Source organism: Phoenix dactylifera, chromosome 9 (genome assembly GCF_051530095.1).
Source record: "Phoenix dactylifera cultivar Ajwa chromosome 9, Ajwa_hap1_PhDact_Kaust_v1.1, whole genome shotgun sequence".
Lineage (NCBI taxonomy): Eukaryota > Viridiplantae > Streptophyta > Magnoliopsida > Arecales > Arecaceae > Phoenix > Phoenix dactylifera.
The window spans coordinates 10091362-10235540 of NC_143198.1; the positions used below are offsets into that span (position 1 = coordinate 10091362).

General features: G+C 38.0%; 3 protein-coding genes and 1 long non-coding RNA gene across 10 annotated transcripts; 2 read left to right on the forward strand and 2 right to left on the reverse strand.

The window, feature by feature from the left end:
• The first annotated feature begins 12572 nt into the window (after window positions 1-12572).
• On the forward strand, window positions 12573-38004 carry LOC103718369 (casein kinase 1-like protein HD16). Of its 2 annotated transcripts, none has more exons than XM_008807157.5 (17): window positions 12573-12853; window positions 13880-14376; window positions 16182-16307; window positions 16406-16479; window positions 16572-16641; window positions 16723-16778; window positions 16869-16940; window positions 17052-17146; window positions 17344-17410; window positions 17479-17608; window positions 17701-17919; window positions 18053-18183; window positions 22746-22920; window positions 23012-23102; window positions 33899-34056; window positions 34856-35044; window positions 37638-38004. In XM_008807157.5, the coding sequence occupies exons 2-17, from the start codon at window positions 13933-13935 to the stop codon at window positions 37695-37697; spliced, it is 2157 nt and encodes a 718-aa protein (XP_008805379.2). In that variant the 5' UTR covers window positions 12573-12853; window positions 13880-13932; the 3' UTR covers window positions 37698-38004. The 2 variants fall into 2 exon arrangements, with proteins under 2 accessions (XP_008805379.2, XP_008805378.2); XM_008807156.5 differs by having other exon boundaries at window positions 12583-12927.
• Window positions 38005-40632: 2628 nt separating this feature from the next.
• Window positions 40633-47265, reverse strand: EMB175 (Pentatricopeptide repeat (PPR) superfamily protein). 5 transcript variants are annotated; one of them, XR_015968764.2, is made up of 5 exons: window positions 44403-47265; window positions 44036-44273; window positions 43768-43923; window positions 43028-43382; window positions 40633-42929 (listed from the first exon to the last, which is right to left on the reverse strand). XR_015968764.2 is itself a non-coding variant. In XM_008807159.5 (2 exons), exon 1 carries the CDS (start codon window positions 47152-47154, stop codon window positions 44476-44478), a length of 2679 nt encoding a protein of 892 aa, XP_008805381.4. In that variant the 5' UTR covers window positions 47155-47265; the 3' UTR covers window positions 40633-44273; window positions 44431-44475. The 5 variants fall into 5 exon arrangements, 1 of the variants encoding a protein (XP_008805381.4); XR_005507578.3 differs by having other exon boundaries at window positions 40633-43382; window positions 43768-44273; window positions 44431-47265; XR_015968763.2 differs by having other exon boundaries at window positions 43028-44273; window positions 44431-47265.
• Window positions 40657-43638, forward strand: LOC103718375 (uncharacterized). Its single transcript, XM_017845529.5, has one exon. It carries the CDS (start codon window positions 40657-40659, stop codon window positions 43345-43347), a length of 2691 nt encoding a protein of 896 aa, XP_017701018.5. The 3' UTR covers window positions 43348-43638.
• A 24360-nt stretch (window positions 47266-71625) lies between the features above and the next one.
• LOC120105212 (uncharacterized) lies at window positions 71626-86519 on the reverse strand. 2 transcript variants are annotated; one of them, XR_016396420.1, is made up of 4 exons: window positions 82338-86112; window positions 74425-74552; window positions 74203-74322; window positions 71626-72327 (listed from the first exon to the last, which is right to left on the reverse strand). It is a non-coding gene; the product is annotated as an uncharacterized LOC120105212 (long non-coding RNA). The 2 variants fall into 2 exon arrangements; XR_015968766.2 differs by lacking the exons at window positions 71626-72327; window positions 74425-74552 and having other exon boundaries at window positions 73876-74322; window positions 82338-86519.
• Between the last annotated feature and the right edge of the window lie 57660 nt (window positions 86520-144179).

Here is a 144179-nt window from a genome sequence, read left to right on the forward strand (position 1 = left end):
GACTATATAAAAGAAAAGAGTATGGGTGAAGGATACACACTTTACCATTGCAATAGGAAGACACCTATCAGATCAAGACCTTCCAACCAATTCACAAGTGTGGAAGGCAATTTGTAAACCATAATGTGCCATCCACCTTTCTTGCAGATAAGTACCTTAAGGAGATAAGGGGTGATGCAAAGTGGAGACACAAAGGCTTTAAGAAGCATGTGAAGATTCTTATTTCTAGGTTTCAATGTTACAGAGCCAAGACAAGAGCATTGCATATCATTCAGGAGAACCATAAGAAGCAGTCTGCCCACTTATAGGAGTATTACAAGATTATTAGAAGGACAAATCTTGAGAGCACTATGTTGTTAGATGTGATGAGGCTAGATGACGCCAGCTAACCCATTTTTTGGATGTTGTATTGTTGTCTTTCTATATATAAGATTAGGTTTATGAGAGGGTATAGACGCATCAGTGGACCAGATGGATGCCACCTAAAAATATTCTTTGGAGGGTAGTTGCTAGCTATAGTGGAGAAAGATGACCATGACAACATATTCACATTGCATGGACCATGGTTGAGGTAGGGACCAAGGATAGCTAGACTTGGTTTTTAATGTACCTGTTAGAAGATATGGTGCTTGTTGAAGAATATGGATGGACCTTCATGTCCGTTAGATAAAAAGTAAGTATTGGTTGTCAATACTACTATGTTTTAGTATGATATCTTAATGGCACCTAACTTTGTACTAACTTGTTTACTTGTTTAATGCTTACATAGGATATAGTTGAGATGTTTCAGTATATTGCTCCTTATGCTAATCACAGATTTTGTGTGTAGCACATGTGTGCTAATTTTAAAAGTGTAGGATCCAAAGGTAAAAAATTTAGAGATGCACTTTCGAAGTGTGCCAGGGTGACCACAACATATGACTTTGAAGTTGTCATGCAGGAGGTTGAACAATTGGATGATAAGGTATGGTAGTGGCTAAGACAACAACCACATGAATTGTGGTCAAGGCATGCACTCAATATAGGATGCAAGTCCAACATGCTACTGAAAAACATCTACAAGTCCAATAAGTACATCATTGATGCTCAAGACAAGCCCATTATCACCTTATTAAAGACCATAAGAAGATTAACAATGCGGAGATTCCAAGCTAAGAGAAAAGGCTTGCAAAAATTTGAAGATCTTCTATGCCCCAGGATACAACAAAAGCTAGAGAGAGCTAAGTTGGAGACCATAGATTGCCATTTGTATGGGAAGGAGGGGAGAAATTTGAAATTGAGCATGATAATTTGAAATATATGGTAGATATGGGGGAAGGAGCCTGCGGATGTAGAAGATGGGATCTATCAGGCATCGTATGCTGCCATGCTATGGCAACAATTATGTTCATGGAAAAGAAGGGCAAAAAACTTTGATAGGAACTAGTACAGTAGATATATATATTTGTTAGGATTTATGAGCACATCATTTAGCCAGTACCTGGCATCAGTTATGGCCTATGATAGAGTACCCTGTCGTTGTTTTCTCTCCCCTAAGAACTCCTCTAGGTAGACCCAAAAAGGCAAGAAGAAAGGAAGAAGATAAGCCTAAGGACTCAGCTAGAATTAGAAGAAAGGGAACCTTGCTGAGATGTGGCGATGACCTAAAATGGAGGTATAATTCTAGGACTTTAAAGGCTCCATGAAGGAGAAGGCAATGAACAAGGCACAAAGCATTAGATCTAGTCAAGGCAACAACCAAGTGGACAGCAAAAAGGAGAGAGGACATGTATTACCATTACTGTTACTTAGCCACTATTATTGTAATAGACTTATAGTTTAGCTTCTATCTATTTTTTAGGTTCAGCACTCTAGGAGGCCATCCAAGAAGCTAGCTGCAAACTTCTAGCCAGCAGAGTTATAGCCTGGCCTCTCATAGCTAGTAGCCTCCCTCCTACCTCATTATAATCAATAGCCTCCTGGCTTGCCTCTTTATAGCCAACGACATTCTAGCCTGCCTCCTCATAACTAGCAACAACCTCCTCACAGCTAGCGGTAACCTCTTCATAACCAGCAGAGACATACCATGTAATAGAATCACTCTCGTAGCCATCATATTCTACTGCTATTTTGGCAGAGGAGAGAGAGGATTTTATTTTTGGTGTATATTGTGATAATTTTGATTGTAATACATTGTGATACTTTTGGTGTATATTGTGATACATTGTGATATCTTGTGATCTATTGTAATACATAATGATACATTGTGATACATTGTAATACATTATGATACATTGTGATACATTGCAATACATTATGATATATTATGATAAATTATGATACTTTTGCCATATAGTAGATTATACATTATGTTTTGATTCTATTTTTCGACATTCAAGTGCCAATATAATGATTCTTTTCTTTTAATTCTATATTTATTATGTTTCAATTTTGTTTTCATTCTTCTATTTTAAATTGTTTGTGATATAGCAGGTATAGCAAGTTTCCAAGTGTTTTGATAATTCTCTTAAGATTCTATTTGGAATTGTCAGGTATCAGTAGATGATATAGGTATCCAAGTGGAACCATACATATATGTACCCATAGTTTGGATCTCCTAAGGTACCTATATTTTGCCATTTTCAAACTATAGGGGGTGTGTCTATAACATCTTAAAAATAGAGGGGGTGTCCTTGCAACATATACAAAGAGGAGGAGGTGTTAGTAGAACTACTAAAAAAGTAGAGGGGATATTAGTGAAACTGTCAACCTTATCCAAAAGAGCTAGCCAAAAAGTATTATTCGGATTTTTTAGCCCTCTATAAGTATCCAAAATCTACCCAATGCATGCATAATGTAGGACAAAATACACACTTACATACTCTCTCCATTTAAGCCATAGCATCCTCGCCATACTAAGGGTTGAAATCCATTTAAATCTAATCATATACACCATGATTAGTTCGTGTTTGGTCCTAATAGACCCACATTGCAGTGTCTCCTAGACTATATAGGCCATGAACTAGATTCACTCTAAACCATTTGTAACAACTCAACTCTTCATCCAAAAAAGTTAGCCAGAGAGTATTATTTGGGTTTCAGCTTTGGTTGCTCAACCCGATACCACTGCTTCTCGTACCTTACTACTACTATTTACTGCATAGATGATGTGAAAGTAAACAAATGCTTGCAGGGTCCTTATAGGAATAGATAGAAAAGTAGAGAGGGTGTGATTGGAACAATGTAAAAGTTTAAGGATATCTTTATTGGATAAATATGTATCTTCGATTATGCATTTTGGCTTCAAAGTGTGCAAGGAATTTGGAAGATTCTTAAGATTATAAAGCTTTAGAGTGTTGCCAGTGCAAAATTGATTTTAATACATTAGGTAAATCAATTTATTTGAGCCAAAAATATCATTCTTATTGCATAACTTAGAGCTTACAAAAGAAGTTGAGATAGCCACCCAAACAAAACATTCAACATGGGACAAACCCCAAAACTTCCAACCTGTGACACTCTCCAAACCTCAAAATATTCAACCTGGGACCCTTAACACATCAAACATTCAAAATCGAGAAACCATAAAATAATTAGCCACAATAATCTATACCACCCATTTGATCTTTCTTTAGTAGCTTAAAAGTTGGACCTCGAGCTTTCTACTTTGCTACAAAAGCTTGTTAATAATCTTCTTATCCCTTGCAATTGAAGGTATATCATGCCGACAAAAAAAACCATAGCCCTCATTTATCTGGAACATCAAGTTGAGATTGATGGTTGAAGGCAAAAATTGGAGAAAAAACATGAAAATAGGACCAAAATAGCAACATACCTCATATATCCGACATCCAAAGAAAAGTTGGCTAGGGTTTATGCTGGTCTATGATGTCCTCAAAGGTGCCCTTGTTCCACAATGGCAGAAATCGACAGGCCGGGATGGAAAAAAAATCGAGGGACCTTGCTTAGGATACCTCCATAGTGTCTCCCTCTCCCTTGCCCCCCTCCCCCATCCCTCTTCCTCTTCATTTGTTTTGATGATTCTCTAGATGCCTACAGTTCTTAGAAACGAATCACATGAGGTCACATGTGAGGACCCGTGCGGGCGTGTGTTTAGTCCCACATCGGTTATTTGCTAGGTAGATCTTGGGTACTTATACAGGATCAAGGAACCCAAATAATACCTTCCGGCTAGCCATTTTGGGTGAGGTCCTGGGTTGTTACAAATAGTATCAGAGCGGACCCGGCTCATAACCTATGTGGACTAGAGGATATTGCAGTACGGATTCGTTGGGGCTGACCACGGGCCGATCGTAGTGTTTGTGATTAGATTTGAATGGATATGAACCCTTAGCCTGACGAGGACGTCAGGGCTTGAACGGGGGGAGTATGTGAGGATCCGTGCGGGCGTGTGTTTAGTCCCACATCGGTTATTTGCTAGGTAGATCTTAGGTACTTATACAGGATCAAGGAACCCAAATAATACCTTCCAGCTAGCCATTTTGGGTGAGGTCCTGGGTTGTTACATCACATGTCGTGGCATCTTGGCGTCAGGACTTACACCATACAAGCAATTGATATGAAGTGTAATTTGATCATTATATAATTTTATGCTACTATTTGATAGTCATGTGAACCATTATGTTAATGCAGATGAATGTGGGGACTAATTTGGAATAGTTTGAAAACTTGAAGGGTCTATTTAGAACTTTTTAAAGTTGAGGAGATGTCTCTAAGATTGACCCTAAGTTGAGGGGATGTTCCTATATTTTTTTCTAAATTTATTACAAAAGTCAATGGTCATGCAATATAAACTCCAATAATATCTCCAATCCTCCTATCTCATCCATCAGGCCTTATCAGAGGCTAATTATCCACTTTCACAATCTCAACACAAATCTCCCAATATTGAAACCCATGTGCATTCTTTTCCATAATTTTATTTGGATCTTATAAGAGTTTCTAGTGCCACCTAATGCATTTTGGAACTCTTCATCATAAAATATATTTCCTTCCTACAAATAGAAATCCAAATGCAATAATATAAAAAAATAACAAAAAATATCTTGGATAATAAGTTTATAAAGATAAATATTCAAATTAAGACTTATATACCTTGAGGGAAGAAGCATGATGTTACTTTGCCATTTTTGAAAATATTATTGAAAGTTTTTCTCACAATGCATGCACCAAAAATGGTTTCATTAAGATCAACAATTTATGTGCTCCATAACATGTCATGTTGATGAGAAACATGGAACAATGCAACCTTTTCAAATGCCTTTAGTGGATGCTACATGATAAGCAAAAATGAAAAATGAAAAATCTAATAATAGGTGAGGATTAAATCAAAAATAATAGGAAATATAAATTAATTATTGCAAGTTTAAAGATACAACATGACGTTGGAACAACATGACTTCTGGATGTGGAGTCAAAAAAATGTGTTGGTGAATCCTCATAATCACTAGATGCAACAATTGACTACAAGTAATGACCAAGAATTTCAAATATTACAATAATTATATATATATATCATAAAAAAATCTTCATGTAAACATCGAAAGGACTATCTGTCTATTACAAAAGGAGGGGACACACAAGCTATGAAATCCATGCTCTACAGGTGCCTGATTGCATAGTTCTTGTACAATCTGTATGAGAGAAGAAAGTTAGTTCTACACCTCTAGATACTTTTACTCAACATCTATACACTTTTGTAGCACATTATTTATTTCTACTATAGTTCTTTCTCTTGCTAATAGGCTTATAGCTCTTCCTTCAAAGCATAAAATCCTCGTTAATTTCATCTGCTTTCTTATGACCTTGGCATAGTTCTTATTTTTACCTCAGTAGTTCTTAGGTGAGGGGTCTAATCATACTATCCGAATGTACTCATTTTTCTTTTGTCCCATAACTTTTGCATATAGATCATTAGGAGTCATACTTTTTTTCATTAACTCTGGATTTTAAATAGCAGCCTCATGTATCTAACAAATCATATTATTATATCTAACAATTTATGAATCAAATTACATAAAGAAGTGTAATAGTCAAATTCTTAGACAAGCAATTATTTGTGCTGCTACGCCATTCATAGAAGCCTTACCTTTATATTCATGGGTAAGAATGAAAAGCTCAGCTCTTGTAGGTGGCCTACCATCATGTGACTTCAAACCTTGCAGTCATAGGATTTTCAGTAATTACGTATGCTTTAATTGTTAAATATGTAACATGTAGCAGTATATTTATACTTATGGAGGAGGGTGCATATAGTTACCTCCTCATCACGAATTGTTACAAAGCTCCTTGTATCTCTAGTATGACCTAACTCTTGCTTCTCTCAATTAGATTTATTTTTGGCACTACAGTTCTAAAATGATGAAATGACATTTTTAACAAGTACGCACATTTGCAATTAAATTTCATATATGTATGATATTGTGAGAATGAATTTATGAATTTTTTATGTATTTTACTTTTCCATAATTGCTATTCCAAAATAACACCAAAACCTGGTACTGTATAACTCTCAACTTTTACGATGACCTCTCTCTGTAGGGATGATTGGCATTATGATGCCTAAAATTCTAGGGAGCCTCCTCTTTTATAAAGGAGGGGAGGCACCGAGGTTTCCATAGATGACACCTAGAGTCCTACTTGGACTCTATGGAGAGTGGATAAAGGTAGGAACACATGCCTCATTTATGTTGCCCTCTAGAGTCTTGATAGGACTCCACTTGAGAGGATAAGAATGTGCGACACTTACTATGGCTACTTCTTTTAGATGACACAAACTCCTAGGTAGAATTTTTCATCTTGATGGCGTAAATATGAAGAAAGGGTGTTACCACCTTCCTTGGTTGCCAACCTGCTTGGAACTCATCTTAGCAACTCCTAGGGTTTGACGCTCTTCCATCCTTACTTGATTCGACCTAATTTTAACCCTATTTTCAAGCTATTTTTTTAGCCTAATCTCTTCTCCAATTAAATCTCCATCTTTCTTGATTTAATATATGAAAGAATAATCAACTACAATCTTATTGTAATTGACTAGGATAGGTCAACCCAAGTATCCGCTCACCAATAGCTTTTCTATTTGAGTTCATTTTGGTCACACATTAGCAATGCAGTTCAATATGGAAATATGGTGCCCATATTGCATCATTAAACCTATGTTGAGTAAAAAGAAATTAGTTGGTCTCTTGTTCCTACTCAAGCTATATCTTGCAATTAATCTTCCATTATTCTAGTATCCTCATATGACCAGTGAATAGTACACTATCAAACCCTTAGTCATATGATATCATGGACAATTAGAACTATAGATTATGTCATAATCCTTTTATAAAATTATTTATGTGAAACCTTTTTTAAAAAAATTAACTATTAGCTTCAATATTTCTATGAAAATAAATATTTTATAGCCTTTTATGTTATTGACTTGGCCTCGAGTCTTATGTATCTAACCATATCTCTGGTTTAATATGGACATTATGCCATTATGATGATTTTCATGTTGGATAGTTAGACTCTCACTCATATCTGGGCATAGTAAACCATTGAGCATGTCGTCAAGGACATAGTTTAGAATATCATTATTGATACATTGGTTTGGCAGCAAATTTACTGATATCCAGAGTACAATAAGATATCATATTTATTAGATTTTTGCAAGCTATATACCTAATTCACACCTCTACCTCTAACAGTACTTTATGAGGTGGATAGCCAATGTTGATTATTCAGTATGATAACATATCTGGGGGTTAATGTAGGATCTCATCCAGATGAAGAAGGAACTCTATAAAGTCTCTATCCACCTCATCAGTCTTATAAATGCAATGCCCAACCTTACCCAAGGTTGTGAATGCATTTTGAGTGGCTATTGATATCCAATCCTTCCTATGAAAAATGCTCAGTCTTCTTGAATAAACCCCTTAGAGTACCTTGGACGCTTTTATGGCTATAAGGCTGATATGTGACACATATCCTATACTGTTTAAGACTATGTTTATAAAGAAGATAGTCATAAATCTTAATTATTATATTAAATAAATAGTATTTAGATAATACCCTAGTTCCAATCAATATAGCTTGCCTCTTTTCTAATTTCTACTTAATTTCTATAATTTTAATTAATATCTTGTAGGCCTTTGTTTTATTTTCAAAATTAGGTAGCTAGATAGGATAATAGAATATAGGATCCTTTGATCTACCCCCTATAGAGGTCTCCAAGCATCAGGCATACCCTAAACTAAAGTTCCAAGGGTGTGATCAGAGCAAGAATTCTTAGTTTTTAAAACTAGACCACCATGCACCTATTGGATAGGTAAATGGCTCAGATGCCCTAACCCTTACTGTTTGAATGAGTACAAATTAGTCCTTGTATCTAAGTTTAGAGAGGGTGCTTTATTCATGTAGCTTTCCTTGATAATATTCTTAAACCCCACTTTAAGCTTGGGTTCTATTGGATCAAGCCTTATCTACTCTTTAACCTTTTGGTTTTTAGTTTTACCCTTAAAGAACTAGTGGTGACTCCAAACCTCCCCTAATCATGTTGTGGTTGTCTTCTCTTGGGGTGTCGAAAGCTGCACGACCTTATGCTCCTCCACTATCATCAAAAGCAGTTTCAATATGCACCACTAGTGTAGCATTATTGTTGTCCTTGCTGCTATCACTGCAATCACCCCTCATGGAGAAGAATGCCAAGAACTCCAGCTTATGGAAAAACAAATTCACACTTACACAAGCGTGATAGTAGCCTCCTAACTGTCACCAAAATTCTATGAGAAATAGCCAATGTTCTCTTCATGATTGTCTCTAGGTATATATTATTATCAAATTGGTAGGTCTTATGCCCCAAATTTTAATCAAGGCAATCCAATCCAAGGAGGGTGTATGAAGCAATGCCCAATTAGGACCATAGGGCAAGAAAGCAAGTTGTTGAGCTTCAGGGCAAACAATGGTGATGGTGAGTACTAGGTTGGGGTCTTGGAGCTTCAGATTGGATCTCAAAGCCATGGAGGCAAAAGGTGCTAGTGGTGCAAAAAATAATAGGGCACTAACAGCAAGAGCATTAAAAAGAGTAGGAAGTGAATGGAGTTGAAGAAGACATAAGGATGATGCTGGTATAGCAAAGGCTGAGAGCAATATAGAGTGCATAGTGATAGCAATAGTAAGGGTATGCAGGTTGACATAGGAGAGGGTGCCATCTTTGATGGAGGTTTGCTCATTTAAGGATAGAGAGGTCATCAAATCTAGGAGGACAAGAAGGAGCCCTTTTTTTAATTTTCAAGTTTGCAAGATCTGAGGCTTTCTTTTCTCGACAATCCATTAGGGGAGATGGGTGACCCCAAAAAACCCGTTCATTGGTGGAAAGTGACAACATGCTAATGGCTAGGTTGTATAACTATGATGGTGTGCCACCAATGTCTGGATAGCCGAAAAAGAAATAAATGGAGAGCTGTGATGATGATGGCATGGGTCCAGATGCCTTGACCATCAAGAACTTTTGCTACCATCATATTGCTTAAGAGGAGTAGGGTTTAGCTAGGGTTACGAAGCATTTTATTAGTAATGGTAAACTAAAGTCACACTCAAAAGCTAAAAGCAAGAAATTCGAAAGGAAAATGCAATAAATTTAAATGAATTGTAAATAAAGGTAACAATAAATTAAGGATAAAGATAAATTTCGATTCTCGGAGCGATAGAAGGCCTTTAGTTCATATTATAATCTATTATTTATACTAGATAATATGATATGGTAACGGTCCACTTCAGCGATTGTAGCCCACATCTTGCCTCCACTTTCTGACAGTTTTGCCAACTGACACTAATTGCCCTTCACTACTCACATTTATTATAACGACCAGATACTATATCGTTTGTCAGATCAATAATCGTACTGGGTTGGCCTTAAGTCAATATCAACTAGTTTTCATTCGGCTTACCCATGATGATTACCTTGGTCATTTCTCTCAGCTTATGGAATGATGCTCAACGCTAGGTACCTTTAAGCCGACTCAGTCAACTTTCCTATACATTGCATGCTGCTTTAGCATCAACTATTAGGATATTCACTTGGAACCTTATCATTATTATCATGTTCTCATCTTGCCACCCGACTAAATATGCATGCGTATTTCAGGCACCATCACGAGTTGGGATGTAGTGTAAACATTTTTTTTATATTATTTCTTTAAATGCCCCTTCTATGCATTAGAAAGCATGGAGGGTGCTTTGCTATCTATGTCTGCTGCAATGCGGTGGCAGTCGTGAGGTTTTCATATGATAAGCTATGTGACCATCTTGAGTATAATATTATGTGTCCTTAACCTTTTTCTCAACTTATTTAAGAAAAACTTATCTAATAGGTAGGTATATCCATTATCGGATTTTATGAGAGCACGCAATTTACATGTTAAAAGAACTTTTTTAGAAATTTTTGAGCATCATGGTTCCCTCATCTCCTTGGGCCTACTTCTGGTTTGTAGAAAGATATAATAAGTTATAATTTAAAAAATACTATCTATATTTAGTCATTGAAACTTGGATTCTAGTTAGGTCTAATACTCTCCGAAATATTTGATGGTCCAATACCATGTTTGCTCTACAACGAAATGATCGAATTTAAGATGCTCCCTCTCGCAATAAATAAATAAATCCTAGTAATTTGTGCCTTTTTTTGAATAAATTAGATTCAAATAGAGATTTTTACATTTTTGGTTTCTCTCATTCTACTGAAGCATTCTAAGCATTTCTTAGAACATGAGTTGAAATCTTTCCATGACGAGAGTGGCAATGACCAACCCTTCACCCCCGAAGTCTAGATTGCTCAACCTTGTCTATCCCCTTATGGTTGACTGCTGGATGGAAGAACAAGCATGGCAATACCAAGTGAATGCCCTTTATATCCACATGATGGAGATCTTCAATAGCTTCAACACGGTGGAGTGCCTCCTTGAGTACACTTAGTAGTGGGAGTGAGGGGTCACCAACTTAGCGATGGAGGTGTTGCTAAAAAACTTTCTACTTTTGGTAGCAAGTGTTCATGGCTAGTTTGAGATTTTCTTGTTAAACAACACCATCCCTCCTTTATTGGCATGGCCAACCATTTCTTTCAAAAGGAGGAGAAGAGGGTTGAATGGAGGATTGAAGGCTCAATCTATTTTCTCTTCCTCAGATGAGGCAAAGGGCGAACTATGAATATGAAAGCTTCTCTTCATTTCTAGGTTATTTTCAAATTGTAGAAAGATGACTAGCATTTCAACATCTATTATGATGGAACATTAAAACATCAAATGGTATAAGGATTGTTAGACCTATCTAAACTCTTGAATCTTTTATAATCATACTATATCAGTTTGTTGTAGCTTGCTATGTGGTTAAATAAAATTAGTGCTTTATTTGTTTGCTTTGTACTTCTGATGATCTAGTGCTTATTGGTTAGATGGAAATTAAGAGTTATATTAAAGATCTTTTTTCAAGCATTTACCTCACTTATGCATTTCAAATTATGAAAATTAACAATTATAAATAACTCAAGTTATCAACCAAATTTTCTTTTTATTCTTATGCCATAACTATTTGAATTTGTCAATGCAAATTCTACTTTACATTTTCAATCTAACTACTACAAATCTATGACCAAGTATTAAAAGTTCATTAATCATTAAGCATATAAGCTCTCATAGTAGTTTATCCTCTTGCAATCTCTTCCATCTATAAAGAATTAATGTTTGATTATGTTATGCTGATAGTATAATTAATGCCATCATTGCCTCCACCATCGTTGATTTGTGGGCTTCCTCAATTGCTTCATTGCTATTTAATCCTTACCTTTTTTAAGCCAAATAAAAATCAAATAGAAAATGTAGATAGACCTTACCATGGACATAATTGGTCATATGATATCCACAGTTAATTATGTCTATCCTATTTTTAACAATCACCTAAGCATCTACAATATTTCAAATTATGTCATGGCCCCAATTATGAACATTTCCTAAAGATATAGTTACAAAATATTCAAGCTAGCCTACTTATACCATTATTTTTCATGCACACATATTCCCCTACAAACTGAATCATTTGCTCTTTTAATTTTTATCCTATTGACTGTCTACATTCTTTGCAAAAATTCCTCCATATATTTCTATATGATCATTAATTTAGCTCCGTTTCTGCTTATTTATCGTGCAAATATTAAAACTTCGCCAATTTTTTAGTATCTAAGCTTCTCGTAATATGTTTATCCACCTACAATCTTTTCACTTATCTAGAAGTAGCCATCTAATTAGATCCTTATAGATCATTCAATCCATATAGTCATCTCTTTAATTCTTTATACTAATCATAATCTTGCTTGTTTCAATTATGCATCTACCATTCGACCCTCTCCCTCTTGACATTTTTTTTGGGACTCCATCCTCCCCTTCTTGGAGGTAGGTTGGAGAATGGCAAGTGAGGTAGGGGCAGGGCGATCCGGTAATTCCACTTATTCAATATGGAAAGTAATAAAATAATAGAGGAGAGCAGGAAAAATCACCGATCCACCCAGGATGTATGTGTCCAAGGTCATGGGCCACCCTAGATATATTTATTTCCTATGCATGCATGAATTGTGTTTGCACAACACGGTAAGGATTTGGACAGCGGTGGTGAGAGCGTTCTGAGAGCGCAGCTCCACGTTTTGGCCTCCGCCATTAGCCTTTCGTCTCCCCCCTAATCCCTCCCTCTCTCTTTAACTCCGATTTCCCTTCCCTGTTCTCGATTCGCGAGGAGACGACCGAGACAAGCCCTAACCCTACCGATACCTCGATCCTATCTTCGCCTTATCCTGCGGCGCCTCCAGCCACCACCGCGGCTCCTGGTAATGCCGAACTCCCGCCGCCGCCATCCAGGAAGATCTAAGCGCGATCGCACGCCGTAGTTGAGCAGTCGATCGTAAGCAAGTCGATCTTTCTGGTTGTGTTTGCCGATCACGTTTTCTTCGATGTTTTTTTTCGACGATCTTCCTGTTTCTTCTGAAGAAAAAAATCAAATTTTTATGTGTTTTATCTTCCGATGATCACGTTCTCGTATCGATTTGGCTTCGATGATCCGTTGCAATGGTGTGTGGATTTTGGTGGTGCGATGAGGGATGTTTCGGAAAGTTTTGATTTTGATCTGTTCTTTATGGGATGAATCGAGGGAATAATTGATGATGGGATGGAAAGGGGATAGATTTCTTCCTTTCTTTTCTAAATGAATCTGTTGATGCCTCATAGTATAAAAGATTTTTTTTTTTTTTTTGTTTTGGATTTCCTTAAGGGAGAGATTTGGAGAGCCTATTAAGGTTGGATAGACAGACTGATCACTTTTGCCAGTGACGATTCCCGTTCTTGTAAAGCTTTTTGGGGAAAAGGAGGAATTTTTCTGTGAAATCCGCAGATGAGATGATAGAGGTACCTCTTCTTTTTCGCTACGTTCGATCCCTTTCAAACGGATGTGGTGCTAAAACAGTAGGGCTCTTTATATTTATTACTGTGGGAAACCTCGGCTTGATCCTTCTTTATTATATTTGCTGATGTGATCGGTGAGCAGATGTTTCATACAGTCATTGATCGTGGCCCAAGAGAAAAATTTGATATTATCCCTATTTCTGACTGTTGCGTTGGCACTCCTCTTTGTTTCAGAGGGCATGGTATTGTCTGATCGTCGAGGGACTGTGTTAAATTCGCTGTTAAGCTTCATTTTCTTGGGGGCGTCGTTGCTTGATTTCTAAGCGAATTTGTTTTACTCTGCATCTTCTTTCTGACTTGTTTTGGATTTTTTTTTTCTTGTGCTACTGGCTTATTCTTCTCATGTGAACTGATTTCTTCATCTTTCTCCATGACATTGTTTCTTGGATGAGGAGATTGGAAGGGACCTCCAGGAATTTAATGTGGGTGTGACTTGCATGGGGAGAGGATGCCCGAGCTGCGAAGTGGAGCCCGACAAGCTCGTTTGAAATCCAAGAAACTTGATGATATTCCACCCCCTCCCCAGCGCATTGACCAAGCTGAAAACTGGGTATTGCCGACAACAAATAGAACAGGAAGGCGTGGTGGTGCAGGTAGAGGAAGGGGCTCGAATGCTGCAGCAGTAGCGAAAGGGCCTTCAGCTACACCAGTTAGGCCTACAGTTGGTGGTAGAGGAAGAGGTATTACGCTGATTGATTTGGACCCCGATCAGCCTTGTGAAATTCTACCTGGGGCTGCTGTTGGGGGAGCTGCTGTTCCGGGTGCCCAAGGCTTCATTTTGAATCAAGCTGCTGAGGGCATTGCTGATAAAGACTTGGCAATGGATGGTGGAAGTGCTGAAAAACTGATGGGAGCTGAAGACGATGGGAGTGCAGCTCCTGTCCCTGAGAGGGTATGCCTTTTATCCCGTTCAATTTATCTGTTATCTTTCACTTAGTAATGAAAGTGGATCTGGTTAGCAATATTTGGCTTGACTTTCTGGGTGAGTTTTATATTTATCACCCCGATCTCTGTTTCATATTCATATCTTTTTATTAATTTCTTAGAGAATATTTCTTCTTTATTAACTGTTGACCTATTGTATTGGAGTTGTTATAAATTATTTTCCTTTTTGAGTTTTGTTGGGACATTAGCTGCGAGTTGTTTTTCTGAACAGAATATGGAGTTTCTAGCTATGTATGCGTTAAGACTTTTTTGTACGTATATAAACACAGTTTTTATGTTTTATATGTGCAAGTTGGGCATATGGTCATTTGTATGTTGATTTGTTTCTTATGAAGATAACATAGTAAATTATATCATATCTGATTTCTATTAAGCTAATAAAATGCAAGTGCATATGGTTGTTACCATCTTTGCTATATGTAATGCATACATATAGCATGGCTAGATGTTTGTGCGTGAGGCTGTAGGTCTCCCGTGGAAGCGAGGCTGTGCATCTTAAATCCCCTTTCATTTTTAGTAATTATACCCTTTGACATTCACTCTTAATAAATGAGAAAGAAAGAGAAAGAAGTACCAAACTAAGCAGAAAGTATATTTGTCAAATCTATTCCAAATTATCATGATTGATGAAATCACAGCCCTCCATTGGATGTTTACTTTTGAATCAACTGCACACACAGCACGTGCATGGCACTAGTCTAAACTTAATCATTTTGAATGCTTATGTAGAATGCAAATATCAACTTCACTATATTAAATTATAGAAGTTTAAAGCAATAGAGGTTTAAATGCTTTCCTGGTTGGGAAGTTTCTTAGTTAACCCTGGGGAAGAACCTTAGAAACATGGTCTTTGGTTATTATTGAAGGATCATGGTTTTGGTTACTGATAGAATATGTATATAATTTAAGCACCTATTATTTTAGCTCATACTAGCCAATATGTTTCAAGCTATCAGTGGATAGCTGGAAATGAAATTCATATATTGGTCAAATAGTCTTATCATCTGGTTTTTGAATCATTTGATATTAAACACATGTAGAGAACTGCATTGATTCTTGTTATTATTATTGCCGGCTATTATTCTTGATGTCTCATCATATGTTGCCCAAGTTAGCAGAGTTCTTGGTTCTACACTTTTTCAGTTTTCCATCTTGAGTGCGATGGATGATTTGTTTTGATCTCCTACCGAGGTAGCTGAAATACTAGATTTCAAAAACATATGGAAGGATGTTATGGCGATACCTTCATCCTTCAGATGATTTTGTCTGTAAATGTTTGACACATCTGAAATCTCATTTCAGGATATCTAGAATTTGATCTGAGGATCTCTGCATATTACCTTGTTATAGATGTGGTATTGATGCCTTTTATCATCGTAATAATTATTTTCTGAGGAGAAAGGTTGTATTGCCAATCAAAAGTTGTCATGTTTATGGCAACCTTTGGGGGATTGCATGTGTTGCAATCTGTTTTCTGAACATTTTGAAAACTGCACATCTTGTTTTCTAGATTTTTTTTTTTTTGCTAAGAATCAGATGTCAAGTTTGATTCTATAAAATTATTGATTTGAATATTCCGTTGGTTAAATACAATCTATGACATAAAAATTTCAGCTTCTTAGGCAAGGGTTTCTTTTAATACTCTCCAATATATTATTGTTCTTACTGCATTTTTTCATGTAGTTAAAAATGATTTTCTATGGTCAAAGGACAAGACTATCATAAAGCTAATGTTGCCTGTCTCCATTGCAGGTTCAAGTAGGTAATTCTCCTATGTATAAAATAGAAAGGAAATTGGGTAAAGGTGGTTTTGGTCAGGTCTATGTTGGCAGAAGGGTATCTGGTGGAACAGAGCGTACAGGACCAGATGCCTTTGAGGTTGAACTCTGAACTAATAGTCAATTATTACTTGCATCAAGACTGTACACAATAATTGTAGATTTGTGCTAATAATGTATTACCTGCATCATCTGTAGGTGGCATTGAAATTTGAGCACCGTAGTAGTAAGGGTTGCAACTATGGCCCACCATACGAGTGGCAAGTTTATAAGTAAGAATTTTTCATTTTGTGGTGGCATGTGCTTCATGTTTTCCTTGATAAAGCTCACTCGTATGTCTGACTCATTGGTTTCTGGTGTCAAGCACCCTTAATGGATGTTATGGAATACCATGGGTTCATTACAAGGGCCGTCAAGGAGACTACTACATTCTGGTGAATTCAAATTCTATTAAAACTTTTAGAACACTGGGATTATGGAAGTTTTGATAATTATAGCTTATTTAACTCTTTCAGGTGATGGATATGCTTGGGCCTAGTCTTTGGGATGTTTGGAATTCTGTAGGCCAAGCGTATGTGGACATACTTCTGTTTTGTTTTGTTTTCTTTTGTGTTCTATGATATCTTGCTTATATTTGATTATTTAACACCTTATGGAACAGGATGTCAGCAAACATGGTAGCTTGCATTGCTGTAGAGGCCATATCGATTCTCGAGAAGCTTCACTCAAAGGGGTACTTTTTTATAGTTTTGTTTTTTTGCCTTCAATTAAATTTAGTTTGTTTATCTTCCACTCACTTTCACTAGTTCACTTCCTATTTAATGCTTCACTGTTTCTTGGTCAGGTTCGTGCATGGAGATGTCAAGCCGGAAAACTTTTTACTTGGTCAGCCTGGAACTGCTGATGAGAAAAAGCTCTTTCTTATCGATCTTGGTTTGGGTATATGCCTATTTTGAGCTTCATTTCCTTTCATCAATGTGATGTAAGCTTAGTGGCCTTGTGGAACCAACATCTTCTAATGATTCTGCCTAATTAAATGTCCCTGTGATTTTAATGTTGTCTCTTCTGCTATTCTGTTATTTAATTTTTGTCCCCTAACGATTTTAAGGGTGTGATTAATGGCTTACTTGGTGCAGCATCAAGATGGAAAGAAACATCATCAAGTCAACATGTGGATTATGATCAAAGGCCAGATATATTTAGGTCTGTAGACTTTTAGATGCTTATCTCAGTTATGATCTCTGTTCCATTCTAATAATTTCTTTCGGCAGGGGAACCATAAGATATGCAAGTGTGCATGCCCATTTAGGTCGTACAGGAAGCCGGAGGGATGACCTAGAGTCCTTGGCCTACACTTTAATATTCCTTATCAAAGGAAGGTTACCCTGGCAAGGCTACCAGGTATATTATATCATATTCGTAGGCTTCTTGTGTCTATGACTTGTATTTGAACTAATCTGAAGCCCATTTTCATTATTGTTTAACAAATTCAGGGAGATAACAAGAGTTTTCTTGTTTGTAAGAAGAAAATGGCTACTTCCCCTGAGTCATTGTGTTGCTTCTGCCCTGCTCCATTCAAACAATTACTTGAAATAGTGACAAATATGAAATTTGACGAAGAGCCAAATTACACCAAGCTCATTTCCCTTTTCGAGGGTTTGATTGAACCATGCTCTCCGCTGAGACCTATCAGAATTGATGGAGCTTTAAAGGTTGTAGATGAGGGTCCACAAAGGCAGCAGCATTAATGCTTTTTGATCAGTATTTTATAAGCTGTTACCCTGATTTAATGTTCATCTACTGATTCTGTAAGATTATCTTAAGAGTTAATTTTTACATATTTAGGTTGGGCAGAAACGTGGAAGATTGCTAGTGAATCTTGAAGAAGATGAGCAACCTAAGAAAAAAGTCCGACTGGGAAGCCCAGCAACTCAATGGATTTCAGTTTACAATGCTAGGCGACCCATGAAGCAGAGGTAATTTAACCAGTACTAAATTGACTTGGGATGCATTGGATGCAACTGGTTTTGTGCTATAACTCAACTATATATGCTTTATCTGTGTGTGTGTGTGCGCCTTTCAGTTAGCATTCTATTTCAGGTGTTATTTGCTGCGAGTCATGAACTCCCCAATTAAGTTCTTTGGCATACCAAGTGCGATGATGCTTATTTTACATCAATATATGTGTATGTATATGTATGTGTACGTGCTTGTGTGTGTGTATATATGTCTGTATATCAGAAGTTGACACTCATGTAATTAGTTTAAAATGTTTGAACTGGGTAATTTGAGTTAAATCATAAATCAGTACGCAAAGTTATTTTTTGATTGAGTGCAGGCAAAGAGGTGAGACAGAAGAAAAATGGTGAGCCAATAAATCAGTGTTCTTTTTTCTTTGCTTTAAATCAACTGTGATCTTGACTTGAGCTTTAAGCTACTCGAAGTATGATGTCAAAGTTGACAGTCTCTCATTTTCAAGCAACAATCTATACAAGTTTAAGTTGTAAAGGTCAAGGTTTTAAGTATTGGTGCCTGCGGCATGGTGTTCACCTGCCGGCACAGTATATGCCTTGCCATGCCAGCATGAGTACTGACTGCATTGTGCCGGGAAAAATCCTTTTCTAAATTAAAATACTAAAAAAAGGTTAAAAACGTTGCCATGCTGACCTGTGCTGGGTGTTAGTGCTGGCTCGCTGTATGAGTTTGGGTCTCTCCAGTTTCATTGCATGGCCGACACTTGAAGTCATGGTCATGTATTATTTAGAACATGTAAGCCAGACATGCACTTAGCTGGGATTAATTAATCACCAAAATGTTTGTGCAAAAGATGCTGTATTCTGACAACAAGATTAATACTCTTACATTTTTACGTGTCAATAGAACACAATAACAAATTAACAATGCACTAAACAAGGTTAATATTGATTATTCACCAAACCAGGTGAAACAAAAATGCAGACTTATTCCTCCAATTAGCTGTAGTGGGTTCAGTATGATCTACTTTGGAGATCCTTTTATTTCTATGATCTTGTTTAGAGGCTTGTTCAGTACCTTGATTGAAGGAAATGTTTTCTTATAAAACTAAAATGTTTGACGAGGAATACTCTCTTGCGCTTTTACATATTCATCATTTAAGGGCTAAATGTCAACTATTTTGGCTGTGTTTATGGTAGTATGAGAAGATCAGGAGCCTGAAGCCTTCTTCCTTCCCTTCTAATTATTGACTCTTGAGTTTCAGAGACTCTGAGGCATCTAGCTTTTTAAAGACTGAACTCTCTACTCTAGGTTTTTTTCCCATTCATTCTGTGACTCTTAGGATCCAAAGACTCCAAGACATCTAGCTTACTAAGGCCCAAAATCTGCATCCTAGTTTTCCAAATACTTCTCTCGGAGATGTGCTATTCAAAATGAGTCCCAAACATATTGCTTTCAAGATCTCCTTACTCTTCTTTGACTCTATGGTGTGATATTGCAACTGTTATGCTGTCATTAGCAATTCTTTTTAATTATTTTAATCCATTCTTTGACCAATTTCGCAAACCACATCTTTGAAAAAGCTGTTTTCTTAGCCTTATGAATTTTTCTTTTTCGTCACTATGCTTCATTTTTTTTTTGTTTTTGTTTCTCACATGGTATGCTAGCCTTAATCTCTTTTCATATTTAGACCATTGATCTTGATTAAAATTTGCTGTTTATCTCATAAATGTCCCTGGTTGGTTTGACTAGTTAGTTTTCCCATAAAACTTGTTTATGCTAAATTCTTTACTTCCTTACATGGTCTTGTAAAATTTCACAAGTTGCACCTTTTCTTTTGACTTCTTTCTATGAAGTCTGATGCAAATTCTAAAGCCTAAGTGATCAGTCCACAACTCTTCAGATCTAGAGGATCTAGGCTTCCGAACCGAGCTCCATTATAATCAAAATGTGGTTGAAGTTGGCTTTGAGTGACAAACTGTCAAACTATGGCAGGAATGAACCATTTACCTAAAGACACGAAGAATCTTTTGATTCTTGACATTGTAGGTTCTGCCATTGAGCTAAAGTAAACTTTCTACTAGTCCAAGGTAACTGAATTCAAAGCAGTTAATTTCTTCAAGGACTCGAATTGATCTTCCACCCGCCTCCTCATTTGTTATATTTTGGCGTCACCTTGACTTACGTAAATCTGTTCAACTTCAATTGCATGAGTGTTCAGGATTTTACCTGCCTTATGTATGCCAAGTTGCTAAATTCATCTTTTATCCTCTTGCATGTTTCAGTAATGGGGAATGATTCTCACGAGGAGCTCTTCTCTCTCAACTAAAATCTTGTCATGAGACTTAACTAGCTGTACCATAACCTCGGGATTGATTATTTGTCTTTCAATGGCACTTGTAGCAAAATATTGATTCTTAAGGCATGTGTGGAAAGTGTTCACATTTTTGTAAGTAGTGTTTAAAGTTGTATGGGAACAATTAGGGAATGCCAACGTAACCATGGCCAAACTAGGAAATGATTTGTTGATTGGTAGTTTTGTATTGATTTTCTTGATCACCTAGTAAATGTGCTTAAATGGCATTGGAGGTATCATGTACATGGTTGCTATCCTACATTAAGTCATCTTTATTATGGCATCTTGGTGGAAAATTTAGTTGCCCATGGTTTTATATAGTTTGCTGAGTAGTCGTTTGATAATTCCAGCAAAATGCTTGAAATAGACAAGTTCTCCTTCTAGAGTTTAACATTTTAATAATCCCCAACTATAAAGGTCGGATAGACTTGGACTGGTAAACTGCATAATATTCACCTAGCATTTCTTTAAATCATTCATGGAGAAAAATTGCCTGTCATTGTTTTGAAGAGCTTGCTGAAGCTTCCCTGATATTTTCATCTAGGGCTTCAAACAAGTTGGGTTGGACCAGGATGGGCACATCCCAAATCCAATCCATATTTGAGCCAGGTTAAAAAATTGAACCCAAACCTAATGCAATTCCCTTCGGGTTGGATCGGGTCAGGTTTAATAATGATCTTATCATTCTATTAGATTTTTCAGGTCAAATGGGGGTCAAAAATAATCCAGACACAAGATGTAATATGCATACCTTTTTTGAGAATGCACAATATACATGTACGAGTTGATTAGCTAATTATATAGTAAATAAATCATGCAATAAAATAATAGCAAGCAACGTATGTAGACATTTTATCAAGAACATATCCTATATGCTATTTGATTAATAACCACATATAGTTATAATTAGTAATACATTATTGGCTAACTATATTATAAAAGATAATCAATTTCTTATACTCAAGGAGGGTTTTGAAAGTTATAGCATACTAATTTTGGATCAGCTCAGGCTGATTTGGGTTTGGATTGGGAATTTAGTTATCAGTTCTGTATTCACAACATGTTATGTTTTTGAATCCAAGCCTAATCCAAGTAACTTTGGTTCGGGTTGGACCAGATTAATTTTGGTTGGGCTCTAGATTGGAAATGGGTTAACCCAATCAATTTCTAGTTCTATTTTCATCTCTTTGTCAGTCTAGTGTCTTAGCTCTGGATTTTGGACCTGCTATCCTTCTTCTGTGCTCCCATAATTTGTATCAGGACCAACTTTATCATGATTAGTTTTACATTTCCTTTTCTTGCCCTATTTGCACTTAAAATTGTTTTTCTAATTTCATAAGATATGAACATATTTGTATTCATGCTGCATTTCCAATTTTTTCGGGGACTGTGGCTTCTCTCTTCTTGCATTCAGCTCTCTCTTTTCTCATGTGCCACTAGTTCACTACTGGCTATTATAGGATTCCAGTTGGTCAATAGAAGTGCCACCGGTGCCGATTCCTGTTATGACACTTAACCCCCTATTTCTTCTTCCTTTTAGAATATTTGGTGAAGGAGTAGTTCATCAGGTCAGTCCCAATTTTCTGAGATTTTGATAGGTTTTTTGTTCTTTATCGTTCCAAATGTTAGAAAGCTAGATCTTTTCGAACAATGGTACTGATGCTTGACTTGCATCTACTCATCTAAAACAGAAACCCGTGGATCATGTCAATGAAGGTTTACATTTTTTTCAATGATGTGATGGGGTTAAACCTTTTTTCAGTAATTATTTTAAATTCTGCCTACCAAAAAAAACATTTTTAATTCAATATGACTTTTATGCTTCTTTTAGAGGAAATGCTATATCTACTGTCATCTTGTAAATTAAGTTCCTAAACTCAAATTTAATGTGATCTGATGCAACTTGGTCTGGCCCATGAAGAAATTTGGAGAGTATCGGTTGCATTTCACTTCTAGTTGCCTTTCACCTCTGCTTGCATTAAAATTTTCATTTTCCTTTTTTCCCTCCCATAACTTCCCAAATTTTCATATCTGGAGCTGTACTATCAATTATACTCATTTGCCTGTCTTGCTAAATTTTATATTCTCCACTCCTCTTAAGATCATCCATGTAATTGTTAGTTTGAATCGATACAGGACAATGTTTTTTTTCTTTTTTTTCTTCTGTACCACTGAAAGTCTGAAACTCTGCTAATTTGATATTTCTAGATACCATTATAATGTAGCAGATGCAAGACTTCAGCAACATATTGAAAAGGGCAATGAAGATGGTTTATTTATCAGTTGTGTGGCATCATCAGCGAACCTTTGGGCTCTCATCATGGATGCAGGAACAGGTTTTTCTTCCCAGGTTTATGAGTTGTCACCTATGTTCCTGCATAAGGTGTGTCATAATTAAATCTGGCTGATCTATGTCTGTCTTCATGTTATTATTCTCTCCTTTGTGTTTTCATCTATATTTGGTTTTGTTGCAGGATTGGATTATGGAGCAGTGGGAGAAGAATTATTATATTAGTGCGATAGCTGGTGCTGCTAATGGAAGTTCATTGGTTGTTATGTCTAAAGGTTTGTGCAAAATGTCATATATTTCTTGTGCATTCTGTAGGTTATAAGCTTTCATAGTGAAGAACAGAATTCACACTAGATGTTATTGCCATTTTTCTGTAATAATATTGCTGAGCTTTCCTTATTCAGGAAACTAGTAGACTATGAAACTTTTAAAATATTTTCATTGTAGTTTCTTGACATCAGAATGGTAGTAAGAATCCTGTAATCACAAAGAAGCAGAACTGTGTATACATTTATTTATGATTTTGATGGAATATTTTGATTATGTCAGTTAGCTTATAAGATGGTGTAAAGGAGGCAAAATTCACTGTATTCATTTCTGTCGTCAGCTCATGCACATTACTCCTTAATTATACTCTGATTTTCTTATTATGTTATCAGTTATTGATACATTCATACATGGTTTCAAGTGACTTGCCAAGCTAATCTGTGCTGTATAATATATAAATACGAGCGATGTATGGGGTACATAACCCTGTATTTTTTGTGTGGTCCAGAGTAGTTTGTAGCTGTACATCAGTACATGTTTAGTGGGATGAACTATTACATGCTGCAATTAACTAACACAGGCTCTCTCGTTTTTTCTATTTCTTGTTTCCCTTTCCCATTTTTCTCTTATTGTAAACATACTTGGCCACTCAGAGAAACTACAAAAGTGTGGAACAATTGTTAAGAAAAGTAATTAATGTGAAAAACAGGTAATCTGATCATAAAATGAGACAAATATATTTTAGAAAATACATGTGAAAAAATACTTTTTATTTTTTCCATTGGTTTTTCAAGTTTGAGTCAATTTAATAGGTAGCTGATGGGTTTTGGAATCGACCATAGCTTAACACGATGGGCTGGCCAATCAAAACTCGCCACAAAGCCTCTGGGCCACCAATTAAAGCCCTCCATGAGGCAAGCCCAGAAGTGTGAATTTAAATTTCAAAGACTCCCCATAGTTGGCGACACCTTGGCCAAAATCTCAAATGGCCTCTGAGACCAAGCTAGCTAAACGGGCAGAATGCGATCTGCATGCGAAACACCCGCGGTTGATTCTCGGAATGTGCGGAGGCTTCCTAATCCTAACCGACCTATGTGCCCGAATTCTGGGGCAATAGGCTCGCGCCTCTGCCTATACAATCCACTCTTGGGGACCTTCCAAGTAAGTGCTCACATTCCTTGACAGACCACTGAGAACCTCTTCTGTTTTTTGAGCATCATCCTGACTTAGGCATTGGAGGGTCTCCCGCTGGACACTCCGGCGTGACTTCTTTGTCTTTGTTGTTTCAGGTTAGAGCTCGACCGTAGGCTAGGACCCCGACAATATATCTCCATCCCAATTGCGGCCTTGACGACCGGAATAACTCGTCCCCATGTGCTCTAGTGTCTCTCTCGCTCGGCGCCTAGGACAGGCCGGTTCTCAGCGGCAACATATTGGCCCTAGACGGAGGGAAGATCCCATCATAGGAGATCTCATAACCAATCACTATGAAGTCTCGAAGGGCACAACTAGCACCTTCCAACTCCTAACCAAGCACACTAGAGGAGTCCAACGGGTCTTTGCAGAGCCCACGGAGGGCTCCACCTCTGCCAGAACCGCAATTGACCTCGGCGGTAACCCATGAGCAGTTCCAGCATGCCTGTTCCCAAAGTCCTAGCAAGGCTCCATGCAACCGCCATTCCTAGTCATGGAGTCCTGCACAGGATACTCAACTTCGATCTTCTAACTCTCCATGGGAGGAGTCAGCATCTAGTCCCTTCCTTCTCCGAGTAGTGAAGGCCTCTAGGAGGGAGGCTGACCTCGATCGCAAGTTCGAGAAGATTCATCGGCGCCTTGAGGCTCTAAAGCAGCACTAGGCCGAGCACGGGAGGGTTGCAGAATTTACCACCGAACCTCTATTCTCAGTAGCAATAATATAGGAGCATGTTCCTCGCTTCAAGATGCCGTAGTTGGAGACATATGACGGTCTACGACCCATTGGATCATTTAAAAGCTTCAAAGCTATCATGATGCTCCAGGGTGCCACTGATGCAGTGCTATGCATAGCCTTCCCTGTTACGTTGTGAAAAACAGCTTGGTTATGGTACACTGGGTTGTGGCCGGCTCCATCCACTCCTTCAAGCAGCTTGGTAGGATCCCTGAACACTACCCAGGGGCAAATCCTCATCGAAATCCACAACCAAAGCTACGTGAAGTTGCCTCGAAAAATGAGACTGGTAGCTCGCAAGGACATGACTTAGTTTTGCTAGTTTCAATGCAACTATGGGTATGATACTGAGGATTGCTTATAGATGAAGAATGAAATCGAGGCCTTGATTCAATGGAGTTACCTTGGTGCCTACGTCCATGACCCCCACATGATCGAGCAGATGCTGGTCGGGAGCAACCAGCCACCGAGATGCAGGTTGACAATTGGCCAACTGCGGGGGTCATCAATATGATAGTCGGAGGAACAACTGCTGGCGGTACCAGTTTGTTTGCTCGGAGAGCTTATGCGCGAGTTGCCTTGGTTGGGAGCCCGTCTTCGAAGAGAACAAGGATGAACAAAGTCATTTCCTTCTTGAATTCTAACGTGGAGGGAGTTCAAACCCCCATGATAATGCTGTTGTAGTTTTTCTTACCATAGTAAATTATGATAAAAAAAATTTTAGTGGATAATGGAAGCTCGGCATACATTGTTTTATGAGGCCTTTTATAGAATGAGCTTAGCGCCTGATCAATTAAGGAAGATCTGCTCTCCTTTGGTTGGCTTTTCTGGAGATTCGGTCCCAGTGGAAGGTGTCATCGCCCTTCCTGTGACAGCAGGATAGGCCTTATGGCAATCCACTATAATGTTAGCTTTTCTGGTCGTCAAAGTCCCATTGGTTTACAATGCTATCCTCGGGCAGCCAGGCCTAAATGCTCTGCGCGCCGTAGTTTCTACCTACCATTTATTGATGAAGTTTCCAACTAAGAATGGTGTAGAAGTTCGAGGTGATCAGGCACTTGCTCGGTAGTTTTATCTAGCTACACTCAAGGAAAAGAAGCTAAAGGAGACGCTGCCTATTGAGAGCTTCTAGATATGGGATCAAAGTCGGCGGAACCATCCCAAATCGGGCGGTTCCAGCCATTTCGAGCCGTACTCGGTACGATTCTAACAACGAAAATGAAATTTGTTACTAGAACCGAAGAAGGAAAGAGAGAGCGAGCGAGGGAGGGTGAGGGAGAGGTCAGGAACCCCGACGGAGGGCCGGCGGATTCCGACTTCGCTTAAAAATTCAAAATTTTTTTAAGGCCGCGTCTGGACCCCAATTTTGCTCCATTCGAAATAGAGGAAGCAGCTGCGACCTCACTTTCCACGGCTTCGGCTAACCTCCGTCGGCCCCCTCTCGGCGTCCGCCACCTCCTTAGGCCTCCCTCTCTCTCTTCCCCTTCTCTATCTCTCATTTTCTCTCTTCCATGGTACCGTGCCTGTATCGGTACAGGCCAGGCATAACCTGTATCGTGCTGTGCCGCCGAGGAACCGGTATGGTGCCCGGTACCGATTCCTCCAACCTTGCTTGGGATGACTAGAGCCAGCCGAGGAACTCCTCTTTGTACCTTTGGGTGAGGTGGAGCTGAGCCGAATAGTGTAGGTCGGAGCCTACCTTAGCGACGCCTCTAGGACCCAGTTGGTGGAGTTTCTTTGGGTAAATGTTGACATCTTTGCTTGGTTAGCCTCCTACATGCCGGGCATAAGCTCGGAGGTCATCGTCCACAGGTTGAATGTGGACTCGACTTATTGGCCTGTCAGGCAGAAAAAAAGGAGCTTCGCCTTAGAAAGGCAAAGGTGATTGAAGAGGAGGTTAATAAGCTTCTTCGCGCAGGTTTCATCCGAGAGGGGAACTATCTTGATTGGCTGGCCAATGTTGTCCTGGTCAAGAAAGGGAATGGAAAATGGCGAATGTGTATCGACTTTACCGATCTCAACAAAGCCTGCCCAAGGATAGCTTTTCCTTACCGAGGATTGACTTGTTAATCGATGCCACCTTAGGACATCAGCTACTTAGCTTTATGGACGTCTTATCTGGCTATAACCAGAGTCAGATGGCATTGGAAGATGAGGAGGAGATCTTGTTTATCACGGACAAAGGGCTCTACCACTACAAAGTCATGCCCTTCGGAAACAACGGAGTCACCTACCAACTCCCTGGTCAATAAGATGTTCAAGGAGCAGCTTGGCCGTAACATGAAGGTCTACATCAATGACATGCTGGTGAAGAGCCAACAAGCCGAGCACCATGTAGCTGACCTAGAGACTTTCCGAACCTTGAGAAGATATCACACTAAGCTAAATTCAAGCAAGTGCATGTTTGAGGTTTCTTCAGGAAAGTTCCTTGAGTTTATGGTGACCTAACGTGGGATAGAGGCAAATTTTGAGAAAATCCAAGCCATGCTAGAAATGGCTCCCCCGAAGACCAAGAAAGAGGTAAGTCTTGCTGGGCGCATCGTGGCCTTGAGTCCGTTTGTGGCAAGATCGACCGAGTGGAGTTTGCCCTTCTTCAAAGTCCTGAGGCATTTGAAAGACTTGTGACAAGATTGACTGAGAGTAGTTTTCCCTTTTTCAAAGTCTTGAGGTAGTGGAAAGACTTCTGCTAGATGAAGGAATGCCAAGCTGCGTTCAAGCAGCTGCAAAGTTACCTCAGTACCCTACTGCTTCTCTCCAGATTGATTCTTGGTGAGATGTTATACCTTTATGTTGCCATCTCTTCGACGACCATGAGTTCAGTCCTGATTCGTGAAGAAGCTGGCGTCGAAAGGCCTGTATATTATATAAGCTAGGTCCTTTGAGATGCAGAGACAACATACCCAATGTTGGAAAAGGTGGCCCATGCACTTGTCATTTTAGTAAGAAGACTTTGGCCATGTTTTCAAGCTCATTCGAACACCATCTTCACCGACCAACTGGTAGGGCAAGTCTTGCAAAAGCTAGATTCCTCGGGGAGGTTGGTTAATTGGGCAGTGGAGCTCGGTGAATTTGACATTCACTACCTGCCCAAATCCTCCATCAAGGTGCAAGGTTGGCGGACTTCATCGTGGAGTGCTCGGCTCCTAAGTGCTCGGAGGATAGTACGTCGCTCGTGGAGCATGTGCGAGACGATTCCTAGAAGTTCCATAAGGGCTAGGTTGATCTTAACCAACTCGGAGAGAGTGGTTGCAGAATATGCACTGTGCATCAACTTCAAGGTCTCAAATAACAAGGCGGAGTACGAGGCTCTCCTCATTGGGTTGAGACTAGCTCGAGAGCTTCAGGTGCAACACCTGAAGGCCTTTGTTGACTCCCAACTAGTTGTTGAACAGGTTCGAAGAGATTTTGAGGCGCTTTAGTGATGGAACGGTACCTGCAGAAGGTTAAAGAAGTTTTTTCGGCCTTCGAGAAATTCAAGATTCTGCAGATTTTGAGGTCAGAAAATGCCAGAGCTGACCTGATATCAAAGTTGGCTACCTTAGATTTCTTTGACCTTCAAAAGATAACCTACCTAGAAGTACTTGATCGGCCGAGCATAGAGGAGTTGTCAACCCCTGTACTGTAAATCGATCTTGAGCAAAGCTGGATGGATGCACTCGTGGAGTATCTCCATGATGGCAAGCTCCTAGAGGACCAGAGAGAGGCCCGAAGACTGAAGAGCCAAGCTGCATGCTACATTCCTTTGGAAGGAAAGCTCTACAGAAGGTCATTTACCCTTTTCCTCCTTCGATGTCTTCGACTGACTGACGCCGAATATGAGCTTCGAGAGGTCCATGAACCGACCATAGCTCAAGACAAATTGCTAGCCAATCAAAGCTCACCACGAAGCCTCTAGGCCACCAATTAAAGCTCGCCATGAGGGAAGCCCAGAAGTGCGCGACTGATTTTAAATTTCAAAGACTCTCCACAGCTGGAGACACCTCAGCCGAAATCTCGAATGACCTCTAAAATCATGCCAGCTAAATGGGTAGGACGCGATCTGCATGCGAAATGGCCATGCTTGATTTTTGGAACGTGCGAAGGCCTATCATTCTCGGCTCACCCACGTGCTCGAATTTTGGGGCGACAGGATCACGCCTCCTATACAATCCACTCCCGGGGGACCTTCCAAGTAAGTGTTTGCATGCCTTGATAGTCCACTGAGAACTTTCTCTGTTCCTTGAGCATCGTTCTGACTTAAGAATTGGAGGGTCCTCTGCCGGACACACTTTGGTAAGAGAACTTTGTCTTTGTTGTTTCATGTTGGAGCTCGACCGTAGACCAAGACCCTGACAATAGCTCTCCGTCCCAATTGCGGCCTTGCATGACCAGAATAGCTCATTGTTGTGTGCTCCAGTGTCTCTGTCGCTCGGCGCCTGGGTCAGGCCGGTTCTTAGTGGCAACAATAGCTAAGATGTAATTTATGGATGTTTGCAAAAGAAACTTTTCTTTTGCTCGTGTCTACTCTCTTCTTATAGGACATGAGTGCCTTGGGTTCGAAACACGGAAACAACCTCTTTGTACACAGGGGTAAGGCTGCATATATTTGACTCTCTCTAGACCCCACAATGCCGAGAGCCTCGTGCACTAGGATGCTTTTTTTTTATTCTTCCTACAAGAAACAAATAGAAGTGTGATGTATTGCAGAAGAGTGGTTTTATCAAGAAAATTATGGAGAATCTTTAATTCAGATTTTTCTCCATTCCTTTGTCTTTTGTTTTGAATCATCTAGGGTTTAGACCTTTAAGTGATGGATTGGACTTAATGCTTTGCAGAGGCAAGAAGCAACAATGGGTTTCTCTCTTCCCTCCTTGTTGCGTCCCTTTCTTCGGTGCTTATGTATTGGGAGTCCAGTTCCTAGGAGTTTCTTATCTAGTTCAGGTTTTGTGATGAGTTCCCCAAATAAATGTGTCAAATTCAGATTCCCCAAAACCTCCAAATGTTAGTGGGACATGGATTTTCCACAAACTCTCACATGGAAACCACCTGATCAGCATGGCATGGGATGACATGACATGATAACTAACAATATGGTATTATGCCAACCATTGATCAGCTCACGTGCAGCACATGATAGTTGAATCCTTGATGTGATGCAGGCAAGTTTGTCCACATGAAAGTTTTACCACAAAAGTTTACATGCTAAAAAACTTACTGCTACATATAAAATCAAGAGAACCACCACTGCATTGGAAGTGCACATGGTGCTTAGTTACCAGAAGCAGCTTGGATGTGGGTATGGGGCAGCAGGTCTCTTAAACATATTTAATAACAGAACACTTCTGAAGTGGTTATGAGGTCAAGTTTCCTAGGAGATCTGGAAGTGGGTGGGGCATTATAAATGGAAGATTCCTATTACTAGTGTTTTGTGGTTCTGTTATTGATGCTAGAATTATATGAGAAATGAATGTGGACAAAAATCAGATTTATATTTCAAAAACATTGTCATGTGGAGTTGCTTTTTTCCAAATATTGGAGGATGTGGATGAGAAACTACAGCCTTGGCTGGGTGTTAATCTTAACAAACACATTTAGAAATGTGGAGATTGTGCTTGAAAGCAAACTTTAATTCCTTTCTTGCTCTGGGAGCCTTGGGATGCTCAAATTTGTAGCATTTGTTATGTCAGTGCTTGATATGCGAATCTACAGAAATTAGAATGAGCCATGTAATCTGATAATAGGAACAACAAAAAGTCTTAAAATAAATCTTGCAAGCATTTCAATTTGTATCGATAACTTCCTATTCCTTCTGTTTTACATGTTTTTAAGATGTGAGTTCAGAAATCATTCTTGAGGCTGTTTGGTTCCTCCTTGAACTTTACGCTTCTTCCAAGAACACTATTTGTACAAGTTTTGTTACCTTTGAACATGATGAACATAAGCTTGCTTTTGTCAAACTACATTCTTATCTTCAATATCATAGTCTAGCACATGAAGGTTTTCACTACATCTAGAATAACGAAGACCAAAGATCTTTCCATGGGAAGGGTATCCAGTGGTTGGATCATCGAAGTGTTGAATCTCTTCTAGTTGATCCTTCTGCATTTACTGCTTTAAGGAACTGTAAAAAGATAAATTTTGATCAAAGAGATCATCAATTTCAGCACTTTTATAATTAAGATTAGATGTCCTAGTGTCTTTCGATCTCTTGATTGATGGTGAATGTTGAATGGAGGATGCTAGCTGTTTGTCCTAGTCGAAACATCCAGTGAATATAGATCTTCCAAGGATTTATGGTATTCCAATTTTTTTTTTTAATGAGTCTCAAATAAGGAAAAGAAGGCCAAGGATATTAGGTGGCCACTTTTTGGGGCCCCACATTAATAATTGGCTAGCCAAAACTCTCTCTCTTGCATCACTAAAAGGAGAAGCTTGAAAAAGTTCTTTAATCAGGAGTCATAATTTGGAAAGGATGTCGAGAAAATGCTTGCAGGCTATCTAAGGTGTCTCAATATGGAAAGGACTTCCTCCAGATCTTGTATGATGTTATTTGGCCTAAATGAGAGAAGATTTGTATGTCTTAGGCTACACATAAAACTTGTTCAATTAGGACTCTATAAGGAAAGAGAATCTAGTTCTATGATTATTCACCCTTCTCAAGGTTCCCCTCTTAGTCAGCAGAATTAGGAGTTGATTCAGATGCAGAGACACAGATCTCTTTAGAAAAAAAAAGAACGAAGTGCCTAGGAAGTGAGCGCGGTTGTGAATTTATCCAGAGATTCCAAACTGGCTGTAGACTATGCAGAGGTTTTCTGCTACCAAGCATCCTCTTTTGGTGCATAACGAAGAAAGAAATGAAGAGGGCTGCCACATTATGAGGCTTACAAGCAATCAGTGCCCTACTAAATACAGTCTTTCATCATCTCAAGTGATGAGATGTCCATGATACTTTCATTTTTATTATTTTCTACTTGTTTTGGTTTCTATATCAGACACCCTATAAATCTGTAAATAGGTCTGGTCTTTCTTAAAATGCTGACGAGTAATAAGTAGAGAATTGAAGTGTTTTCTGTTTTTCATGAGATGATGACATAGTGCATGCGTGAGGCTTGCAGTTAATTGTGAGGCCTAGGTTCCTGGTTTAGTGAGATGCCACTTGGTAAATCCTTCCTCTTTATTCTAATTATTTGACTTTCTCTTGAATTTTGCATGTTTGCATTGCTTTGTCTTCTGTACCTTATACTTCAGATGCAATTGATGTTTGATGGAATTTATTAGGTTCCTCTCTTAAGCTCTAAAATCAGTTTCAGCAGCTATAAAACTCTAATGTTCCATAGCAGGCCTTAAAAGACTAATTTGACTGCTTTATCCTAAATCTGTGGCAATCACTTGATATCTGATACCATTTTTTTCTCGAAAAGCATCTCTCGGCTAGTTCACCTTTATTCAAAAGCCAGGTCTAGTAAATTCTAGAATCTATAGTTCTAGCAGGCCTTAGATACCCAAAGCTTTGCACTATCTTGCATCTGATTGACATTGTTTTTTATTGTTTCTGGTTCCTTTTAGCTCTGTTCCAGGAATAATTTGACTAGAATACCTACAAGCAGCTGATTGATAATGTGTTTTCAATCCTATTATTTTTTTTCCTAGGTAATTTGAGATAAATGCCACCAGATTAAGACATGGGGGTGTAGTTGAGCCGAGCTCAATTGATCTTGGGTCTGGGCAAGCTTGTTCGGAATTAATTTTGAGCTTGTACTCTTGGATCAAGATTAATTTGTTTACCACTATTTCGAGCTCAATTTGAGCTTAATTTCAACCTAGCTGAACACGATCCTAATTGATCAGCTTGATAATCCTAAATCGAGCTGAAATCAGTTCAAGATTGAATCTAGCTTGATTCAAGCCTGAATTAACATTTATTTGATTCCAAGAACAAATAAAATACAATGATTAAAGCCTTATATACATAAATGTGAATATATTTGAACCTTATTGACCTGAGCCTGATCGAGCTAGGTCAAATTTTGACCCTGCTTGAAGTCAATTTTGAGCTTGTTTGGCTGGTTCAAGCTTGATTTGTTTGGCTTCACATCGAGCTTGATTATTGCATTGCTCAAGCTGCTCAGTTTGTTCGCAGCCCTACTAATAAAGCAGTTTGGTCTTGTTAAAAATGGTGTTTAAGAAGTGGTATGATGTTATTTAGTTTCATGACCAAACTAAGGAGTGGTGTAATATCAATTATCTAGAGTATGCAAATCTCCCTTAAATTTGGTTCTCTCTCTCTTTCTCTCTCTCTTAGAGGCGAGTGTTTTGGTCCTGTCATTTATTGGGTTGTCTGTGTAATTTTACTGATGTAATCTGGCCATTAAGTGTAAGCTACACCAAGAAGGAAAAAAATCATTTCTCTGGCTTCATACTAGTAGTAATTAAAGCAATCATTGTGAATCGAAATATTAACTCTTGCTTGTAGACCTTATTGTATGTGCTCTCTTAGAGGCGAGTAATTTTTGTTCCCGTCGCTTATTGGGTTGTTTGTGGCATCTTACTGATATAATCTGGCCATTAAGTGTTAGCAACACCGAGACGGAAAGAAATCATTCCTATGGCTTCATACTAGTAGTCATTAAAAGTAATTATTGTGAATCTAAATATTAACTCTTGCTTGTGGACCTTATAATATTTATTTAGTGGCATGGAATTTAAATTATTTTGTGGCATTTTTACTGGATAAGTCAACAAAAATAAATGCATGAAGTACATTTTTTTCATTCTTGCACTCATGTTAGGTGTTTATTCTGATCTGCCTAACCACTCAGTTTTTGAAGCTTTTCAGGAATTTACTACTGTTTTCTTTGATGGCTTGCTAATAGCAATTATTGTTGTCCCACAATGCAGGAACCCCTTATACTCAACAGTCTTATAAAGTTAGCGAATCATTTCCTTTCAAGTGGATCAATAAAAAGTGGAAAGAAGGTTTTCATGTTACATGTATGACTACCGCTGGCAGTCGTTGGGGGGTAGTCATGTCAAGGAACTCTGGCTATTCTGATCAGGTAGTCTAATTTATTCTCTGATACGCACTTGCACCTTTACCATACTGCATATGCTGTTTCTTATTATAACTTCACATTTGTTTTTGGAATCATCTTCAGTTCGTTTCATTCAGACCATAGACATCGATTTTTTTCAAACAGATGAAGAAACTCGTGAATAAAAAACATACATCAGTTATAATGTGAATTGTCATATTTGGTTGATGTCCATGAGTTTTTTTAATTCATCGAAGTTTTTTCCCCTGAATTTTGTTACATCTTTTATTGGAAATAGCCTGTGTATAGACAAGAAGTTTCACATCGTCATCATTAATCCAACATTTCTATAACTACATTTTCAGATCATTCTGAAGTTTCACATCATCATCATTACATATGGTCCATTCAGATTCTTTTTTTTAATTTTTTCATGGCGCCGAGAAATCCTGTCCGTCCGGTAAAGGCTTTTTAAATCTCATGACATCTATATTTTGGTGACAAAGTTAAATCTACTATCTAGGTCCACAATCGTTTTATCTTGAAAAGATCATTTTATCACTGAGATTTAAAAGTTTTGTTTTTTATTTTTTTTATGATTTTGTCATTTCTTCTTTTCAGAAGACAAAATGAGATATTGGTCATTATCAGTTTTACTAGGAATGAAGGTTAATCCTTTCATTAAATTCTTCTTCTCCATTAGGATATCTATTTGTTTGATAGTACTACAGTTGCTGAATGGAAGAATGACTGGGTCCAACTGCTTGAACATTTTCCCTGTTATATAGCTCTTTCTGCAGCTTTATTCATCACTACAATGCAGGTTGTAGAGCTGGATTTTCTTTACCCAAGTGAAGGAATCCACCGTCGGTGGGAGAATGGTTACAGGATAACTTCTACAGCAGCAACTCCTGATCAAGCTGCCTTTATACTGAGCATACCGAAAAGAAAATTGATGGACGAGACACAAGAAACTCTTCGAACTTCTGCTTTTCCTAGTAACCATGTAAAGGTATGCCAATATTCACATAATCAGCGGACCTTCTTGTTTGTCTGAAGTGGAGGGTATACAAATGTGTTAGTCACCTCATTAATGAGTTATGTGAAGATAGCGCACTCTTCATCATTGCTAACCTGTCTGATGCATTCGTAACAATCAAGTGATACCTAAATATGTTGAATGATCCTATGTACTTTTTGTTCAAATTTTCATTCATGCATGCTTTGAGTTTTCGTTTGATGGTTGCAACTACAATTTGGAAAGCTCAGTAATTCTGGTACAGCGACTGCCACCTAACTCATATGTAGGTGGCTTTTTGTAATAAATTGATTAAAATTTCTTTCAGAAAGTATCATCCTATGCTTATTTTCATTCCTTTTCTTATACATATGTTGCAGCCTATTACATCATAACTTTCATTATTGTGAACTCTAATTGTTTGAAATACTAAAGAAAAGACTATCTCCCTGATGGGCAATATGATGTTTTAAAGTTTTCCTCTCATTTTTGTACTCTGCTTATCTTCATCTTTCATAATTGTCTACTTTTTTGCTTACATACCATGCTAAATTACATAATTATTTCCCATTATTGTGAATACCAAACACTTTATCAAAGAAATGTCTAAGATGGCTTACATGATAAAGAAATGTCTCCATGGTGTCTATTGATGATATTTCATTTAATTCTTTTCTCATTTGACGGTTGAAAATGAAAAGAAAGCATTGTCAGAGGAAACTATTTATTAATAAACATCTTGAGACAATACACTGCCACCCAGTACTCAAATTTTGGAAATTTTTCATGTAATATGTTATCCTGTGCTTAAGTTCTTCAGCAGTTTTCTAGTGCATATGTGCAAGGACTTGTTTCATATTAAGAAGCTAAGCTTTATTCCATATATTTCAAATACATTATTTTATGATGCTTTGATTTTTTCTTCATCTGTGTATTCATTTTTGTTCATCTCTAAGGACGCACATAAACTGATTTATCAATGGAAGTGGGTATTTGAATAACATATTAGATACCTTAGAAGCATTTAAGTGCCAAGTTTTGATGTTTGTGCAGTGACTTTGTTAGTCGAGAAAGTTTAAAACTTGGAGTTAATTAATTTTGTCACACTTTCCTTCTTGGCCTGTGACTGAAGATAAGCACAAGATATTTTCTTGTTATAGGAAACTAAAGACTGAGGAGACTTAGTGGTGAAAATTTGGATGAATTAATTCAAGGCATAAAAATTATGAAAAGAATAAAGGAAAAGTAAAACTTGAGGAAGATGAAAGCAGAGTTAGGGTTTTGCTGATTTGTTCTTCCACAGGACTATTAATGCCTACTTGATCGTCTTTGAGGTGGTGGGAAATGCAATGAGCCTAGTATGAGAAAAAGGTAAACTTTTTGGAGATTATATTGGAAGCAAAACTAGAAAGTTGGACAGGTGATACATTGAAGACAAGATCAGTGCAGATTCTAATTATATAGGTTTTGAAAATAGAACCAACCTTATTGTGAGTAGAACCTTCAATGGAAGTAACAAGTATGGGCTCCTGATCAAATGATTATTGCCAGCTGATCCATGTTTTCTGATATGGAGCGGCCCATGTGATAGATACTGATATCTATTTGTCCCAGCAAATGTCAATGTGAAAGGTTGTTTCAAAGGCTTCCATTTCATTGGTAGCTACTTTAAATTGTATGGGAGATTGGACATTCTTTCCATGAATGTAACACGAACCATGTTTTGGTCTTGCTGTCATAGTAGCTGATGCATCTGATATCATAGCATATATGCTGCCCACTGGCTTTTATCCTGTTGCAAAGACTATACTTCCAACACTGCCTGTTTTCTTTCTTTTAGCCTCTGAGTTTTGGCTTCAGTTGTGACTGATCTTAAGTAATTGAAACCATCCAACTCTGACAGCATTCTATTAACTTCTGAATGAAAGCATTAAAATTTTCTGTGGACTTGTCTCTTCAGATTGGTATTGGTGGCTATTGATTTGGAAAGCCATCGTATCATATATGGAGTGGGTCAACTGAACAAAAAGGGAAATTTTGTCACAATACAGAACCATGCAGATACCCATGTGTTTTCAAGATGTCTGGCTTTCAAGGAGAAGGGGTCGTAAGATAAAAAGGATGTTGGGCAAATAGTTTGGCCTCTCTCTTCTGCTGCTATTCTCAATTTTTAATGTTTGAAGTAGTAGTTGCTTTGTTCTATTTTTTAAGCATGCAGTACTTCAATTCTGTTGGCATGGGCTCTTGAAAGCTTCATTACTTGATTTCATCTACAAGAAACCTCACATAATAACTTCATAGCAGTATATGAATTTTTCAATCTTATTGTTATCCTTTCATTCCTGTTGCCTATTTTGCCTGTCTTTTGTACCATATTGTACTAGTTTGACCTTTGCTTGTTTATCTTATTTGTAAGCTTTTAACTCAGATATTTTATGGTGCTACTAGCTAGCTCTTATTTTTCAATAATTGCATCTAGATTCTATAACTCTTTCAATTCCTCAAATTCCCTCACTGCTTATATTAAGAGCTTAATGGCATGGACAATTTTATGCACACTCCATTATTAATACTCTTATTCTTTCAGGACAAATGGGCCAAGAATCTTTATATTGCTTCAATCTGCTATGGCCGGACTGTGTGTTGATGATGCTTAGCTGCATATGTGTTTCATGAGTGGAAGCTATTGACTATCAATTTTGAAAGATGAGGGGCTTGTTCATGAATAGTGCTGCAGTTTTTTATGTTTGGGTTGCAGTTTTAGATTTGTCTTCCTATAAGTAGAAGAAAATGAAAAAGAAGTGTGGCCTCCCTCATACTTCCTCATCCCTGTATAAATATTCCAAAGTTCATGCTATAGACCAACTGTAGCCCTATGGCTTTTGATCTGAATATCTGCTTACATTATATATTTTTGTTTTTGGAAATTGAAGCCCAAGTTGGGTTTTCTATAATGCAGCAATCCCTAAATTAGTTCAAAAAAAAAGAGCATTCATTCTGTTTTATTTTGTTTCTATGGTCAAGTCATGCGTGAAAACTGGATCATGGGTCCATACTTGGTGTTGAATTATATCAGGTTTGAGTTATTTCTTGTGTCAGTTGGGGGGACTTGGTGGTGGCCACACTGTTTTTTGTATTAGGGAACCTGGGTGCTATCTTTGAACCAACTTCAGAATGCCTACCACATGTTCACTAGGTCTGGAATTATGGTCTGCACTTTGAAACTCTAAAAGTAGAATGAATCATCAAATTAGCATATTTCAGGATTACATTGTATAGCAGAAGTTGATTATTTATCTCATCTATTATTCATGAACAGGAAAGGTCGGTCTCGGACATAGGTTATATTGTCTGTTGGATATATAATTGCTTAGAATTTATTTGATCTAAGATTCCTTTTTGGAGAAAGAGTTTGTCTGGTCGGCCGTAGATGTAAATCTTTTCATTCATACAGCTATGGTCTTTTTATAAGGGCTATGCTTCCCCTGGAATCCTATCTATTGTCTCAAGTTGCATGGACTCTTGGGTGGACTACTTTAGTACAATATAGAGGTGCATGGGAATTGAACAATTAAGGAGTGGAAGATATTCCTATACTTTGGATGCAAATTAAGCTAAACTGAAAATTGGATGAGAGTTGGGAGAGAGGGTAACTCTAGAATCAACTTCAAAGAGCTTAGTGGTGTTCTCAATTCATACCTATGGGATGGCTATCCGTACCTTATATCTCTTCTCTTTACCTTTGCATTACTGGTTAGACTAATTCAAGGTATTAGTGATTTCGATCTATTACCTTGTTTTTAGGAGGGTGAGGTTGGATTACTGTGAGTTTGCAGGTTTAAGATTTGTGATTTGGTTTGGATATGATCTTTTTAATAATTTGTTCTGGGTCAGATATCTAGACCCATAATTTTCAAATAATATTTGCGGGTCAAGTTGATTTCATTCATAATAGATTGGGTTGGGTCAAATTATATAAGATTTAGAGTAAATAACACCAACTCTGCTCAAAGTTTGCTCGAAGTTTGGGGTATTATTGATTTCTACTCAACATTTCGTAAATATGCGATGTCCACTCTAAATCCATTAAGGTAGGTGATGATGTTATTTTTTATTATGTTTTGGCAGGTTCTTTCAGCTTGCCTTGGGACCTCCATTCCTTATCAATAATAAAAATACAACAAATAACATGAACCAAATACAAAAGGAAAAATAATAGCTTGTTTTTGTTCTTCAAAGACCAGAATCTGATAGTCTGCTTTTGATCTTGAATGATTATAACTGCTCAAAGCAGCCATGCTTTTGCTCTTCAAAGATTATAATCTGCTGGAGGCAGCCAAGTGACCTCGGTACTTGAAGTGCTGCTCCTAGTTGTTAATAATAAATTCAGCATCATTTATGGTAAAGTTAACTTCTTTATATTATTGATTGTAAACAAGTATAATGATGTTGAGATGAGTTGATCTCCTCATGAATTCCCATGTACAAACTTCATTTTTAGGGGGAATAAATTAATGCCCATAAGGTTGGGCATGTATAAGGGGTTATTTGTGCATGGGATGTATATATCTGAAATGTTGAATGGGAATCTGTAATTCTTCCAAACGTAGAGGGGGTCAGTGTAATTTACTCTAGGATTTATATCCAAACTGATTGGAATTTGGATCCTGGTTTAGGATTATGCCATGCCCATGGTTCTTTAGTTATTGATTGCTTTTGCAATTCCGTAGCAGATGTATGGTAGGATGCATGACTATTTTCTGCACTGAATCGGAAGTCTGCATGAGTGTTTCTCCATCATTGTCTAGTATTTCATTGTTAACTCCAAGCACTTGCTACATTGAACGTTTCAATTTGGACGGTTGATTTCTAAGCTCGCCCTAGTTCAAACATTATAATGGCTTACCTGTGTAAGTATAACCCTTGCATCTTGGCCTACCCTTGTTGATAGCTTTAGGAGTAAGATACAGGAATATATGAAGATCTACTTTAGGTTTTGCGAAGAGGGTTTGTTCCTATAACCAAGTCTAGATTTGATTAAACTAACTGAAAATGTTTGACTAAAAGGAGAAGTCGATGCAGCTTCAATTAGAACTGGCAAACAATAGAGAGTTGGTTCTATGAATGCCTCCACCTCTAGAAATTAGGTCTAGGGACCCAATTTTCATGGACAATCAGGGACTCTAGTCTAAAATTATGTATTTAGATATAGATCAAGAAGTTCATCTTTCTCAGTCGTCGTTTATTTTGTGTCGTGTAGAATGGTAGAAGCTGAGTCCATTCTGTGAGTACATTCATCGTCATTACTTTCCGATCCTTCGAATTTTTGAAAGCAATTACCGCAGGGAATCAAGTAAAAATTTCAACGCACTTCATTTTAAAAATAAGATTAAGTAGATCTTATTTCCTAGGTTTCCAATAAACTATAAACAAGGTGCTTGCCTTGCTAAATAATCCATGCATTGACTCCTATACTAGTGCTCCTTCTTAGAGGTTGCCAGTCAAGGAAAAGGGCAGAACAAATTCCCTATATATTTTTAAAATATGTACGTCATTATCAACCACTCTAGTTGCTCAGAGACTTGTTCAAAGTCTTCAAGTGCATCATGATCTTTCCATTCGCAAGGTCATACAAACAAGAATTTTTAGTGCTTCTTTCAAACACTGAGGAAAGTAATGCCTCGGATTTGAAAATTGTGTTCTTGATGGAAACCAACCCAAGACCCAATCCAACTACCCTTTTTTTGCCATTGACCATTGACTCAATGAACCCAAAGTTCATTCATGCCTCTCCCTCCTCTCTAAAAATATATATGCCAACTCTCCCTCCACCAGAAAGTGAGCTTTGCTCAAAAGAAAACAGCAGTAAAAAAAAGAAGAAGAAGACACCAATGGCTGGTGCTGGAAGAGCACTTGGCTATTCTTTTATCATCTTCCTCGCTCTTCTCTCGCACCACTCTTTTCTATCCTGTCCCCTGGATCACAAAGAAGCTCTCCTCCAATTCAAATCCATGATTATTGGAAAGCCCAAGAAGAATTCCTCCGCGGAGATACCTTTCTTCAGTTTCGACTCATGGATTCCGGGCTCCGACTGCTGCACTTGGGAGGGAGTGGCCTGCGATCACCGATCAACTCTGCGGCATGTGACCGAGCTTAGTCTCTCCGCCTTCGTCCCCCTGACACACCCCGCAACCTCCATGGCTCTCTCCCCTCTCTTCAGCATCAAGACGCTGACCTTCCTCGATGTCTCGCAGAATTCACTGCTTGGAGAGATCCCGGAAGATGGGCTGGCTGATTTGGCCAGCCTGAGTTATCTTGACATGAGCTCCAACGAGCTAAATGGTTCCATTCCTTCTCAAATCCTTGGCCTCAGGAACCTCCAGTATCTGGACTTGAGCAGCAACCAACTCACTGGGACTCTCAGCAGCAATGTTGGTAGCCTCGTAAAGCTTGAGATGCTCAACTTGGAGGAGAATCTTCTCCATGGGAACATCCCTGCGGATATTGGCAAGCTAGCAAGGCTGCTGAACCTGTATCTTAGCCAAAACCAGTTCGACGGAGAGATCCCGGCATCCATCTTGCAACTGAGGGAGCTACAAGTCCTGGACTTGGGGAACAATTCTCTCTCATCAGCAATTCCCGACGAGATCGACACCTTGTTCAACCTCTCCACTCTTTCTTTGAGAGACAACAAACTCTCCGGGGCGATCCCCGAGTCGGTTACAAGGATGGCCAACCTCGACACCCTTCATCTGGATGGTAATTCTCTCTCAGGAGTCATCCCGCCTTCGTTGTTTGATCTCAAGAGGTTGAAGACGCTGTTCCTTGGGAGCAACAAGCTCTCATGGGATAACACTGCGGAGATATCACCTAAATGTCGTCTGTCGCGACTATCCCTGAGATCTTGTGGCCTCGTCGGCAAGATGCCGAGCTGGCTTTCAGACCAGAATGATCTTGATTTCTTAGATCTAAGTGAGAATCAGCTCGAGGGAGACATTCCACAATGGCTTGCTGATTTGGAGCTTGGAAGTGTCATCATAACAGATAACAAACTCACTGGTCCACTCCCACCTCAACTTTTCCAGTCCAAGAATCTTTCAGTTGTCGATCTTTCGCGAAACAATCTAAGCGGAGAGCTGCCAAGGAACATCGGCGATGCACCTGCCATCATGATTCTTATGCTGAGTGGCAACAGTTTGTCGGGTCCATTGCCTGAATCCATCACCAACATAGGCCGTCTCTTGCTGATAGACCTCTCGGACAACCACCTCGCCGGAGATACGTTCCCAGTGTTCAGCCCAGACAGCTATCTTGCCTATGTAGATCTCTCCTTCAACAATTTCTCCGGTGAGGTGCCGACGAGCTTTGGCCCACAGATTAGGAAGCTTGCATTCGGAGGAAACAAGTTCTCAGGATTGTTGCCTGAGAGCTTAGTTTACATGAAGAATCTCGTACAGCTTGATCTCTCCGACAACGATATCACTGGTGAATTGCCGGAGTGGCTCAGTAGAATTCCATTTCAAGTTCTGAATCTGAGGAACAATCATTTGCATGGGTCCATCCCTCCGGCCTTATCCAATCGCGCCGGACTCCACATCCTTGATCTTTCTGGCAACAACTTTGATGGTGCAATTCCGACACAGCTGGGAAATCTGAATGGGATGATCAACACACCTACCACATACTTTACAATCTCTGATCTCTTCACCTTCTTCATCGATCTCAATGATGTCATCGTGAATTGGAAGGGTTCCTTAAGGAGTCTGGCACGAAACAGCCTCGATATTTATTCATACTTGGACCTATCATGCAACTGGCTGTCTGGTGATATACCAAATTCTTTAGGTAGTCTCCAAGGTCTGAAGTTGCTCAACCTTTCCTACAATGAACTCACCGGGGAGATTCCGGCGAGTTTTGGTGCATTAAAGAAGCTGGAGAGCTTGGATTTATCGCATAATAAGCTTGATGGCAGCATACCTCAAACATTTGTGAAGCTCAATGAACTGACCACATTGGATGTAAGCAACAATGAGCTTGCAGGTCCGATTCCCGTCGGCGGTCAGATGTCCACCATGACTGATCCAGGTTCTTATGCTAATAACAGCGGGTTGTGCGGGTTTCAGCTCGAGGTTCCATGCAGTCCGCCATCACCAGATGAACCGATTTCAGAGTCTACCAATGATGAGGGTGAGGATGGATGGATCTCATGGGAAGGCGTGCTGTTTGGGTATGCGGCCGGCCTACTTGTGGCAATTGCTATTACCTACTTTCCTATCTACTTTCGTAAATTTCTCTGACCAGCTCCAACCATTCTCAACGCAACCATCCCTCCCTGCAATGAAAGATCTTTCTGAAAATATAAACATATGTGCTGAAGCAGCTATCCGTTAAGGTAATCAAAGAAAGTCAAAAAGGTTGCAGACTCAAGTGGAAGAATTCAGAGACATCTTCTTTTGTTTCAACCTTTGCTTTTATTACTTCAATATGTATGGAAGTAACTAAGAGTAATTGATGCCTAAAGCCTATTGCTACTGTAATCTAAAATAAACTCTTACTGAAGTATGTTAATTATTAAAAGGTTTACAGAATACGATCGCCATCAAAACATAGAAGTAGAAAGACTTGAAAATTGTTACTTGGAAAGATAGGGAAATAACTTATAGAGTAATATATATGCCCAAAGCCTATTGCTACTGTACTTTATAATAAACTCTTACAGAAGTATATTAATCATTTGGAAGGCTTAAACTTGGCTGAGCTTTGGTCGGCCAGGGGGCTTTGAGTTGCAGCAATATCTTGTAATGCATCTGCCGTGTGGCTCGAGGGGGAGAGCTACGGTATGGTGGATTGAGCAGCCTTAATCCTCATCACATCTGGAGCAACTACTCAGCAGCTTAGGGAATGGTGGATTACACACATCTAGCAGCAAGCGAACCAAGCCTTTGATTGGTTAGTAGATTTGGTGCGACTCATTTTGGTTCTCACCTTTGGGGGCATATGGTACCACAGAGGTTGTCTGAAATTATTCTTCTGCTTGTTTTCACCAGAGGGTGTAAACTCCACTTACTTACCTAAATAGATGAAAAAAAATATATATATGAATGCTTGGAGAATATGATTGCAAAGAAAACTTGGAAATAGAATGGCATGGAAACTATATCTGATATGCCATCGTATGCTGCTGCTGCTTGTTGGATTATCAGGTCTTTGGCCACAGCAGGTGCTATAAATAAAAATAAGTGATAATTAGGGATGCCAATTCAGCCAGAAGGGAATAGGGTTGATCATTTCTATTGTAGTAAAGGATACAATACAAAACAAATATTTCTTCAAAAAATATATCAAATAATACCAAGTAATACACTACTCTTTTTGTTTACATTTGGTACAAGGACTTTGAGCAACAAATCATCTCTTCAGTTGGATCACCAGGAATCTCCACAAGAGCATTTTCCACCCTTAAAATTGTGAAATCCAGTGGCATCCCTCACCGAGATCTCTCTCCCAGTCACAGTAGAAACGTAATTCATGAATGCATGGCAATCACCGCACAGACGAATGTTTTTCACAATTCTCACGGGTCGTCCACGGCCAGTCATTAGGATCCCATACATGGCAGCTAGTTTAGCGCTGTGATAAAAGAGGAAGTGTTTCTTCTGGTATTCTTCCACCTCATGTAGCACAAAGCTTGTATCTGGCTCATACCCAGCCTTCATACACTCCAGGATCAGTATATCCAATCCACCATAGATGTCTTTGGTCTGTGGATGTGATCTATCTCTTGCAAAGAATGAATGCACTGCATTCTGATGAATGGTCCAGCTTCGTGCAGGATGCTTGCGAAAGCCCTTTCCTCGCATCTCATTCCTTACCTTCTCCGAGCAATGCCATCTCCCAAAAGCAGAGTAAAGATTTGATACAAGGATGTAGGTTGATGGGTCTTGTGGTTCCAAAGCAAGAAGGCGCTGTGCCACCTGTTTTCCCAGACTCAGATTTGAGCGCAATCTACAATTGTCAAGTAAAGCTCGCCAAATGGATGCATCAGCTTTAAAAGGCATGCTATTTATTAACCTTTCAGCTTCATCAAAGCTACCCCAAAAACCTAAGACATCAACCATGGCAGCATAGTGCTCAGAAGCTGGCTCAACGTCATAAGCTCTTCCCATAGAGTGAAACAGTCTTTGACAAGTACTGACTGAGTTTGTGCTAGTATATTTGCAAGCTGAAAAGATCAAATTGAAGGTAATGGAGTCAGGCTTTACACCCAAGTCCACCATGTTAGCCCACACATCCAAAGCACGGTCGCCTTGACGGTGAAGAAGATGAGCAGTGATCAATGCATTCCATGACACTATATCATGTCTAGGCATTTGATCAAAGAAAGTAATAGCATCTGCCAAGTCGCCACACTTAGCATACATGCTGAAGATAGCATTCTCTACTGCAAGATCAGATGAAATCCCAGATTTAGCAACTGAACAGTGGATTTGCTTTCCCAGCACACCAAATCCCAAGGTTCCACAGACTCCAAGGACAGTGGCTGACATGAATTCATCCATTTTAATCGTGCCATCTCTCTTTAACATCTCATGAAAAAGAGCTATAGCCTCTTCTGGCTGCCCATTTTTAGCATGGGCACATATAAGAGAAGTCCAGGCCATTGGAAAGCTTCTATGATGAACTGAAGTTCCAAACATCTTCTGAGCATCTTCCATTCTGCCACATTTGGAACACATGTCTATCAGAGCTGTTTTGATCCAATGATTCGACTCGCAGCCGATCTTAATCACGAATGCATGAATCTGCTCACTCGGTTTCCTATCAGAGACTATTGCACAAGCATTAATGGCACCTGTCAGCATGATGTCTGCCATCTCCATTCCGTCCTCCAAAATCTGCTGAAATAATTTTAGCCCCCGATAGCCTTCGCTGTTCTTGCAAAACCCTGCTAAGAGAGCATTATATGAGATGCTATTTCTCTCAGGCATTTGATCAAAGACCTCCACAGCCGAATCCACTAAACCAAATTCCATAAACCCGGTAAGCATTCCGGTCCATGATATCACATCCCTTACCGGCATCCTCTGAAACACATCAACCACATCTTCTACACGACCAAACTTACTGTAGAACCCAATGAGAGCATTGCATATGCTCAACTCCAACTCCAACCCAGTTTTAAGAGCGTAAGCATGGATAGCCTCACCTTCAGCATGGGCGAAACTCTCTGCAGCAGCACTCAGTAGGGTTGACAGAGTGAAATGGTCCCCATGATATCCACTGATTTGCATATCATGAAACAGCTCGAATGCTTCATGATATCGACAGTCCTCGACCATGCCCAGAATAACTGCATTCCACGATGACACATCTCTCTCAGGCATGTCACCAAACAATTGGACAGCAGCATCAACACGGCCGCACTTCACATACATCCCAACCAGAGCATTGGAGACATGCACGCAAAAACAGTGGTGAGTTTTGATCGCCAAGGCGTGAACTTGAGCACCCAATTGAGAATTCCCCTGCCGAATGCAGTCAGTCAAGATGGCGACGAAGCTGAATTCATTTGGGTCGATGCCCGACTGCCGCATTCGGCAGAAGAGGTCGATCGCCTCCGCCTCGCAACCGCATTTGGCGTATCCGGAGACAAGGGCGGTGAAGGAGGCGACGTCGGGACATGGCAAGCATTCGAACGCCTTGCGGGCGTCGGCGAGGCGGCCGAGCTTGAGGTACATGAAGATGAGGGCGTTGGCGAGGCGCGTGTCGTCGTCGGCGCCGTCTCCGGCCTTGGCGACGGCGGCGTGGACGGCTCTCCCGAGGGCGAGGTCGCGGTGGTCGGCGGCGAGGCGGAGGAGGTGGCGGAGGCGGCGGTCATCGTGGAGGGGACCGAGTTCTAGGATTTGGGTGCTGTCGAGGGGTGGCGGGAGAAGGGGGAGAGGAGATAAGGAGAGGTTCGGGGTTTTGTTGGGTTGAATGAGGGAAGAGAGGGAGGAGGGGCGGAGAGGGAGAGAGGAGTGGTGGGGGTGGAAAGTTGGTTTTCTGCGGGAAAAGGGGGACAGTGGGGTGAAGGAGATGGAGGCAGTTGAGATGGCGGTGGCCATCAATATTCAGCAGATTCATTTGGGAACCTTGTCGTTCAGGTTTGTAGGATGGAAAATTGGATGCGTATCATATCAGACAAGAGACACTAGATCAGAGAATCGAGAGAGAAGGCAATGTATAGGTGGATGCCCGCATACATACATACATACATATGTATGTATGTGTGTATGTATGTATGTATACATCTGTGTGTGTTTGTGTATGTATATGCACGCGCGCATATATATATATGCATGTATATTTGTCCCGTATGAACAAATTCTTATTTTGAGCAATCGAAAAAAAATTCTAAGTAAATTCATATTTGAATTACCAAAATCCAAACCTTTCTAATTAGAAAAGATACGAGTCGCAGCTAGTTAGCAAAGACCCAAATGCAGAGATATTCGAGACATAGTACCTTTATATGATTAGATGTCTGAAAGTTCTCTTTTTGATTTGAAATTTTTTTTCGTATGTTGAAGCTTGTTTGAGAAATCTGCATTTTTTATTGGTTAGGAAAAGCTCTCTCATGAGAAGAAGAAAAAGCCACTGAGAGTTCTTAATCAGAAAATGGAAAGAGCACATCTCAAGCAAACTATCTACTGAAGATAAGCAAGAATTAGGCTGTATGCTAGAGATTAGTGAGTACGAGGAGGGGACAAGGAGTTGATTTTGAAGCATTTCTTAGTGTGTAGGAAGAGGTGGTGTATAGCAAGTTGGGTGGTGGTTTTGCAAGAAAGTCATCTAGTTTTTTTGATGAACGATCAGAATGCATAATCTGACTTCCATCATCATATTTTAGTTAATAAATGACTGAGGGATAGAAAGATTTCTATACTCCAGTTGGCTATGCACTATTGGTTTGAGGTTAGGCACGAATTGAGACTCACCAAAGATTGGCACTCTTAGCTGACATGAACCTTTATGTTGATCAACCATGCAGAGACTAAGATGATTCAGTCGCTCTCCTTTCCATTGATTCTATCAGTTCGGAGCAGTGGGATTAGATTTGCTTTCATTGATTGATCAAGCAAGTTGTAGTTCTCATCAAAGCCATTTTTGCTATTGATAGGAGCACTTAACCTATACCTCTTCTCTCTTTGACTAATCTTTTCTTTCTCTCCTCTAGAACTAGTTTAGCTTCTGCTTTACACTTTTCTCTGAAATAATTGATAGAGTTGGAACTAGGAGATCCTATCGTGGCTCTTTTGGTTGTTTTCCATCTTTTTCTTTCTTCTCTTCTTGCCCTTAAGACCTTGTTCCAAATGTCTCAACAAGCCATCCCTTGAAACTGTGGAACCCCAAAAGCGAATGGGAGGAAGACTTTGGCTAGGGTCTTCCTTTTCCCTTTTGATCGCGAAGAGGACTCCTCTCCAATCGTGATGGGACCGGAAGTCCATCGTGATCCGGAGACCTCCGGATAAGACCAGGAGAAATCTATTTATAGAGCTCTTCCTCCTTCGAGTTCATCTAGGTCGAGCCACCAAATCCCAAATCTTCTTCCGATTCGGGTTCTCCTCTTTCTCGATTTATCGTCGAAGAGAGAGCAGTCGAATCCTCGCCAGGACCGAGGTAAGTGTTCCTCATCTTTCTCTCTTCCTCTCTAAGTATTCAGCCGTGATTTGTCGTGGTTTTAAACTGGCAAATCACCGGAATTTGATCCAAAAATAGAGGCTCTATTTTGGCTCGAGTGCTCTCGCCGCCGGCCTTGTTCGCCGCCATTAGCTGTCGAGGGTTGGTCGAGCTTGCCTTGCCTCGCCTCCCGCCGTTGAGGCTTGCCACCGCGGCCTCCCTTTGGTGCGATCGAAAAGAAAGGGAGAGGGGTGGATCCTCTATTTTGGAGAAGAGGAAGAGAGAAACTCTCTCTTCTCTCTCTCTTCTCTCTTCTCTCTTGTTAAACTTTCTCTCTCGACTCATGCTAGATACGATCCAAGTTGATCTATGCTTTTGACGGCCAAACCTAGACCCATGTTTGAATTAGGCTAAGATTCTCTCTCCTCCATCCTTTCCCTCTCTATAAAGTTTCTCTCTCTACCAAACTTTCTCTCTCTACTCTCTCTCTAGGGTAGTTGGATTCAATAGGGACTCTTTACGGTGATTTTGAATTGACCATGATGAAGAGTTCTAATCTGGAGTCGTCGGATGGCGTGTCAGCCCCCACCTTGGTCCTTGCCAACATTGTTAGATTTGATCACCGTCGATTTCTGTTGAACTATCTGTGCTCTAGTCTGAGCATGATTCAATGAAATCACCTTGATCAGACCGATCCGGATGTCAGGCACTCCTACTTAGTCAACTCTATTAGGATTTGGAATTTAGAATTTTTATTTTTAAAATCATTATGAAATTTTGATGAATAGTATAATTTGGAATATTAGGCTCTGAGAAGAATTTTTGGAATTAATTGAATCTATTAGTTGGATTGCATTTGCAAAGTAAGTACTGATTTGCCTTTTCTAGATTCTTCATTTATATAATATTATTGTTGCATCGAATAAATTGTTAATGGATTTATATGTGATTTATGAATTTCACGAGATAATGATTTGAATGTAAAATAGATATGTAAAATTGTAGCAATATTTTTCAGACCATTATTATATTTACTATTCTTATATCGTATATGCATATTTTGATAGGATTATAATATATCTAATTTTTTGAAAAAAAGAAGAACTTTGATGTGCATCAAATTTGGAACTTTCAGCCTCACTATACTCTGGATCCTACTAATTGAGGGTTATACATTGGCAATTCTGGCCCACTTCGTAGGGTATAAGTGAGGTATTATGGCCCACTTTGTATGGTATAAGTATGGTATTTCGGTTTACTCCATAGGGTATAAGTGCAGTTTTGTTTCTAGCCTAGTAAGTATGGTCGTAGTTAAAGACTGTTGAGTTGAATGTGATTTGTTTCAAATCAAATTTAGGATTATGTATACGGATATTTGAAAGATACGGATTTCAATGGATTTGTGTTTTGAAATGAAATTGATTATGTCTTTATGTAGTTCAGGATAATTTTGTATTTATATTTTATGTTATTATATGAATTGTCTGGTTAAGGTATTCATCATTTATTGGGCTGTCTAGCTCATTATACGATTTCTTATTATTTTTACATATTCGAAGAATTAGCTCGATTCGTGGTTTTACAATATAGAAGAGCGATTAGAAAAACTATAGCACAAGTTATCTTATATTAGAGTTTATTTAAATTAATGTATTATGTTAAACTAATGTTACAATTGTGAAACATTATAAATTGAGTTAGTTAATAAAATAAAAATTATATATTATTAGTTAAATTATTTTTGCTGTCCGATTTTAATATCATGATGAGATCCTTGCATGCTCGTGGGAGAGTACTCTATGAGTGTGCGGCGATTGCCGTGATCCTCGGCTCGTGATTTTGCGGGGCATGATAGAAACTAAACTCCTTCTTGATGCCTTTGAGCCATAATCACTTTTTTTTGAGAAAATAGCAAACATATGTATATTTATATATATATATATATATTTATATATATATATATATATATATATATATATATGTGTGTACACAAAATGGTACAACTGGATGTGGGCTCAGGCTAGGCTACAAGCTAGGCCCAAGTCTTTTGGGTCGGATGAGCGTTTTAAAGAACAGGCACGTATACATTTGGGGCCGAGCTCTGGTTGTTATTTGGTCTGGCTTAGGCTCAGGATGGGCCTAAGCCTAAACCAGGCCTGAGGACCAAGCCTGGAGTCAAGCTTGTAGCCAACCCGATCTGTGCGTTCGGTGTCTGGGCTCACTAGGTTCGCCGGGCTGCTTTGGATGGGCCCAGTTTTTGGCCTTTTTACAACACCAGCTGTCCTCTTTCCTTTCATATTTGGACCGCAGGAGGTTTTTTTTTTTTTTTTTTAAATTGGTTGTCGATTTTTTTTCAATTTTCAGTTCATATGAGGCAATATTGATTCGATTCTGGTTGTGGAATGATTTCCTTTTGTTTTGAGTCGAAAAGATGGTTTCTTTGGACACAAATTGTTAATTTTTGAGAAGTTAGCAGGTAGTCCTTTTCCCTATCAAACCACCATTTTTGACTCATACATCATTTCTCTTCCTTCTGGATTCTTAGTGCTTTGGTTGTTTTATATTTTTTTTGCAAGATTTTATTGACTTTTTGATAAATTTTGACTGATTTTAGTTGAAGAATTTCTATTTTGGGGATTTGGTCTATTGTCGATGTTGGAGCGTTTTGATTCTACTGGAATGTGTGCAAAGTGATGTTGAAGAGAGAAGCTTTGCGATAGTTCTCTTGTCAATTCCAAACTCTTCGGAGCAATCGTGCTTCGATAACTTCAACTAAGCATCCCTTCTTTGCAAGCTCCTGTGGGTTTAGTCAGTTGAGTGAATCTTATGAGCGAAGTAGAATCCATAGCATGGGTTGGGTTGATATGGGAAATAGTTCCAAAACTATTTCAAACCATGCCTTGAGCTTGAGAAGCTGCATGGATTGCCATGATGGTGTTTTTAGAAGGGTAGATGATGAAATAGGAAAAGCTCATGCTATATCACTTTTTTGCCAATTTGGTCGTGATTCTAAAATAGTTTGTGGACAGGAAGCGGATGCAAAATTGGTGAATGGAGATGGAGCATGTAAATATGGAAGCCCCACCGGGTTTTCCAACCACTCGATGCCACAGAAATTGGTGGTCTCTATAGATAAGCTCATATTTGCTTTTATGGCATGCTTTTGATGCAAACGGTTAATTCGGGCTTGCCCAATAGGATTTCAGATCAGCCTATTTCTAGCCCTAAAACTTGCACATAATAAATGTATAATGCTCTATCATCATTGAATAGGAATATTGAGCATTCACAACAAGAAGATGTCTAAATTATATCAACTTTCAAATCCTCATTAGAATTTTGGAGAGAAATATTAACTTTGTCTAATTGTGTTATTAAGATGAAGAAATATTATATTCATATATATATATATATGTGTGTGTGTGTGTGTGTGTACATGTCTATATTCATATATGTATGTTTATGTGTGTGCGCATGCATTTGTATGTGTATAGATAGATAGGGCTAGAAGTAGGCCTAGGCCAGCTCGAGGCCCATTGGGCTGGGCCAACTTCAAGCCCGGTTACAAGCTAGACCCAAGAAAATTTGGATCGTGGTTGGGCTTGAAAGTGAGGCCCATAGATATTGCAAGTTGGGTTTGGGTAGATACTTGTCCGAGCCTCAGCCCGGCCTAAGACTGAGCCAAGATTGCGCTCAAAAACTGAGCCCGAAGTTAGGTCCAAATTAGGACTAAGGCCCAACCTTTTTATAGGTTAAAGTGGTCTAACCCTAGTTTTGATACCTTATCACCAAGCACCCTTCTTACCCCCCACCGCCCCATTGATCCTCCTCCTCCTCCTCTCTTGGAGCCCATGGCCGCCAAACGATTCCAATATTAGGCTAGGATTTATACTGAGTCTACCCTTTTTTCCCCCAATTTATGTCTATTTTTTAGAATCTTTCTTGATGGAAACCCTAGGCCCCATAGAAAGATAAAAGTAAGATAATTTACCACTATCTTGTACCATCCTTGATGGTTTCTAATACAACAATGGTATCCAATAGAGTGTTGGAGATTTGCAAGTATTGGCATGCTAGGTAGTGTAGCAGTCCCTACCTCCATGCCGAGCTACCATAGCTCATGACAATAAGGGCACTTGGTGAAAAGAGAGATGTTCGCCCTAGGAGCAATGTGTAAACGAGAACTGATATTGATAGGAAGCCCAACCCTTCTTCTAAACTAATTGAGCCCATCGATGATGGTAGAAAGGTTTGGGCCCTGAGAGCTACTAAAGAAACCAAAATCTTGCGCAAAGCCATTGGGTATGTCGATGAAGCATAGGCACAAAGAGCAGATGGAGAAGCTCGAGGAGGCTGAGGAGGAGGCTGCATGGTGGATAGATGGGGGGGAGAAGAGGCAGGAGAGGCCACTGAAAATTAGCTTCTAGCCATAGGCGGAGGAGGGGGTTGCAAAGGAGGATTACGAGCAAAGGTTGAGGTTGAAGTGAGAGGGGCCGTGAGAGGAGAGGATTTGGTAGGAGTAATAGAGAATCAGGTAGATGTCGCTCAAGGAGCTTGCATAGAGGGTGATTGTTAGCATGCCAATTCCCAATTTCTCCACTCTCCCGTTGAATTCAAGAACAAAGGCCCTAATTCTGGCATCGAATAAGTGAGATTTGGATGATTTGGTGGGAGAGGATCGAGGATTTGGGGGAAAAGAGGGAACCTAGGTTGGGTCAACCCCAGCTTTTTGCCTAAACGAGCTTAAGCAGGGTCAACCCTATTCGGCTTCAAGCTAGGCTTGAACATGGGCTAGGGTCGGGCTCGAGCCTGTATTTTGAAAAAAATTTTGAGCCTAAGCCTAGCTTGAAGACAATACTTTAGGCTAGGCCCAGATATGGGCATGGATGGGTCTGGTTCCATCCCTAGCCACAGATGCCATGAGGTATATCAAATGATTGGTCATCCTCCTTGCCTCAACCTTAGAAGGCTGAGAAGTTAGATGGCAGGTCCAACAGACCAACGTTTGAAATACTATAGTACAAGCATACCAGGCACATCTTAGTGCAATGTGTATCATGGTATGTCCTCGTATCTACTCATTATTTATCCTAATTTTGAAATACTGCATCGCAGTAAAGTATGGTATACTCTCAGTATTTCTTGGTACATGGAGTATTATACTATTGTATGGTCAGTTGAAAACTTTGTAACAGACCGAGATCAATCAGAAAATATATACAACTAAACAACTCATGAAACACCCAGATAAAGTGGGCCCAAAGCCCAATACATGCTCCCACTAAAGAAACATTAAGAAAAAAAAGATAGTGAAAGGATGTCAACATCCTCGACTAAAACAAAAAATGAATCGGATATTGATGTATTTATATCCATATTTAAAAAAAAAATATAAAATAGATATGGATATTAAATGAATACCAAAATTAGTATCCATATTTCTACTAAAATGAATATAGATACAAATTAGATATTAAGTATATTCATATTTATTCTGAATGGATATATATATATATATATATATATATATATATATATATATATATATATATATATATATGTTGGATATTAGTTATATCCATAATTTTCTATCAAAATATAGAAACAAGTCAAATTTTATTCAGATATAAATCGAATGTTCAGCAAAATTTAGTAATGAAAACTAACCTTAGTTATACATCAGGATGAAAGAAAAAAGCCGGTTTTTGCATGCATGTAATTTTAAAAATTTTCAGAAAAATGCAGCAAAAGATAGAATTAAACTCTTTAATTCCAAGCATGCAAGGGAGATCATATCTCAAAAATAAATTACAGGAACGTTTAAACTATTTATGTAAAAATAACTATAAGTATGATTAATCATAGAATTAGAAAATCAGCAATCCTTATTAAGTTCTGAATCTAACTAAGATAAAATAAATCTCATACCTTATGATGAAGAGGTTGAATTTGAAGATCTGAAAGTCGAGCCTCATAGCCACACACGTATCTGGCCTCTACGGATGATCCACGCGAAGCTCCGGGTTGATCTGATCCCGCAGAAGTGCTAGCTTGCGCGGAACCCTGCTGTGGCTGATTTTGTTCTTCCTAAAATCAATCAACCTTTGATTGATTTTATGAGATGAAGGAAGAAGATGAAGAAGGAGAAGAGGAGAAGTAATGAAGTGACCATTTTCTGAATTTTTCAGAACTCTAAGTTCTTAAAAAAAATCATAATCACTAAACCTTTGGCGTGGAGAGGAAGAGGAGAGAATTCATTTATAATGTCTCTCTTGCTACCCTTTTATAGATTGGGTTTAGGGCTTCTCCTAATCTTATTAGGAGTATGGGACTATAACCCACCCTTGGATTAATGCCAAGTATCCAATCCTTGTGCTCATAGATGCATGACATGTGTCCACTTAATCAATTGATTAATTTTCTAATCACATTAGGATTCCTAATCTCATTAGGAGAATTAATTGATTTGGGAGCATGCATCCTACGACGCCATGTGGACTTTAAAGTCCGCATAATACGAACATGACTTAAGTCATATTCATCCTACAACGATATGTGGTCTTTAAAATCCGCACAAATCTTGGTTTAATCAAATTGACCCAATCATGAACCCAAATTAATTTGGGTCGAACCCAATTTGATTTGGCTCATTAAATCAGCCCAATTGCAATTAATTCCACTTAATTCTTCATAATAATGACTCTTAATTGACTAGAGTCAATCCCAATCAAATTGGGTCAAGTCCGATCAATTAGGTTATGCCCAATCGGCTTGGGTCGAACTCGATCGAATTAAGTCAAACCCTAATTTAGCCCAAATTGAACTAATTCAATTTGGCTTAATTAAAGTCCATTAATTCAATCAAATTGAATTTATTAGTAATCCAATTACTAATTAACCCTCCAATAATTCAATAATTATTTTAATGCAACTTTTGCTTAGGATAATATGTCAATCGAATTGACCAAATTATCCCTGAATGATTCTTAATTATTAATCAGTCATTTGATCAACCTAGAAACTTCTATGCTTGTGACCCCATAGGTTCGAACCTAAGCCGGTAGCACAAGAGCAACTTCTTGTACTAATCGAAATGACCATCTAGCAATGGTACCCGACGTCCAGATAGGCCGAATGATCGCAAAGCAATATTCAAGAACCCTTGGACTATGGTTACCGTATAATTTATCCCTATGACTCCTAAATGCCAGGATGACTTCAGAGTTCTGTCAACTCTATAATAAGTGCATCCATGATGTGATTCAATTTTAGAAATCCTGTGACTTCTCACAAGAATTATCCTGGCCAAGATTTTGCTAAATTGAACACAAGGCATTATCTCCTATTTCCAAGAGGGGTCAATTCCGTCTTGACTCACAACTGACTACGCAAGTACTTGACTATACCCAATGACCCTCCGTCACTGAATTAGAAATTCAGATAGTCCGGTACCAAAGTACAGTGAGTTACTTGCTAGTCACAGGTTGCAGTCTCAGGTCAGAGGGTCAAACTTATACCCATATCCACTCGGAACATCTCTTGACAGTAGAGCGTTCCGAAATTGGTCACGTTCAGTGAAATATACTCCTACACTTCACCTGTGTGACATATCAGTGTCTCCACACTCCTTGGTTAAGAGGACAACCAACGTATATGTCACACAACGACCTAATCTCGATAATGCTGTCGTACTAGTAACAACATATCATTTGATCGCGAACAGTTTTAAGGACTTGAAGATAAATCCTCCTTTATCATAAAACAAGTTCATGGACTTCATCATATAAGAGTTCATTTGAAGATGTACAATAAAATGATGAACAATGCTAAATAATATTTTATTAATTTATCAATTCATTTACAAAATTCAATTATCAGCGCACTGACGATTGACTCTTAGGATACAATTCCAACAACTCCCACTTAGCCTAAAGCCAATCGGCATAGTATCTAATACCCATCTTCGACTTGTGTTCGTTGAACTCTTTAATGCCGAGGACTTTGGTAAATGGGTCAGCCAGATTTTCTTTTGTGCCAATCTTCTGAAGATCAATATTACCTCGTTCGACGATCTCTCGAACCAGGTGGTAGCGACGTAGAATATGCTTGGTCTGCTGATGTACTTTGGATTCTCTTGCTTGAGCTATAGCTCCAGTGTTGTCACAAAATACAGGCACTGGATCATCAATGGAGGATGTCACTCCAAGCTCAGTGATGAACTTCCGCAACCATACAGCTTTCTTGGCGGCATCAGATGCTGCGATGTATTCTGCTTCACATGTAGAATCTGCCACTGTATGTTGCTTGGAACTCTTCCAGCAGATGGCCCCACCCTTAAGAGTAAAGATATATCCTGACACGCTCTTGCTATCATCTTGATCTGACTGAAAACTTGAATCGGTATATCCCTCAAGTTTTAAGTCAGAATCATCGTAGACAAGCCACTGGTCTTTAGTATTTCTCAAATATTTAAGGATGGTTTTTACAACCTTCTAGTGGTTGCTACCTGGATCAGACTGGTATCTGCTCACTACTCCTAGTGAGTATGCCACGTTTGGTCTAGTACATGTCATGGCATACATTATACATCCCACTGCCGAAGCATATGGAATTCTATCCAGACTCTCTCTTTCTTTAGGGGTTATCGGACAATCCCTCTTAGAGAGGTTAATTCCATAGTCCATCGGAAGATAGCATTTCTTGGAATTAATCATACTGAACCTCTCCAGTATAGTATCAATGTATGTGGATTGGGATAATCCAAGCAATCTTCTAGATCTATCTCTATAAATCTTCATCCCTAGGATGTAAGATGCTTCTCCCAAATTCTTCATGGCAAATTGAGATGATAGCCAAACCTTTATTCCTTGTAATGCAGGAATGTCATTTTCGATTAGAAGCATATCATCCACATACAAAATAAGAAATATAATAACTGAACTATTTGCCCATTTATATATGCATGGTTCCTCTTCATTCTTAATGAAGCCATACGATTTGATCACCTTATCAAATCGTATGTTCCAACTCCGTGAAGCTTGCTTTAATTCATAAATGAATTTTTGAAGCTTGCACACCTTAGACTCATTTGTAGATATAAAACCTTCAGGTTGCATCATATACACCTCCTCTTCTAAATCTCCATTTAAAAAAGCGGTCTTTATATCCATTTGCCAGATTTCATAATCTAAGTGTGCTGCTATCGCAAGCATAATCCGAATGAATTTGAGCATTGTCACAAGAGAAAACATCTCGTCATAGTCAATACCATAACGCTGACGATATCCTTTGGCAACCAGACGGACTTTATAGGTTTCTACCTTTCCGTCTGTGCCCCGTTTCCTTTTGAAAATCCATTTACACCCTATGGGTTTAATCTCTTCGGTTGGGTCAACTAATGTCCATACATCATTGACCTTCATGGATTCCATTTCGGATTGCATGGCTCCAAGCCATGCACCAAAGTCATACCTCTGCATTGCATCCATGTAGGTGATCGGATCCTCATCGTTTTTATCAAGTTCGACAGGATCCCCGTCCCGGACAAAAAAACCATAGTATCTGTTCGGCTGACATGGTACTCTACCTGATCGCCTTAATGGTGCATCTAAGATGGGTTCTGGATCTGATCTAATCAAATCCGACTCAATTAGTTTAGTGGATGGTGTCGGATCTTCTACATATTGAACTTTCCTAAGTTCAATATTAGAGCTATTAGTTCCTTCACTAAGAAATTCTTTCTCTAAGAAAACAGCTCTATTGCTTACGAACAACTTTTGTTCTTCAGCAAGGTAGAAATAATATACGTTAGTTTCTTTAGGGTAACCGACAAAGAAACATTTGTCAGACTTGGGTTCAAGTTTGTCTGTCTTCAAACGTTTGACGTACACTAGACACCTCCAAACCCTAAGGTGAGAGAGTACCGGTTTCCGTCCCGTCCACATCTCATGTGGTGTTTTATTCACAGATTACTTGGAACCTTATTAAGTATATAACAGGCTGACTCAAGTGCATATCCCCAAAAGGATATGGGCAAATCAGCAAACCCCATCATGGATCGAACCATATCTAATAGAGTTCGATTTCTCCTTTCTGACACGCTGTTATACTGCGGTGTACCAGGAGGAGTCCATTGGGAAAGAATTCCATTCTCTTCCAGATATGCCAAAAACTCATTGGAAAGGTATTCACCCCCTCGATCTGATCGAAGAGTTTTAATACTCTTTCCAGTTTATTTTTTACTTCATTACGATACAATTTGAACATTTCAAATACTTCAGATTTATGTCTTATTAAATAGACATAACCATACCTCGAAAGGTCATCTGTGAAAGTAATAAAATATGCATATCCACCTCTAGCATTTGTGCTCATTGGCCCACATACATCAGAATGTACTAGGGTCAATAAGTCATTGGCTCGTTCACCTTTTTCAGTAAAAGGTGACTTGGTCATCTTACTAAAAAGGCATGATTCACAAGTTGTTAATGATTCACAATCATTAATATTGAGGATTCCCTCTTTATTTAACCTATTCATCCTGTTCTTGTTAATATGACCTAGCCTATGATGCCAAAGGTAGACATCCGTAACATTATCTATTCTAGGGCGCTTATTAGACTTGTACATTACATGAACAGGCTGTGATAATATGTAAATCCCATTACTTAATTGTCCATGCATTATAGTAACACCATTCATAACGATATCACAGTAATTTCTTTTTATTGAAATCTCATAACCGTTCATGGCCAAAAGACCTACAGAAATTACATTCAATAAGAAAGAAGGACAAAAGTGACAGTCACTTAAGACTATTATTTGAGAATTAAATACAAGTTTCAGAATCCCTAAAGCTAGAACTGGAACTGATCTTCCATCTCCAACATTTAGGAACTTTTCACTTTCTTCAAATCTCTCACTGACCTGTAGTCCCTGTAACGAATTACAAATATTAAAAGGAATTCCAGTATCCAATACTCAGATCGAATTATCACATATTGAAAAATTACAAGGTGTTATCATATAAGTACCTTGATCTGCAACTGATTGCATCTTTTTCTTTGGCCTGTTCGGGTCAAGAGAGACAATGTACTGATGACAGTTTCTCTTCCAATGCCCTTGCTTCTTACAGTAGAAGCACTCTGTCTTACTATGATCAGCCTTCTTATTCTTAGTCCGACTTTGCTCTGCACGATGCATCTTTTTCTTTTGATTTTTGTTTTTCTTCTTCCCTTTCTTAAAAGGACCACGACCCTTGGACGAACCTCACACTAAATTCACCAACCCTTTTATGAGTTGGTGATCCTTCTCAAAAGTTTGTAGTAAACCCAACAATTGGTGATAATTTACTACCGATTTTGTCATACGAAAGTTGGTGAGAAATGGGCGGTACGAACCAGAAAGAGAGTTCAGTATAGCATCTTTCCCCAATTGATCACGAAGGAAAAAACTGAGAGTGCTCAGGCGCTCGATCAACTCAATCATTTACAATACATGATCAGTCACCGATGCCCCATCCTTCATCCATGCGCTGAAAATAGCACAACTAGTCTTGTGTCTTTTAACATCGTCGGGAGTGCCAAAAGATTCGTTCAACATTTGAACGATTTCTTCGGGTTGGGCGTTCTCGAACCGGCGACTGCACTCGTTGCTCATTGCAGCAAACATAATGCATCGGACAGTGATACGGTCACTGAGCTACTTCTGATAAGTTTCTCTGACCGCACCCCGTGCATTAGCAGTAAGCTGCTCAGGTGCTGGATCCGTTATCACATAAAGGATCCTTTCATGCTCTAGCACAATCTTAAGTTTTTTAAGCCAGTTATTGAAATTGGGTCCAGTCAACTTGTTATTATCCAACAATGAACGAAGTGACAAATTAGTGGCCATTTCTGCATAAAAAGAAAATCGGCTATCAGTATATGAATTGACAATACCCTAAAGACTTGGACTTTAGTCTAAAGATCCTCCCACCATTTTATATAAATTTATAGCCTCTACCTCAAATTCGAAGAATTACACTTAAATCTTTAGTGAGCACTAGAACCCAATTGATCGCATATGGGCCCGAGTGTGGCTCGGCCAACCCATATGTACCTATTGGTAGGTTCTGAACCAATTGTTTCATCAAACAATTTCTAGTGATAATTTTGCCCTAGTCTCTTTGGCAGGCGTGTGGCGCCTCCACCGAAGATTTTGGTTAGGTCCAACCATTAAATGATAGGATTCCGTATAATCAACTAATAGATTACCAAGCCCGAGTGTAGCTCGGCCCACCTGACCACCTATTGAAAGTACACTCGACTCATCATATATCAAATGACAATTTCAATGCCCGATAAGCACCAGGCGTGTGGCGCCTCCAATGATTATCGAAACATTGAACTCATTATCATCTAACTTAATGGGAGGCTATGACTTAGTTATCCCCATAACTATTTCATTTTAAGGACCTAATAATTTTAGAGAATTAAATTAGGATAGATAAGAAGATCCGGTTTACCTAAATTCTTCCACTGAATTCACCAAGTCAGATTATAAAGAATTAGATTCAAACCGGTTAAGGAGGCACCTAAATCAGTCAAACTGATTTTCCTTACAGACATGGGTTAACTTGAATCATTAAATGATCCAATCAAAAAATAACTGACCAAATCGGGCAGGTAAGTGAGATCGGTGGAAGGGATATGCCATTAACTCGACAAAGACGCATCAGTGCGAGTAGCTCCCAATTAAAAACCACTGATCGAGTCTGCCAAACTTACCTTAGACACCGACTGGTTAATCAATTTTGATTTTGACCATCCTAATGACTCGGGCTCAACCACGGAACCTAAATCAAGTTCTATCTTGGTCTGATCAAAGACATGGAACCGATCAATCTATAACTATTGTAAATTGAATTGAGTTATCTTGATTTGATCTAATTACTACTTAGTTAGATTTAATCAGTTAACTCAATCATTCCATAATTTGATTCTAACCTTAGGTCTAACCCAATTAGAGAACTTGACTTGAGCTAACCCAAACCTCTAAGATTTATGCAATTTGTCATTGAAATTCAATTTACAATTCTAGATCACTTAATTCTCAATTAAGTGTAGTTTTATGAAAAAAAAATTTAGATCATTGTATAAGTCTTAAATTAGATGTTAATTACAAATTTTTAGTTCTTAAAATCAGATCTAAGTTTATGAATTAAACATTCTGATTTCATATTTAATTCATGTTTAAATCATTAATGATTTATGTTCATATATCACATATATAAACTAACATGAATTAACTTAAATAACATGCATCATAAGCATTTATTTTCAGATCTTATATGTCTTACAAAATCAGAGATTAAAATGATCATAAATTGCATTTAGATCTAATCCAAATAAGTTTAAGATTTCAAATTTTACATGTTCAATATATCACATATATTAATCATAAAACATGCATCACATACATCCAAATTTCAGATCTAGTTAATCATACAAAAATAGTAATTAAATTAATCATAAATCTTCTTTAGATCTGATCTAAATATATTTATAAATCTCAGATTTAATTACAATTATTTTAAGCATAAATTGTTTAAACATTCAACCTGGCTCTGATACCAATTGAAAAAAAAAGTCGATTTTTGCATGCATGTAATTTTAAAAATTTTCAAAAAAATGCAGCGGAAAGATAGAATTAAACTCTTTAATTCCAAGCATGCAAGGAAGATCATATCTCAAAAATAAATTACAGGAATGTTTAAACTATTTATGTAAAAATAACTATAAGCATAATTAATCATAGAATTAGAAAGTCAGCAATCCTTGTTAAGTTCTAAACATAACTAAGATAAAATAAATCTCATACCTTATGATGAAGAGGTTGGATTTGAAGATCTGAAAGTCGAGCCTCGTAGCCACACACATGTCTGGCCTCTACGGATGATCCACGCGAAGCTCTGGGTTGATTTGATCCCGCGGAAGTGCTAGCTTGCGCGGAACCCTGCTGTGGCTGATTTTGTTCTTCCTAAAATCAATCAACCTTTGATTGATCTTATGAGATGAAGGAAGAAGATGAAGAAGGAGAAGAGGAGAAGTAATGAAGTGACCCTTTTCTGGATTTTTCAGAACTCTAAGTTCTTAAAAAAAATCATAATCACTAAACCTTTGGCGTGGAGAGGAAGAGGAGAGAATTCATTTATAATGTCTCTCTTGCTACCCTTTTATAGATTGGGTTTAGGGCTTCTAATCTTATTAGGAGTATGGAACTATAACCCACCCTTGGATTAATGCCAAGTGTCCAATCCTTGTGCTCATAGATGCATGACATGTGTCCATTTAATCAATTGATTAATTTTCTAATCACATTAGGATTCCTAATCTCATTAGGAGAATTAATTGATTTGGGAGCATGCATCCTACGACGCCATGTGGACTTTAAAGTTCGCATAGTGTGAACATGACTTAAGTCATATTCATCCTACGACGACATGTGGTCTTTAAAATCCGCACAAACCTTGATTTAATCAAATTGACCTAATCATGAACCCAAATTAATTTGGGTAGAACCTAATTTGATTTGGCTCATTAAATCAGCCCAATTGCAATCCAATTGCAATTAATTCCACTTAATTCTTCATAATAATGACTCTTAATTGACTAGAGTCAATCCCAATCCAATTGGGTCAAGTCCGATCAATTAGGTTATGCCCAATCGGCTCGGGTCGAACCCGATTGAATTAAGTCAAACCCTAATTTAGCCCAAATTGAATCTAATTCAATTTGGCTTAATTAAAGTCCAATAATTCAATCAAATTGAATTTATTAGTAATCCAATTACTAATTAACCCTCCAATAATTCAATAATTATTTTAATGCAACTTTTGCTTAGGATAATTTGTCAATCGAATTGACCAAATTACTCCTGAATGATTCTTAATCATTAATCAGCCATTTGATCAACCTATAAACTTCTATGCGTATGACCCCATAGGTTCGAACCTAAGCCGGTAGCACAAGAACAACTTCTTGTACTAATCGAAATGACCATCTAGCAATGGTACCTGACGTCCGGATAGGCCGAATGGTACATTCAAGAACCCTTGGACTATGGATACTGTATAATTTATCCCTATGACTCCTAAATGCCAGGATGACTTCAGAGTGCTGTCAACTCTGTAATAAGTGCATCCATGATGTGATTCAACTTTAGAAATCCTGTGCTTCTCACAAGGATTATCCTAGCCAAGCTTTTGCTAAATTGAACACAAGGCATTATCTCCTATTTCCAGGAGGGGTCAATTTCATCTTGACTCACAACTGACTACGCAAATACTTGACTATACCCAGTGATCTTCCGTCACTGAATTAGAAATTCAGATAGTCCGGTACCAAAGTACAGTGAGTTCCTTGCTAGTCACAGGTTGCGGTCTCAAGTCAGAGGGCCAAACTTATATCCATATCCACTCGGAACATCTCTTGACAGTAGAGCGTTCCGAAATTGGTCACGTTCAGTAAAATGTACTCCTATACTTTACCTGTGTGACATATCAGTGTCTCCACACTCCTTGATTAAGAGGACAACCAATGTATATGTCACACAACAACTTAATCTCGATAATGTTGTCGTCCTAGTAACAACATATCATTTGATCGCGAATAGTTTTAAGAACTTGAAGATAAATCCTCCTTTATCATAAAACAAGTCCTATGGACTTCATCATATAAGAGTTCATTTGAAGATGTACAATGAAATGATGAACAATGCCAAATAATATTTTATTAATTTGTCAATTCATTTACAAAATTTAATCATCAGCACACTGACGATTGACTCTTAGGATACAATTCCTAACACAAGAATGATAGGAATAGAATTTTTTATATAAATCACATGCGATATATAGATAACTAGGGATCTATGGGCTGGTTATTAAGCTCCATGAAGATTGATCTAGTTAAGGGTCCAAGACACTGGTCTAATTTTGTTTTATGAAAATATTAAATTTTTAAAAAATATTTAGAATAAAAGTATAATATAAAAATATTAATATTTTTTTACACCAAATATTATTTTCTAATAAAGTTATGAATGGAAAGATTCTAACACATGATTCTCTTGCATATCTCTTCAGATAATCTTGTTTACGATTCTTGGATAAGTCATACAAGATAGATGAAGATTTTAGCATGTGATTCTTGTATATGTATCTTTATATCTCTTCATATAATCCTACACATGATTCTTGGATAGGTCGTACATAGTAGTGATTCCTAGATTGATCATACATGATTGATTCACATACCATCACTTTGTATTTGATGAGATTACCTTTGAACCCTTACTATAAAATTTGAGCGATGACCCAGTTCAAGTACATCACAACATTACACTCGAACCCTAGTATCTTATTTCCTTTATGGCATCAAAGCCACCCTTTGTTGCCCCCTTTACTTTCTACCCCAACTCCTTAGCCCTCCTCCTCTTCCTCCATATCCTAGGTTGACCACCACCTATCTACATACAACCTCGAAACACCAACACATATAACAAAAACTTCATCTTCAACCACCAAAAAAATACTCACTGAAACAACCTTGCCCATCACCAACATACAAAACTTTATTTATATGAAGTTAAATAGATCCAATTACCTTGTTTGACATGATCAATTTGAGTCAATTCTCATAAGTATAGATCTACTAAGATTTATTGATAGCATATCTCACCTGTTGGAAAAATATAATCAAGAAATAATGATGCCGCAAACTTTTTTTCCCTCTTTGCGTAATTAAATAAGACATCACTCGCCAAGCAACAATAATCTCTACCATCTACTCAAGCAATTAACAAGAAAAATAATCTAACATAATTTTTTAACATAGAAAATTCTTCGATGTGAAGAGAAAAATTATGGAACCTAGTTCAGCCAAAAACCTTTACTACTTAGAATAATGGAATTATAATAGATTCTTTCTAATTCAACTAGAAGATGTACAAACATCAATAAGATTTAATCTTGGCCTCCACAATAAGAATATTCATCACCAATAAGACGGATTTCAATAATAAACAACAAAATAGAGAATGGATCTTACTAAGTGTTGATGCTTGAAATAATCAATGGAGAAAGCTTTTTTTTTTTTTTTTGTAGGTACATTAGCTGCTTACACTAACCTCGCGAGAGCATTGCCATCTGAGTCAAGAAAAAGCATACAACACAAAGGTGGAGGAACTGACACAACACTAGTCCAGAGGATCTCTCTAGATTGGTGAGCAGCAAAGGAGGCGACCTAATTAGTAGATCTGTTCGTCTTTTGGAACACATGCGTAATCTGGAAGGCACCACACTCCCTCAACAACCTCTGAATGTCAACTAGAAGCAGGTGATCTGTCTCCCCTGGCCCCTCCTATAGAATCTGCTCAATCACCTTTGATGAGTCCCCCTCAAAGATGATACTTCCGGCCTCTAACACTCGCCTTGCATAGGAGATTCCCTCCCACACAACCTTCAGTTCTGCCACAGAAACTGATGCCTCGAAGGTACGCTGCCCTTGTTCAGCAATCAGCCTAAAATCATGGTCCCTGATCACAAATGCAACTCCAGTGCAGCCTCCGCCAATTGGCAACTATCATCAAAGTTCACCTTTAGGTGACTAGAATGTGGGGCCTCCCAATATGCAAAGACATACCTGGGCATTATAGTAGCAGAGGGGGAGACTCAAATGTTCCTAGCCATCCTAGATGAAACAACCATAATAACCTCAGTGACTTCAGCGGCCTGATGGATAGCTCTATCCACAAAAACCTCAGGGGAACTCTTCTATTCTCGAAGATCCTGTCATTTCTATCCAACCAAATGTAATAATCCAGATAGGCACCAACAACATCCGAACCAATAGAACTCGGAGACCACATAGCTAAGCTCATTTGCCGAAGTAAATCCTCTACAAACTCAGTGGACCTCGACAGAGAAAATGATGCCCTCCTCTAGATCTGTGCGGCCCGTGGGTACTGTAATAAGGCATGGCTGACAATCTTTACTGCCTATGGGCAATCCACACATGATGGAAAAATCTCAACCCCTCTCCTAGCCAACACACTCCTGGTTGGTAGGCGTCCCTAGGCCACCTTCTAGACAAACAGGGCAACCCGAGGGTGGACCCGCATCCTCCATATCCAACCATCATCAAGTCGCCTAGAGCCCTTACCACCCATCACCACTTGCAGATTAGTTGAGCGAACCCTGACCCTCTCGGTGGCCAACTAAACCAACCTGTCCATCATGGCCTCATGACGTAGCGGGATAACAAGGATCCTCTCGGTCAGCTGCTCTCTGAAAGCCTCTCTGTTCAGCACCTCGTCCCACCTACCATCACCGGAGATGACGAGATTACTAACTGTGAGCCCCACCAACCTCGCTGAATCAACCGTCATCGTTAGCCGGCTCAGCAGATGCTCCGCCACCCATTTGTCCTCGAGCAGATCAATGGACTGACCATCACCAATGGCCCACCTGATCTGCGCCAGCACAGACGATGCATGTGAGCAGATCTTCCTCCATATGAAAGAGCAGTGCCACACTGGTTGGAAGTTAGCCAACGTCGTGTGCGCTCTATAATTGGCCCTCAGTAAGGCGCTCCACAAGCTGTCCGGCTCCAAGATAATCTGGCAATGCATCTCGCAGCGAGTACCTCCCGCCTGCCACTAGGGAGTGAATCCCCAGACCACCCTATCTAGCTGTCTGGCAAACCACCCTATCTGGATATCTAGCAGACCACCTCCCATGCCACCAGGTGAATACCACCCCTGCCATCTCGTCTGCCCTAGATAAAGTTCATGAACAGCTGCTCCAGAGACTTTAGTAGTGACAATGGCATAGTAGTGTTCGCTAACATGTACACTGGTATCAAGCTTAGCACCGACCAAACCAAAGTGACCCTGCCCATATAGATAGAGCCTCCATCTGGCATTCCTCCAGCCTACGCCTGATACCCTGCTCAATATTAGTTGAATCAAAGATCCAAACTATTCAATCTGTAAGTCTCAATGTCAGAAATAACATACTGAATTTTTAGCCAAATCTGAATAAAATTAACTATCTAATAATCCGATAAAGTAGCACTCTTTTCTTTTTCTTTTTCTTCATTTTCTTCTTGTTTTCTTTTCTATTTTCCGCGGTCCACATTACTCAGTTTCCTATGGTTACTATACTACTAGGTCAAGCTATTTTGGAAAACAGAAACACTGCCACATTATCTTATCTTTTTTTTTAATTTTCAAATGATGTGGATCCCACCTAAAGGAGGGACCACACCAACACCAACACCAACACCAACACCAACACCAACACCACCGGTCATCATCAAGACCAAGGATGGAACAATTGGGTCAAACCTAGAGTATGCTGCTTGGCACAAACAGGATCGATTTGTCAAAAGCTATATCATCATAGGGACTAGTTGTACAAATACTTGGTCAATCATCCTTGAAGGATATATGGGATTCACTTGCGTAATTATACCAACAACAATCTGTTGCTCGCAAATCCTATCTGCTATAGCAACTTCAAATCGTTCGTATTTTTAAGTATATTGTAAAGGTGCAAAAGTAATCTCATAAAATACGAAGTTATGGTAAGTGAATCAATTATGTATATGATCAATCTAGGAATCATTGTTATGTATGACCTATTCAAGAATTATGAAGAGTTATGCATGGGAACCATGCGAACAGATATGAAGAGATATGCACGAGAATTTTGTGCCAAAATCTTCATCTTCCATGTATGACTTATCCAGAATAATGTACGAGATTATCTAAAGAGATAGGAGGAGATATGGACGAGAATCATGTACCAGAATCTTGATCTACTATGTATGAAGGGAAGTATGTGCCAGAATCTTCATTTCCATTCATAACTTTATCATCTCAATTTCCAACTCAGATATATATCCCTCAAGTACCAAAAAGTGCATATACATCCCCGTGCTCTTCTTCTCGTTGCCAAATTTGTTAGCACAAAGTAGACAAATATGTGTAACACTATACTACTAGACATATTAGCAATCTTCCACCAGCCTTTGCCAGTTTACACATCACACCTCAAGTATCTTCTCCATTACCTCTACTGCAATTTAGTCCTGCTGCCTCTTGGACCCCAGATAGGACCGGCTCAACCCTTAGGCGACTGAGACGGTCGTCTAATGCCCCGACCTCTAAATGCATTCATTATAGTGACTTCTAAGATAAGCGTCCAAATGCATTGAGACCGCCAATGCATTTGGGGGCCTCAAATGCTACATATCTTTATAGCTATAAATGCATTGAGGCCTCCAAATGCATTTATTTTGGGACGTATCTCTTACCTAAAAAAATTTATTATCTTTTTTCTTATTTATGCATTGAGGCCCCCAAATGCATTTATGTTAGGGCTTTTGAGATCGCCTTAGGCTCCTAAATGTATTGAGCCGCTTCTGACGCTAGATTCTGGTGCTTCTACCAATATGACCAATAATCCCAATGTACTTGAGTAGTCTCAATCCTATACCAGCCCCGATCAAGTCATGGTTGGCGATAGTAACAATTTTTGCCTATCATACATACTAGTAATCTTTCGTTGTCTACCCCTAATTCTCAATTTTCTCTTAATGATGTTCTCGTTGCTCCTCAGACACAATTTTCTCTCCATTTCTAAACTTACTCATGATAATAACTATTCTGTTGAATTTTTTTCATGGGGTTGATTGTCAAGGATCTTCACATGGAGACAGTACTTTCAATGGTAGTCTCTATTTCCTTTTAGTTTGAAATGATCCAACACATACCAACCAACTTGCTTTTGTTGGATTTAGGGAGGGCATCTGCTACCATCTGGCATAGATGTTTGGGGTATCTCTCTTCTCCATGTTTGTATCTTCGAAGTCTGATGAGAAGCTTCTCTTTAGTGATTCCCTGAACACTAGTGCAATTTGTGAATCGTGTCAAATGGCTAAAAGCGATGAGTTACCCTTTCCTTTTTCTTCTCAGATTTCTCCAGTATATTTATATTTAATTTATTGTGATATTTGGAGACTCTCTCCTGTTGCATCCGTTAGAGGTTATCGATCAATTTTTTTTGGATGATTTCAGTCATTATACTTAGTTTATCCATCAAAATAAAATCTGATGCACTTTTTTGCTTCTGTCGCTCTAAAACTTTCAGTGAAAATATCTTCCTACATCTATTGTACAGAGATGATATTAACTCTCATACATCATCTTCCGGTGCATCTTTACCAATGTCTCGTTCATCGACAATAAAGCACCTCTCACTAAGATTACTTCTCTTCCACCATCTAATACTTCATCCATGTCTTGACATAATGACATCCCATGATCACCCGTTCCCGTGATGGTACTTGTAAATCTAAAGTTCTTTTCTCCACTCGAAATTCTTTCCCGACGGCCTTTCTTTCCACTCTCAATGACTCTTTATCATCTTGACCAACCACCTCTTGTCAAGCTACCAAACACCCCAAGGATGTCTGCTATGTCTGATGAGTACAATATCCTACTCCAAAATAAGACCTGGACGTTTGTTCCTTCGCATTCTAACATGAATGTTGTCAGGTGTAAATGGGACTTTCGCATCAGGAAACGTAGTGATGGAACCATTGAACGCTACAAAGCTCATCTTGGTTTTAATTAACAACTTGGTGGGGACTTCACTGAAATTTTTAGTCCAATGGTCAAACCTGCCGCATTTCGAGGAGAACCGGCTAGCTCTGGATTCGAGTGGCATTTCCCACCTAACCACAACTTATCTGCTGATTCTTCAACATCAATCGGTTCAGACCTTCACTTAGTTTCATTTAAGCTTCATTCTGGTCATGGATAGATCACCTAGGTTCGGGTCCATAAGCAATAACAATTACCCTATAAAACTAACCACAATTCGAGTTATCCTGTCTATTGCTATCTCCAAGAATTGGCCAGTTAGATGTCAACAATGCCTATGTTCTTCATGAGGAGTTTATATGCAACAACCAACCTCTTGGTTTTGTTAGTCTCTGTCATCCCACATAAGTTTGCCATCTTCATAAAGCACAAAGTGAAGCCATTGATCCGATATTGGAAGGTCTAGGATTGCTTGAGGTTTTGGTAGGTGAAATTGAAGAAGTGTGACCCCGACACATAGCCCTCAGTCCCCTGGAGGCCAAACAACTCCCCCATTGACTTTTTTTTTTGGGTACATCGGCGACTCACACCTGACGAGTGTGAAGATGGCCAACAAAATCAAAAAATAAAATGCTGCGCAGAAGCATAGGCATAGCCCTATGGTCAATACAGAAAAAAGCCTTCCGAGTGATGAGCCGCGAAGGAAGCAACCCAATCTGTAGCACTGTTCGCCTCCCGATATACGTACGTAGCCTGGTAGGAGTCAGCCTCTTCCAAAGCCCTGCGGAACTCCTCCATGGACTTTCGGTGGCCTTCCCGTTGCATGAAATAAAGTCCAAAACAACATCAAGGTGAAGAAGCTCTAGGATCCCGTGAACTCTTTAGGGGTTGGCGTGATCTCAACGTCCCTGAAATGAAAAATATTGTGATTGGGATCCCAAAGCCATATCGACTTTGGCTTGTGGAAGTTCCACTTAATTAAGCATTCCAAGATCTCTCAACAAGAGCCTCTCACCATGAGAAAGACCGACATGGGAGCTGAATGCCAAAGCAATCAACGAGGCACGTGAGATTTTGTGAGGGCTCTCGACTAATTTTGGATAACTTTGGAGGTCGCGTCATCTTCCTCCTCTCCTGGGCATTTTATCAAACAAATTATGTACGTGAGTTTTCCCGATGCTGCAATTCCCTGAAAGTGCTTAAAAGCCTTGCAGCCAAGAATTTTATTTAGCATTCAAACAAAATTTGTAAATAAGCATCCAAAACGTTAAAAACGTAAGCATGAACAAAAGTTTCATAAACATCCAAATAAATACATAGAAAATTCTGAGCTACATGCATCACTCATCCTTCTCAACTCCTCCTCATCGCCCTGGTAGTGCTCTGTACACGAAGAAGTTCGAGTGAATGCTCACCGTAGCCACGCTCTTATATCACTTCTCGTATCCCTTGTCAGACCCGTCAAGATGTTGCTCCAACGGCGGCGATGCGCCCTATCGCACGAGGTTGAGGTCTGGCTCTGTCAAGGCCCTGAGCATTACGGCAAGGAGGAGCGTTCAGGCGCCGACCCCTGATCTGATAGTTTCCGCGCTCCGCCGAGTACCGTACCGCATGCCTTGTCTAATGTTCTTTCGTGCAGGCAACCGTTGCATCTCGCCCATCTCCTGCTTTGAGATAAGTATCGCTGCTGCTGGGAACCCATCCGACCCACACACACCGAGTTAGCGGTGGTCCTTGGAGATTCCAGCTCGTCTGCTATTTGGATTAGAGAAATTAGATAGAATCGCGGCATGCCTCCACGACGAGTCTCTGGTTGAGTTAAATGGCAGAGAAACGGCTTTGGATGACACTCCGACGCTGGCTTTAAACTAAAAGAGCAAAAACTAAAAGTTCATCTACCTGAGTATGTCAGGCAGCGGGTCTTCGATGTCTAAATCAAACACAACTCTCAATGAATAGAAAGAGACCTGAAAAGAGTAGAAAGATAATGTAAGAGAGTCAAAAGAGAATTTATCTAGAAGCTCCCTGAAAATACAATATATAGGCGAGGGCTGAAACTCCTAGCTAAATAGTTTGAGGCTATATATTGGTTGATAAGGCAACAAACAATATATCTTGATAGCGGAATTTGCTCGGATACTGTATTTATTAGGAAATAGTTAGTAATACGGCCAACTTGTTGCCAACTGTGAAGAGAGTTTGAGATTCATAAGACTCTCCACACGTTCTTTGGTTAGGTTTTGTGGCAAGCTTTGAATGATCAACCCACGGTTAGATAGCGAGCTTTTATTGATTGGTTCAGTGTATCGAGTATGAATGTGATGAAGTTGGAAGAAGAGAGTCTTTCTCCATTACCAAATTCTTAATAAAATTATTATATATATATATATATATATATATATATATATATATATATATATATATATATATATATATATATAATCTAATACAATTTAATTACTCATTACATATCTTCATATTTAATTACTTATTATTATGTTAAAAATGTGCACTGCACGTGTTAATAATGTTTAATAAAATGGGTTGCATAAGTATAGAGTTTAATTCCTTTTGATTGATGACATATGGTTTAGCATTACTTAAACAAAGCTTTAAAGCTAAAGCTCCAGCTCGAAACAAGTTGGAACTCAAGTCCAGCCAGGAAACGAGCTATTTTTAATATGTTCATGTTTTGCCTGGCTCGAAATTAGGCTTCGCTTAAGATTTAGCTCGGCCAAGCTCAACCTGAAACCATTAGCTTGATCGGAATTTTAGGTTGATCAAGATTCACTCCTTTAAACCTCTCCAACAGAATGATTAGTTGTGATATGCAAACACAAATTACATGAAGTACAACATGTGATTCAGCTAAACTTATAGGACTCCATACTTGGAGATTCTTTAATGGTGGTGAAGCTCTATGAGAAGGAGATTCTAAGCAGAAATATGGCTATACCATCAAATGGGAGCATCAAAATCCTGCGACCGTACCTCAAATGAGCAAAAGTTTGCCCAAATCTGTGCTTAAACAGGCAAAATGGGATAGCAAAGAATAGTGATGTTCATGACATTCTCTGAGACTACTTACATTTGGTAATAACAAAACAAACTAGAGCTGATCACTACGACCATCTTCTTCCCCACAAGCCTGATTGTTGCAATAGATATATGATACTGTAAATAATTACTTAAACTGAGCATATATGCTTAAAGAAATTCTAGAAAAGATCCACTGATGCAACTACATGCTGGTTTATTCGCTGCTCCTACTACAAATCATTGCCAAATTAATATATAATGCATCTCTCATTACTAGGTGATTCAAAGTCATATTAACCTATGAATCATAATTTACCTATAATAACCAATAGAACAAGAGCAATATTGACTAGTGGAATTTCTCTACCTCGAAAAGTCTGCAACTGCCACCTTATTAGATTAAGTGGCTTGGACAAAGATTCCATGTATCGAATTGGATAAAGCAAGGAGAGAGGGATAAAAAAAACAAATAAATGTAAACATAATGTACAGAATTGAATAAACCTTATGGCACAATCAATCGACAGAACAAGCATCATTAATGCAAAAATCAGCAAGAAATCCCAAACTAAATAGTCTAACTTTCACATATGAAATGTTTATGATTCCCAACTGGAGCTGGATATCCAAGTGATCAATAGCAAGTGCTAGAATGGCATTGGAATCTACTTGAGACAGGCAGAGCATTTCACAGCACAAAAGGCACATGCTGCTCGATAGCTTAACAAGTTTCAGTTGGAGCTGTACATGGAGATTCCCCAAACAAAGTTAAAAGTTTTTGAGGCCTCTTTTCCTCTTTTCACCTTAGCTGCTGAATAGGAGTGGCTCCTTGGCCTTTTCCCCAAAGAATTTCCAATTCATTGGCTCATTGAATAGCACAGGTATAAGCTGGTTTGCTATCACTATCCTCTTCTCCTGATTCACTGTATATAAAATGGTAAATTGTTAAAAATCACCAAACAAAAATAAGGTTCTCTGTTTAAGAGTAGAGTTTAAGATTGTTTAAGAGAAGAATTTAAGCGTACAAAATCACATAAGCATCAATCATAAGATCAACCAAAATGTTCAGATGAGGCCTTCAAGTTCAAGGTTCATTTGTGGAAGAAAGTGTACTGCATTTTCCTAAACATTGACATTACTGACAGCTGAACACCTGAAAAGGAGGCTAGACCACAGTGACCAATCAATATTTATTTATAATCATAGAAGAATAGTATAAATATAACCAGGCAATTCAGGGGATTCCTGAGGCAAGCAATTGGGATATAGTCACTCTGGAAGGGCATCAAATAATACTCCTTTAGAGCTGCAGTAGAATACTGCCTGGATATAAAGCTACCTTCATCTTTTCCTTTCACCATGAAACATAGAGTGGCTTAATTGAGATCTAACAATTTCTTCAAGATATAAATATACATTCATCTGTGGTCATAAGCAAGAAGATAACTCATTCCTTGACCTACCAAAATATAGGTCCATCAAACTCAAGTTACCCAAAATTCATTGATACCATTGCAATTGTACTGTAGAGAGCTTCCTAGCACCAATGTTAGATACATGGAATTGTCTCCAACAAGTTTAAATCTTAGTACTTTGATCCACCAAGCATATGGTCATTACTCGTATGATATTTTCATAAGTATTATAATCATTTAAATTAAGCAAGCAATCAAATAGACATAGTTAAGGAAGAAGCATGCGACAAATGATTGAGCATATCACAACTATGAGAATGCAGAAATAGGCTCAGGAATTACTACAATTGTGATTGATCACGAAGAAAATAATTGGAGATTTCACATGTGACAATTTGTACTAGTGGTATCCATCAAATTTCGAAATTAAGAATTCGAACAGCAGTCTAGCTTTTTATATTAGAAAAGTTCTGCAGATCTTTGATCAGAAATGGCCAAAACAAAGTCCTCTAAGACTTAATGTCATGTAAAAAGGCTTTTCTCTCTGCACTAGAAGAATCTAAATTTTCAAAATAAATCAATTTTGGTACTTGTTCATCCTTCAACTTGAGGATTCCAAATTCTATAATTATTTCCTTGTTTAGTAACCTGAAGAAAGGCTCATTTGGAGAACCGCATTAACTAGAATGACCCAGACCATCGAATAAATATTTATACTTGACACGGCCACAAATCAGGTAGCCTATTGTTACAAGTAATCTATACCTAGACAACTGGCTTGCATGGTTTCGAGTTTGTATTCATAATTAGTAATTCACTTTTCCATGATGAATTGATTAACTTAGGATGGGATCAGAGAAATTTAACCTTCTAAACTCATTTGCATCATTAATATCAAATTTTTTATTCTGGTTTATGGAAATTCCTTGATAGAATGGTTTGGATTCATCAAGGTATACAAGTTAAATAACACATTTTTTTAGCAGAAAGAAAGGAGAAAACTCAAAGATTTAACCCACGTAGGAATTAATTGAACATCAGACATGTACTATAAAAACAGAGGTTATTAAGCAAACAATTTTAATTACTAATCTGCATGAGAAAAATATACTTGATTGAATATTTGAAATATATGGGGAATTTGAATAAATGCAAAATGCATGTACATTTGATCCATTTGCTTCCATGGTTGCTAAAGGAAACTACATATACGTGAATTAACACATGCAGGAAAAGAGAAAATATGTGCACAAAATAACTCCCGTTACTCTTTCATGTCTCCTCTTTTGGGACTTCCCTCCTTTGAAAATATAGCATGAGACTGGATGATAAGTGTAAGAGTGTAGCCGATAAATGCCAATGGAGTAGAATTTAAATCATAAATAATTAAACAAGAATATCAATTTTCTATGTTGGCCACATAAAAGATGATGAAAGCTATATGAATCATATGTAGAAATATGTTGAAAGTATACTTCCTATACAAATGTAAATAGTATGAACCATACAAAGGTTTCAGATGTCAAGCATACCAGCCCATAGCAGCTGGGAACCTGGCACCCTTAGGATGGTTGCTTTGGTGAAGTAGCCCAAACTGACCCAAACTGTCCTATACCAATCCCAAATTGATCCTGCACTACTTGGTACCACATTGTATCAAGATTACAGCGTTTTTAGACCTTATTTAAAAAAAGAAATGTCTTGGGTACTGGCTGATACCTTGTCTTGGTATTGTATGTACCTACTGGCCAGTGATAATTTAATGATGTGTTTCATTTCAAAATCGTTTGTTTCTTTAGGATCCTCAAGTTCTTTGATCATGGTAGAGTTAGTGAGCTTTGTAGCTCATTTTGTTTATTATACGATTATCCGGAGTAATTAGCAAGAGCTCTAGTGTACTTATTTGAAGAAGTGAACTTGATATTTGTGGTTGACATTTGGATCTAGTGGTCATTTAAGCGGTGTTAGCGATGTCTCAGTTTGTGATTAGTTGCTTGTCTTTGAAGATATAGTATTGTTTATAAAAGGATATGACTGTAGTTTGAGTGTGGATTTCGATCTAAGAGTTATGGACTGTGATCAACTTTTTGGATGCTATGTTCGAATTTATGGTTTCTTTTCAGAACAAATTTCTCTGATATTTTGATCAGTTATAATGGTCACACCTCAGGTTTCAAAAAAAGTCCAGATCTTGGGGCATGACATGAAGTCATAGCACTTGAAAATCAGTTTGACTTGCATTCTTGGTATGAACTCGGACATGAACTTTTCATGATTCAGAGGTATAGGAAGTCTTGATGAAAAGATGATTGAGAAGCACATTTTACGTCCATTAGATTTTGAGCTCATAAAGCTACCTCTGACCTTGTTGCAACAACCACAATTGTGAGGACTTTTTCAACAATGATTGTGGTAAACATCCAGTTGCATAATTAAATGGGAACTGATGGATCAATGATTGTTTAATCAAGACATTTTTAATAGCATTGACAAGGAGAAGATTATGCGACACTCTGAAAATAAGGAGACTCGTCACAGGCAATTATAGTTAACGTATCTATTTTCTTTATTTTTTAATGAGATGTCGTGTCTACTTTTCTTCAGTTAAGTTTTGATATTACTTTTCTATTTAAGATGTGATGAATGTGACAAAGTCTTAAGTCTTAACACTTCACCTCCCTTGCATTAAAATCTTGGCTTTACCCATGCACTTAAATCCTTATGCTTTAAGGGCTCTTTTCCTCCTCCATTTCTTTCCATAATTAAGTCACATAAAAGTCATATTGCGGGATTGGGGAAAAGGGTGGAGGGTGAAGAAGTGGGAAGGATATGTGTTGACAACAGCCAATAAATGAAGGTCACCATGAGATCAACTAGAAGCAATGGCTGGTGGAAACCAGTATAGTAGCTAGCAGCACGAGTTGATGACAGCCATGCACCACGTGTCCGCATTCCCAAAGGCACCCCTCTCTTTCAATTATTAGATATAACTAATATAATTAATGATATAGATATAATGATATAGGTATAACTAAACTGTTAGATAGTTATTTTTCTTTTCCTTATTCTTTCATCTTCTTCTTCATATGGCAGCTGGTCTTCTTTTATCTATTACCTTCTCAACCCTTCTACATTTTTCTCATTATTTTTTCTTTTTATTCTATATCTGGTCATAGCTTCACTTTTCTATTCTCCCCTTTATGTATATCACTAAAGGTATGCATAGTTTAAGGCTTATAAGGTTTTCCACCTTAGGTAGCTGACTAGACACTCAAGCACGCACATTATGTTTGCTACTTGACCATAAGTTTCTCAATCTTGTCATCTTCACAAATAGAGTAATGCTGCTTCCTAGACCATGAACTTTCAATACATTCCTGATATTACACAACTAAATCTCATTAATAGCACATAAACTTTATTTTGATACAATATTCTTTTCTTTGTTGGAGAAGGAATCATTCTACTTTACTCATTGAAACATCCACATAAATGCACCATCCACATAACTCTAGAATTTGATATGCAATATTAAAAATTTTATATATGAAATAATAAACTATTATTTCCACTAGCCCAAATGGTGCATTCTCTATTTGTATTTTTTGTCAAATGTTATGAATAATGTACATGGCCTAGTTTGATCAATAATAATTAAACACTATGTATACAATTTTAATATCTATAATATTTTTGTTCAAAGGAAGAAAACTCTTTACAACACAAACATTCAATTGTTTTTTATGTACTTAAAGTATCAAATTGTTCTACCTTCTTAATTATACAAACGCACCATATAAACTTCTAAGTTAGGTATGAAATAGTTTTTGTAGCATGTAAATAGCAACCAAGATAACTCTCCTAAGCATGAATATATCCTTTATTTTCAATTCTCCAATATTATGTACCATGTATCAAGCACTTATCTATTAATACTAGAAACAATACACATATAATGCCAATACTTGGCACTGACCAACAAAGAATGATATGCAACCTATCAGAGAATGCTTAAGAAGGTGCACAAAGTTATGGTAAGGACACAGTTCCTAACATAGCCCATTTTGAATAGCTTTTTTGCTGAAAAATGACCATTAAATACATATTTAACATTATAAATACTTCATATATTCTACATAATCTTCACAAACCTCACTCTGAGTAAAAGCATTCACAGCCCTTATAATTGATTGCAAGACATGTTAGGATGCATGGAGAGAAATGTGATGAAACTCCTCAACCCCACCCACCAAAACAGAGGGGCGAAGGGCTCTAGTTTACATGACAACATGAGCTCCTCTAACTTTGAAGGCAACAGAAGGTAGATTTTATAGAAAGAACCTACGACCTCTAGCTAAGAGATGGTTTTACTTCAAACCGCAATTGATGTACTAAACCATCATATAAAGCATTGTGGAACAACTCTAAAGCAGGTTCTGTTACATAATAATCTATCAGCCCAAGAGGTACAACAATATCAAACAGGCACCTCACCTAATTTGCGGCTATCACCAACTTAAATAAACAATGCCAAAAGATAAGTTAGCTCATCCATGATTATATCTTTATTTACGCAACTCATAACAATAGGATTAAATGGTTTAGTTTTTTGTTACTTTTAGTCACCAAGATATTATTTGGTTTTATTTAAAAAATGATAAATATAACCATAACTATCATCTATAACCAACTATTTAAGGTCAGCTTTATAAATCCTTGTTCAGCAATGGTTCATTTTAAGAGCTACCTCCAATGTTACCAACAAGTTTCCAAATCCATATAATTCCTTCCAAGCTAGCTTAAGTCTTCCCTCCTCTTTAGGAAACCCTCAACATAGATTTAAAGACCTCTCCTGAACAGGGCCTATTAAATCTCCAATAGTCCAAGTAAATGTGCATACCATCTCAATAGGTTTATCCATCATTTCGTGATGCCATCCGAATTTTAGACACTCAGATGACCGGGCCTATTTTAAGCTTTATGATTGTTTTTGTTTAACTTTCGAGCAATTTTCATATTATTTTTTTGGGTTATTTTTCTAGGGACTTTTGGAGTTGTTTTGGCAGCCAAATTGATGCCTGCTCAGTCCATATTTATTGGGATTCACTCTGCTGTCACTAGTTAATGTATTGCTTATTTTAGTAGTCCTCATAGAAGTCAACCAAGTGGCTTCTAAATTCAGTTTTATTTTGTATTTTGTGAGCCCTTATAGAAGCAGGATTAGGGCCTAGCTGAAGCAAATTATAAGCATTTGTAGCAGACAGTAAAGGGATTGTCGATCGAAGCATTTTAAGCAGGAAGTTTAATAAAGGAAAGGCCATAAGCCTCCTTTTCCTTTCTTCTTATTCTCTTTTTCTCCTCTCATTTTCTTCTTCTTTCATTGTAATATGCTTTATACAGCAGGATTATTTCTGATTACCAGATCAGAAATTAGATCTGGTCTTGTTTTGCTGCATTGCTTCTTATCCAACAACTCCTCAATCAGAATTACACTGTTTACAGTAGTTGCAGAGAAAAGAAGATGGAAGATTAAAAGATAATTCAGATCACTACAGATTTGAATGCCTTCAAGTACTTCCTAATTCACCAGCAGATATACATCATTTAGTACAGAATTTGTGAACTAACATACTTGTTCATCATTCTAAGTATAACAATTATACTACATATAACACATCTGCATCAATATTTTCATTTCTGCAATGTTCATTTTGTTCACTCAGGCCAAGTGCCAATAATCTAACCCTTAAATTTTATATGCCTTATTCATAAAATGTTCCCTTAAGTTGCCAAGGTGCATATCTGTTACTGAACATCACAAAAGCACCTCTCCACCTGAACTACCTTACTCTAATTCAAAACAAGATGGATTTGACATGAGACTTAGGGAGCACAGCTCAATCATTTTCATTTTCCCCTCACAAATTCCATAGGAACTACTTCTAGTGACAATGTCCATCTTTAGTAACAAAATACGAGCATTCTCTATATAAGGCTGCAAATGGGTCGGGTTGACCCATGACCCGGCCCGGCCCGATCCGTGTAGACCCGATTTAAAGCACCTATGAGACCGGGTCGGGTTCTAAAATTAGACCTATTTTATTTTTCAGGTCGGATCTGGGTTTACTAAATTATGACCCAACCCGACTGGACCCGAACCGACCTGTTTAATTTTTGGGGCAATTTTGGGTTTCCTACCCTATGACCTAGCCAAACCCAACCCAACTTGAACCTGGTACACCGTTAGGGCCCGCAAGGGTGCTTAAGGGGCTCTCACTCTCTATTTCTCTAATCTCTTCTTATGTTTGAGGAGAGGAATGGAAGAAACTATTTTGCCATTATTCTCTTAAGAAGGAAGTTCTAACTAATGAAAGGAAAATAGAGTATAATTTTGCTATGTGGAAAAAGATGGGTTCATGATGAGTCATTTGCAGCTGTTGAACTTTGCTATGTGTCATTATCAAAATTATATTCCTCATCTTGGCCTATGTATGCTTTTCTAGTAGTATGTTTAGAAAAAATAGTAGTAGGTGCATTCTAATAAATTCAGAAAATACACTGCTAAGTAAAAAGAATTAGCATAGATGCAATTCTTTTCTACTCAAAAAAAAATATTGCATACATGATCAGAATATTTTTTTGTAGCTAACAAGATTAAGCCTATCATTATTAGGCTAGTTTGTAATGGCATCAATCCTGGATTCTTAGGCACTTTCACTTATATGGTCCTGCATATCCTGCTTTCTGTAATTTTCGCTCATTACAAAATAAACCAAGCACAGGGAATGACAAATACAGGGATCCGACCCGGATCCGAATTTTTTGGGTTGGGATCGGATTGTATATGGACTTGACCTGACCTGAATGACCCATTGGATCAAAAATTTTAGCCATGGACCAAACCTAATCTTCTATTAGATTGGGTCTGTGTCCAACATTAGGACTCGAACAAAAAATCGGGTTAGGTTGGTGTTATTCATGACCCAGTCCGACCCAACCCATTTGCACCCGTATCTCTATACATTAAGAACAACTAAATTTTCTTGCAAGATAACATCAATAACCCAAATAAACAGATAATGTGATACCAAAATGTGATAGCTATTAACCATCATTATAAGGTTAATCTACCACTCATTCATGCATATCACACAAACAATCTGGTGCAACCTATAATCAATTACTACAGGCGCAGATTGATTTCATAATAATCAATTATGGTGCAATTGATTAGACACTTCAGCAAATACTCATCATTCCAAAAGAACATCATAGAGATATATGAACGCAAAACAAAACATGATAGATATCTTATTAATGAAGTCTAATCAATGAAATATAATTATTGCAGCAAATTGAAAATAACCATAACAGAATAATAAAAAAAATATTACCAATAGACTCAGATTCTAAGGATGTGATAGATGGCAACGATTGTAATGATGATGGATGGAGATAATGATTGATGGACTAAGAAACGAGGGCTGGGCAAAAGATGGTGATAGAACTAGTCGAATAATTACCTCTGCGGGTTTGGTCCCTCCAACCCATTGAGAATCTTCAGGCTGCGCTCCACCAAGGTATCGAGATGAAGGATGACGGGGTCAAGAAGGTGGCTCCAAGAAAAAATAGGTAAAAGCAGGATGAAAGTGGAAGGAAAAGAGTCTCTCAGGGCTTCGCCTATCGTGGCACTCACCTTTTTAGAGTTTCTTCTTCTTTTTTTTTGGCTGTTGTCCTCTCTTTTTATATGCCGAGTTACTGTTCTGTGAATAGTAACCGGGTCGGGTTACTGTTCCATGAACGGTAATGCGTCGGGTTACTGTTTCGTGAACAATATTTTTTGTGTGTGTTGTTTTCTGCAGATTTCTGCGTATTTTTTTCTCTTTTCTAACTTTCCTCCTTCCATACATGCACAATTCTATTTTTAAGACTATCATCCATCCTTCTCTGTTCCTAAAGATGAGTGATGACTGTGGGCATTGAAGAAAGACTAAGACTCAAGCAATTAAATGTAGTGGTTTGGAGTTAGGTTTTATTTTCTATCACAACTAGGTGGACCCTTTTTGCTTGGCAGTACTAGTACATGACTCGACTGAAAATCCAAGCCTAAACATTGTTTTGGATAGAAGACACAAAAACAACAAAAAACATAAACTATGATGGAGTCCTGAGACTACATCACAATCTTAAGCAACCATCATTAGTACTTTTGCTGTGTACCACATAAAGTCATCTCTTTATTTTCATCTAACATGAAGATCAAGCAGAGGGAGATAGATTACCCCTCACCAAATGAACAATGTTTACCTACCTAGAAACTTTGTGCTTGCATGCATCCTCATTTTGGCCTTTTATACCACAAGAAGTACTTATTTTGTTTCCCAGAAAAATTCAAGATGAAATTATCAAATTTCCAGCTCAAGTGACCTACTAATATTTAATTATATTTGTAATAAGGCTCGAGTGTACTAGCCCCGAACCAATTGTTCGATATTATACCAGATAGGTACTGGTTTGGCAGACTCTTGGATGCCTCAATAATTAGCAAATTGGCATAAACCGCCCAATATTGCATTTTATCAAGGCGTATTGACCGCACAATGCTTGGTACATTTTTATATAGACAAACACATATATACCTAATAAGCAAAAATATATCGTAGGTTGTATAATTTACAAATCCAAACCATTGATCTTGATCTAATTACTTTCAAACATGTACATATTAATTTTCAGCTGAGTTGGATGCTTTTATACTATAGATCAAACCAAAATGTGGTATCACACCCTTAAAATCATTGATTTTATATCCATCTGATGCACAGGAAAGTTACTTCAAAAATGCTTTTTTTTTCTTCGGGCATTTTACACAAAGTAGATCATGACCAATGGTATAGATTTTTCTATCCTTGATTTTCATTGGGACAAATTTGAGCTCAAATGCTATCAAAAGCATTCTAGCATATCTAGCCCAAATGTATGTGTGTATGCATGTATACACACGCCCTGGCCCATGACCAGTATGGGTTCCTACTTCAATATTTAGAACCTTAATAAGAATCAAGAAATTATAAATATACTTAGATTTTATGTGTATATAAATAATATACTCTGCATGCTAAAGGTGTTTCTATTCTTCATGAGCTAAAAACAATAGAAGTGGATGCAACTTAAGATATTTAGTCTAGATAACATGGCCCTGCATCTACTTTTCATTTAAGCCAAACTAAAATCAACGTAAGCAATTCAGTTAGCCATATTATTATATTTCCAACAAAACATGACAACAGGAATACTTCATCTTCTTAACAAATGCCCTTAGTGGTCATTACCTCAATTCTCAACCAAATTAGTATTAATAGGGAATTTCTACCCTTAGGGTTAAGAAAGGGGTTCAAACCATGTGCCCCATCCCCGAGGAACTTCAATTAACAGATATGCATGTGTTAGTATTCTTTAAGTAAATAAAGAGAATTCACAACTCGGTTATCGCATTGAATTTCTCCCCAAGTTCTTGTGACATGTGAAAGTGATTAAAGAGAACCTTCATTATCTTTCATGAAACAACAAGGTCAGTCTCCAAAATTCAGCATATATGCATGAATAAACTATAAAGCATCCATCAATAGGTCATTGGCAAGGACTTACAAAGTATTTCCAAAAGGAAAATAAGCGCATGTCTCTCATTTTGACCAGGTGGCCAGCAAATTGCAGAAGTAAAAGTAAAAGCACATCAGCAAGCATATATTAATGGATACAGCAATCTCAGTGACTCGATGAGATATCATCACCCTTGGAGTGGTGCACCTCAAAAGAAGTGGCAAAGGAGTAATTTGTGCAAGCATTTTCTAAATGGAAGGTTGGCAACACATAACATACAGAATCATATTTAAAACATCCTAACATGCTGAACTTCAAAGGTTATCAAGAATTTTTTGAAGAATACGAGGCTCTCATATTGTAGCATCCTCCTCTGCTTATATTGATGCGTAAAAATAAAAAATAAAAGAAAAGCACAGGCTGAGGGGCAATTCTGCATGCAGATGAGGCACTTTAGTTTCAGAATTTCAACTACGACACAAATCCTGGAAATTTGGCTTGCCTATATAAATCAATGAGCATTAAAGCAAAGATGGTAAACACTAGTTATCTACTTACATAAACAAATTTCAAGAACAAAACCGGACCAAAAGAAATCTATAAACACTGCAAACAAACAATTAGAAGGAAGAGAAACCAACTTAGGTTCGAATTCCCTTATCTCGTCAAGTTCTTTCCCCAAGAGATCCATCCACTTTACATTCCCCTTTTCAACTTTGTTCGAACCAGAAGCCGCCGGCTTCTTTAGACTGCTCTTGAGAAAGACCTCAACTTTTCCCTCATCCTCTCTAGTCTGCTCATCCTCAACCTTCGCATCGAATGACTTCTCCTCCAAAACCGCAGAAATCGGTATTGGGATCGAGGAAGCATGCCCTGCATCATCCGATTTCGGAGGGCTAGTCAAGCAATGGCGAGGTTGTGATGGCTTAAAGAAGCAGATGAATGGGCAACGGCAGTTGCAGGAGCAAACCCTCATCAAAATTTCTTGAGGATTAACAGATAAGAGATAAGTCTGACCCAGAAAAGAGCAACATAAGAGAAGCAACCTCCTCTAAATAGAAAGAAGGAAACCTCTTTAATTCAACCCAACCCTCATCAATCTCTTCAACCAAAAACTCCCAAAGCGCTGCGAAACGCTTATCAGAAACAGTTCAAATCCAGTGCATTCACCGAAAGGGGCAACCTTCCGTCAGAAAATGAAAACCCAAAAGCCAAAATTCCAGGAAAAAAAAGGAAAAGATTTGATTTTGCCTGAATGGTGTAACGGCTGAGATGAACGAAAAGGGGCAGTCTTTCCTTTAGAAACGAGAACTAGAGTCCCAAATTTCCGGGGCAAAAATAAAAAAAGATTGGATTTTACCGCACAAAATGCACTAGACGAACCTTTTTCCGTCCTAGAATTCCAAATTTTGGCAAAGAGAGAAGCAAATGACTGGATTTTGGCTTCAGATGGGATAACTTCATGCCACCCAAAAAAGGAAATAGTAAGGAAACAGTTGAAAGGAAATGGAAGGTTTCAACAAAGAAAGAAGAGAATAAGGAATCCGACAACAAATATTAGGAGCTTTCTTGCCTTGCCGCCAATCTCAAAAACAGGAAACGCCCGAATCCCTGCCAGATATTTTGGATATTGGGTTAAGAATATATTCCAAGTCTAACAAGACTAGAGATGCTGATAGCTTGATTGGGTAAGATGGATGGTGAGATAATCTCATATACTTTTTATTATTATTATTATTATTAATTACTTGAATAGGGAGGGAATTTAGGAAGCTGCATACGTCATGTTGTGTGTCCTCTCATGCATGGCCGCTTTTCCAAATCGACAGGTCGCAAGGGTCTCTTGGTGCTTCTTCTTTTATTTTCTTTTTTCTTTTTTTATTTTGACAAAAAAAAAAAAGGGCAGCAAGGGACAAGCCCATCCTCATGTAGCAGTTTTCACTGTGCCCCCACCTCATCAAAAGAATGTCCGACTCTTGGTGCTTTAAGATGCCAAGAATATTCATAAGGACACTTGTCCGAAGATGGCAGCAATCGGTTTAAAAAGTCAACAAGAGGAAATATATTTGGTAGCCAAGGGACAAATGGCAATTGTAAAGAGATTAGGGGCTAAGTAAGAAACACCTCAGTCATATTATGAACTAATAGGTTATTTATTTCTAAAATTATTTTTAAAGAACAAATAATTAAACTCTATCTATTATAGATTCATTGACCATGTATTGAAGTTACCTTATGGATAACGGTATATAACATATTATTGTTAAGTTGTAACAACAATAATAACAATATATAACTTAAGCCTCCCCTCCCTCATATCAGAACCAAAAAGAAAAAAAAAAGTGGTGAAAGAGCAATGGGATATTGAAAACTTGCCACAAAATATGGTACCAATCTACAGTAGTTAAATGCACCCAACCATTGGGACATCAAGACTCTATTAGATGTTCTTTTTATTTTTAGACAAGCAAAAAATAATAAATTTATAAAATAATATAATTTTTAGCAAATAGTAGTCGTTTTTTACTCTTATAGTAGATACAAAAGGAAGATAGGGCTACAATGATCACTTTATATATATATATATTATAAGTAAGTATGGATTATTTATTCCCTTAATGATAAGTGAATATAAGTGATCTTACTATTATCAATATTATAATTTATTATGTTATTATATTGCATTTCAAGAATGGTTGAAAAAATGAGAAAAAATTGTATCGTGCACATCGTGTGGGGCTGATATTCTAACACATTTACAATACATGAATTAAACAAGTTTTCAGTTATATTGTATATTTTGTTTTATAAGTCTTCATGGACATAAAATAGCTTAACAACTAGCTTTTAGGGCATGTACTCTCATCAGAAAAGAGCATTTGAATCGAAAAAATCTATATCCATATGAAGATCAACAATTTTTAGTCACCCAAAAAAAATTATTCTATGGGTTTAGATATTTGTAAATTAGTAAATAAATTATCATCATTATGTCTATGTGAGAGAAACATGTTAAGAAAGAAAAGAAAAAAATATGAATGAGAGTTCCTAATATTTAGCAAGGCAAAATAAAAATTTACTAAGTTGAGCTCTCAACTCGCCATATGGATGCTCGTATTAATAATGTCACTAACACGATTCTTTATTTTGGTTAATAAGAAGAGCTCTTATAATTGATATAAGAAAAAGATATGCCTTTGATGATTATTTATCAATAGATAATGTTCTAAGTGAGTATTATATTATCTATTTCTTTAATGATAAATGAGAATAAGTGATAGATAATAGAATATCTTATTATATTCAATATTAAGCATCAATGATACTTATATAAGTGATATAAGTATAACTTGAGAATATTAACTAGCTAAAATATATAAGTATCATACTTATCTAAACTCATAGTACTATATCAATTTAGATACTTGAGGAGAGTTTCCTCTCTGGCATTGTTAAAGTTTATTTGTTACCAAATTTTGGCTATTGAAATATTCTATTTATTATAATTTGCTACGTTGTTATAAAGCATTTCAAAAACAATTGGACTAAAAGAAAAAAAAAACCATATCCTACACATCGTGCTGGGTTAGTATTAGTGATGTTGGTATTAATGTTGGGAGCTTTTTATGAAGGCTTAGCTTGTGTAGAGTTCTCCATTCACTTTATAGAGTTGGTATTAATGACAGAAGTTTTTACTTAGTCGTCATTAAATTAATTACGTAATGTGCAACAAAAAATTGATTATTGAAGTATTTTATTTATTACTATTTATTATATTTCTATATTATATTTAATGAATAGCTGAAAAAAGAAAAAAATTGTACCTCGTGTATTGCATAGGTTATCCTTGTATTTATCTAAAATTAAGGCTTGGTTTGTACAGGGCTTTTTATTTGCCATATGGATGTCATAATTAACGTTGTTGATGTTAATGTGGGCTATTATTCAAGGTTATTACTTAACATGTAATAGAATTTTTTATTATTGAAACCTTCTATTTATTATAATTTGTAATATCGCTATATTGCATTTCAAGAATAATTAGAAAAAAATATCATACCTCATGCATTACGCAAGTGTTTACACCATATCTTAGCTCAGATGGACATGTGGGAGACATGTGTCAAAGTGGCCACATAGTGAGAAGAGAATGGTTACAACACATCTTAGAAAAAGATCCTAAAAGACAAAACCAAATGCACGACTAGATGGGAGTTGACTAAAAGCATCTCACTAGAGACAGAATATGTGAGAATGGCTAAAAGAATGTTGATGTAAAGTAGATCAAATAGAGATATAATAAAAAATTTGGTCAATCAAACGTTGTTATATGTCTGATCATTGGTGTAGAATGATCGTGCTAAAGAAAATGTTTAATGAAGATAACTAGAAACAGTTACGAGAACCACCAGATGTGGAAGTAGACATGATTACAACCATTAAGAGTGGGCAGTTACTATGTACTAGTATAAATATTAGACTTGTATGTTGTATGAGGATCCTTCGACAAATCCAATTGCATTACTATATCTTTATCTTAATCTTTTATCATAAGAGTAGGTATAATATAGATTTTCTACCATAATCCAATGCTACACCCTTATCGTAGCCCAATGCTATACCTTTCTACTATAGCCCAATGCTACATCCTTATCTAATTTCATCTTCTTCAAATGGTGGTATGACAGAGGCGAAAGTTCTTGAAAGTTAAGATATCTAGACCTATGCTACTATTTATCCTTCCTTCAATTAACATCTTTGCAGCTAGTTCAACACCGATGGCATGCCCACGCACGCATCTACTTTCTTTCCCAAACAAGCTTTGTGGCATACCCTCCACCAACCAACTAAGTTTCTTAGAATAGGATGGAAAGGATGGCAAAAAGCTTTTTGGCATATCCAGTGTGACAACTATGTAGCTACATCATATCACTAAGGAGACAATAAAAGCTTGCTGGATGATGACTCCTCTACTAGTAAATCTTCTTCATAAAGTTGCCATACAACTTCAGATCTATCTAAAGGTATGCAGGCGCAGCTTGTTGAGATACTCTCGAGTCAAGTGGATGTCATGTTGAAGCCATTTGAAGAATGGAATAGGAGGACTTTGGAGTTCATAATGAAGCAAGTGTACAAACTTGATTCTATTATGGAAGATTGGAGTCCCGAACCACAGCATGCTATGATGCAAACTATGACACACTTGATCGATTAAGTAACCGAAGGTGGTGAATTGGCCTATCTAGCATTGGAGCAGAATGTTGAGAATCCTAGCAACTTAATCGCAACTAGCTAAGGAAGCATAGCCAGGAGTTATATAGCGTCACTAAAAGTCTTAGCTAAGGTAAAAAGACTATGTGTAAGAGGTCGCGGTAGACCAAGATACATGCTTTGGTCAGGAAGATCAGTCGTCCCCTCAGAGAGAGATGGTAGCATGGTGGCCTTACAATTTCAAGAGCTAGAGAAGAATCACATCAAAAAAAAATGCGTTGGACCAAGATAAATGCTTCAGTCAGGTGAACCAGCCATCCTTTTGTAGATGGATGGTAGCACGACGGTCTTGTGGTCATAAAGGATAGGGACAACCACATCGAAGAAAAGAGCTAAGCCCCACTTAGAGATCATGCACATGGAAGTTTCATACCATGGGTTATTATCATCTTATTTTTGTATAAAAATCTTTCGAAATATAGAGCATGATTATTCGAATGATCAAGGATCCCCATATGTATTATGGATAATATGGATCTTATTGTTCTACAAAGATCTGCTAGAGGATTGAAGAAGTGATAAATTCGATCTAAAAGTAGAGATAAAAATAGTATTATATGTTACATATATGGATATATCATGAGAGTACATTCCACTAAATTTCAGCCAAGAGGTCGATACAGAAAAGTAATGCCCTACTCTTATCTAAAGGTCAAGTACATCATTATGTGAAAAGTTGCAATGTAAAAAAGATTTAAAAGGTTCTACAAATATCCTTGACATGCTCCCATTCATGTTGCAATTGCCTGCTTTAGCCATGTTCACCATGAGAGTGGGAAATCAGAACATGCAGTCTTAGAGTCTAGCATGTGTTTTGGTCAGAGCTTATAAATTTTCTTCATGGGCTATCTTCTCCTTTCCTGTCAGCCTTGTACAAGCATCTATTAGTTAAGTCTCTAAAAAAGTGATCAACTATTCACTTAAAGCATCTTCGGACTCCAATTGATCACAAAAGCTTTTCTGTAGGATATCTTGGTCCTCCAGCATAGCTATGTTGATTTCAAACTTTTATTTATGAGATGTAGCCTATACAATTCTTTGGCTCATGTAACTATAGCATGGTGTATCTAGAAAAAATTTGAAAGCTAGCTTGTCAAATCGGTCAGATTTGCTATCCAACTGACATGTATATCAATCTACAACAAGGCATTGATTGAACCTCAAAGCTCCACCATCTTCTCGGGATTGGCTAAATCATTAGGATTAGTCCAGTAACACCTAAAATGATCTTCTTTGCTTGCATGATATAAGTTAAAGGACTCGATGAGGATCGAGTTGTTGGGGATGTGATAGTATGTGCAGCTTGCTTGGCTTTCACCTGAGCGAGCAAATTAAGAATTGAACAACTACTATCTCCACCAACCTGCAAAAAGAAAGTCTCTCATCAAATTAAGACTAAGTAACAGGAGGACCAAAAAGGTTACATACAATCACTTCTTGACAAGCCATGGAAGATCTCGGATGAGAGAACTCTAGGGTTGGTGTGAAATAGACCAATCATAGGAGATTTGCCTAGCTAGCGTCATGGTTTCTAGCCATCACATTCAAACCAAGAGTTTTAGATCTAGCCGAGCATCATATAGAGCTTTTCTATGTTGGCTAACTAAGAGGGACAATGGGCTCAAGTTGGTCTAGCGGATTGGCAGGGTCATGAGGAGGTTGATTAAGAAGGTCTTCAAGGGCTTGTAATGGTTCTTCCAAAAGTTTGGCCAAACTTTATGAAGCTGTCCATTCATCTTGGAGAGAAAAACTAGCATGAATGGAGGTGACATCAATGCTAGCATGGTCATTGGCAATAGGAGATTCATCAATTGGTATCCTCTTCAATTCTTCATCCTTTCGAATCACTAGAGGATCAGAAGGTGTCTTGCCACTTGAGCTACCTGTATGCATCTGTTTGGGCGTAGATAGAGTAGACAACCTTAGCTTTTGAGAAGCAAAAGATTTGTTTGCCAGCATTTTTTTTCGCTTGTAGGCCAGAGGGTCGTGTTGAGAAGATGAAGGTTCGACCTTAGGTTGGGTAGGCTGAATGGGCAGTGCCAAGAGAGTAGCTATAGGGTGAAGAAAAAGAGTCAAGTTAGTAAAGAAATGAATAAAAAAAATTGGTGGCTTAAAAGTTGGCCATTCCCAATCAAAATAATATAGCCCGATCAGAGTGACAGAGCCATTCGTAGTAGAGGCAATAGAAGCTACTAAGTCAGCAATCCCGGATTTGGCTAAGGAATAATCAGGTTGACATCTATCCAACCAAGCATGGAATTATTTAGCGCAGGCTAACTAGTAACATGCTGACCTAACTACCATCTCCTGGTCACATATTTTACTTTAAATTCAACTCTCATCTCTTGCTTGGCCACTCTCATTCATTCTCTATTAACATATTTTAAAGGCCCAACAAGCTGGATCTTATAAAACTTTTCATACGTTTTAATCTCTTTTATAAGAACCCAAGTATACCTTTGCCCTTGGGGAAGACCAAAGCTACTACACCTACATGCTAAGAGATAGCAGAATCATCAGAAGGATTAATGGTGAAGGAGGATGGTTCACTTTCAGGCTCGGATTCATGTGTCCAAGCCCTAATGGAAATTGCCGACTTGAACCAAACCCTTGATATGTATTAGTCCCACGAACACATAAAGTCTTTGGTCATGGCAAGCATGGGTGTAAAAGGAATGAAGGTATAGTTGAACTAGGATTAATAATAAAAGTAATTGATTAGATCCACCAACTCGTGGTCGATAATCAAAAGTTGATCATAATAGAATTCGTTCAAATAAATGATAGGAAAACAAGGGGTTGCTTGTGAAAGAATAAATTAGCAAGCAAAATTTCGGGCAATATTGCTTAACCCACACTTATTGTTGTCTATTGTCGCTCTTTTTATTCGGCTCCAAGCAAGCCAGGAAACTCGTGATCCCCAAGAAACTCAGTTGGTCAGAGATAGAGGGCGCGCCACTAAGCTTGATTGGGTGAATCCTAAATGCATGCGTGGGCATGCCGCGAATGTTGGGCTAGCTAAAAAGATATAGATCGAATGGAGGATAGAGAGTAGTGTGGGTCCAGGTGCCTTGATTTTCAAGAACTTTCGCCATCATCACACCACCGTTCAAAGCAGATGGAAATGGATGGAAATATAGGACTAGACTACTGTAGAAGGGTGTAACATTGGGTTATGGTAAATGAGTGTAGTGCTGGGCTATAGTAGATAATCTAAATTACACCTACTTCTCGGATAAAAAATTAAGGTAAATATAAAGATAAAAGTAAATTAATAGGATTGATTGTCAAAGGATCCTTTTACATAGTATAATATTTATACTAGTACATAGTAAGTGTCTACTCTTGATGGTTGTATATTTGTTTCCATGACTGGCAGTTCTGGTGACTATTGCTAGTTGTAATCCACTAAGTATATCCTTTAGTATGGTCATTCTGCACCAACTATTATACTGATAACAACATTTGATTGGCCAAATTTTTTGCCATATCTCCATTCGGCCTACTCCACAACAACCTTCATTCAACCATTACGATATTCAATCTTTAGTGAGATGCTTTAGCTAGCTCTCATTTGATTGTGTATTCTATCTTATCTGGTCTTTCCTTGAGCTATGTTATACCTAAAAGTGTATCCTATGTTCTTCGGTGTTAAGCATACTGATTTTTTTTTTTTTGAAAACCATTTCTGAACCTGATCGGGTTGCCTACGTACCCCTTCACAAGGGGGATAAGCCACACGTAGTTCTTTTAAGTTTCAAAAATGCAGCGAAAAAATCGAATCAAACAATTTTAATTCGTGCATGCTTATAAGATTAAATCTAGAAATCAGCACTGTAAGAACACATAAGATTATACCGAAATCGTTTAAACAATTATGCTAAAACTTTTATGCATGATTAGCTATCAGATCTGAAACTTAAAAACTCTATTCCAATTAATTTTCGAATATCCATCGAGTGGATTCTGAAAATATCTCCGTGAGGAGCCCCAAAAGAGGGTAAAACCTCCAGAATCGGATGTAGACCTTGACACCATAATAAATGATTATTGCTAGATTAATACCTTTTACGATGGATGAAAGTTGTGAATCTTGATGAGAGCACAAAAGTGCAATCGTCAGGCCATTTTAATTAGTATTTTAGCTAATCATTTAAAATAAAATTAACTCATTAATGTTTTATTTGTGCAAGCATCCCACATTCCATGTCCAGGTTCAACCGAGCCCAACTGCATCTGACTTCTCTTAATTCCCACGGCCATCACCCTGATGGAGTCGAGTCACTACCGGCTGCCATCCCACCGTTGTCTCAGCCCAACTTTGATTCCAGCTCCCAATCGCGCGCATCAGCGTATCATTGATTCTGGTATGGCACCAACTTAACCCATGCATGGCACAAGCCAGCGTCATCCCCGTGCCAGCTAGCGTGTCATGCATGGCACGTTTCCCCCATCTCAGCAATCAGAGCACCATCCCGCGGCCACATCTTTCCGAGCTTCATCCCAGTGTGTCCAGCCAGCCGTTCGCATCATCCTCGCCTTGCAGCCGTCCGTCCTCAGCGGAATCACAGCACAAAGCATCCAGATCAGCCTCTCCTGGAATCCCAGCATCCGAATCTATCTCCCGAAATCCAAGCTTCCCGTGATGCAAGTCGTGATCCAAGCAGCATCCCCATCTCCCCCACTTTCGGCCACAGCAGCGGATTTTCAACAACCCCCGAGCAATGCGTCCGTGATCGGCTCCTCCCAGCGCCCGGATCCGCGTCCCCACCTTCCGCATGCGTTCCCCTTTTCCCAATTCGCAATGCCCCAGCTGTTCACCGTTCGTGATCCCACGCGCATCTGCCCTCTTCACGTTCCAGCGATCTCCCAACGCCCATCAAGCCGTGATCTCCTTCCTTACGCGATCAAAATCCTAGCGGCCAGCCCCTCTTCCGTGATCCCAACGCCCCGTATCCATCTTCCACGGCGCCCTCCAAGTCACCCCGTGCGAAGAACAGGGGAGAAGAGGGAATCCCGCGCCCGTCCGCCTCTTGCGCGTCCCCACCTTCCGCTTCCGTGCCAGCACCGCGTCCGTGAATGGCGTCCTCGGCGTTCTCCTCCTCGTCCTAGCAGTCGCATTCTTCACGCGGTAAAAACCTTCCATAGTCACCGCGTCTCCAAGGGCTATAAGAAGAGGGGAAGAAGGTAGGCAATGGTGTGCTCGGTGGAGGCCAAGAAACAGAGGAGAGTGTTGTCGGTTTGGCCAAAGAAACCGGGGGAGCTGGGCAGTGGTGGTGGCCGGCGGGTCCAAGGAGGAGGAGGTGAGCTCGGTTGAGAAGAAAAACAGAGCATTGCTTTGTTCTTTGGAAGAAGAAAGGAATAAAAAAAAAAGAGATATAGTATTTTATGTTGAACTTCCACCGTGGGAGAGAGAGGGAAAAGAGAAGTAATTTGTTTTTATTTTCTTTTCTTTATTTTATTTGCAAAATAGAAGGAGTATTAGGCCTCTAATCTCCATTTTTATTTGTAATCAGTTTTTCTTTTTATGAAATCCATCAATTCTCTTTCATGCAATTCTTGTTTTAGGTTCAGTTTAATTTTTATTTTTTTATGCAATCAATAAATTTATTTTTTTTGCAATCTATGTTCCAAGTTTCAATCTTCCTAAACACTGTTTTCATCCATGCCAAAACTCTTCTTTGATTAATTAAATAAATGCTTTTCGAATCTGAGTACCTTTCTTTTAGTTAGTTTCAATTAGAAAATCATATCAACATCCCCCGACATAATGTTTTTCTTTTGTTATTCAAAAATCGCTTTTGAATCCGAGTGAACGTTTTTATTTTTAAGCAACTCCAATCGCCTCCCTGTGGATCGACCTCTTACAACTGCTATTTTTCGAGTAGAAAAGGTAAGAGTAAAATTAAATTAAACTTTGTTTGTCGGTTCTAACAACGATCTGTTTAGCATATTTTTAGGTAAACAGAAATCAGATGAACAAAATTTTGGCGCCTTTGCCGGAAAAGCAAATCGAGAAGCAAAAACGAACACGAAGATCAAATCGGATTTTGGATGCCCGGAGTGAACGCACTCCGGTAGTAAGTTTTTATTTTTATTTTTATTAATTTTTCTTATTTTGATAATTTTTAGTTAATAATTTCGTAGTTATTAAATTCTGAAATTTGAAATTTGAAATTTAAAATTCGAAAAAAAATTGAAAAAGAAAAAAATTCCAAAATTCTAAAATTCAAAAAAATTTTAAATTGAAAATTTGAATTCTGAATTTTGAAATTCGAAATTTAAATTTTTTTTAAAAAAATTAATTAAATTAAAAAATAAAAAATATATATATTATTTTTGCTAGTAATTGATAGGGTACAATCCTCCGAGGTTATCATACCTCTATTGGGGCTCCTCACGGAGTAATCTCCAGAGCTTATTCAACGGGCATTCGAAGATTGATTGACGCATAAGGATTGTGTTTAGTTTACATTCAAGTTATTGCTATATAAAAATTTAAATAAAAAAATAAAAAAATTAAGAACATAGTAAATATAAAAAAAAAATTGCTTGCTCATTTAATCAGTACAACCTAATGACATTGCATAAACTTAAAAAAAAATCATTGATTATTTGCTGCATCAAGCATTTGCATAAAATAATTTAAGGGTAAAATCCATTAAAAAGATAAGGTCGGGAAGTCATTACCTGTCCTTAGCCCAAAAATCACCACCTTGCATACATATCCTAAGCCAAATTAAATTAAAATCAATTAGACATTGGCCTTAGGGTTTTCGAGCTCAATTAGGCTCTTGAAAAGAAGCGGCTGAAAGCCACTCCAGTGAGAATTTAGTAATTGGTGATGTCTAGGAAAGTTTTACAACAGTGAAAACTATTACGGGTATTGTGGTATCGGTGTATCCCTTCTGGCACCACCACACACCCCGGAACTTTTCTGGTCACTGGTTACTGAATCGCTTAACTGGTAAGCTCAAGCTTAATCTGAAAGGGAGATTAGGAGCTGTCTAATCTAGAGAGAATTTCAGAAACTTTTAATCTGATAAATCTCTGTGCAACTAGATTTAAGAAGCTACTAAACCTCACTTAATTCTAAGACTAATAGGGTCAAATTGTTGTGTGGTTTTGGTTGTGATCATCTGTGTCTAGCCCTTCTCTTCTCTTAGGATTTCGTTTATTTTAGAAGTCAAATCTAATGAATTGTTGATAATGTATGCATGGTAGATGGTCATTAAGGGATAAGTTAACCCCATTTGATCCTGAGATTGACAGAACTTTTCATCACAACCTGCGAACTATAAACCAACCGTCAATCTCTACAATGGATGAACATATTAGAACTTTGAATGAGTTGTTCGCACCCACATCCGCTAGTCCCCCTACTTGCATAGTATTACCAATTAATAATGCAGCCCAATTCGAGATTCGGGCTGCAACAATAAACATGTTACCCAAGTTTCATGGATTCGAGAGTGAACAACCCTACATTCATCTAAACAAATTTCTGACAATCTGTCAAACGTTTAGAAATCAAAACTTAGATGAAGAGGGTATTAAATTAAGGTTGTTTCCCATGACTTTAGAGGATCGTGCTGCTGCATGGCTGTATTCCCTTACTTCAAATTCCATCACATCATGGGAACAACTATCTAGGAAGTTCATGGCTAAGTCCTATCCCATGGTAAAAACTGAAAAAATTAAGGATGCCATAAGAACTTTTAGAGAAAAATCTGAGGAGGAATTTTTCCAACTTTGGGAAAGATTTCATGATCTTTTGGTCAAGTGCCCGCATCATGGGCTTGACAAGGCTGATCTAGTCCACTTCTTTTATAAAGGACTAACTCTGGCACATAGGAATATGATTGAGTCCATACATAAGGGTAGGTTCATGAACTAAACCCCGGATCAAGCCTATGAATTTCTTGTTGACTTAGCCAAGAACGCCTAAAATTGGAGTAGCTATGGTGAGGAAGTAAATAGAGATGAGTTCGGGTCTAAAAAACCAGGTAATTATGAAATGAAAGTAAACCCAGAACTCAAAAATGTCATATCCAATTTGGTGACTGGAATGAACAACTTAAGCAAAAAGTTTGATGCTTTCACTATTACCACTAGCTCGAGTTCATATAAAGAGTTAAATTCCATCATGAAAGTGGATCACGAGTCACATAGTTTATGTATCTTGTGTAACAGTTTTGAGCATCTAGTGGACTGTTGTCCTAGTTTACCCAACATTAAGGCTGAGCAGGCAAATGCTCTAAACTCATATAGTGCCTACAAGAAGCCCACTCCTAATTCATTCAGCCCAGTCTACCACCCTGATAATAGGTTCCACCCAAATTTCTCATACAAGCAAAATGAACCTATTCAACATCAAGGTGGTCCACCAGGTTTTCAGAAAAAATTTTCCAGGATAGGTCCATCACAAATAAACTAATCATTGGCTCCACCTATTCCTACTTATAGTGCCCCTATCCCTCAGCAAACTACATCACTGGAAGCCATGATGGCTAACATGATGAAGCAGCCATAAGACTTCATCCAACAGCAACAACAGACCAACATGGCTCAAACTCAGACTAACCAATTCCATGCGCAAGCGATTGCAAAACTTGAGGTTAGTCTGAGCCAAATAGCTAACTCTCTAGAGGATAGGAAGAAAGGTGAATTGCCCAGTCAGCCAGTGCCTAACCCTAGTAGGCAACAGAATCAAGGGCCGAGAGGCCAGTTTCAGATTGATTCTAATGGAAACCCTACCGATGAAGTCCAGGTAATTACCACTTTACGGTCTGGCAAGCAAGTGGACAACAAGGTCTAACTTTCTGTTCAAGAAAAAGAAGAAAAGCATGAACCAAACCCTACTCAGAAAAAGGCACAAGAACAGGGAGCATAAGGAATAGAGGAGAAACCAATAGAGACATACACACCCAAGGCTCCCTTTCCTAGTAGACTACAAGACTCAAAGAAAAAATCTCAGTACGATGAAATCATGGAAGTCTTTAAAAATGTCCAAATAAATTTACCCTTCCTAGATGCCATCAGACAGATCCCCTCCTATACAAAATTCTTAAAAGACCTAACCACGGTGAAAAGAAAACCAGTATTCCTAGGCAAGCTGTGATGGCGGCACAAGCCTCATCTCTTATTCAACAACAGATTGCCCCAAAATATAAGGACCTTGGTTGCCCCACTTGATGAGAGCACAAAAGTGCGACCTATATGTCACTAAAATTAGTGTTATTGCTAAACCAATAATGATAAATTTATTAGATTAATATTATATTTAGGTTTGACACAGATTATCATAAATTAGAGATAAAATGCACATTGAGTACAAATTTGACTTCAGAAGGATCTCTTCCCAGATCTGACCCAGTTGAAGATCGGGTTCGGGTCCAAATCGGGTTCGGGTCCGAGTCGGGTTCGGGTCCGAATCGGGTCCAATTTCCTTATGCTTTTAGGAAAGAATTTTGGGCAAATCTAAATTGACCATATCATAACTATGAGGTGCTGGGTGACCCATGACTTGAAAGACTTGCAATTGACCTCCAGTCAGAACAGATGACCCTACAAGCCAAATTTCATATCATACTATTTTTTTTATAAGACTAATTGGACGGAACTTGGTGTCTCCCAGCTCCCTCTCAGGAGGGCAAAGAAAGGCCCAGACCTTCTTCCAAAATTCAATTCCATTGCAGAAACTGGCACATGACCCAAGCCATCTTCAAGCATCCACCGCATCCCCAGCTCCTTCCAAATCCTCCACGCCAACGCAGCCAAGCTCCATGTCGGCTCCTCCCCGGCGATCCCGCGTCCGTGAAGGAAACCCGAGCCTCCCAAATCGGCAGCCATCAAGGAGCCACCTCACGGATCGCGTCCAAACCTCGGATCCCGCCATCATCCCGCCCGGATTCCTCCGCATCCAAGCATCCGTGCCAGCTCGGCCGTGATCCAAGCCAGATGATCCCACGGTAGCTCGTCCCAGCTTCTCAGCCATGCGCCCATTCCGGATTCCCAGCGAGCCCGTGATCCTTCTTCCGCATTCAACGCCCAGCTCCTTTCCAAATCAAGCGTCCACACATCAACCTCCCGTGATCCCAGCAGCGCCCAAAGAAGGAACTCCGCGCCTCCCTTCCGCATCAGGCGTCCGGCGATCTCGCGTCCGTGGCCAAAGAGGGAAGCCGTCCGGAGCACGCCCACCATTTCCTCGTCCATCCCAGCATCCCAGACGACCCATGATTCCATTTCAAGTGCATTCGCGGCTATAAGAGGGGAAGGAGGAAGAGGAAGAAGGTGTGCTGGGTTTTGGGTGGGAACCAAGAGAGGAGAGAGCTTGGAGGGGGTGGTGACCGGCGGGTCCTGGGCAGGGTGGTGGCCGGCGGGTCCAAAGGAGAAGAAGAAGCTCGGCTGGGATCGGGTCCAAAGAAGAAGAAGGAAAGAGGCCATCGGCTGGTTCGGGGAAGAAGAAACAGAGAGGAGTGTTGATGCTCTGTTTTCAAACAGAGCACATTCCTTTGTTTTGGTTTTTTTTATTCTTTTTCTTTTTCTTTTCATGTTTAGTTTTATTTTTAAGAGCAATGTTTCATGCTTAGTTTTATTTTTAAAGAGCAATGCTTTATGTTCAGTTTTATTAAGAGTAATGTGTTTTGAGTTTGAGTTTTACTTGAGAACAATGTTTTAAGTTTTAACTTTAGAGAATTTTATTTTGGTGGAGTGTTTTACTTTTAAGATTGTATTTATGCTGAAATTTTAATTTCTTTTATGCAATACATTAAATCTTCTTTTATGAAATTTATGTTTGCTTCAATCCCCTTAGTTTCATCCATTTTAATTTTATGCCAGAGCTTTATTTTTCATTAAAAATGCTTTTTGAATCTAAGTACATGTCTTCTAGTTAATTTCAATTAAAAATCATAATCCGGTAGACTAGAGAATCCATCAACATCTCCGAAATATTGTTTTCTTTTTATCATTCAAAAATCGATTTCAAATCCGAGTGAACGTTCTAATTTTTATGCAACTCCAATCGCCTTCCTGTGGATCGACCTCTTACAACCGCTATTCTTCGAGTAGGAAAGGTAAGAGTAGAATTAAATTTTAACTTTTGTTCGTCGGTTCTAACAACGATCTGTCTAGCATATTTTTAGATAGGCAGGAAAGGACGAACAGAATTTTGGCGCCGTTGCCGGGGAGGCAAATCAAGAAGCAAGAACTATCACGAAGATCAAATTGGATTTTGGATGCCCGGAGTGAACGCACTCCGGTAGTAAGTTTTTATTTTTATTAATTTTTCTTATTTTGATTATTTTAGTTAGTAATTTCGTAGTTATTAAATTCTGAAATTTGAAATTCGTAATTAAAGTTTTCTAAAAAAGAAAGTAAAAAAAAAAATAAAAAAAAAATTTTAAAAAAAAATTCAAGAATTCAAAAATTTAAATTCAAAATTTGAATTCTGTGATTCGAAATTTGAAATTTAAATTTAAAAAAAAGTAAAAAAAAATTAATTAAATTCAAAAAAAAATATTATTTTTGCTAGTAATTGATAGGGTGCAATCCCCCGAGGTGATCATACCTCTATTGGGGCTCCTCACGGAGTAATCTCCAGAGCTTATTCAACGGGCATTCGGAGATTGACTGACGCATAAGGATTAGTTTTAGTTTACATTCAAGTTATTTCTATATTAAAAATTATAAAAAAAACAACATAAAATTAAAAAAAAATAAGAAAAATAAAAAAAAATAAAAAAAATTGCTTGCTCATTTAATCAGTACAACCTAATGACATTGCATAAACTTTAAAAAATATTGATTATTTGCTGCATTTAGTATTAAGCATTTGCATAAAGTAATTAAGGGCAAAATCCATTAAAAAGATAAGGTCGGAAAGTCATTACCTGTCCTTAGCCCAAAAATCACCACCTTGCATACTTATCCTAAGCCAAATTAAATTAAAATCAAATTAGACGTTGGCCTTAGGGTTTTCGAGCTCAATTAGGCTCTTGGAAAGAAGCGGCTGAAAGCCACTCCAGTGAGGATTTAGTAATTGGTGATGTCTAGAAAAGTTTTACAACAGTGAGAACTGTTACGGGTATTGTGGTATCGGTGTATCCCTTCTGGCACCACTGCACACCCCGGGACTTTCCTGGTCACTGGTTACTGGATCACTTAACTGGTAAGCTCAAGCTTAATCTGAAAGGGAGATTAGGAGCTGTCTAATCTAGAGAGAATTTTAGAAACTTTTTAACCTGATAAATCTCTGTGCAACTAGATTTAATAAGCTGCTAAACCTCACTTAGTTCTAAGACTAATAGGGTCAAATTGTTGTGTGGTGTTGGTTGTGGTCATCTGTGTCTAGCCCTTCTCTTCTCTTAGGATTTCGTTCATTTTAGGAGTCGAGTCTAATTAAGTTGTGATAATGTATGCATGGTAGAAGGTCATTAAGGGATAAGTTAACCCCATTTGATCCTGAGATTGATAGTGTTGGGAACCCGCCCATGCCGCTGATATTTCAAAAATTAAATCAGGTGGCAGCGGAAGAGGCATGTGCGGGATCGACGTTCATCGCATGAACGTTGTTTCGAGACCTTTCGTAATTAGGTAAGAATTAAAACTTTTAAAACTATTAGGAAGATCAAATCTTCACCTTGCGCGGGTAGATGATCACCGCAAATCTGAATTCGTGATTTTGGAAGAGGGTTCGCTTGAAGCCGTTCAAACGTCCGGCCTCTACGGGTATCCACACGAAGCAGGATCCGATCCAAGCTCTCTATCTCACCGGGGTGCTAGCTCCCTTGCAGAGATAGCTTTGATGGCTGATGTCCTCTCTTTCAATCAACTCTTGATTGCACTAGAGAGGAGGAAGAAGAAGGATCTTTGAAGAAGAACCAAAGCCTGACTGCAGCCCTTTTATTTTCCTTGCGCTGGAGGAAGAAAGCAAGGATGGAGGAGGGCCGCCAATCACCTTCTTTTGATTCCTTGCTTGCGGCTGAAGATGGAGAAGGAGGAGAAGGAGGCCACGGCTGCAAGGAGAGGGAGAGCTCTTATTCCTAGGGCGCCGGCCTCATGCTTCCTTATAAAGCCATCTAGGGCTCCTACAATCTAGGAGCCCTAGACATATTGCCTAAAAGGGAAGGGGGGCGCCGGCCCCTCTCTTCATGCCGCACACAAGGAGAGGAGGAGGGGCGTGATCCCTCCTTCTTGTGATGCCCTAATCCTCTTCCAAAGAGGATTGGGTGCCTCTCTTATGGTTAAGTCCTAATCTAATTAGGATTGACCATATTGGGTTCAATCTACGCTAGTCCTAATCCAATTAGGACTTGAATGAACCATGACTCAATTGAACTCTTCAATCCTAATCCAATTAGGAGTCATGTTGATTCATTAGATTATTAATTAATTTAGACTTAAGGAATCCTAATCCAATTAGGATTTGTTTAATTTTAGTCCTAATCCAATTAGGACTCTATTTGAATCCGTAGTCCTAATCCAATTAGGATTTCTAGGAATCCTACTCCAAGTAGGAATCTAATTTTGATTCAAAACTCCTAATCTCATTAGGATTGAGGAATCCTATTCCAAGTAGGAATCCCAGTCCTACTCCAACTAGGATTCCCAGTCCTAATCCAATTAGAACTCTAGGTATCCTACCCGAAGTAGGATTCTTGTTTCAAGTCCAATTAATTAATTCCCTTTTCTTCTTCAACTTCTTATCAATCAAATTGATTTCTTGTGATTCCTAATCACGATTTCAACCATCGGATCGGTCAATACTTCTAGTGTGTGTGACCCCATAGGTTCTATTCTGACTGGTAGTGAGATATATTGTGATCTCTATCTCAATATCATTGAAAACTCCTTTCAATGGGTTGGAACGATTCCAACTCAACTCATTAGGATTTATCGATCATCAAGATAATCCTTATGAGTCCCACCATCCACCAGTGACACCTAGCAGCATGTAGTGGCCACCCAGCAGAATGGAATGATGAACCTCTAGGTGCAGTTAACGTGTGATACAGTCCTACTATCGTGGATCCCTAGAGTACGGAGGTCATGGACAACTCGTCAAACTCCATTGTCTGTCATATGTCAAGATTTATTCGACTCGAGTTCGATAGTGGAAAACTCTTTTTCGACTTTATATTACTGCCCTGGCCAAGGTCTTAGAACTCAGTCTAACAAATCACATAGGATCACTCCTCTTCTATCAAGGTCGATAGATTCCTTATAGGTGCATACCCTACTCCTACAGTGAACCTACTGCAGCCAATCTACACTGCATGGACCCATATGGCTAGAGACCATGTATGTGTGCAGTCAAACTACAATAACCTCACTGTGAGTAGCCGAAGCACCGCAGGTCAAAGGACCAGTCACACTACTGCAACATCAAGCAAGTCACTGACGAGTGGATAGACATCCAAGTGACTTCTTGTCTTGGTCACGCTCAGTACCCTTGTTCTCTAACAAGCACCTGCACTATCACTTCAGTATCCCTACACTGTGGACTCAAGTCTCGTCCATCCAGAAGGAAAGTGATCTGTGCACTGATCGGATCGATAACCGTCCTCGTGATGATCCATTGATCATGAGCATTTAGAAATTAATCACCAATGATACATGGCTCAAATTTTCAACTCTTGAGAATATGTATCATCATCTTATTAATTCCTTGGACGATTCATAGACACATAAACAATATGAATGAAAAGATGCCTTTTATTTATTCAATAATAAATAGTCAAGTACAAAATTATGTCCCTAGAATCAACAATGTGTCAGCCAAATTGGCTTCTAGGGCATACATCTAACAATCTCCCACTTGCACTAAAGCCAATTGGTCATGTATCTTAGGCCCATCTTCTCAAGGTTGGCTTCAGTCTTTTGCTGACTCAGCTGCTTAGTGAACGGGTCTGCCACGTTATCCGCGGAGTCTACTCTCTGCACCTCTACATATTTTGTTGACCCTCTAATGGATTTTGATGAATACAAAACACTAGAGCATAATTCCCTTTATCTTAACAAGTTATTTGAGGATTTTAGTTGGTTAATTAAGAATATTGTTAAGAAATGTCTAGGCAAGTTCCATGATTTTTAAGAACTTATTGAAGAATTTTTGAGATGAAAGAAAAAGTTCAGGGACAGCCGAGATGTCTCCGGGTTGTCTCCGAGACGTCTCTGGCACAAACAGGAAGAACTGGCACGTCTGGAGACGTCCCCGTAAAGCGCGGAGACGTCCCCTGAAAAAGCGGAGTCGACTCTCTCAGAGAATTCCAGAAGACTTGTTTTTCGGAGATATAACGGCGGAGACGTCCCCGTAAAGCGCGGAGACGTCCCCGGAGCGCGGAGTCGTCCCCGAAGAAGCGGAGTCGTCCCCATGCAAAAAGCGCAAACAAGCGGAGACGTCCCCGTAAAGCGCGGAGACGTCCCCGGAGCGCCTGGGACGCGACTAACAACTTTTTCAGGTTTGATTTGAATTTCAAACGTCTCTTTTTTTGTGTCTAACGGCTATATTTGCTTTTTGGGCTATAAAAGGGACCTCTTAAGTGCTTCTCAACAACTTCTCACCAACCCAACACAAGATCATTCAAGAGAGAAGAAAGAAAAAGAGGTTCAAGGGAGTTAGAGCTTTCAAGAGGAGAAATCAAGTGCATTCAAGCTTTCCCATCTGATTTCGAGCTCATCTACTCACTCCCACTTGGCAATCAAAGCTCGCATTCAAGCCAACGTGATCCACATCAGAAGAACCACCATCATCCACGCTTCCAACGGCAAAAAGGGTTCTTCCGATTTTATTGTTTCTCATTGTTATATTTGCTTCTTAAGAGCTTTCAAATCTTTTGTAAAACGTTTGAATATTGAGCTTGTTTCAGTCAATGGACTTGGAACAAGGGATAGGCGTCCCAAGCCTAAGTTAAAATTGGGGGATTGTAGGGTTCGTTGTTAGCCCGGGGTAAAACAACGAGTTGGGTAGTTCACTCGAAAAACTACCGGATTGTAGGGTTCGTTGTTAGCCCGGTGTAAAACAACGAGTTGGGTAGTGCACTCGCAAAACTACCGGCTGTAATCGGTAGGATTATAGTGAAATTCCCAAGAGGTCTTGGGGAGTGGATGTAGGTGCTGGGGTGCACCGAACCACTATATGTCCTTTGTGTTTGTAATGCCTCTAGTTATTGTCTAACTAACACACTTACTTACTTAGATAAATTGCTTGCTTAATTCTTATCCGCACATCCTTTAGTTGCAAGCATATTTAATCAAGTCGAAGTCTATACATCAAACCCTTGCTAAGTTTAACTTTCACTGTGCATCTATACAACTTAGCATAGTTAATCAAAAAGTTTCAAAAGCAATATAAAAGTTTTGAAAGACCCAATTCACCCCCCCTCTTGGGTTGTATCTACTGGGCAACAAGTGGTATCAGAGCAGGTGCTCAAATATTATTTGTAGTCTTAACCGACTAGAGCCAAAGATCATGACAACTCAAATAGATAGTTTTTTAGGAGAAGGACAATCAATTGATACACCTCCACTATTTAATGGCTTAAACTATACACATTGGAAAATACGCATGCGCGTTTTTATTCAATCACAAAACTATTACTTATGGAAAATCATAATAAATGACCTTCACACACTCTCTCAAACTTTTAATGAAAAGGACTTAGCACAGTTGAATGCTAATGCTATGAACATATTATACTGTGCTATTAAAGAAACAAATTTTAATGAAATTTCTGCATGCTTATCTGCTAAGGAGATCTGGGATACTTTAGAAAATGTTTATGATAAATCTCAGACTAGCTCACATGTGCTTCAATTATATACTAACAATGAGACTGCAGAAAAGGGTGTTGAATCTCCCTCAGTCGAGTCGACTCCAAGTATCTCAGAGTCGACTCTCAAGTTCACCGAGTCGACTCCAATAAGGTCCGAGTCGACTCCGAGGCAAATCAGCTTCCTAAAGACAAAGAAGAAGAGGAAGCAAGAAGAAAGGAAGAAAGAGGTAAAAAGGAAGAGAGCCTTGACCAAGAAAGAGTCTAGCAAGAAAATAGAAGTTAGGAGCAACAATGATGATATTAGCTCCAAGGAACTACAAGAGGTAACCAACTTGTGCTTTATGGCACAAGAAGACAAGGTAAAATCTGAATCTACTCTTACCTCAAATGATTTTCAAGAAGAATTCTCTTATGATGAATTATTAAATGCTTTTCATGATTTGTATAGTGAATGTAGAAAATTAACTGTAAAGAATAAAAATCTTAAGAAACTAAATTCTGAAAATGAAAGCTTAAGGTCATTTTCAGAAGAATTGATTCAGAAAAATCATAGCTTAATTAAAGAAAATCAAAACTTAAGTAAAGAAATTAATCAATTAAAATCTTTTATTAACAAATTCACCGTAAGTTCAGAACGATTAAAAATGATGTTTGAAAGCCAATATGTTACTTATGATAAATCAAAACTTGGCTTGACTTCTTTACTTAACAATAAATCTCTAGAGAAAAAGGTTATTAATTCACCAAACAAACTATTAAATAAGATAACTTATTTCAAAAATGAAAAGGGTGGGAATAACAACTTTACCTATCGTTCTAGTATAATTAAATCAAATGGTAAAGTTATTACTATTAAACAGATATGGGTTCCAAAAGGAACCATATGTCCTAACTCTCAAGGACTCAAGCAAGCTTGGGTACCCAAAATGAAAATATGAGGATGTAGACATAGATGTGCCAAGATACCCATGGAACAAATAGAACCTTCATACAAATGGGTGCTCTAGACACACATCAAAAATGAAACTTAAAATATACTTATGAAAAGTAATTTTAAATGAAATAATAATAATAATGAAATCAGTAATCCTTGCATCTCATCATTATTTTTGCTTTAATATTTGATATGAATTGCTAGTATTGATCAATTTTGTGATATAGAAAATACTTTTGGAAATATAATCAAATCATTTCATTTTATAGTATACTTTACTCACTATTGGATAAGTTGCTAAATGATTAAACAATTTATTAAGAATAACTCTATGAATTCTCTATATGCTTGATTGAGAGTTTTTATCCATGGCATTATTGTTTAAATGATAATGTGTACTTGGTATGCTTTTGAATATATGCACTATGAATACCAAGATTAAAGAAACCATCTTTGGCATATAAAATCAACTCATGCTAGTATGTACTTAATCTGAAAAGACCTTGTCATTGCCTTACTTAGATTATCTTCTAAAAGGTCAAAGCTTGCTATGCATGTTAACTAAGGAAACAAACAAAATCAATTTCTAAATCTAATGATGTTGTTTCCAATACTAAGTTTTCAAAAGCTTACACTGGCTTTGTTCTTGGCACGTAAATTGAAATATTTTCTGCATTGGCACAAACTCACAAAAAGGGTTCAAATGAAAAAGGTTTGCAAAAGTATCATGGGATAGTCTTGAAAACCAATTCTTTATCAAGTTGTGCATAGAAAATAATATTGAATACAATTGTTTCAGCACCAAGGACACCATAAGTAAAATAGGATTAATAGAATTCTTGAAGAAATGAAAAGACAATTGTGTATGATAGTCATCTACTTAAATAATTTTTAAAAGCTATCATCACTGCTTGTCATACATTAAATCTATTTTTTTTGATGAAAACTCTTTTTGATCTTCTGAAAAATAGAAAATGAACTATTGCATATCTTTCATATTTATCAGTAGTATATGTTATACTTGATATGGTTTTTTGAAAGTAATACCAAATCTGATAGAGATATGTCTATCCTTGGATATCATTCATCAAGCAATGCATATAGAATATTCAATGAAAAGATTTTAGTTGCAGAAATATCAATTCATTTTATTCTTTATGAGACTAATGATTTATTATCAAGATACTAAAATCAAATTATATATGTATATGGTTAATCTTTTACATATAACAATCTGAAAACATGTTAATAATTAGAACCAAATTGAGCTTTTCAGAAATGCACTTAATGAAGAAAAATTGATGACTACTAAAAGACTAAATCAAGAAAAGATGAAATAGATCTTGATGAAATTCTTGCATGATTAGAAGTAAAGATCACCATTATCATTTGCTTGCTTTATGAGCTTTATATTCTATCAAATGAGTGCGTAGAATGGACTCCTATGTGCTTACTTTATTAAAGAAGATATATGTTAAATAACCACCATATTTGAAAACACTCATTACAAATATGATAAAGCAATATATGATTTGGAACAAGCATCAAAAGCATGATATAAAAGTTTGAGTAACTTTTTGATAGAAAGTAATAGTGATAAATCTATGCATCAAAAAGAAGAATTTGTGATATCTTATTTGCTCAAAGTATACATTGATGATATCACTTTTTGGTTCTACAAACGAGGATTTATATGAAGATTTTACTAAGCTCATGCAAGGTGAGTTTGAAAAATGTATGATGAATGAATTAACATCTTCTCTCAAACTCCAAATTAAGAGAAACAAGAAAGAGGATCTTCATTGACCAAAGTTAGTCCACAAGAAAACTCTTATAGAAGATTGGCATGAAGAAGGTATTCTATGACCTCATCTTGTAGAATTTGAAAAGAATGAGCAAGGTAGATCTATTGTTTTTAAAGCTGTATTGAAGCATGATAGAATACTTATTTTATCATACAGCTAGTAGACCAGATTGTATGCTCATTATGAGCAAGATTTCAATCTAACTCTAATGAATCATAATTTATTGATAACAAATAAATCATAATCTGAATTTTGATAGAAACAACTGTTTAAGATAAGTTGATTAAAACTTAGCTAGCGTGTCTTATTGATAATTATCTTAAGCAAATAAAATCTGAACTAAATTGATTTTGAAAATAAGAAATTGGTTTGACCTTGATAAATCTTCATATTGCCTCACATGCTTGTCCTTGAACCATCTTGGTTAATGAAACTATCTCTTTAGTTCAAGTGATATGTGCTTGCTTATACTTAGGCAATCTCTTGAGTAAAGTGACTCAACATTCAACTAGTGTCATATCTTGTATTGAGTCATCTAGTTAAAAATATGGTAGATGAATGTTTTGTATCTTGAAGAAACTAATGACTTTCTTTCAAGAAAGAAAAGGAGTTTGCAGGATCCTTGAGCAAGAAAATGGGAGATTTCAACTTGAAGGACACCTCCATAAAAGGTACAATAAACATTCACATGCAAACAAGAGAGAGAACTTTCTTTAGCCAAAAGGTTACACATAAGAAATCTAGTAGGTATTTGACTTGAAGAATGCAGAATGATTCGGTAATTTTAGATACCTCTCTCATAAATTAGCTGAGCAAAGTCATTAACTTAAATCTTACTATGACATGATTAAAGTCTTTAATTATTAATTTCTTGATATCATGTCTATATATGTATTGATTGACTTGTGCTTTTAGAAATTGTTTCATGGTTTGCCCAAACTAAAATATATCTTTACCTATGTCATAACCATGAACTACACAAGTTTATACTTAGAATTTTGATTTAAAATGACTTGTGAGAAGCTATGAATTCTTGAGCATAATGAAAATGTGTTTGCATGATATACCTCTATATGATACATTTGATTATTTCTTTATTCTGCTCTTTCAAGAAAATTACTTGAGAATAACAAAAAGAAAGAGAGATAAAAGAGAGATAATGGATATTATTCAAGAAAAGTAAAATCTAAGTAAAGGCAAATACTCCAATCTTAAGAAAAAGCAAAACAAGCGTAATATATTCACCACATTTGTAAGACTTGTGTGAGCATTCTTTTGGAAGGATAAAATCCGTGATGAATTATACTTAAATAGAGGGAGAGTTTAAAGTAAATATTTTAACCTTTCTATATTGCTCATCATAGGGATGGTGCCAATGGGGAGGCTAGTGGTAGTACCCGACACTATTTGACCCAACTATTCGGTGTAGGGCATATTAGAGACGGCACAAGAGGGAGGCTAGTGGTAGTACCTCGTGCCCCTTCCCAACTCCACCGGATAGGGAGCAAATAGAGTATAGAGCATAAGAAAGTTAAAAATGAAAGACAAAGTAAATGAAAGTATATAAGAAGAATCAAGTCAAATTTTTAATCACTTGAAAACACACTTTAAGGATGAAATCAGTGCAAAATTATATAGGGGGAGTTTATTTGAAAAGAATTGATTTTGATCCTTGACATTCTTTTTCTTAATATTTTAATGCATGACTTAACACACAATGTATTTTGCATGTGGCATGATGCTTTAAACTATGGGTTCTCAATGTGTTGTAATGTTCCATGATTGAATAATTTGATTGAATGTTTGAAATGCTACATAACATCTTTTGTTTGGTCTTATTGAAAAGAAATTTCAGATTTGTCATTCACAATCATCGTTAAAATCTGAAAGTTAAATAAATCTGTAAAAAGGAGAAGAGAAGGATATCTCTATTGATCCTTCAACTTGCTTAAATTTGGTATATAATGTTCTAATTCGTACCAAAACTCAACATTAAATACAAAGATTCTGTATATACTCTTATATGTTTGAAATATGCATTTTCAATTGTAATCATTTAAGATGAGCTATAATGTGGAAGATACATATCTCAAAGTATGATTTTGAAAGAAAAACAGAATTAATTTTGATGCCTTTAGTGATTGCTCCGATACGCATCCGAAACATATCATTTCTTATCTTCAAAGTATACTAATATTGTTTCAAATGATGTGTCTTTCGATGATCTTGATTGCAAACAAAAATTTCTAAATATATGATTTTATTTTGATATTAAAAGGATTTATTGTGTTTGATGTATACATTGCACAATGATCATCTATATGTTTTTCTCCCCTACATTATTAAAAACTTCCATCAATAGAGTGAATGATCTTAAAACTAGAAATATTTCAGCTCACTCAAATGATTCTAAAAGAAAGAAAATGTAAATGCGGTTGAAAGAAACTAAGCTTCAAATGAATCATTTTCTGATTGATATTTCTATACATTTTCTCTAAGATTAAGAGAAAGCATAACTTGTTCATAAAGGATTAGAAAGAGTAATTACTACAAATTTTGGAATAATACCGGATTACTCTATATTCTCGATATTACAGAATTTCAGTGTTATTCACGTTTATCACTATAATCTGAAATTCAACAATTTAAAATGATTAAAGAAGAATGCATCTTTTGAGGAGGAGCTTTAGATATTCAGTATCCTATCCCAAAGACACTTTATTTTGATGCATGCTTTGAATTTTATGAATTGATTTTGATGAACCTCCTTATATTGCAAGACATGCTTTAATTACCTTGAGATGAGTTCTATAAAGGTTGTCTTATCTCAAACCTTGAGTCTTATGAAAATAAGCTGAAACTTATAGAAAATATATTTTTGAGATTGACAATTTTGTTGAACATTATCTTAGGATTCTAAACTCTTAAATAAAAAGATCAATTGAGGGGGAGAAAGAAAATTTCAGAAGGAGAGGTCTTATTGGACTTAATTGCATAAATCTATAGCTAAAGGAGAGAGAAAGAATACTAAATGAAAAGTAATCCTAATACTCTCCAATATGTATCATCTGAAACTTAAATCTGAAAATCTTTATGATACACCTTGAGGCGTGTTATTTGGTTAGTATATCTTATGCATCACTCATGAACCAAATTACAAATCTTGAGAGCCTCTAATTTAATGAAACAGGGGGAGAACAATGTATTAAATTTTCTTGAGTATCTCTTAGAAAATCTATTTTGAACCTCACTAATGAGTCCTAATTGGCTTGCTCTTTGGAACTTCAATTTTGTGCAAATTCATTATTTTATGTATCAAATTGTGCTTATTTTCTAAAGAAATAAAAGAAAGTCTTTAAAAGAGCTCTAAGATGTATCAAAAATTGCATGAATTCATATTTTGGTATTTGTGCCCCAATGCTCTTATTATCATAAAAGAACTTTGAAGTCTTTAAGAATTAATGATCCAACAGGATGATATGTCTTTCAAATATATAAGTTTTGATCTTTTACTCTGAAAATCAATTGAATTGCTCTCCTATTGATAAAATACTTAATAGATTAGGCAAAAGGTCTTAAATGAACAAGCTTTCCCACTTATTATTGAAGAGAGGTCAGATTTCCATTCGTGCTTTCCTTGAATATCATTTGTGGTACTTCTTGAATTAACCTAAGGAAGATTCCACCTACACTTGATTAGAAAACTATCTGTGGTATCAAATTAGAAAATTTCTTGAAATCACATTCGATGTGTTCTGCTCTGGAATTATCTTAATTGGCTCTGATCTATGCTCATTAATCTTTTTCTAACATTATTGCCTTGAGTTATATGATTCATATTCTTGCAATAACTTGACATGCAAATCAAAGTACAATAAGAAAAAGAAATATCTTTGTATTCTTATCTTTGTGCTTAATGTTCCACTATCTTTTTGATGTTGTCAAAAAGGGGGAGAAATATCTAAGTATATGCTCATAATGCTTTGTATTTTATATTGAATACCAACTCAGCTTAAACTGAAATAGGTTGATTGTGTTAAGCTGATTAAATCTAAAGCATTATCATGAAGTATGTTTTAAATATTTATGTTTTCTACTTCATGCAACTTAGCTATGCATTAGTCCTAGAACACAATATATTTTATATTGCACATACTCCAAGTTTTGTCATCATCAAAAAGGGGGAGATTGTTGACCCTCTAATAGATTTTGATGAATACAAAACACTAGAGCATAATTCCCTTTATCTTAACAAGTTATTTGAGGATTTTAGTTGGTTAATTAAGAATATTGTTAAGAAATGTCTAGGCAAGTTCCCATGATTTTTAAGAACTTGTTGAAGAATTTTTGAGATTAAAGAAAAAGTTCAGGGACAGCCGAGACGTCTCCGGGTTGTCTCCGAGACGTCTCTGGCACAAACAGGAAGAACTGGCACGTCTGGAGACGTCCCCGTAAAGCGCGGAGACGTCCCCGGAGCGCGGAGACGTCCCCTGAAAAAGCGGAGTCGACTCTCTCAGAGAATTCCAGAAGACTTGTTTTTCGGAGATATAACGGCGGAGACGTCCCCGTAAAGCGCGGAGACGTCCCCGGAGCGCGGAGTCGTCCCCGAAGTAGCGGAGTCGTCCCCATGCAAAAAGCGCAAACAAGCGGAGACGTCCCCGTAAAGCGCGGAGACGTCCCCGGAGCGCCTGGGACGCGACTAACAACTTTTCCAGGTTTGATTTGAATTTCAAACGTCTCTTTTTTTGTGTCTAACGGCTATATTTGCTTTTTGGGCTATAAAAGGGACCTCTTAAGTGCTTCTCAACAACTTCTCACCAACCCAACACAAGATCATTCAAGAGAGAAGAAAGAAAAAGAGGTTCAAGGGAGTTAGAGCTTTCAAGAGGAGAAATCAAGTGCATTCAAGCTTTCCCATCTGATTTCGAGCTCATCTACTCACTCCCACTTGGCAATCAAAGCTCGCATTCAAGCCAACGTGATCCACATCAGAAGAACCACCATCATCCACGCTTCCAACGGCAAAAAGGGTTCTTCCGATTTTATTGTTTCTCATTGTTATATTTGCTTCTTAAGAGCTTTCAAATCTTTTGTAAAACGTTTGAATATTGAGCTTGTTTCAGTCAATGGACTTGGAACAAGGGATAGGCGTCCCAAGCCTAAGTTAAAATTGGGGGATTGTAGGGTTCGTTGTTAGCCCGGGGTAAAACAACGAGTTGGGTAGTTCACTCGAAAAACTACCGGATTGTAGGGTTCGTTGTTAGCCCGGTGTAAAACAACGAGTTGGGTAGTGCACTCGCAAAACTACCGGCTGTAATCGGTAGGATTATAGTGAAATTCCCAAGAGGTCTTGGGGAGTGGATGTAGGTGCTGGGGTGCACCGAACCACTATATGTCCTTTGTGTTTGTAATGCCTCTAGTTATTGTCTAACTAACACACTTACTTACTTAGATAAATTGCTTGCTTAATTCTTATCCGCACATCCTTTAGTTGCAAGCATATTTAATCAAGTCGAAGTCTATACATCAAACCCTTGCTAAGTTTAACTTTCACTGTGCATCTATACAACTTAGCATAGTTAATCAAAAAGTTTCAAAAGCAATATAAAAGTTTTGAAAGACCCAATTCACCCCCCCTCTTGGGTTGTATCTACTGGGCAACAAGTGGTATCAGAGCAGGTGCTCAAATATTATTTGTAGTCTTAACCGACTAGAGCCAAAGATCATGACAACTCAAATAGATAGTTTTCTAGGAGAAGGACAATCAATTGATACACCTCCACTATTTAATGGCTTAAACTATACACATTGGAAAATACGCATGCGCGTTTTTATTCAATCACAAAACTATTACTTATGGAAAATCATAATAAATGACCTTCACACACTCTCTCAAACTTTTAATGAAAAGGACTTAGCACAGTTGAATGCTAATGCTATGAACATATTATACTGTGCTATTAAAGAAACAAATTTTAATGAAATTTCTGCATGCTTATCTGCTAAGGAGATCTGGGATACTTTAGAAAATGTTTATGATAAATCTCAGACTAGCTCACATGTGCTTCAATTATATACTAACAATGAGACTGCAGAAAAGGGTGTTGAATCTCCCTCAGTCGAGTCGACTCCAAGTATCTCAGAGTCGACTCTCAAGTTCACCGAGTCGACTCCAATAAGGTCCGAGTCGACTCCGAGGCAAATCAGCTTCCTAAAGACAAAGAAGAAGAGGAAGCAAGAAGAAAGGAAGAAAGAGGTAAAAAGGAAGAGAGCCTTGACCAAGAAAGAGTCTAGCAAGAAAATAGAAGTTAGGAGCAACAATGATGATATTAGCTCCAAGGAACTACAAGAGGTAACCAACTTGTGCTTTATGGCACAAGAAGACAAAGTAAAATCTGAATCTACTCTTACCTCAAATGATTTTCAAGAAGAATTCTCTTATGATGAATTATTAAATGCTTTTCATGATTTGTATAGTGAATGTAGAAAATTAACTGTAAAGAATAAAAATCTTAAGAAACTAAATTCTGAAAATGAAAGCTTAAGGTCATTTTCAGAAGAATTGATTCAGAAAAATCATAGCTTAATTAAAGAAAATCAAAACTTAAGTAAAGAAATTAATCAATTAAAATCTTTTATTAACAAATTCACCGTAAGTTCAGAACGATTAAAAATGATGTTTGAAAGCCAATATGTTACTTATGATAAATCAAAACTTGGCTTGACTTCTTTACTTAACAATAAATCTCTAGAGAAAAAGGTTATTAATTCACCAAACAAACTATTAAATAAGATAACTTATTTCAAAAATGAAAAGGGTGGGAATAACAACTTTACCTATCGTTCTAGTATAATTAAATCAAATGGTAAAGTTATTACTATTAAACAGATATGGGTTCCAAAAGGAACCATATGTCCTAACTCTCAAGGACTCAAGCAAGCTTGGGTACCCAAAATGAAAATATGAGGATGTAGACATAGATGTGCCAAGATACCCATGGAACAAATAGAACCTTCATACAAATGGGTGCTCTAGACACACATCAAAAATGAAACTTAAAATATACTTATGAAAAGTAATTTTAAATGAAATAATAATAATAATGAAATCAGTAATCCTTGCATCTCATCATTATTTTTGCTTTAATATTTGATATGAATTGCTAGTATTGATCAATTTTGTGATATAGAAAATACTTTTGGAAATATAATCAAATCATTTCATTTTATAGTATACTTTACTCACTATTGGATAAGTTGCTAAATGATTAAACAATTTATTAAGAATAACTCTATGAATTCTCTATATGCTTGATTGAGAGTTTTTATCCATGGCATTATTGTTTAAATGATAATGTGTACTTGGTATGCTTTTGAATATATGCACTATGAATACCAAGATTAAAGAAACCATCTTTGGCATATAAAATCAACTCATGCTAGTATGTACTTAATCTGAAAAGACCTTGTCATTGCCTTACTTAGATTATCTTCTAAAAGGTCAAAGCTTGCTATGCATGTTAACTAAGGAAACAAACAAAATCAATTTCTAAATCTAATGATGTTGTTTCCAATACTAAGTTTTCAAAAGCTTACACTGGCTTTGTTCTTGGCACGTAAATTGAAATATTTTCTGCATTGGCACAAACTCACAAAAAGGGTTCAAATGAAAAAGGTTTGCAAAAGTATCATGGGATAGTCTTGAAAACCAATTCTTTATCAAGTTGTGCATAGAAAATAATATTGAATACAATTGTTTCAGCACCAAGGACACCATAAGTAAAATAGGATTAATAGAATTCTTGAAGAAATGAAAAGACAATTGTGTATGATAGTCATCTACTTAAATAATTTTTAAAAGCTATCATCACTGCTTGTCATACATTAAATCTATTTTTTTTGATGAAAACTCTTTTTGATCTTCTGAAAAATAGAAAATGAACTATTGCATATCTTTCATATTTATCAGTAGTATATGTTATACTTGATATGGTTTCTTGAAAGTAATGCCAAATCTGATAGAGATATGTCTATCCTTGGATATCATTCATCAAGCAATGCATATAGAATATTCAATGAAAAGATTTTAGTTGCAGAAATATCAATTCATTTTATTCTTTATGAGACTAATGATTTATTATCAAGATACTAAAATCAAATTATATATGTATATGGTTAATCTTTTACATATAACAATCTGAAAACATGTTAATAATTAGAACCAAATTGAGCTTTTCAGAAATGCACTTAATGAAGAAAAATTGATGACTACTAAAAGACTAAATCAAGAAAAGATGAAATAGATCTTGATGAAATTCTTGCATGATTAGAAGTAAAGATCACCATTATCATTTGCTTGCTTTATGAGCTTTATATTCTATCAAATGAGTGCGTAGAATGGACTCCTATGTGCTTACTTTATTAAAGAAGATATATGTTAAATAACCACCATATTTGAAAACACTCATTACAAATATGATAAAGCAATATATGATTTGGAACAAGCATCAAAAGCATGATATAAAAGTTTGAGTAACTTTTTGATAGAAAGTAATAGTGATAAATCTATGCATCAAAAAGAAGAATTTGTGATATCTTATTTGCTCAAAGTATACATTGATGATATCACTTTTTGGTTCTACAAACGAGGATTTATATGAAGATTTTACTAAGCTCATGCAAGGTGAGTTTGAAAAATGTATGATGAATGAATTAACATCTTCTCTCAAACTCCAAATTAAGAGAAACAAGAAAGAGGATCTTCATTGACCAAAGTTAGTCCACAAGAAAACTCTTATAGAAGATTGGCATGAAGAAGGTATTCTATGACCTCATCTTGTAGAATTTGAAAAGAATGAGCAAGGTAGATCTATTGTTTTTAAAGCTGTATTGAAGCATGATAGAATACTTATTTTATCATACAGCTAGTAGACCAGATTGTATTCTCATTATGAGCAAGATTTCAATCTAACTCTAATGAATCATAATTTATTGATAACAAATAAATCATAATCTGAATTTTGATAGAAACAACTGTTTAAGATAAGTTGATTAAAACTTAGCTAGCGTGTCTTATTGATAATTATCTTAAGCAAATAAAATCTGAACTAAATTGATTTTGAAAATAAGAAATTGGTTTGACCTTGATAAATCTTCATATTGCCTCACATGCTTGTCCTTGAACCATCTTGGTTAATGAAACTATCTCTTTAGTTCAAGTGATATGTGCTTGCTTATACTTAGGCAATCTCTTGAGTAAAGTGACTCAACATTCAACTAGTGTCATATCTTGTATTGAGTCATCTAGTTAAAAATATGGTAGATGAATGTTTTGTATCTTGAAGAAACTAATGACTTTCTTTCAAGAAAGAAAAGGAGTTTGCAGGATCCTTGAGCAAGAAAATGGGAGATTTCAACTTGAAGGACACCTCCATAAAAGGTACAATAAACATTCACATGCAAACAAGAGAGAGAATTTTCTTTAGCCAAAAGGTTACACATAAGAAATCTAGTAGGTATTTGACTTGAAGAATGCAGAATGATTCGGTAATTTTAGATACCTCTCTCATAAATTAGCTGAGCAAAGTCATTAACTTAAATCTTACTATGGCATGATTAAAGTCTTTAATTATTAATTTCTTGATATCATGTCTATATATGTATTGATTGACTTGTGCTTTTAGAAAATGTTTCATGGTTTGCCCAAACTAAAATATATCTTTACCTATGTCATAACCATGAACTACACAAGTTTATACTTAGAATTTTGATTTAAAATGATTTGTGAGAAGCTATGAATTCTTGAGCATAATGAAAATGTGTTTGCATGATATACCTCTATATGATACATTTGATTATTTCTTTATTCTGCTCTTTCAAGAAAATTACTTGAGAATAACAAAAAGAAAGAGAGATAAAAGAGAGATAATGGATATTATTCAAGAAAAGTAAAATCTAAGTAAAGGCAAATACTCCAATCTTAAGAAAAAGCAAAACAAGCGTAATATATTCACCACATTTGTAAGACTTGTGTGAGCATTCTTTTGGAAGGATAAAATCCGTGATGAATTATACTTAAATAGAGGGAGAGTTTAAAGTAAATATTTTAACCTTTCTATATTGCTCATCATAGGGATGGTGCCAATGGGGAGGCTAGTGGTAGTACCCGGCACTATTTGACCCAACTATTCGGTGTAGGGCATATTAGGGACGGCACAAGAGGGAGGCTAGTGGTAGTACCTCGTGCCCCTTCCCAACTCCACCAGATAGGGAGCAAATAAAGTATAGAGCATAAGAAAGTTAAAAATGAAAGACAAAGTAAATGAAAGTATATAAGAAGAATCAAGTCAAATTTTTAATCACTTGAAAACACACTTTAAGGATGAAATCAGTGCAAAATTATATAGGGGGAGTTTATTTGAAAAGAATTGATTTTGATCCTTGACATTCTTTTTCTTAATATTTTAATGCATGACTTAACACACAATGTATTTTGCATGTGGCATGATGCTTTAAACTATGGGTTCTCAATGTGTTGTAATGTTCCATGATTGAATAATTTGATTGAATGTTTGAAATGCTACATAACATCTTTTGTTTGGTCTTATTGAAAAAAAATTTCAGATTTGTCATTCACAATCATCGTTAAAATCTGAAAGTTAAATAAATCTGTAAAAAGGAGAAGAGAAGGATATCTCTATTGATCCTTCAACTTGCTTAAATTTGGTATATAATGTTCTAATTCGTACCAAAACTCAACATTAAATACAAAGATTCTGTATATACTCTTATATGTTTGAAATATGCATTTTCAATTGTAATCATTTAAGATGAGCTATAATGTGGAAGATACATATCTCAAAGTATGATTTTGAAAGAAAAACAGAATTAATTTTGATGCCTTTGGTGATTGCTCCGATACGCATCCGAAACATATCATTTCTTATCTTCAAAGTATACTAATATTGTTTCAAATGATGTGTCTTTCGATGATCTTGATTGCAAACAAAAATTTCTAAATATATGATTTTATTTTGATATTAAAAGGATTTATTGTGTTTCATGTATACATTGCACAATGATCATCTATATGTTTTTCTCCCCTACATTATTAAAAACTTCCATCAATAGAGTGAATGATCTTAAAACTAGAAATATTTCAGCTCACTCAAATGATTCTAAAAGAAAGAAAATGTAAATGCGGTTGAAAGAAACTAAGCTTCAAATGAATCATTTTCTGATTGATATTTCTATACATTTTCTCTAAGATTAAGAGAAAGCATAACTTGTTCATAAAGGATTAGAAAGAGTAATTACTACAAATTTTGGAATAATACTGGATTACTCTACATTCTCGATATTACAGAATTTCAGTGTTATTCACGTTTATCACTATAATCTGAAATTCAATAATTTAAAATGATTAAAGAAGAATGCATCTTTTGAGGGGGAGCTTTAGATATTCAGTATCCTATCCCAAAGACACTTTATTTTGATGCATGCTTTGAATTTTATGGATTGATTTTGATGAACCTCCTTATATTGCAAGACATGCTTTAATTACCTTGAGATGAGTTCTATAAAGGTTGTCTTATCTCAAACCTTGAGTCTTATGAAAATAAGCTGAAACTTATAGAAAATATATTTTTGAGATTGACAATTTTGTTGAACATTATCTTAGGATTCTAAACTCTTAAATGGAATGATCAATTGAGGGGGAGAAAGAAAATTTCAGAAGGAGAGGTCTTATTGGACTTAATTGCATAAATCTATAGCTAAAGGAGAGAGAAAGAATACTAAATGAAAAGTAATCCTAATACTCTCCAATATGTATCATCTGAAACTTAAATCTGAAAATCTTTATGATACACCTTGAGGCGTGTTATTTGGTTAGTATATCTTATGCATCACTCATGAACCAAATTACAAATCTTGAGAGCCTCTAATTTAATGAAACATTGGGAGAACAATGTATTAAATTTTTTTGAGTATCTCTTAGAAAATCTATTTTGAACCTCACTAATGAGTCCTAATTGGCTTGCTCTTTGGAACTTCAATTTTGTGCAAATTCATTATTTTATGTATCAAATTGTGCTTATTTTCTAAAGAAATAAAAGAAAGTCTTTAAAAGAGCTCTAAGATGTATCAAAAATTGCATGAATTCATATTTTGGTATTTGTGCCCCAATGCTCTTATTATCATAAAAGAACTTTGAAGTCTTTAAGAATTAATGATCCAACAGGATGATATGTCTTTCAAATATATAAGTTTTGATCTTTTACTCTGAAAATCAATTGAATTGCTCTCCTATTGATAAAATACTTAATAGATTAGGCAAAAGGTCTTAAATGAACAAGCTTTCCCACTTATTATTGAAGAGAGGTCAGATTTCCATTCGTGCTTTCCTTGAATATCATTTGTGGTACTTCTTGAATTAACCTAAGGAAGATTCCACCTACACTTAATTAGAAAACTATCTGTGGTATCAAATTAGAAAATTTCTTGAAATCACATTCGATGTGTTCTGCTCTGGAATTATCTTAATTGGCTCTGATCTATGCTCATTAATCTTTTTCTAACATTATTGCCTTGAGTTATATGATTCATATTCTTGCAATAACTTGACATGCAAATCAGAGTACAATAAGAAAAAGAAATATCTGAGTATTCTTATCTTTGTGCTTAATGTTCCACTATCTTTTTGATGTTGTCAAAAAGGGGGAGAAATATCTAAGTATATGCTCATAATGCTTTGTATTTTATATTGAATACCAACTCAGCTTAAACTGAAATAGGTTGATTGTGTTAAGCTGATTAAATCTAAAGCATTATCATGAAGTATGTTTTAAATATTTATGTTTTCTACTTCATGCAACTTAGCTATGCATTAGTCCTAGAACACAATATATTTTATATTGCACATACTCCAAGTTTTGTCATCATCAAAAAGGGGGAGATTGTTGACCCTCTAATGGATTTTGATGAATACAAAACACTAGAGCATAATTCCCTTTATCTTAACAAGTTATTTGAGGATTTTAGTTGGTTAATTAAGAATATTGTTAAGAAATGTCTAGGCAAGTTTCCATGATTTTTAAGAACTTATTGAAGAATTTTTGAGATGAAAGAAAAAGTTCAGGGACAGCCGAGACGTCTCCGGGTTGTCTCCGAGACGTCTCTGGCACAAACAGGAAGAACTGGCACGTCTGGAGACGTCCCCGTAAAGCGCGGAGACGTCCCCGGAGCGCGGAGACGTCCCCTGAAAAAGCGGAGTCGACTCTCTCAGAGAATTCCAGAAGACTTGTTTTTCGGAGATATAACGGCGGAGACGTCCCCGTAAAGCGCGGAGACGTCCCCGGAGCGCGGAGTCGTCCCCGAAGAAGCGGAGTCGTCCCCATGCAAAAAGCGCAAACAAGCGGAGACGTCCCCGTAAAGCGCGGAGACGTCCCCGGAGCGCCTGGGACGCGACTAACAACTTTTTCAGGTTTGATTTGAATTTCAAACGTCTCTTTTTTTGTGTCTAACGGCTATATTTGCTTTTTGGGCTATAAAAGGGACCTCTTAAGTGCTTCTCAACAACTTCTCACCAACCCAACACAAGATCATTCAAGAGAGAAGAAAGAAAAAGAGGTTCAAGGGAGTTAGAGCTTTCAAGAGGAGAAATCAAGTGCATTCAAGCTTTCCCATCTGATTTCGAGCTCATCTACTCACTCCCACTTGGCAATCAAAGCTCGCATTCAAGCCAACGTGATCCACATCAGAAGAACCACCATCATCCACGCTTCCAACGGCAAAAAGGGTTCTTCCGATTTTATTGTTTCTCATTGTTATATTTGCTTCTTAAGAGCTTTCAAATCTTTTGTAAAACGTTTGAATATTGAGCTTGTTTCAGTCAATGGACTTGGAACAAGGGATAGGCGTCCCAAGCCTAAGTTAAAATTGGGGGATTGTAGGGTTCGTTGTTAGCCCGGGGTAAAACAACGAGTTGGGTAGTTCACTCGAAAAACTACCGGATTGTAGGGTTCGTTGTTAGCCCGATGTAAAACAACGAGTTGGGTAGTGCACTCGCAAAACTACCGGCTGTAATCGGTAGGATTATAGTGAAATTTCCAAGAGGTCTTGGGGAGTGGATGTAGGTGCTGGGGTGCACCGAACCACTATATGTCCTTTGTGTTTGTAATGCCTCTAGTTATTGTCTAACTAACATACTTACTTACTTAGATAAATTGCTTGCTTAATTCTTATCCGCACATCCTTTAGTTGCAAGCATATTTAATCAAGTCGAAGTCTATACATCAAACCCTTGCTAAGTTTAACTTTCACTGTGCATCTATACAACTTAGCATAGTTAATCAAAAAGTTTCAAAAGCAATATAAAAGTTTTGAAAGACCCAATTCACCCCCCCTCTTGGGTTGTATCTACTGGGCAACATATTTCTTCTCCACATAGTCGCGTATGAGGTGAAAGCGCCGCTCTATATGCTTAGACTTCTGATGAGACCTTGGCTCCTTAGCAAGGGCTATGGCGCCATTATTATCGCAGTAGAGTGTTATGGCATCTGATGTCATCACGTTCAACTCTGCAATGAATTTCTTGAACTAAAAGCCTTCCTTAGCAGCTTCAGAGGTGGCGATGTATTCAGCTTCCATAGTAGAATCAGCAATGATCGGTTGTTTAGAACTCTTCCAATTTACCGTACCACCATTGCACAAGAACACATATCTAGATGTTGACTTCCTGTCATCGACATCAGTCATGAAGTCTGAATCTGTGTACCCTTCTACCTTTAACTCTGATGATCCTCCAAAAACCAAGAATAAATCTTTAGTTCTTCTCAAGTACTTAAGAATATTCTTCACAGCTGTCCAGTGTTCTTCATCTGGATTCGACTGATATCTGCTTGTGACACTCACAGCAAGAGCTATATCAGGTCGTGTACATAGCATGGCATACATGAGGCTTCCTATTGCCGATGCATAAGGAATCTTGCTCATGCGTTGAATCTCTTCAGATGTGTTGGGGCACATCTTCTTGGAGAGATGAATTCCATGCCGTAGGGGTAAGAGACCCCTCTTGGAGTTTTCCATGCTGAACCTCTTCAGCACCTCCTCTATGTACATCTTCTGTGAAAGGCCAAGCATCCTTTTAGATCTATCTCTATAGACCTTTATTCCCAAAATATAGGATGCTTCCCCAAGGTCTTTCATGGAGAATTCTTTTGACAACCAGACCTTGACCGAGGTTAGCATGGGAATATCATTCCCAATCAGGAGAATGTCATCTACGTACAGTACGAGAAAAACGACAGTACTCCCACTAACCTTTTTGTAAACACACGGTTCCTCTTCGTTTTTGATGAAATCAAACGTTTTGATTGCATCATCGAAACGAGTGTTCCAACTCCGAGATGCTTGTTTTAGTCCATAGATGGACCTTTGCAGCTTGCAGACCTTGTGATCTCCATCACTGGAAGTGAAACCCAAAGGCTGTTCCATATAGATATCTTCATCAAGATATCCATTCAGGAAAGCAGTTTTCACATCCATCTGCCAGATTTCATAATCATGAAATGCTGCAATGGCAAGCAATGTTCGGATGGATTTTAGCATGGCTACAGGTGAAAAGGTCTCCTGATAGTCAATGCCTTCGCGTTGACTATACCCTTTCGCCACAAGCCTTGCCTTATAGGTTTCTACCTCTCCATCCGAACCTATCTTCCTTTTGTAGATCCATTTGCATCCAATAGGTACAATACCTTCTGGTGGATCTACTAAGGTCCAGACTTGGTTGGAATGCATGGAGTCTAACTCTGACTTCATAGCTTCCAGCCATTTCTCAGAATCGATATCAGATATCGCCTCGTTGTAGGTTTTGGGATCCTGTATGTGATCCCTATCTCCCACTAGGAACATTTCCTCGGTATCCTCTGCTAGTATACCTAAGTATCTATCGGGAGGATGGGAGACTCTACTAGATCTACGAGGTGGTTGAGGGACATCGTGTACTGGCTCTTTATGAATGGGTTCTATAGGATCCATGACTCGTTGCTTTTCAGAGACTTTCTCTTCAAGCTCAATTTTCCTCCCACTGCCTCTATCAAGGATAAACTGATTTTTCAAGAAGATGGCATGACGGCTCACAAACACATTGTGATGCTCTGAGATGTAGAAATTGTATCCTAATGACTCTTTAGGATATCCTATAAAACGAGCACTTATGGTCCTAGCCTCTAACTTGTCCGCCTGTAGTCGCTTGACGTGGGCCGGACATCTCCAAATCTTAAGATGACCCAGACTTGGTTTCTTACCATGCCATATCTCATACGGTGTGGTAGGAACGGATTTAGAGGGAACTCTATTCAATAAATAAATCGCTGTGAGTAAGGCATCTCCCCAAAGGAACATAGGTAAATCAGTGAAGCTCATCATGGACCTGACCATATCCAATAGGGTCCGATTCCTCCTTTCTGACACCCCGTTGAGTTGAGGTGTACCCGGAGGTGTCCATTGTGAGACTATGCCGTTTTCTTTGAGATAGTCCCGGAATTCTCCACTAAGGTATTCTCCTCCTCGATATGATCGAAGAGCCTTAAGAGGTTTTTCAGTTTGTTTTTCTACTTCATTCTTGAACTCTTTGAACTTTTCAAAAGATTCAGACTTGTGTCTCATAAGATACACATACCCATACCGTGAATAATCATCGGTAAAGGTAATGAAGTAAGAATAACGTCCCCTGGCAAGCACATCGAATGGGCCACATACATCTGTATGTACTAGGGTAAGTATTTCAGTGGTCCTCTCTCCATGTCCTACAAAGGGCAGTCTAGCCATTTTTCCTTGAAGACAGGACTCGCAAACTGGATATGACTCGGAAGTCAATGAGCCGAGAAGCCCATCTTTATCCATTTTGTTCATCCTATCCTCTCCAATATGGCCAAGTCTGAGGTGCCACAAATATCTTTGGTTTATCTCATCTCTGGATCTTTTGGATCCTTTGGCACTCACATCTTGCTCGGTAACATTCACAAATACATCCATATGTAAATGATAGAGACTGTCAATCATAAAACCACGTGCGACTATTTTATTTCTCAAATAAATAGAACAGCAGTCTTTGTCAAATGTAAAAACATGACCTTCCTGTGCTAGATAAGAGACAGAAATCAAATTTCTGCTAGCAGCAGGTACATAATAGCAGTCTCTAAGTTTTAAACTAAATCCAGACGGTAGTCGCAGATGGTAGGTGCCCACAGCCACAGCAGCAACTTTTGCCCCGTTGCCAACCCGAAGGGTTACCGCACCTTCCGCCAGCCTTCTACTTTCCTTTAGACCCTGCATGGTAGTGCACAAATGAGCACTAGAACCAGAATCTATAACCCAACTAGAAGTAGAAGAAACCGTTAGATTAGTTTCAATTATGAGCAAGTCTATACCTTCTGAAGGTGTGTCACCTTTCTTGTTCTTCAGGCTCTCGAGGTATGAAGGACAGTTTCTCTTCCAGTGGCCTTCGACATTGCAGTGGAAACATTTTCCTTTGTCGTTAGCCTTTTTCTTTTGAACTTCCTTCTTTGGCTTCTTGTCTTTCTTCTGCTTCTTTGCAGGCTTCTTTTTCTTCCAAGTAGACTTTCTCTTGGAACCAGAAGTCAACTCAGCAGCAAGGACATTGCCCCTTGAACCTTTCAAGGCTCCCTCAGCAGTTACCAACATGTTGATTAGTTCAGTCTTAGTGCATTCAATCTTATTCATGTGGTAGTTTACTATAAACTGACCAAATGAATCAGGAAGTGACTGTAGGATCAAATCCACTTGTAATTCCTTGTGCATGTCCATACCGAGCTTCTCAAGCTCCTCTAGGTCCTTGATCATGGTCAGACCGTGATCATGGACAGACTGCCCCTCGCGCATCTTCGCTTTGAAGAGCCTCTTGGACACTTCAAAACGAGCTGTGCGACTCTGCTCACCATATAACTCTTGCAGGTGTGCCAGTATGTCCCTAGCAGTCTTTATATTTTCATGCTGGCATTGGAGTTCATTAGACATGGATGCCATCATATAGCATTTTACTCTAATGTCATCATCCAACCACTTTTTATGCATTTCACGCTGAACATCAGTAGGACGTGCTGGTAGTGTGGGGATATCTGAATCGAGTATGTAGCCTATCTTCTCACAGTCCAAAACTATTTTGAGATTTCTAAGCCAGTCTTTGTAATTGGTTCCGATCAGTCGGTTGGTCTCAAGAATACGGGTCAAAGGGTTTGAAGCCGACATTGTATCTGCAGAGAGTAAAGATTCTAGTTAGACTTTTGTACTTGATCCTAATCTATTCTAAGGTCTTTTAGAACAAATGTAACTCCCACTATTTTCTCGAATCCCTCACACTCCCCTGGTAGGGAAACGGAAATCCCACACGACTAGGGTTTCTAGTGGGTACTGCGGTCCCACCAATTTACATGCCACCTCACCTAACAGTTATTGGTGACACATAGATGGATGAGTGTACAACTCTTGTACAATGCTTCTCAAGCATGTTGCAGTGTAACTTGGTCTCTAAGCCATGGAGACCTCACCTAACAGTTATTGGTCCCATTTCTTAGTTAAGTCAGACCCACCGTATAACCGTAGGAATAAAGTCGTCATTGGGTCCTCACCTAACAGTTATTGGTGCCCAACCCCACCTTTATCCTACAACATCTCATGTCTATAGAGAGGTCCAGCCCCCCGATGCAACTTGACCACTGTGTCCAGCCGAGACAAATCAACATCAGAAAGGCCTTAGCAACTCTACTACAGTGGAAGACCTATTGACTTAATATTGGTTAATCAGGTCTTAGTATTTGCAACTTGAGCCCTTCATAAGAGGTAATCGAACAATTGGCCAGGTAAGCAGGTGGGAGGCTCCCCTTACTCAGAGAGTAAGGTCCTAATTAAGTAACCACCTTTCATGCTTTCCTAGACACCAATTAGATCAATTAATCTAATATGACTTGCTCATGTCGGTTCACTCTCGACTTGATTGAGGAGGTTTTGTTTTAGGTCTCAATTGGGTTTGCTACATCACATGTAAACCTATCTACCCGACTCGCATTCACATCACATACAAACGGTACATCACAGGCAGTTATAATCGCAGCATCAAATTAAAGCTAAACTTTAAATAGGTGATGATCATGGATTCTAATTAGGTCGTATTACAAGCACATGCACATCAATCGATCAAGTGGTCTTCAACTCTTGAATTGGTTCTAAGCCTCCTTAATTCGATCCCTGATCAACTCTTGATCCCATCGCCATCAACCGCTTAGATCACCTTTCATCTCATGCCTTTGCTTCAACTTGATCGTTGATGTACATCACATCACAGAAATACAACCAGATGTAAAATAAAAATAAAAATAAATTACATCTCCTTTTAGGAGGCACGCAGGCCTCTCAAAACATCAAATAAGATGCATGCAAGCATCTAAAAAATTACATGACATCGCAGATCACATCGCAGGTCATTACATTTGATACCAAAAGGGTTTGAATCCTATGATCATCACCGTATGCAACAATTATAATTTTCAGATCTGAAAACTAACTGATTATATCATGACATAGGTCGCTGATCATGCTAATCATGATTCTAAACTTTGTAATCCCATTAACAATGCAATTAGAATCATCTTTTTATCACATAAAAATCAGCATGTAAAAAATCAGCACCCCTGAAAAATCTGCATGCAGAATTTTTCAGCATGCATGATCATTCAATTTTCAGATCTAATAAGCCTTTAGATATTTAATTCTTACCTTAATCTACGAAACCTAGGCTCTGATACCACTGTTGGGAACCCGCCCATGCTGCTGATATTTCAAAAATTAAATCAGGTGGCAGCGGAAGAGGCATGTGCGGGATCGACGTTCATCGCATGAACGTTGTTTCGAGACCTTTCGTAATTAGGTAAGAATTAAAACTTTTAAAACTATTAGGAAGATCAAATCTTCACCTTGCGCGGGTAGATGATCACCGCAAATCTGAATTCGTGATTTTGGAAGAGGGTTCGCTTGAAGCCGTTCAAACGTCCGGCCTCTACGGGTATCCACACGAAGCAGGATCCGATCCAAGCTCTCTATCTCACCGGGGTGCTAGCTCCCTTGCAGAGATAGCTTTGATGGCTGATGTCCTCTCTTTCAATCAACTCTTGATTGCACTAGAGAGGAGGAAGAAGAAGGATCTTTGAAGAAGAACCAAAGCCTGACTGCAGCCCTTTTATTTTCCTTGCGCTGGAGGAAGAAAGCAAGGATGGAGGAGGGCCGCCAATCACCTTCTTTTGATTCCTTGCTTGCGGCTGAAGATGGAGAAGGAGGAGAAGGAGGCCACGGCTGCAAGGAGAGGGAGAGCTCTTATTCCTAGGGCGCCGGCCTCATGCTTCCTTATAAAGCCATCTAGGGCTCCTACAATCTAGGAGCCCTAGACATATTGCCTAAGAGGGAAGGGGGGCGCCGGCCCCTCTCTTCATGCCGCACACAAGGAGAGGAGGAGGGGCGTGATCCCTCCTTCTTGTGATGCCCTAATCCTCTTCCAAAGAGGATTGGGTGCCTCTCTTATGGTTAAGTCCTAATCTAATTAGGATTGACCATATTGGGTTCAATCTACGCTAGTCCTAATCCAATTAGGACTTGAATGAACCATGACTCAATTGAACTCTTCAATCCTAATTCAATTAGGAGTCATGTTGATTCATTAGATTATTAATTAATTTAGACTTAAGGAATCCTAATCCAATTAGGATTTGTTTAATTTTAGTCCTAATCCAATTAGGACTCTATTTGAATCCGTAGTCCTAATCCAATTAGGATTTCTAGGAATCCTACTCCAAGTAGGAATCCAATTTTGATTCAAAACTCCTAATCTCATTAGGATTGAGGAATCCTATTCCAAGTAGGAATCCCAGTCCTACTCCAACTAGGATTCCCAGTCCTAATCCAATTAGAACTCTAGGTATCCTACCCGAAGTAGGATTCTTGTTTCAAGTCCAATTAATTAATTTCCTTTTCTTCTTCAACTTCTTATCAATCAAATTGATTTCTTGTTATTCCTAATCACGATTTCAACCATCGGATCGGTCAATACTTCTAGTGTGTGTGACCCCATAGGTTCTATTCTGACTGGTAGTGAGATATATTGTGATCTCTATCTCAATATCATTGAAAACTCCTTTCAATGGGTTGGAACGATTCCAACTCAACTCATTAGGGTTTATCGATTATCAAGATAATCCCTATGAGTCCCACCATCCACCAGTGACACCTAGCAGCATGTAGTGGCCACCCAGCAGAATGGAATGATGAACCTCTAGGTGCAGTTAACGTGTGATACAGTCCTACTATCGTGGATCCCTAGAGTACGGAGGTCATGGACAACTCGTCAAACCCCATCGTCTGTCATATGTCAAGATTTATTCGACTCGAGTTCGATAGTGGAAAACTCTTTTTCCACTTTATATTACTGCCCTGGCCAAGGTCTTAGAACTCAGTCTAACAAATCACATAGGATCACTCCTCTTCTATCAAGGTCGATAGATTCCTTATAGGTGCATACCCTACTCCTACAGTGAACCTACTGCAGCCAATCTACACTGCATAGACCCATATGGCTAGAGACCATGTATGTGTGCAGTCAAACTACAATAACCTCACTGTGAGTAGCCGAAGCACCGCAGGTCAAAGGACCAGTCACACTACTGCAACATCAAGCAAGTCACTGACGAGTGGATAGACATCCAAGTGATTTCTTGTCTTGGTCACGCTCAGTACCCTTGTTCTCTAACAAGCACCTGCACTATCACTTCAGTGTCCCTACACTGTGGACTCAAGTCTCGTCCATCCAGAAGGAAAGTGATCTGTGCACTGATCGGATCGATAACCGTCCTCGTGATGATCCATTGATCAGGAGCATTTAGAAATTAATCACCAATGATACATGGCTCAAATTTTCAACTCTTGAGAATATGTATCATCATCTTATTAATTCCTTGGACGATTCATAGACACATAAACAATATGAATGAAAAGATGCCTTTTATTTATTCAATAATAAATAGTCAAGTACAAAATTATGTCCCTAGAATCAACAATGTGTCAGCCAAATTGGCTTCTAGGGCATACATCTAACAGATAGACCTTTTCATCACAACCTGCGAACCGTAAACCAACCGTCGATCTCTACAATGGGTGAACATATTAGAACCCTGAATGAATTGTTTGCACCCGCATCCGCTAGTCCCCCTACTTGCATAGTATTACCAATTAATAATGCAGCCCAATTTGAGATTCGGGCTGCAACAATAAACATGTTACCCAAGTTTCATGGGTTCGAGAGTTAACAACCCTACATTCATCTAAACAAATTTTTGACAATCTGTCAAACGTTTAGAAATCAAAATTTAGATGAAGAGGGTATTAAATTAAGGTTATTTCCCATGACTTTAGAGGATCGTGCTGCTGCATGGCTGTATTCCCTAGCTTCAAATTCCATCACATCTTGGGAACAACTATCTAGGAAGTTCATGGCTAAGTTCTATCCCATGGTAAAAACTGAAAAAATTAAGGATGCCATCAGAACTTTTAGAGAAAAATCTGAGGAGGAATTTTCCAAACTTTGGGAAAGATTCCATGATCTGTTAGTCATGTGCCCGCACCATGGGCTTGATAAGGCTGATCTAGTCCACTTCTTTTATAAAGGACTAACTCCGGCACATAGAAACATGATTGAGTCCATGCACAAGGGTAGGTTCATGAACCAAACCCCGGATCAAGCCTATGAATTTCTTGTTGACTTAGCCGAGAACGCCCAAAATTGGAGTAGCTATGGTGAGGAAGTAAATAGAGATGAGTTCGGATCTAGAAAACCAGGTAATTATGAAATGAAAGCAGACCCAGAACTCAAAAATGTCATGTCCAATCTGGTGACTGGAATGAACAACTTAAGCAAAAAGTTTGATGCTTTCACTGTTTTCACTAGCTCGAGCTCATACAAAGAGTTAAATCCCATCATGAAAGTGGATCACGAGTCACAGAGTTTATGTATCTTGTGTAACAGTTCTGAGCATCTAGTGGAGTGTTGTCCTAGTTTACCCAACATTAAGGCTGAGCAGGCAAATGCTCTAAACTCATATAGTGCCTTCAAGAAGCCCACTCCCAATTCATTCAGCCCAGTCTACCACCCTGATAATAGGTTCCACCCAAATTTCTCATACAAGCAAAATGAACCTATTCAGCATCAAGGTGGTCCACCAGGTTTTCAGAAGAATTTTTCCAGGATAGGTCCATCACAAATAAACCAATCATTGGCTCCACCTATTCCTACTTATAGTGCCCCTATCCCTCAGCAAACTACATCATTGGAAGCCATGATGGCTAACATGATGAAGCAGCAACAAGACTTCATCCAACAGCAACAACAGACCAACATGGCTCAAACCCAAACTAACCAATTCCATGCGCAAGCGATTGCAAAACTTGAGGTTAGTCTGAGCCAAATAGCCAACTCTCTAGGGGATAGGAAGAAAGGTGAATTGCCCAGTCAGCCAGTACCTAACCCTAGTAGACAACAGAATCAAGGGCCGAGAGGCCAGTTTCAGATTGATTCTAATGGAAACCCTACCCATGAAGTCCAGGCAATTACCACTTTACGGTCTGGCAAGCAAGTGGACAACAAAGTCCAACTTCCTGTGCAAGAAAAAGAAGAAAAGCATGAACCAAACCCCACCTAGAAAAAGGCACAAGAACAGGGAACACAAGGAATAGAGAAGAAACCAATAGAAACTTACACACCTAAGGCTCCCTTTCCTAGTAGACTACAAGACTCAAAGAAAAAATCTCAGTACGATGAAATCATGGAAGTCTTTAAAAATGTCCAGATAAATTTACCCTTCCTAGATGCCATCAGACAGATCCCCTCCTATACAAAATTTTTAAAAGACCTAACCACGGTAAAAAGGAAAACCAGTATTCCTAGGCAAGCTGTGATGGCTGCACAAGCCTCATCTCTTATTCAACAGCAGATTGCCCCAAAATACAAGGACCCTGGTTGCCCCACTGTTGAAATTAAAATAGGAGAAATCATCATTCGGAGAGCCCTATTAGACTTAGGAGCAAGTGTAAACCTATTACCCTATTCTGTCTACACCGAACTAGGTTTGGGGGAATTAAAACCCACAAACATTACCTTGTCATTAGCAGATAGGACTGTGAAGTATCCCAAAGGAATTGTAGAGGATGTGATTGTAAAAGTTAATGAATTCTACTACCCTGTGGATTTTGTAGTCCTTGAAACTGAACCAGTAAAAAATCCAGAAAGTCACATCCCGGTGATTCTAGGTAGACCATTTTTGGCCACTTCAAATGCTGTGATTAGTTGCCGAAATGGAATAATGACTCTAGCCTTTGGGAACATGACTGTCCAGCTCAATGTTTTTCATAGTAGTAGTCAGTCAACTGAGATGGACGATTTGGAAGAAATTCACATGATTGAGAATATAATTAGCAGTTCTTTTGAAGAATCGAGTTATTCTGACCCATTAGAAAGATGTTTGGCTAATTTTGGTCAAGATTGTGTGTCAAGTCAAGAGGTTAATGCATTGTTAGATTCCATTCCAGTGATGGATACTAGCAGATGGGCCACCAAGTTTGAATCATTGCCTATTTCGGTATCTCAGCTAGTGTCATCCAATGTCAAACCTCCACAACTAGAACTTAAAGACCTTCCCGAAAACTTGAAGTATGCATTTCTTGGAGAAAACAAGACCTTACCTGTTATAATTGCATCGAATCTAACTAAAGAACAGGAAGAGAAGCTGTTAAGTATCCTTCGGAAGAATCAGGAAGCTATCGGTTGGTCTATAGCTGATATTAAGGGGATTAGTCCTTCTGTGGTCCAACATAAAATCCATCTAGAAGAAGATGCAAAAATTTCTAGAGAACCACAAAGGCGACTTAATCCAATCATGAAGGACGTAGTTCGAGCCGAGGTCATCAAGCTTTTAGATGCAGGGATTATATATCCTATTTCTGATAGTCAGTGGGTAAGCCCAGTTCAAGTCGTACCTAAAAAGTCTGGCATCACTGTGGTGAAAAATGATCACAATGAGTTAGTCCCTACTCGAGTCCAGACGGGATGGCGAGTATGCATCGACTATAGGAAGCTTAATGCCATGACTAGGAAAGACCACTTTCCTCTATCCTTCATCGATCAAATGCTAGAACGGCTAGCTGGCCACTCCCATTACTGTTTCCTCGATGGTTATTCTGGATATAACCAAGTCCCTATCGCACGTGAGGATCAAGAGAAAACCACATTCACCTGTCCTTATGGTACTTTTGCCTATCGTCGCATGCCTTTTGGGCTATGCAATGCACCAGCTACATTCCAACGGTGTATGATGAGTATTTTCTCCGACATGGTGGAGAAATTTTTAGAAGTTTTCATGGATGATTTTTCTGTATTTGGATCCAATTTTGAGGAATGCCTACACCACTTGACACTTGTTGTAGAACGCTGTAAACAGAAAAACTTAGTTCTTAACTGGGAGAAGTGTCATTTCATGGTAGAATCAGGTATTATTTTAGGACACATTGTGTCACAAAGGGGAATTGAGGTGGATAAGGCCAAACTAGAATTAATTGCTAAATTGCCACCTCCCAAAACTGTTAGGGAAGTCAGATCCTTTTTAGGGCATGCGGGTTTTTACCGCCGCTTTATCAAGGATTTCAGTAAATTGTCGAAACCCTTATGTGATTTGTTGGCGAAAGATGCTACTTTTAATTTTTTGCCAATTTGTATAACTGCTTTCAAAAGACTAAAGTCTGAACTAACTTCAGCACCCATCATAAGGAGTCCTGATTGGAGTCGTCCTTTTGAAATCATGTGTGATGCATCCGATTATGCCATAGGTGCTGTCTTAGGTCAGCGAGTAGAGAAGCTTCCCCATGTGATTCATTATGCGAGCAAAACTCTGAATGACGCCCAACTTAACTATTCTACCACTGAAAAAGAATTATTGGCAGTGGTTTTTGCCCTAGATAAATTTCGTCCCTACCTGATAGGATCTAAGGTTCTTGTTTATTCCGATCATGCCGCCCTTAAGTACCTTCTCACAAAGAAGGATGCTAAGGCAAGGCTCATTCGTTGGATCCTATTGCTCTAGGAATTTGATCTCGAAATTCGAGATAAAAAGGGATCTGAAAATGTCGTAGCTGACCACTTGTCCAGATTAATTGTTGAATCATCTGGAGAATCCATGCATGTGTCCGTGACCTTCCCTGATGAACAATTAATGATGATTTCCCATACCAATGTTCCATGGTATGCTGATGTAGTCAACTACCTTGTTACTGAACAAATGCCCAGCTCTTGGACCAAACAAGAGAAATTTCGCTTCCTAGCTCGTGTAAAATGGTATTTTTGGGATGAACCATACCTGTTCAAATACTGTCCTGATCAAATCATCAGACGATGCATCCCTGAACACGATCAAAGGAATGTCCTTTCCTTTTGTCATGACCACGCTTGTGGTGGTCATTTCAGTGGTAAAAAGACGGCTGCAAAGGTTTTGCAGTGCGGATTCTATTGGCCCACACTATTTCATGACTCACACGAGTATTGCAAAGCATGTGACCGATGTCAAAGACTAGGAAAAATTTCAAGAAAAAATGAGATGCCCCTTAACCCAATCTTAATTATAGAAATCTTTGATGTTTGGGGTATTGATTTTATGGGTCATTTTCCTATGTCATTTGGGCACCAGTACATACTCCTAGCTGTTGACTATGTATCTAAGTGGATTGAGGCTATCGCGTGTAAGACCAATGATCACAAAGTAGTGATCAAGTTTTTTAAGGAGTCTGTCTTCGCTCGCTTTGGTACCCCTCGTGCTATCATTAGTGATGGGGGGAAACATTTTTGCAATAGAATTTTTAAAGCCCTTGCTAGGAAGTACAACATCACCCATAAGGTCGGTACACCATATCATCCACAAACGAGTGGACAAGTTGAGATTTCCAACAGAGAAATCAAGACCATCCTTGAGAAAACTGTCAATCCATCTCGAAAGGATTGGTCCCTTAGGTTAACAGATGCATTGTGGGCATATCGTACGGCCTACAAAACACCAATTGGAATGTCCCCATACAGGATTGTCTATGGCAAAGCTTGCCATTTACCTGTCGAGTTAGAACACAAGGCCTATTGGGCAATCAAACGCTTAAATTTCGATCTCGACAAGGCAGGAGAACATAGAAAGCTTCAGCTCGACGAGCTTGAAGAAATTAGGAACGATGCTTACGAGTGTGTTAAGAAGTACAAGGATCGCATGAAAGTCATGCATGATAAAATGATTACTCGTAAAGAGTTTTACCAAGGACAAAAAGTTCTCTTATATGATTCTCGATTACATCTATTTCCTGGAAAACTTAAATCCCGCTGGACTGGCCCATACACAGTAGAGAAAGTACACCCGCATGGTGCAGTAGTAATATGCAATACTAAAGATGGTAGGTCATTTCAAGTTAATGGACATCGTTTAAAACCATATCTTGAGTATTTGAGTCCAGAAGTCGAGGAGACACTTCTGACCGACCCTGTTTATCATGAATGAATTATAATTGTCTGGCTGAAGACATAAAACTTAGCGCTCTTTGGGAGCAACCCAATATGTAAGTTTCTTTTATAAAAAAAAAAAAACATCAATAAATTACTAACATGCAGGTTTGGAAGATTTTGCCCCAACTTTCAATTAACCCACCCATATCAGGTACTTCTCCTCTGTCCTCTTACTGCTTTAAATTTTCTTTAACATTGAGGACAATGTTAGATTTAGGTTTGGGGGTATTTTTACGCATTTTATAAAAAAAAAAGTTTTTAGTTAAAATTTTTGAAAAAAAAAATATACAACACACAAGGTATATAAAATCTAAGAGCCCAATGACTAGTTGGAAGTAGTGCGAAGTGAGTTCTTTTTATTAAGTTCCTTTTAGTGAGTTGTAAGCTAATTAGTGCTTTGAATTTCACAACACATCTGGCCGGCATTTTCTAAGGTATAGGTTCGACATTGTGTTGAGAATATGGTAGCAACCTCGAATCCTGATGAACCATCTTTTTCTGATAAAAAAAAAAGAGGGTAGATTTAGTCAGGTACATCGAAAAGGGCTACCTATTGTCAAAGGTCAGCGGGCTTGTGATGAGGAACCCGAGCATAGGTCCGTAGGGGAGTCTTGATGCCCGACACCTCATGCCAACTGGTGTGAGAATTGTCGACTAATTACTCGCTACATGGAGGAATCATCACAGGAGTAAAAGTGCACAATATATACATTATCATTTCTCTTTAATGCAAAAAAAAAATACAAAAAAAAATGAAAAAAAAAATGAAAAAAAAATGTATACTGACCTTAAGAAAGACAATAGTGTGAAAGCCGTCGTTGTAAAAATTCGAGTAAACTGGAATATTACAGATAAAGCCCATGAGGTATTAAAGTAAACATCCACAGCTCTCGAAATCCTGCAGAAAAGATGATTTTGAATCAGCAAATAGGTCTTGTCCGACCAATTCTTGGAAACTACTAATATTAGCGATATTTTGGAGATCCAAAATCTTAGCTCGTGCATGGTCCAAACTTCACTGAGCACTTAAGTATAAATAAGTCTTACAACTTCCTAACGGAAAACCTAATAACTTCAACTTAAATTGCATACTAACCTAGAAATTGGGCTACTTAGTAATTAAAACCTTGTGTGCTTTTGAAATTCTTATCAGTTATGTACTTGAAAATTAGACTTTCATTTCATAAAATAAATTTTATTTTGGGATTGAAGTTTGTGGGTAACTTCACTGCAAACCCTCACGAGACAACACTCGTCCACTAGGGTAACCTAGGGGTTTAAAGGCTTGTTGCACGTGCTAAGTGCAATCGTAATGCTCTACGAAAATGAGTATTTATCTTAGTAATATAATAAATTACACTTTTGCACTCTCATTTTATCATTTTCGCACTAAATTGCTAGAGACTAGCAATAAGCTAGTTGGGGGGTGTGATGAGAGCACAAAAGTGCGACCTATATGTCACTAAAATTAGTGTTATTGCTAAACCAATAATGATAAATTTACTGGATTAATATTATATTTAGGTTTGACACAGATTATCATAAATTAGAGATAAAATGCACATTGAGTACAAATTTGACTTCAGAAGGATCTCTTTCCAGATCCGACCCAGTTGAAGATCGGGTTCGGGTCCAAATCGGGTTCGGGTCCGAGTCGGGTTCGGATCCGAATCGGGTCCAATTTCCTTATGCTTTTAGGAAAGAATTTTGGGCAAATCTAAATTGACCATATCATAACTATGAGGTGCTGGGTGACCCATGACTTGAAAGACTTGCAATTGACCTCTAGTCAGAACAGATGACCCTACAAGCCAAATTTCATATCATACTATTTTTTTTATATGACTAATTGGACGGAATTTGGTGTCTCCCAGCTCCCTCTCAGGAGGGCAAAGAAAGGCCCAGACCTTCTTCCAAAATTCAATTCCATTGCAGAAACTGGCACATGACCCAAGCCATCTTCAAGCATCCACCGCATCCCCAGCTCCTTCCAAATCCTCCACGCCAACGCAGCCAAGCTCCATGTCGGCTCCTCCCCGGCGATCCCGCGTCCGTGAAGGAAACCCGAGCCTCCCAAATCAGCAGCCATCACGGATCGCGTCCAAACCTCGGATCCCGCCATCATCCCGCCCGGATTCCTCCGCATCCAAGCATCCGTGCCAGCTCGGCCGTGATCCAAGCCGGATGATCCCACGGCAGCTCGTCCCAGCTTCTCAGCCATGCGCCCATTCCGGATTCCCAGCGAGCCCGTGATCCTTCTTCCGCATTCAACGCCCAACTCCTTCCCAAATCAAGCATCCACACATCAACCTCCCGTGATCCCAGCAGCGCCCAAAGAACGAACTCCGCGCCTCCCTTCCGCATTAGGCGTCCGGCGATCTCGCGTCCGTGGCCAAAGAGGGAAGCCGTCCGGAGCACGCCCACCATTTCCTCGTCCATCCCAGCATCCCAGACGACCCATGATTCCATTTCAAGTGCATCCGCGGCTATAAGAGGGGAAGGAGGAAGAGGAAGAAGGTGTGCTGGGTTTTGGGTGGGAACCAAGAGAGGAGAGAGCTTGGAGGGGGTGGTGACCGGCGGGTCCTGGGCAGGGTGGTGGCCGGTGGGTCCAAAGGAGAAGAAGAAGCTCGACTGGGATCGGGTCCAAAGAAGAAGAAGGAAAGAGGCCATCGGCTGGTTCGGGGAAGAAAAAACAGAGAGGAGTGTTGATGCTCTGTTTTCAAACAGAGCACATTCCTTTGTTTTGTTTTTTTTTATTCTTTTTCTTTTTCTTTTCATGTTTAGTTTTATTTTTAAGAGCAATGTTTCATGCTTAGTTTTATTTTTAAAGAGCAATGCTTTATGTTCAGTTTTATTGAGAGCAATGTGTTTTGAGTTTGAGTTTTACTTGAGAACAATGTTTTAAGTTTTAACTTTAGAGAATTTTATTTTGGTGGAGTGTTTTACTTTTAAGATTGTATTTATGCTGAAATTTTAATTTTTTTTATGCAATACATTAAATCTTCTTTTATGAAATTTATGTTTGCTTCAATCCCCTTAGTTTCATCCATTTTAATTTTATGCCAGAGCTTTATTTTTCATTAAAAATGCTTTTTGAATCTAAGTACATGTCTTCTAGTTAATTTCAATTAAAAATCATAATCCGGTAGATTAGAGAATCCATCAACATCTCCGAAATAATGTTTTCCTTTTATCATTCAAAAATCGATTTCAAATCCGAGTGAACGTTCTAATTTTTATGCAACTCCAATCGCCTTCCTGTGGATCGACCTCTTACAACCGCTATTCTTCGAGTAGGAAAGGTAAGAGTAGAATTAAATTTTAACTTTTGTTCGTCGGTTCTAACAACGATCTGTCTAGCATATTTTTAGATAGGCAGGAAAGGACGAACACCACTGTTGAAATTAAAATAGGAGAAACCATCATTCGGAGAGCCTTATTAGACTTAGGAGCAAGTGTAAACCTATTACCCTATTCTATCTACACCGAACTAGGTTTGGGAGAATTAAAGCCCACAAACATTATTTTGTCATTAGCAGATAGGACTGTGAAGTATCCCAAAGAAATTGTGGAGGATGTGATTGTAAAAGTTAATGAATTCTACTACCCTGTGGATTTTGTAGTCCTTGAAACTGAACAGGTAAAAAATCCAGAAAGTCACATCCCGGTGATCCTAGGTAGACCATTTTTGGCCACTTCAAATGCTGTGATTAGTTGCCGAAATGGAATAATGACTCTAGCCTTTGGGAACATGACTGTCCATCTCAATGTTTTTCATAGTAGTAGTCAGTCAACTGAGATGGACGATTTGGAAGAAATTCACATGATTGAGAACATAATTAGCAGTTCTTTTGAAGAGTCGAGTTATTCTAACCCATTAAAAAGATGTTTGGCTAATTTTGGTCAAGATTGTGAGTCAAGTCAAGAGGTTAATGCATTGTTAGATTCCATTCCTGTGATGGATACTAGCAGATGGGCCACCAAGTTTGAATCATTGCCTATTTCGGAATCTCAGCTAGTGCCATCCAATGTCAAACCTCCACAACTAGAACTTAAAGATCTTTCCGAAAACTTGAAGTATGCATTTCTTGGAGAAAACAAGACCTTACCTGTTATAATTGCATCGAATCTGACTAAAGAACTGGAAGAGAAGCTGTTAAGTATCCTTCGGAAGAATCAGGAAGCTATCGGTTGGTCTATAGCTGATATTAAGGGGATTAGTCCTTCTGTGGTCCAACATAAAATCCATCTAGAAGAAGATGCAAAAATCTTTAGAGAACCACAAAGGCGACTTAATCCAATCATGAAGGACGTAGTTTGAACCGAGGTCATCAAGCTTTTAGATGCAGGGATTATATATCTTATTTTTGATAGTCAGTGGGTAAGCCCAGTTCAAGTCGTACCTAAAAAGTCTGGCATCACTATGGTGAAAAATAATCACAATGAGTTAGTCCCTACTCGAGTCCAAACGGGATGGCGAGTATACATCGACTATAGGAAGCTTAATGCCATGACTAGGAAAGACCATTTTCCTCTACCCTTCATCGATCAAATGCTAGAACGGCTAGCTGGCCACTCCCATTACTGTTTCCTCGATGGTTATTCTGGATATAACCAAGTTTCTATTGCACGTGAGGATCAAGAGAAAACCACATTCACCTGTCCTTATGGCACTTTTGCCTATCGTCGCATGCCTTTTGGGCTATGCAATGCACCAGCTACATTCCAACGGTGTATGATGAGTATTTTCTCCGACATGGTGGAGAAATTTTTAGAAGTTTTTATGGATGATTTTTCTGTATTTGGATCCAATTTTGATGAATGTCTGCACCACTTGACACTTATTGTAGAACGCTGTAAAGAGAAAAACTTAGTTCTTAACTGGGAGAAGTGTCATTTCATGGTAGAATCAGGTATTGTTTTAGGACACATTGTGTTACAAAGGAGAATTGAGGTGGATAAGGCCAAAGTAGAATTAATTGCTAAATTGCCACCTCCTAAGACTATTAGGGAAATTCGATCATTTTTATCAAGGATTTCAGTAAATTGTCGAAATCCTTATGCGATCTGTTGGCGAAAGATGCTATTTTTAATTTTTCGTCGATTTGTATAACTGTTTTCGAAAGACTGAAGTCTGAACTAACCTCAGCACCCATCATAAGGTTCCCTGATTGGAATATGCCATTTGAAATCATGTGTGATGCATCTGATTATGCAATAGGTGTCGTCCTAGGTCAGCGAGTGGGGAAGCTTCCCCATGTGTTTCATTATGCGAGCAAAACTTTGAATGACGCCCAACTTAATTATTCTACAATTGAAAAAGAGTTATTGACTGTTGTCTTTGCTCTTAACAAATTTTGTCCCTATCTGATAGGATCCAAGGTCCTTATTTATTCTGATCATGCCACTCTTAAGTACCTTCTCACAAAGAAGGATGCCAAGGCAAGACTCATTCGTTGGATCCTATTGTTTCAAGAATTTGATCTTGAAATACGAGATAAAAAGAGATCTAAAAATGTTGTAGTTGACCACCTATCCAGATTAATTGTTGAATTATCTGGAGAATCTATGCCTGTGTCCGAGACCTTCCCTGATGAACAATTAATGATGATTTTTCATACCAATGTTCCATGGTATGCTGATGTAGTCAACTATCTAGTTACTGAACGAATGCCTAGTTCATGGACCAAACAAGAGAAATTTCGCTTCCTAGCTCGTGTAAAATGGTATTTTTGGGATGAACCATACTTGTTCAAATACTATCCTGATCAAATCATCAGATGATGCATCCCTGAACACGATCAAAGGAATGTCCTTTTCTTTTGTCATGACCATGCTTGTGGTGGTCATTTTAGTGGGAAGAAAACTGCTGCAAAAGTTTTGCAGTGCGGATTTTATTGGCCCACACTTTTTCGAGATGCGCATGACTATTGTAAATCTTGTGATCGATATCAACGATTAAGAAAACTTTCGAGAAAGAATGAGATGCCCCTGAACCCTATCTTAATTATAGAAATCTTCGATGTTTGGGGTATTGATTTTATGGGTCCTTTTTCTATGTCGTTTGGGCATCAGTACATTCTTGTGGCAGTTGACTATGTATCAAAATGGATTGAGGCTATCGCGTGTAAGACCAATGATCACAAAGTGGTGATCAAGTTCCTTAAAGAATCTATCTTCGCTCGTTTTGGCACCTCTCGTGCTATCATTAGTGATGGGGGGAAACATTTTTGTAATAAAATTTTTAAAGCCCTTATGAGAAAGTACAACATTAATCATAAGGTCAGTACACGATATCATCCACAAACAAGTGGATAAGTCGAAATTTCCAATCGGGAGATCAAGACCATCCTTGAAAAAACTGTTCATACAGATAAAAACACTGTCTATCAAACGGCTTACAAAACACCAATTGGAATGTCTCCATATAGAACTGTCTATGGCAAGGCCTGCCATTTACCTGTCGAGTTAGAGCACAAGGCCTATTGGGTGATTAAAAATTTAAATTTCGATCTTGACAAAGCGGGAGAACATAGGAAGCTTCAACTCGATGAGCTTGAAGAAATTAGAAACGATGCTTACGAGTGTGCTAAGAAGTACAAAGATCGCATGAAGATCATGCATGATTAAATGATCATTCGTAAGGAATTTCACCAAGAACAAAAAGTCCTTCTATATGATTTTTGATTACATCTATTCCCTGGAAAACTTAAATCTCGCTGGACTGGCCCATACACAGTAGAGAAAGTGCACCCGTATGGTGCAGTAGTAATATGCAATACCAAGGATGGTAGGTCCTTTCAAGTCAATGGACATCGTTTAAAACCATATCTTGAGTATCCGAGTCCAGAAGTCGAGGAGACACTTCTGACCAACCCTGTCTATTATGAGTGAATTGGAATTGTCTGGCTGAAGACATAAAACTTAGCGCTCTTGGGAGGCAACCCAACATTTAATATCTTCTAATTAAAAAAAAATTCAATAAATTACTAACATGCAGGTTTGGGGGATTTTGCCCCAATTTTCAATTTACCCACCCATATCAGTGTCACGACCCCCACCCCGTTCCCGGCGGGCCGCCGCAACGGTCCTAGGGTGCGGGTAGGCATAAGGCCACCAGCCACCACGTAGAATCCTACTACCTATCAATCATCAATAGATCTTGAAAAATTTGGCATGATACATGCACAAAATGATCACTTTTTCTATAGTGACCTGTCAGGATTATCTCAATACATACAACACACTACCTGTCAGAGCAGCATCACATAATCTGTCACATAATAAATCTGGACAATATATAGCAATACATTATCACAGGCACACAACTG

What these genes read in the sequence shown, in the direction of transcription:
- LOC103718369 (XM_008807157.5), top strand. Translation starts at nt 13,933, where the DNA reads ATGCCCGAGCTGCGAAGTGGAGCCCGACAAGCTCGTTTGAAATCCAAG. An exon ending in AGGCGACCCATGAAGCAGAG is followed by an intron (nt 18,184 to 22,745) that starts GTAATTTAACCA and finishes TGATATTTCTAG; the next exon opens with ATACCATTATAATGTAGCAG. An exon ending in ACTCTGGCTATTCTGATCAG is followed by an intron (nt 34,057 to 34,855) that starts GTAGTCTAATTT and finishes ACTACAATGCAG; the next exon opens with GTTGTAGAGCTGGATTTTCT.
- LOC103718375 (XM_017845529.5), top strand. Translation starts at nt 40,657, where the DNA reads ATGATCTTTCCATTCGCAAGGTCATACAAACAAGAATTTTTAGTGCTT.
- EMB175 (XM_008807159.5), bottom strand. Translation starts at nt 47,154, where the DNA reads ATGGCCACCGCCATCTCAACTGCCTCCATCTCCTTCACCCCACTGTCC.